Source organism: Lepisma saccharinum, chromosome 17 (genome assembly GCF_977018435.1).
Source record: "Lepisma saccharinum chromosome 17, izLepSacc3.1, whole genome shotgun sequence".
In the NCBI taxonomy this organism is placed as follows: domain Eukaryota; kingdom Metazoa; phylum Arthropoda; class Insecta; order Zygentoma; family Lepismatidae; genus Lepisma; species Lepisma saccharinum.
The window spans coordinates 35,418,894-35,540,789 of record NC_139245.1 but is presented as its reverse complement, the minus strand read 5'-3'; the positions used below and the strand labels follow the sequence as shown (position 1 = coordinate 35,540,789).

Below are 121,896 nucleotides of genomic sequence, written 5' to 3'. Positions count from 1 at the left end.
CTTCCAATTAGAAATTATCAACTAAACTATAATTTTTTTAAAAAAAGTAAATATTCATGATCACTATATTTAACATTATTTTTGTTTTGTAGCTGAAGAGGTGAAGTGTAAAGCAAATCCTGGTGCACTGCGCCATGCAATGGAGACACTTGGCAGTGTGAAGATAGAATTCTCATGTATTGACTATCTGGGCCATAGAAAATTTCAAACTAACGAAACAGAAAATTGACCTTAGTTAAATTATAAGTTAATTGCATTAAAAAAACACGATGCACTGCAATTTTATTAATTAATTGGTTAAAATCAATAGATTGTAATATACTCTTCACGCTTTCGCAAGAAATTGCAATGAACTCACATCACCATAGACATTTTTAACCTTTAACATAAGAACGCAGCTCAGGAAATCTGAAATTTGAACTCGGAGTAGCATTTTTTAGTGATTTTTCAGAGGATTGTAGGTCAAGATTTACCTACTTCTGCGTTCACATGGTTGACAACACTGTTTAGCAACCGCCAGAGCTACCTGGTGGGAAAACCTTTAACAGCCGGTAAATCGCAGGGCGATGTCAGCTGATTTCGTTCTTACGCACAGCGCGCTTGGCACCCAAGAGCAGACGGGATGGCGTAATATCACGGAACTTGTCTCTCCAGGGGCAAGGCGAACAAATAATACGCACGCAGATTGCAAATAGCGCGTGTCATGCGCGCGCATTTTGTGGGTTTGCGTATTCTTCGCAACTCGCAGTGCTGCAAGAAACCGACACGAAAGTTTCTTTCGCCAAGCCCGCTTTTCGTCGGACTAGACATGCAACAGGAACGGACAGTTGGCGACAAGAAATGCGCAGAAACCAGGATCAGTGTGCAGGAAGTTTGTCGATTTTCGGAAGAATGCATGGCAGCAGTGGGAACACCAGTTAATCATGCAGTTGCACTCGCAGATATATTGGTTGCAGCGGACACCAGGGGGCACTACAGTCATGGATTGAACAGGCTTGGTAAGTTTTTTGTTAATCCATTTTAGTCGTGCTGAATCAATGTTTACCTCTGATTAAGTGTTGTCAATTATTTAACAAGGCATTTGATGCGAAAAGAGACGAGAGACGCCGTTGCTGAGTGGTTAGCACAGCGCGCTGTGACACAAGAGGTCCGTGTTCGGATCCGCATGTGTGTTCTTTGTGAGTGTCCCTTCATCAATACATCTTCACTCATCCTCAGTGGCGGCGTTTGGATTCCAAAACTGGGAGAGCAAGTGCCAAAATTGGAGGGGAGGGTAACGACAGTTTACTCTCCCTTGCTTTGGCATAGTCCGGGGGCAAAATGGTCAAAAAAATAAGAAAGGGGGGCCAACTGATCCCCTAAACGCCTCCAATGCTCATCCTCAATCGTCACGATTAGCCAAAAGGAAGAAAAGCGACGATAAATAACAAAACAATAATAATAATAAAATCGAAAGATACCATCCCAGCATTCTTCTCGAGTAACCTTTCGTTCAGCCATTGGGGGGGGGGGGGGTGAGGGGATGTAAGGTGTGACCTGTTCTCAAAGACACCGAAATTTGAAACTCACTTCCACATGGTACACCCTGGACTGCAATTTGCAGACTAACGAGGGTCTGGCGTCTGCACGTACGGCCAATATAATTATCTGTGGGGCTCGCGTTGTGTTGTCCCTATATGTGTGATTGCCCCTTCATCCATTCATCCTCATCTCGCGATTGGTCAAAAGTGAAATAATATTAATCAAAAACCGGACTCACAGATCCGATACCCATATTCTCGCGGTTGAGTATTTGATTTCATTACGGATGAGTTACTATTTTTAAAAAATAAAAAAGGTCGCGTTCCAATGTGTAAATTTGCAGGCAAACACTTACATTTTAACGCTACGGCATCTTGTAACAGTTCAAATTTTAGTATATCCCACTAAATTAGATATGAGCTACATTTTCTGCACTCTTTAACATTATTAAAAACCATAATTGTTTCGCACATAATTAATGTAAAATTCCTTCTGACTCTTCTCCCTTGGGTACATTAATAACGCACAAAATCAACTTCAACGTTATTCCCTTGAAAGCGACTGTCAAACTGCTTTCGACAACCTGATTGTTGAGTATTCTGAACTCTTTGTTGTGGCATTGATCTAATTGTTACATTTAGGAAGTTGTTTTTTTTTTAAAAAAAAAAAGATAGAAATTGTCTGACAGCAACAAAGCATAAAGGAGTTCGTAGAGGTGGGCCTATCGGGCACTGTTTGTGTTCTCGGATTTTAGTGTGGCCGTTGCAAAATTTGTACAGAACAGCAGTTCTGTTGTTCCTTTTTGTTTCTATTTAGGCTTTTACGAGCCTAATGAAACACAGGTTTATGCACGTGCGAGAATTTAATTGCATAAATCTGTTAAAAATTATAATGGTACTATGTTGCGTACTATGTTTTTTTTAAGGCCGTAACGTATCATTGTCACTTTTCCTATGTGTATTGAGACAGTTATGATAGAAGATATGCTGAAAAGTTTATATACAAATATACGCATACTGCGAACGCATCCGCTGATTGGGCCTTCCCGATGGCGCAGTGGTAGCGTCGTCGCCTTGTAATCAAGGGTCCCGGGTTCGATACCCGGTGGAGGCACAAGTGGTTCGGATCCCACTTTAAATTGTAGGTCCAGTCCTAATTAACCTTACTGTGCATAAAGTGGACTTAAAACAACAAATCAATCAATCAATCAATCAGCATCCGCTGATTGACAAGCAGCATTTCATTTCAAATTTTCTGTGAACATTATTAGAGATCGTACAGCAACCACACGCGTTGCAAAGCATGCGGATGTGAAGAGTAACATAAAAGTCATATATCGCTAACCATAAACACAGTATTTGCCTTTCAAATACGATTCATATTTCACCCTGCATTGGAAAAATCACGCCATCTTAAGCACTGAAGAAACTGTATGAAGGTATGATGTTCTTTCACAATTAATACATAAACAATGGCACAAACACACACACACACACACGCGCAACGCATTAATTCACCAAACGGAAATTTCATTTGAAAATATACAATAATACAATTTAAAAAGTTAAACATAGAGTCATTTTCATGCACGCAGCATTTGCCTCGCTTCACGCTTGCTATGGTTTGTTTGCCAAACTGAGTCCGGCACCATGTGGTTTTGGCCAGATTTCCCATCATGCTTTCTCTGCGCCGCTGACGTCACATTGAGTATCATCCATTCACTGCCGGGGGGAAGGGGGGGGGGGTTGTATGTGGAGGAAATTATATTAGTTTCGTTGCCCAAGGTCGACTACTTCGTTGCACAGAGAAAATTGAACAGGGTATACGCTAAGTTTTGTGAAACGTTCCCATTAACTTTGGACATGGGCGGTTACTGATATTGTTGCAGTGTTGCACAACGACCGGATATTTTACAATGAAATTTCATACTTTTTGTTAGTATATTTTTTTTATTTGTTTTCCTATTAAATATATTGAACATAGACAAACAATTTTGCCCTTCATTGCTTCATAAAGCAAATTCCATTATGATCTGTTAAAAAAAGGAGGTATCCTGCGAGATTTCACAGTGTGCGAGTAGACGCACAGGTAGGCGTTGCAAAGCCAGAGCAATGCCCTGATCTCTACATCGAGGAGTATTGAAGCGAAGTTCAACGCTGTTCTTCCTATCCCCTGCTTCAGTCGGCTTGGTCGTTGCAGTGGATTTACAACACATCAAGGTCAGGCGACCCGTTTCGGATCCCCTTGCGGGTGAGGGGAGAAGAAGACGGACCAGCAACAAAGGCTGGGATTCAGTTCTCACTTTCCTGTTTCGTGAAGCAACAGACAAAATGTCCACGTTAGGCAAAGATAAATATTTTCTTTTGTGGAGAATCTTAACCTAATTTAAAGTATGTGTGATACCGATACCAATGCTTGAAACTTGTAATAATTTGATTTGTTGTTTTTTTTATATATAAATCCACTTTATGCGGAGAAAGACTAATCGGGACTGGACCTACAGTTTAAAGTGGGATCGAACCACTGTGCCTCCATTTGTAACAATTAAAAACTGTTCAATATAGCCTACCGATTAATATTATTGGATGAGTTTTCCAGTTCAATTACAAGCATCGATTCATCAGAGTTTTCGGTCAAAATATTTAACAATTGAATCAGAACATTAAAGTACTTCTTACGTAATCACAAAAAAACAAAATTCTGCGTTATATTGCTGCCGAATAAATGGAAACTTCAAATTTTGTATGATGATTATTAATTGTACTCCTCAAAAGTGTCACGTGTCAGTCACATATAAAATTATAAATACATTTAATTACATTATAAATATATACAAATTAAAGTTATATAAATATATTATATATTGATGAAGAAATATATAATATATATTCGCTGCAAGCAACAACAATCTGAACCACGAGCCCCCACTGACTTTGGACAGTGACGTGCGGTGATGTTGACAGTTGGGGTAGCAATCAGTGGCGTGCCCAAGTGAGGTTGGTGTGGGTCATAATCTCCCTACCCCCTTTAGGGCCCAGTATTCCTAAAAATAGAACATCAAAGAAAGGAAAGGGTTGCAAAATGAGGAAGGACTACTGAAAAGAAGCACATGTTAATCTCACCCACTTTCGAAAATCCAAAACATGTTGATTTGACTATTAATCCAGAGATCCCGGGTTCGGACCCCGACCTGGACATGGGTGTTATTTGTGTTTGTCCCTTCATCAATTTTATCGTACCATCTTGACGATTAGCCAAAAGTGTAGCAAAACCGAAGTAAAACAAACCAAATGAAACAATCAATCAATGATTTGATTTATGCTACTTAGCATCGCTGTCACATTTGGTTAATCGCGAAGACGGTACAATACAATTAATGAAGATACAAACACCAAAAAAAAACAAAAAAAAAAAAAAACATTCCGAGGTCGGGGTTCGAACCCGAAACTCCTGGTGTCATAGCGTGCAGTGATAACCACTCCCCCACGGCTGGTTGATTTGGTGTTTAAGTCCACTTTATGTACATAAAAGCTAATCGGGACTGGGCTCACAGTTTAAAGTGGGATCCAAACCACTATGTGCGTCCACCTAGTACCGATCCGGGGCCACTTACACTCCCCCACGGAGGTCGGCCGACAACAAAGATGAGTGGAAATCTGTAATTATTCGGATACTTGGGTATCGGTAAAGCAAACTGCGTATTTACTCAGTGGTACGTAAATTTCAATTGGATTTTTGAAACACCATATTTGCATATGATTAACGTTTTTCCAAAAAAAAATTGCATTGCTTGATTTCCCTAATTTCTTCATCTCACGATCTCGTTACTGAAGGATCCGGGTTCGAGCCCTGGCCTGTGCATGAGTGTTCCTTTGTAACAACTTTTCATCCGTTTAATTTAATCAACGTTCACCGTCATGGCAGAATTTAGGTAAAGTGATGGAATAGCAACGCTAAAGAAAGGAGGGAAAATACAAATAAATTCCTCCCAGTGCATCTGCAGGGCACTGTGAAATCAGGAGTCCAGAGTTCTCTGTTTATGATTGTCCCTCGTGACTTCCATAAGCTCATTAGCTACTTATCGCCATTAAATCTATACAGCTAGAAAAAGTGATGGAAGGTGGCAATAATTAAATATATTAGAGGGGATGAACAGGTAACAAAACACACTTTTTTGTAGTTTCTTCAAAAATATTCATTTGGCTTTTTTAGTTCTGAGATACATTTTTCATTCCAAATTATTTCATTATTCACTGCAGAGTACAACACATAGGAACAAGAATGCGCGCTCGTCACGGGTTCGAATCCCGGCCTGAATTGTTCTTTGTGAGGTCCCTTCATCAATTTCATTATATCATCACTCATCCTCATTTTCGCGATAACCAAATGTGGCAGAAAGGTGAAGTAAAATAAACCAAACCAACAACAACAATTAGTTTTCTTGCCCAAATTAATACATCCGTATTTATGACTGTTTAGCTTACCCATTTTTTTATTGGAGGCCAAATTATTAATATATTTAAATAAAACACTACTAAAACGAGAGCGAGAGAGAGAGCGTGAGCAAATATTTGTTATTTAATCATTATATATTCCATATTTGAAAAAGAAAAGAAACCGTAACATTTTTGTCTGCACATAATACAAGTACGTTCCCATTCATATACAAATAAAACTACATCCCATATTATACATATATATTGTACAACGTTTAAAAGGTTGTGTAAATACAGAGAACATAAGTACTGCAGAAAATTTCCCCCTGAGTTCTTTAGAGGATTTACAAAGGAATCGAAAGGAAACCTATCCCCTATCTGTTCTATAGGAGATAGACTGGAGGACCTGAAACCACGGGCTTTCAACCATGGGAGCGGGGTGCGAGGCGGCAAGGGAGGTACAGGCAAAAAAATCTTCCCTTTCGCTTCGGGCAGTTGTCTATACCTGGATCTGGTAAGCGGTAGAAGAGCCAGCAAGGGTATCCAGCCTTGCCAGCTGATCACATCGAGGGACGAGAAGCGCGTGGAAAGAAATGTTGCATATGAACTGAGGCTTCAAGATAATAAATATTTTGATTTGAAAATAATTAGAGACGTGAGATTGATTGATCTATCTCTGCTAGACTAGCTACTCCTCAGTGCACGTCACTGACTTTGGATATGGATGAATTGAATTAACTTGTAGAAAAAAATGTCATGTATGGAATTGGTGATGATGATGTTATACCCATAATTTTCATAAAAGAGACATATTACAATAGAGAAAGCATTAAAAAAATATATGAAACTCATATTCTAATGATCGCATTTAACATAAAGGCTACAGTACGTCATGTTATTGTATTTTATTTTCTTGTTAATATAACTTATGTGAGTTTTAAGTTTGTATACTGTTAATACATTGTTAATTACACTAAAAATGAAATTCATGGAAACGTACTTGTATAAAAACGAAAAGTGAACACAAAAAGCAACAAATTGCTTATTTATCTTTCTTTCCGTGTTTAAAAATGAAATTCAACAGATCTTAATTCTCACGTTCAACGATAAGTGCTCTTGGAGTTAATTTTTGTTGGAAAGAGAAACAAGAACATTATTGAGACTTTCCCGTTTTGCTCCATACTTCGAAATCTCAAGTCATGTGAAGTCAAACTTCCACATTGATTGTTTGCTGAAGTGCATCATGTATTCATAACTTACCTTCTTAACAAGTTCACTATCACGTGAAATCAGAAGTACATGTATCTGACAGTAATTACAAGCTTCTCTTTCCAACAACCATTGAGAGCAGAAGCACTTATCGTTGAACGTGAGAATTAAGCACTTGATGGGTTTGGAAATAGCAATTTTATGAGCAAAGTGACATTTTAGTGACTTACAATATTGATTGGCAATACTACCAACCCAGAATTTTGTTAGTGCCGCCAAATTACATGAATAAATAAACAAAAGATAAGGTGCACGCATTATAGCAGAATTTTAACGATTGATTGATTGATTAATTTGGTGTTAAGTCCACTTTATGCACAGAAAGGCTAATCGGGACAGGACCTACAGTTTAAAGTGGGATCCGAACCACTATGTGCCTCCAGAAGGTTAGCGAGTAAGGTTAACCAGAGAGTATACGACAGATATCACGGACCCTCGACTACAGCTCTGACTATATGTCCGAGACAGATGCCCCAGTTTTTCATTTACGGTATATAGACCGGGACTCGAACCTGAAACCACAACAAATGTACACGTTGATAAATAATGGAGCAGTCACCCGTCTCGACAAGTCTCAACGTCGATGAGATCTCGTAACAATTAGTAGGGACATTGAATTTTCGTGATGCGCGAAATCGCGAAATGTGAAAAAAAGATGCAATTTTGAACATTCTGCACGTAACTACACCCCCAATGATGAAATATGCATGAGTTTCATTCGCGAAGTAATGCGAAATGTGTGCTTTTCCACGAAATGAACGCTTTTTCGCGAAATAATCGTGAAATATCATCAAAATAAGTAGAAAACACGCAAAAACTGGTAATCGAGGTTGTGCGCGCAAACTGTCGATTTGTAACGAAACGTTTGCTTAAAGTTTCCTACCACTTGCAGCTGAAGAACGTTTTATCTTCGATCACATCAGGAAGACCCTGCAAATTGGGATTTCCCATGCACACAATCTCAGTTCGAAAACTTCGCTCCCTGTCAAGCTGCATTCCTTTCTTCCCCCGAATGTCTACTCAACTTCCAGTTTCATTGAACTTGCTAGCTGTAGCAGCGATAAGATTAGTCTGTTCCCGCACATCAAGAGAAACAATGGTGTCATTTGTGTTCAGTCATGAATGAATTTTGTTTATCATCATGTGATTTTCAACATGTGTTTGTGTATGTGCAGTAGTGATTATTTTATTTGTTGGACAGCAAGGATATCCTTTAAATACATACAATGATATGCAATTTAGAAATGAAGTGATATTGTGTTGATGTTTTCTTTTTGGTTGGACAGGTTGTGTATGTGTACAGTATATAAAAATGAAGTAGTTTATCAATTTATTGCTCTTTTGTATGTTGTTTCCTCTCATAATGAAAAAGTGTGTGCCAATTTTTTTTTCACCGCTGGTATATACCGCTGATCTAACATTTTATTTACCGCTCTCCTCAGTTTTTATTTACCATAAATTTGTCTCCCTAACAATTAGGCTATGGAATCGTGATATTAGGAATTACCGTTTTTCATTCAGTTGTATGTTAGTACCAGGATTACATGTTATCGGCTTCTACCGACAACATTCTGGATTGGTACTGTTGGCAACCAATATTGTAAGTCACTAAAATGTCACTTTGCAAATAAAATTGCTATTTCCAAACCCATGAAGTGCTTCATGCGACCTCGTGGATTGCAAACCACAGATTAGCATGGCGCTAATCACAAAACTGTGGATCACAATCCTGTAATAATTTATTATCCCTTTCTCGTTTCGGGAGGAAAATGCTTTGACTTGAGCCATTAATTAGTTTCTAGATTTCCTGTGTGGAATGAACTGTCAATTCCAAAACTTTACATAGGCGCAAAAAAACAAATTTCTACTTGCATTTGTCCAAAACTCAATTGCAAAATATTTGTGCTGAATATCGTGTTTTTTAAAAAAATATTAAAAAATTGATGTTCTGTAAAACCAATTATCCGGTTTTGGTTCTTCTGTTAACAATTTTTAGCTACAGATCATGGTTTTTGAACTAAAATTAGAATCACATCCATTTGTTTTCCTATCATTGTATTTTGGAGACTCTAGAAATAAGCTTTCAGACCAATGCGACACGGAACATGAGGGTTTCACAGAAGTGACAAGCGACACATGTACCTCCAGCCTGTAGATAAGCATTAACTGCGCATGCGCGACAACCAGACGTAGAATGCACGGGACACGAGGGTTTCACTTTTCCCACAGACGTGACAACAGTGTTGTCAATCTCCGAATGCAGGATTTCCCTTTTACCAGTGTAAAATTTCCCTTTTTCGACCTAAATTTCCCTCGATTTTAAAAGCACATCTGAAGCTGTATCTTTGTATTACTATAACTGTTAATCAGGACCGTATATAAGAGGTTTCAGTGGGTTCAAACCCCCCATTGAATAAATTACTAGAAACTGATCATAGTTTCATAATGTAATTACCCTAAAATAAACATTTGAATTTAAAAATAAAACACTAATGTATTGAAAAAATTCCCAAACCAAAAACTTTTTCGTCTATTATTATTATTATTATTAAATATATATGAAAATCATAAAAGTGTGAAGTAATGGGCAGCCACTCAATACGAAATTTTTTCACATGTTTCCCAGATATCTTTTCATCCGCAGATAAATCCCCACGACGTTTTCTAACCTTTTTGTGAGTTGCAGGTAGCTTCCTATCAGTCACCTCTTCCATTCTCCTTGCATCGACACAGGACACACAAAGTCACACACAAAGAGAATAGGATTACAAGTGTATACTTTTTGGTCACACACACAGCCACTAAGACACGTTCTGAAATTATGGATGGATCAAAGAATGAAGTTGAAAATCGCGTCCCAAATTCTTTCCAGGTAGCGCGGCTCATGCCTTGAGGCCTTTCTAGGAAACGCGACAAAAGTACACGCTGAAAAAAATATTTTCGAACTTTTTAAAGGAATGAAACGAAAATGTGAGTTTAAATTTCCCTGTTTTTTTTTAGCTATTTTTCATTAAATTTCCCTTTTCACCCTCAAATTTCCCCCTACCGAGGGAAATTTCCCTTCTTTTGGCATCACTGAGTGACAAGCGACACCTCCAGCTTGTAGATAACTATTCACTATGCAAGCGCTACAACCAGACCTATTTTTTTTTCTAGGTGAAACCAGCGGCGGCTCGAAGGTCAGAGCCGCCGTGCCATGGTACTACAGTCGGAAGAAACTCATACCTCGCCAAAGTATTGTTAAATTAATACATTTATAATTTACATGCAAGGAGATTCGAATCTCGCAATCGGTCAAGTTGACGACCGACCCAGCCTCCACGTGGCATCGCCAGCTGTTTCGTACCCTCGCGAGGCAACGGTCCGAGCCGTTCAAAAGCTGGCCTAACTAAGTTGACACATGTGCAGAGGGTTGTAGCTGGGAACAAGGTGTAGGGAGTGGAAGGGGGGTAGCCATGAGACACCAACCGAACCCGTTTTCGCTTGGCACGACGAGGGACATAGCTGCCACCTACAGAGATAAATCTCTAAATTTGACTGATTTGTAAACCCGTTGGAAAGTAATTCGTGAGAAAGGTACTAATTTCTGCCTACTTTTGAAAAAAACGAATGTAGTATTTATAGTATTTATAGTAGTAGTATATAAGATAGATGCGTCCGAAGGGCCATCCAGACTTTTATATTTTTTACGTATAAAGTAAAAAATCCTATGGCGATTCGAGTTCCCTTTGACATTTCTTTTACAAGAAATGTCTAGAATATTTTCGACGTCCAGTTGGAATACGTGTGCATTGGGGGAGGAGAAGGTGAGAGAATTTGTTTTTCCCTTCCTCCTGTAATTGTTGTGTTTTTAGGGAAGTGTCCTGTAGTGTATAAAATATAGATTAGGGAGTGAAGATTAATCGGATCAGTGCGTTGTTACTTATCACACACACTGTTTTCCAAACGAGGATAAATTAAAAGTTAAACATCTTGGCCAGTGACGCAACCACATGGGGGGCGGGGGGCATTGCAAGGGTTTCATTATTTTCCATTTCTTGATCACGTTGGCACTACCCATCATAGTAGCCGCCAGTCGCCACTGGGCGAAACTATTGAGAAAACTGTTCAAGCCGTGCGACACGCTAGCGACATATGCTGCTTTTCACATAATTTCGGTACGAAAAGTTCCATCTATTTCTGAAGGTTGGTTTCCAGATGATGTGTCGCTTGGGTGCGCAAGTTGCCTTGGGAAGGAATCGGTGACTGGAAAAATGTTGGCACTCGTTTCAAACCATATGAAATTTCTGAGTTGTGATTTTGTATTTAAGGTTTTATCATTATTAAGTGCTGTCAAACCTACCTTTTCCCCCAGAGCTAATCGCCTCAGTTCAATCCTAACACGGCAAACCCAATTAAACGATTCTCAGCGATTCTCACATTGAAAAAACTCACCGACTCAAAACATAGTTCACAATACACCGCAAAAGAGAAATTGAACGCACGTCTTTTCTCGCACACGCACACTGTTAAAACTACATTGAATCTACAATCCTGAGTCCTTGCGGTTCCCAAGGTCTGCAGCTATCTTCCCCTTCCAGTTGAGGAGGGAGGGAAATTTGTAGGGGCTTGACCGGTATCTCGCCACGTGTTTGTCCAGCATTTGTGGCCAGAGTTCAGCTACCTGACGGACTTAGGTTGAAATGCGAGGTACGTCAATAGCTTAACTGCGCTTTATACTCAAATAGGAGATGTAAGTGTATTGTGAGTGTACTTTTGTTATGTAGTGTGCCTTTTCGCTAATCGCGACGATGATGATCAGTGATGATTGGATGAAGAGATACTGTACTTACAGTGGTACCCTTGACCTTCTGTACCACCTCGAGAAAGTGACATATTTTGCATGGTTTATGAAAATGTTTAGAGGCCCGTAGCCAGGATTTTATTTCGGGGGGGCTCATCCCTTATCAGCACGGGCGTCGCCAGAAATATTTGTGGAGGGGGCAGACTACTGATAAAACTTTATTAGTTGAAAAAATAATAACAATAATTATTATTACCACGCTTATAATTGTAATTTTTACTATAATAACTATTATAAGTTATTAAAAATAAATCAATTTTAATCCAAATTTATTGTTGTTGTTATTATTATATACATGGAGAGACGTTGCAACTCGATCCACCGTGGGGGTGAATATCCAACACAACTGTTATCCATTATTTTTCTTACATTTTGTACAATTAGTGTACTTAAATTCATAGTTATTGTACTTTGTTATTAAATTTTTACACATTCCGTTAAAAAAACAACTTTAAAAGTTACGAGTAAATTTTACTCATATAGTTTATATATTGTGTGACCTCTCACAAAGAAAACTATAAATTTTGGATCCATTTATTATTTGGATTAAATGGTAGAATATAAAAATAAAACCTTGTTCCTCTATTATACACTAAACATTTTTCGATCTAATATTAAATCCTGCTAAAGAAGTAAAATTAATTACCACTATGTAGGGTAGGTGGGGGTAAAGGTCCGCAGTTTTTACGTTTGATTTTTTGTCGATTTTTGGTCTTAAGTTTTTAATCTCAAAATGTCATAAATGGATACCTTATTTATACAGCTAAAATGAACACCAGTTTTAGAACCCGCAAAGTTAATGGTTTAAAGTAAGAATTTGATTTTATCGACATAAGCAAATTCGGACCTTTGCCCCATAGCATGGGGCAAAAATCCGCAGGTGTACTATGTTGCGAATTCTTGCCACACACAGCAAGAAGAAAATTATTACAATAACTTTTGTTATATTTACTGTATTAAACTGAATTATGATAACCATAGTACATAAAATAGTCTCTCATTTTAAATTGACAAGTAGGTATCCCAAGATTTCAATAACTTTAAACATTAAACTCAAATAACTTTAGAACAAAAACAAATCACTCAGATCAGTCTTAAAACCTATCATGTCTTTGAATCGAGTAGAACTGCTTTGAATCGGTGTGGACAATTTCCTCACAACATCGTCTTTATGAAAGAACGATCGTTCATCAGTTTTCTTGAATCTCATAGTTTGCGGAGCCCTTTTGTGAAAGACACCGATGTAGCCATCAACGTCAAGTTCAGTGATTTTAGCCACGTACAAACGGAATGATGATTTAGTTTTTCCATACACTTTCACCACAACGAAGTTACCGGGTAGAAGTTCAGCTGGAATGTTGTCACATTCTGATTCATCGCTGCTTACTACAAATGCAGAATCGTCGCTGCTTTCATGAAGGGAAAATTGGGATTCTGATTCAGACGACGACACAATTTCTTCATGAACTCTTTTCTTCGGGTTATCAGTACTTTGAAAGAGTCTCTTCTTTGATTTTTTTGATTCATAGACGTTCTTCCCGTGATCTACCGTTCCCTGCCGTAGTGCTTCAAGTTGTTCCTTGTGTGGTGTCGAAGTGAGAAGAGTAGATTTTAGGCCTCTTCCCGTACGTTTTCTTCTAATATTTAATTTCGGGAGTGGAATAATATCATGGGGAGACACTGATGATTGACGAGAACTAGAAGTCCCAGGTGCAAGATTTTGCAGAGCAGCTCTGTTGCTTGTCCTATCAACGGAAGAGGAAGGGACAGGAGTAGGATTTCCTAGAGCAGCCACGTTGCTGGACTCATCATTCCTTGTTTCTACAAGAGCAGACTGAGAGTTTTCAGGCAGACTATCTTCAAAGCAAATTCTTCCACACAGGTCAGGATCTTCAAGATCAACAGTATCAATTTCATGTTCTTGTTCTGTTACTGAGGCTGGTAAAAAATCTTCATCATTAAAAATATTGATATCCAATGGATGAATTCCAGTCACTCGAAATCCTTGAGTGGCTTTTTCTACTGTGGCTGTTTTCTCGAATGCTCGATTAAATATACCTGCTACGTGGTACTCAGTTAATAGTTGACCAGGATTCGATGTGATCCAATTGTCGCATAAATCATCATAATAGGCTTTCAATGGCCTAAAGAAAGCACGATCCAAGGGTTGAGTTCGGTGGCTGCTATGAGGAGGAATACTAACCATGTGTATGTTGTGTTTCTTAGCTGAAGTAATAGCCTGGAGGGAAACATGTGATATGTGATTATCCAAAATAAGCAAAACTGGGACTTCTGCAGAGGGGTTAGTGTGTTTTCTAAAATGGTCTAGATAAATTAAAAATGTTTCCACATTCATATAACCAGAATCTGTCACAGCCATTGCAGAACCGATTGGCCCATGTTTCAGAAGAAGCGGATTGTTTCTTTTTCGTGAAAATATGAAAAATGGTGGGACGTGATGTCCTGTAGCACTCATCGCACAAGCAACTGTAATTGTTTTTCCTCTGTCAGCTGACACATTTTTTGACACTTCTCGTTTACCTTTTGGAGCAACATGTTTAGGTAATTTATTTGGGACGGTTTGGAAGCCACTTTCGTCCATGTTGTAGATGCGGTTTGGCGGAAAGTGGTATTTCTCCAGGATCTGTTTCAAATTTTGAAAATATTGGGTCAATTGTTGCCTGTTGAATCCCATTGTTCTAGCAACACTTGTCTTTCTCGGAGTTCTCAGAGAGAGATGATTCCTCTTCATAAACTCCCTTGTCCAGTCTCTGCCAGCTAACTTAGATTCCTTTGAAAAGGAATGCGTGATTCCATTTCCTTCTGCATATTCATAGGCAAGGAAGCGTAGAGACTTCAATGTAAGTCCATAGAAACGGGCATCCAAGTGTTTAAGATGTGTCACTATTTCCTTTTCTTGCTCGGGCGTGAACACACGTTTGAAACGTCCTAGCGACCCAACTCCTTTGCCAGCTTTCAATCTTTTACGAACTGTTGATTCATCGAACCCAAGAACTCTACCGATTTCTCTTACAGACATGCCATCTGCTTTCATTTGTTGTGCTTGTTGAAAAAGAGCATCAGTCAGTGGTCTCACTTCTGCTTTCTTTCTTTTGTAGTTCCTGCAACAAGAAAATGAGGTTTGTATGAGGACTTCTAGCATTAGAAAGTATTCTTTATCAGATATATTATGTACATTTGACAATAATTGAGTATATTCCCACGATTGAATTTTTCCCGTTGAATCAAAATTTTGCGATGTTGTTTGAGAAATACGCTAAGTTCTATTTTAGTGCTATAATTAATTCAGAAGCTATCAACACAAAATGTCTAATTTTGCTTCCACTTTCACATGATTCGACAAAGCTACAAAGAGAAAAATTTTCAACAATACAGGTACCTAAAAAAGTTCATGAAGTTTAATAGATAGCTATGCAATTATAAATTAATACAGAAAGAATTTTTAAAGACAAAAATTTATTTAGCAATTCAACATGAAACCTCAACCACAAGACAAAACTTGGCAATAATTTAGTTGGTGGTTCTATAGCCTTGAATTGTTAGCCTTTTTTAGACATTGCTAATACAGTATAATCCCAACAATAATCTTACCAGGTTGTTAAACTATCAGCAGTTAAACAAAATAAGTAGACCTAAATAAATGAAGCCATGTAGAGAGAAAATAGCGCAGTTTCTGTTTTAGATACGCATTGTTACCACACAAACTCTACTTACAGAGAAAAATATGTTTTTAAAACCATAATTATTTATATAGATAATTTATATAGATATTAACAATGTAAGGTAGAGCAAATTTTTATGAGGAATTGAATATACGATTTGAAAAATTATACGAATGGGGTAAAAGTCCGCAGCGGACGTTTGCCCCACTCTCTCAGCGGATCTTTACCCCATATCGCCATGTTATAAAATGCTGCCAATTCCCGCCAAAAAAAAGCATATTTTGGTGGACTTCCTCCATTAAATGATTAATAAAGCTTTATACATAAACACACAAACATAGTAATACATGCACCTATAACCACGCCAGTGTCAGAGAAGTGGTTTGTTTATTCCAAATTACATCAAACTATACAAAAACGTAACTTACCTCATAGCTGTAAAGGTTTTTGTTCTAGGAACACCACACTTCGTACGTCCGATCTCCTTCACTATACCTCGTGATCTGAACAACAGTGGTGCCAGTTCAATTCAAAGCCTTCGCAAAAAAGCCCTGCGGATCTTTGCCCTCCGCGGACCTTTACCCCCGACTACCCTACTACCTAAATACGACATTTGTAGGATTTCGGGAGGGGCTTCAGCCCCCTTAGCCCTCCTCCTGGCTACGTGCCTGGTTATTTATGAACGTTTTAAGTTGTTTTTAGATCGCGGAAATGAGTGATTGTGTGATAAACATCATATTATCATAAACTACTGAAGTAAAGTACGCGAAATCTGCAGTAGCGTCTTCTTCACAGTATATTTCGCCCAATTTAAAATAAATACACTAGTCAAAACAATTAGAGGGACACCTTTTGAACGTGATTTATTTCGTAAACTATTTCGTTGTAATGGAAAACACTAGTACATTCTAGTACACCAATCTTTCATTGTCAACGAACAGAAATGTCATTTACTTGCCACTTGAAGTATTCCAATTACAAACGAAAATGTGTGCCATGGTGCTAAACCAAACTGAAACGTCCTTACAATGAGACACTAGTTCTTGATGAAACACTAATTTAGTGCTTTGTATGACCACCATTTGCCACTAATACTGCCGCAAACATTCGAGGCATGCTTCTGATAAGCCTCCTGATGTCCCTTTTAGGAAAGTTGTCCTATTCTTCGTGAAGGGCCACTTCCAGTTCCTGTAGGATCTGGGTCTCTTGGGCGGTTGCAGACCCTTCTATCCAGATATCCCAGATGTGTTCAATCGGGTTTAAATCTGGGCTGTTGGCAGGCCAACCCATTGCCCGAATATCGAGGTCGTGTAGGACATTCCTTGTGGCCACTGCAGTATGTGCCGTAGCATTATCGTGTTGCAGCAGAAACTCTGGGCCTCCACCCACTGCAACAGTCATCACATGATCAAGCACAACCTCTGCAATGTACCTGTGGTCTGATGATGACAAGGATGTCTAAACTGATGAAATCCCAGACCATTATCGAGCCGGTTCGAAATCTGTCGCGTTCTAGGACTGCAGCATTTGTAAGACGCTCGCCAGTGCGACGATGAACACGCACCCGTCCATCACAGTTTGTTAAGCGGAAACGAGAGTCGTCGGTAACAATACATTCCTCCAATGACGAAGTTGCCAATTTCTGTGCTCTTGAGCAAACACTACTCGACTTATCCTATCCTCAGCCTCAAGTCTTATTGTCTGTAGGGGCCTTCTTGATCGCAGACCCACTTCCCTAAGCCTATTTATTACAGTCTGAGTACTTACGTTTACTCCAGTAGCAGCCCGAAGATCATTTTTATGATCCTGAGCAGTTGCAGTGTGACGTCGAAGATAACAATGTTTCAAATAACGGTCCTCTCGTGCTGTCGTCTTCCGTTTTCGAACTTGCCTTGGTCTCCTTTTGTAACTGCCTGTTTCTCTGTACTTCTTGTAAGCTCTGACGTTCACAGAAGAGGCCACATTAAACTCAGCCGCCACTATTATGATATACCTCCCCCCTTCCAACATTGGGCGCGTTCCGAAAGTTATAACGAAACGAACGAAAGCAACTGGGCTCGTGAACCTGGTGAAACCAGTTATTTTACAGACTTATGGGAGGCTCTAGACGAAAGTGCAGGCGTAGCGTTGTATTTATAGAAATTTTCCGCATGGCGTCCAGCGGAAGGCATTTGCTGCTGACAGAATAAACTCTACTGCGGATACTGTTACTCATTTTAATCACATTGTAAGAACAGTTGAGGCACACTCATCGTGTGCATGTTGCTTCATATCGCTCTCTGATAAAATTATAATACAATTCCCGAACTAGTGCAGTTTGAAGCCATCATGCACCCGCGGTGTCTGCATGCAGCAGACGATTCTCACGGAACAAACCAGTCTCCTGGCCCGTGCGTTTGGTGAATCTCGTTTTGCACGAGACGCACGGAATGCGACTTTTGGGACAATGTAACTGCTCAGATGACGCATGATGACTGACAAGGTCCGTAGTCCGCTAGTTTCTCCCGCTCTTGAAGGTCTGGTCATTACTCGCCTTCTTTTCAGCACCCATGTGTACAGCCCCGGCAGGGTCTCTGTGACGCCATCAGGATGAGACTTCGAGTGTCTGCTATTTCAAACACTGTAAAGCATTCAACGCTCTTGTTTTTTAAGAGAAAAACACATAATGAAGAGCATCGCAACACAACTTACACAGAATACATGAATGCGATGGTGCATAGAAAAAAATATAAGTGAGCAAAATCACAAATTTACTCACGGTTGGTGCTGGAAAGGATTGGAAAAAGAGCAGCACTGGATCCATTCTTTTTGCTTGATGATATTTTTCCTTTTAATTTTTGTATCCTGCGGTTCAAATATAGAATTCGGAAAAAAATAATGTTCTTCCCTGACAAAATTTACTGTCACCCAGACACTACAATATGAAACATAAAAAAAATACTGGAAATACATGAATATAAGCGCAAGGAAAGAACAGAGAAACAAGTTTCCCTTGCTAAAACTAGCGGATACCAAACTTTCCCCAGCGATCTGTCATTGCTATGACGTCACAGTTTTACAACCACCTCGGCTTGCTCAAAAGGGTCGTTATGAACAGACCTTCAAAAGCAGGCGGCAAACAAGTCAACGGACCTTGGATGACTGACTAGTTGTACACACAGCATAGAAACGTGTACACAAACATGCGTCCCCTAGACTGTGCTTGACGTTGGACCTTTTCCGTGCGGCTACTTTGATTTTGCTCCGTTCTTGCTATGTTTCTTTGCCCCTCATTCATGATCGCAGAATTTTTTTTGTTGATGATTAATGTACACAAACCATGAACAATCAATGTGCAACATAGTTTCTATCCGTAACCGTCGGATGTTTTCTGATTTTCGAAATGACAATAGTGCCCCTCTAAATAATATGTTTCGGGGGAGGAAGGGTCTGAACCAAATGTCCCAGAAATAATAATAATAACGTTTAAATTAAAACATTATAATTAAATTAAATATTAATTAGAACATGTAAATATATTAATATTGCACTTTTATTATTACATGAATACTTAGAAGATGATATAAGAATATAAATATAACAGCATATATTTATTATCTAGTTTGCGTATACTTAAGATAACCAAATTTGTATAAAAACAAGGAAATTAATGTCAATTAAATAAAGAATTGAATATTTATTGAATAATAAAAAAGGATGTTCCTGATTAATATTTTATGCATATTTTCATAAGTAGTACTATGCATAAATCTTCTTTGGTATACTGTCCTTCAAAGCAGTATGATCCTAATATAATAATTCCTTGTGTTCCAAGTTCATAGGAAAGAAATAACCATGAATTATAGTACAACAAATGCTAAAAAGTAAATTTTCATTATTATTATTTTGGCAGGGGTGGGTGCGGACCACCTGGACCCCCTCGAAATACGTCCTTGTTTATGATCCCAAACCAACCTCTCTTTAGCACTCCACTGTGTTAATCGAACGTTAAGTGGCAGTAGCTTCTGTTAAATTCTGTTTTTAATTGCTTTGCCACTCAGGTAATTTGTTCAGGTGAAGCATCTTCTAACATAAACGGAATGGGCATTCTTTATCTACCTTTTAAACCTCGGGAAGAGATAAGAATGTATTGGATGAATAGACATTTGTTTGAAGTAATATCAGGGCTAACAAGATAAAGGCAAGGCAAACAAAATCATATCATCACGGAAACAAAATATCTAATCTTAACAACTGGATATTTGTAACTTTTTTATCCCTTGGTTGCAAGTATCTTTCCGCATATGCTCAATTTGACCAACGTATTTCAAAATCATGTAAATAGAGATTACAATTATTTGTATTTGTATTATTATCCTCGCTTATCTAAGCCTTTATACTAAGGCAACAATCAGTGGCGTACGCAAGGGGGGTTACGGGGTTTAAACCCCCCTTTGAGCTTTTGAAATATTATGAAAAATGCTGTGGAAAAAATAAAAATGACCAATTTATCACTGTCAAGGACCTGCGGCAGTACTACTACTACTACTAATAATAATATTATAATAATTTGAATTATTATTCCCATGCGGCACGGAGAAAAGCACAGCATTCCAAACACGCGTCTTTAAGAGTGAATGACTTGAAAATAAACACAAATTCCTGAAAATAATATATAATTTATATTTTATATGATTTTAAAGAGCAAAAAAAGTTGTTTTGTATCTCGGCTGCAACAATGTTCAATGATCATGTATTTTTGTGTGTGAACAATGAGCATTAACTAAAGAAAGTTCTTGGTTCGTTGAACTTGGCTATGTATAGGCAATGGCTAGGCCGACAAGAATAACTCAGTAACCAGTCCGCCTTCCCGCGGCACGTTTGAATTTCTGAATTCAAACGACAATAAGGTTAACTACAATGTATTGTAAAATGTTTTGTTGGTAACACCAGTGAGACAATCCAGATGTGAATTATCGGGGATATTTATGCGGCGACAAAGCCGGAAAAATTCCAACCAATTCCGGGAATCGAATCCGGATCTCCCGCATGGTTGTCAGATGCCCTACTGACCAGACCCCCGCAGCTTCTTGGATGAGTTCCGTACTTTGATTATTTCAATTTATTTTAATATATTTTCTTGTTTTTATGGATTTTCTTCACACTTAAAATGTCTCATCTCGTTGAGTAGACAATTATTTCGTAAGAGAGAAAAAATGCTCTAGAATTTGTTAAAAATCGAATTACTAGAAATTAATTTCGTTTCATTGCTTTCATAAATACTATATTTATGTAGATCTCTACTACTTAATAGTGGTATTAGTAGTATTATTAGTAGTAATTCAACTAATTAATTATAAGTATTATTAATTAATTATGAGAATTATTATTTAATTAAAATAAAATAAAACAATGGTAATGTGAATTTGGAGAAAGTTTTAGATATACCCCCCCCCCTTGATGAAATCCTGCGTACGCTACTGGCAACAATGAGTATGAGTACATTCTCTGTGTGTGGACATTTTAAGCTTCTTTACTCGGTTTCGTGATCTATCTACTCTCTACGAGTCATGAGGTCGAAGGTTCAAATCCTATGCATGCTCTCAGCATTTGCGTCTGCTTTCTTTTATGCTCAAGGCCTCCCTGAATACGTATTTGTAACGTTACCGCTTTGTGATCAAGGGGTCCTGGCTTCGATACCCGGTCGTGGCACCATGCTGTAGGTCTAGTCCCAGCTGTGCATAAAGTAGACTTAAAACATTCATACTTCTTTGAACATTCATGTTCATCATCCATACGTGTCATCTATAAGATAAAGTTTTTGCTCCGAGGTTTCTTCTCAGTAAACCTAGTGGAATGTTTAACGCAAAAGTCAAGGGTGCCCGCAGTATTTTCTGTCAGGGGGGCAGGATTATATAAACTTTTATTATTATTATTATTATTATTATTATTATTATTATTATTACTACTACTTCTTCTTCATATGTTTTATAAAAAATACATAACCTTTGTATTTTCCATATTCTGTGTAATCTATAGGGTGTTCCGTATAGGACGCCGAATTAGAAAATTGAATAAAAATAGAGGAAATATCATGAAAATAGTCATATTTCGCATATATGTAAGCAGTAACATCTCCCATTTACGTATGAAAGACAGTGACAGGCATGTCTGTCCACCCCTACTGAGTCTGCTGCATGCATTTACACCCTCCACAAAATTATTGATAACCCTCTCGCAGATGTCTGTCCCGATGCCTCCAATCACCCGTATGATTTCCGCTTTCAGTTCCAAAAGGTTTTTGATTCATTGATTGATTGGTTTGGTGTTTTAAGTCCACTTTATGCACAGTAAGGCTAATCGGGACTGGGCCTACTGTTTAAAGTGGGATCCGAACCACTATGTGCCTCCACCGGCTATCGAGTTCCAAAAGGGTTCGTGGTTTGTTGGCGTACACCTGTGTAGTCAACCTCACTTCCACGTAGTACACCCTGGAGTGCAGACTAACGAGGCTCTGGCGACTGGCCCCATGACCAGTATAATTCTGTGTCGTCCTGTGTATTGTCCTTATTTGTGCTGAGCGCAATCATTTCATAAAAGAAAGCAAATCTACTACATAAATAAGCGGAGTCGGCTTCTTTCATACACGGCGCCAGAAAATTTTGACCGGCTGGGCAGGAGCCAAATACTGATAATTTAGGGTTGGCAGATATAAAGTTTAGCCCGATTAGCCTTACTGTGCATAAAGTGGACTTAAACCACCAACTCAATCAATCTGTGTTTCCTGCGTGAATCTTGATATGGCCTCCCTACTTCTCTCATTTATGTGTCCCTTCCCTGATGCCCTTCAATTGCTGAGTATGCACTTCGCTTTGTACAGTCATGGACACTTCTGGGTTGTAACGATTCCATCGAAAGTTAATGGAATTGTTATAACCCAGAAGTGTCCGTGATTGTACAGGGGATATATTATCTTAAGCCTTTAAATTAAGAAGAAATTTATCATAGCCCATACTTTATTAGTTAAACGAGGATCAATTATGATAAGATGAAGCAGACGAAGGGACAATTACAAACACATATGGGCAGATCACAAAACCACAAAAAAGCTCCAAGTAGGATTGTACTGGCTGCGAGTCTAGACGCCATAGTCTCGTTAGTCTGCTAAATGCAGTCTAGGGTGTACTACGTGGAAGACAGTCTGACATTGGGTGGGTAGATTAGAGTATATTGTTAAATTCATGAGACAATTAGTGAAAATATGGATCAAAATTCATTTTCCCTCCAAAATTCGCTTTCCCTCTGGAATCCGTTATCCTTCAAGAACCTGTTTTGCCTCCGTAATTCTTCTCGCTCCGAAATCCGGATAGTATATTTTCCGAATCCGGATTTCAAATTTTCCTGATTCCGGATTTTTATGTCCACCCCTACTCTCGACCCAAAGTTGACTATTGGGAGACTTTGATTCCATCGGCAAGGGAAGAGTAATTTACAACAAAGATTCGAATCTCTGGTTTCTAGAAACTTGGGGCAAGGCAGGGAGATAACATGATTTTCGTTATAAACCGATAAGCAACGAAAGGGTGGAAATTTTGGTGCCCTGTATTTGCTTTTGACGTTTTTCTTCAAAATAACAAATTTAGGTTAATTTTCAATATATCAAAACTTTGTTTGGGGAGTATAATTGCAACTGGTGGAGCCAGGGCCCCCTGGCCCCTCCCCTAACGACGTCCCTGTACACAGTAATAACAGACTGGTGTACGTGGAAATCTAACACACAAAACGCTCTCCTGTCTTCGCCGGCAGCCATTTTCTCTCGTAGTAATTATGCATCAGTGTTACCAACCGTATCTGAAATGATATGCAACAAAACGTTATGAGGCTGTTTACATTGATAAAACCTTTTTGGATCTGAGTTTCATTAAACGTGACTTACATGTATCTAAAAACCGGAATGTAATAACCCTGTATTACATTTTAAATCGTATGAGCTGGAAAAGGATTATTTATCTTTTTAGATGTAGGTAAAGTGTTTTCCAAGAGTACATATTTATTTGCATATTTTGCACCTTTTTAGGGCATATTTTAGTTATTTTTAGTTGCCATTGTCGTAACCAAAGCGCAATGGGGGAAATTAGACGTTCTAATTTATTTAATGTGTTAAAGAATGACGATTGTTTTGTAGCACAGCTTGCCCTTCAAGTGTGCACGTTTGTTCCCTCATTCACTGATGTTTCTTATCGGGACCTTGTAGTATTCGCTTGGCAACAGTCCAACGCCCGCTCGCACCGCCTGCGACATGACCTTGCCATTGGGAAATAACGCAGCCTATGTCCCAATTCTTCACTCTTTCGATTTCTTTGCCAATATCATTCACTCTCTGATTCGCGCTTTCTCTCTGTTCCCTTCCCTGTATTCCCTCTCTACTCTCTTTCTTTATATACATCATATATCTCTTCGTCTTTGTGTGCCACCTCCTATTCCCTCTTCTTTCATCTAATTATTTTCGTCTGCTTCCTTTCTTCTCTCTCTCTCTCTCTCCACTGTTTCACGCTTTATCTTTGCTTCCTATTATTCCCTCTTCCTCTCACGATTTCTCTTTGTCTCCTTCCATCTCTTTTTCCTGTTTCTCTTTGTCTCCTTCCTTTCATTTCCTCTCTATCTTCCTCTGCTTCACGATATCTCTTTGTTTCCTTCTATTTACTATTTCCCCCCTCTGTTTATCTTTGTCCTATTCGCTCTCATTTTTTCTGTCTCTGTTTCTCCGCTTCCTTGCTTCCTTCTATTCTCTATCTCTTCCTGTTTCAATTCACCTTTGTAATCAAGGGGTCCCGGGTTCGATAACCGGTGTAGGCACATAGTGATTCGGATCCCACTTTAAACTGCAGGTCCAGCCCCGGTTAGCTTTACTGTGCATAAAGTGGACTTAGAACACCAACTCTTCCTGTTTGCTTCTTTTTATTTCCTCTCTCTCATTCTTCCTCTGTTTCACTATATATCTTTGTCTGCTTCATTCTACTCACTCTTTTTTTCTGTTTCTCTTTGTCTTCCCTCTATTCTCTCTCCCTTTATTTCTTTTTCTCTGTTCCTATTAGCTTTCTCCTATTTCCTCTCTCCTCATTCCTTCTCCCTCTTTTTTTCAGATTGTCTCTTTCTTCCTGCTTCGGTTCCCTCTGACTCTGTATCTGCTTTTTCTATGTCATCTCCCCCCATTCGTATCTTCATATCGCTGTCTATCTTTCTCTCCTTTTCTATTTGTCTATTTTATCTTCTTCTTTTTCATGCTCTCTCTCCCTCCCTCTACTTCAACACTACCTCACTTCTGTGTGTTTATCTTTCTTATTTCTATTGGTTTTCAACCAGGGACATCGGAACTTATTTTGGAGTGGGGGTCCAGGTTTTCAAATTATCAACTAGTTTTTAAAATCTCATCCCCATATATATATTTATATATAATATTATTAAATAGCTTATTTTATTTTATTGTTTATATATATATATATACAGGGTGTTAATTTTAACTTGACATATCAAAATAGCGGGAGTGATATGCATGTGATAAAAATTTGGTCCAAACAAACCATGATCCTTGTCGAGGGGAAAGTTAATGGCGTACAAATGAGCCCCCGCACAGGGCCCCACTGGGGGGCAGGGGGGACACGTTGTGTTTTTTAAATAGGAACCCCCGAATTTTGTTTCATTTTGGGATTCGTGGAGTCAAAATAAATAATAATTATGCTTGACATGGGTGCAACAACATGCGAAATAAAAAAAGATATGGCCATGTGTATGTTTGGAAACACGTAAATGTCGTGCATGGAAAAACGGTAACAGGCCCCCACGAAAATACGAAGAATGGCGTGTGCAGAGGAAAATTTCATTGCTGTCGATGGTGTCATTGAAGAGTGGAAGAAGTACCAAAAGAAGAGTGCGGAGGGGATAGGGGGAGGGGGCAGCATGCAAGGAACAAAGTGGACATGCTGGATTAATGGAGATGGCATGGAGATGAGGGAAACACAAAATCGTATTCAGGGATGCCAGAAAAGTGTAGGAGATGGGAAGGATGGAATGCAAATACTATTACCCTCGAACCTGTGCGGTGCTTGTTTCAAGGTAGTTTCCTTGCCTCTCACCTGTGGGGTGCTTGTTTCACGTGAGTCCCCTTGGCTCTCACCTGTGGGGGTGGGGTGGTGAGTGGGCATACATGCCTTACCCAAGCAAATGCTCGAAATGGTGACCATGAACGTCGATGCATTTATTTATTGTTGCATGAAATGACTGTTCACAACGCAAAAGTGTGGCGGCATCAATTTGTGTGCAAGCATTTCGTATTCGTTGCATCATGTCGTTGCGCATTGTGGGTACAGTTTGATACACCATTCCTTTAAGAAAACCCCACAAAAAGAAATCTGGCGCAGTAAGGTCTGGTGATCTAGCCGGCCAATTGACAGGACCACATCGTCCGATCCAGCGATGATGGAACTTGCGCGTTAATACTTCTCGAGCTATGGCAGCATAATGCGCCGGACAACCGTCATGCTGATACCACATGGCCTGTCGCTGTGAAAGGCTTAGATCCTCCAGCAATATCGGTAGTTCGTCCTGCAAGAAATTGCGATACTTTCGCCCATTCAATATAACGTCAATGAAAAACGGACCAATGAGTTTGTCACCCATGATGCCACACCATCACTGACCACGGGCGTTGATGTTCAATTTCACGCAACCAGTGTGGGTTGTCGGCACTCCAGTAGTGCATGTTGTGCCGGTTAACCTGGCCATGGTTTGTGAATGTTGCTTAGTCGGAGAACAGAACGTCCCGAAAGAATGCCGGATTTCGATGTATTTGTCCACGTGCCCATTCACAAAACACCATCCGTGCACGGAAATCATCCCCATGAAGTTCCTGGTGCAGGGACACATGGTACGGGTGAAACTTGTGTCTCTTGAGTATGTTCCAAACACTGACATGGGACATCCCACTCTGGCGAGCTATGTTACGCGTGCTGGAATGGGGATCATACGCCACTGCAGCTAATACAGCGATTTCATTATTTTCCCCAGTGACAGTTCTTCGACGCCGTCTTTGTTGCGGACACAAGCTTCCTACTGTTGCAAATTGCTTGACAACCCTGGCGAAAGTCGACCGCGAACGCACTCTGTTCGGATAGCGTCTGGCATATTCGGTGACAGCATTGTCCACATTCCGTCGACATTCACCATACATGAATATCATTTCAATTCTGTCTTCCACAGATACACGCTCCATCGTCCTAGGTATACCTGCAATTTTACCCTGCACTCACATTTACGTGTTTCCAAACATACACATGGCCATATCTTTTTTATTTCGCATGTTGTTGCACCCATGTCAAACATAATTATTATTTATTTTGACTCCACGAATCCCAAAATGAAACAAAATTCAGGGGTTCCTATTTGAAAAACACAACATGCCCCCCCTGCCCCCCAGGGGGGCCCTGTGCGGGGGCTCATTTGTACGCCATTAACTTTCCCCCCTGACAAGGATCATGGTTTGTTTGGACCAAATTTTCCTCACATGCATATCACTCCCGCTATTTTGATATGTCAAGTTAAAATTAACACCCTGTATATATATATATATATATATATATATATATATATATATATATATACAGGGTGTTAATTTTAACTTGACATATCAAAATAGCGGGAGTGATATGCATGTGAGGAAAATTTGGTCCAAACAAACCATGATCCTTGTCAGGGGGGAAAGTTATATATATCAATACATTCGCAGGTGTGTGTGTATATATATATATATATTTATTTATATATATATATATATATATATATATATATATATATATATATATATACCGGGTGACCCAGAGATGTATACCCATTTTGGAATGAACATTACATAGTTAATTGTACACATAAATAATAAATATATACTTATTGAATATATGAATATCCACAGTGATGAAGCTTCATAAGAGATAAGAGAAGGCCCAGAGACCTCTATTACAAAATGTTTTATTACATATTAAACGGCGCTTTTTACATGAAATCTGAAATTTTTTGGTCTTACGATAATTACCGCAAATTTCCACCCCTGCCTGGTACTCGATCTTTGCATGCAGTGAAGCATGATGGTATGATTAATGATTTAATGGTTACTAACATAACTGAAAACGCACTACTTTTAAAAGGGTGCGAAGTACACGTGCAAACGTATTGAGAAAATCCATGTTTCTGAAGCTTTCTGATCGATGTGTTAAAATGAAAGTTGCCCGTGGCATAATTTTAACAAAAACGTCGCTTACTAAAGAAGAATGACATGAACGAAAGAGTTAAAAGGAAATAATTTAATGATATATTTAGTTTATTTAACTTCACTTTTCTACCATTTTTGGCTGATCGCGAAGGCAGTCGATGAGATTGGGGAAATATATGGCATCTTTTAGTTCGTAAGCGCTATATTTTTCAAATTTCAACATATAAAACATTTCTGATTCTAAAATGGCGTAACAAAACGATTCTTTCACCTTTTACTGATATGTTTAAATCCCAGAGATTAAGATTAAGAAATGAAACTATCTGTAATTTTACAGTATTTCTAGGCTAAAGTTTTGCAACGAAGGCTTTCAAATATAGTGAATGGTTGGAGAGGGCCGAGGTGTCAAATATGGGGCAAATCGCCACGCTACGCCAACAGCTTTAAAATTAGATATTTTGATCTGTAATTATTCGTAGCAGCTAGGTACTTGGTATTGCGTTTGAATGAAATCAGTCTGAGCTTTAGATGTTTCAGATTGAAGAGAAGAACCTAAGACTGAAGGCGATCCCCCCCCAACTACCCCCAACCCTGAGAAGTCTAAAATATGATCATGCCTCGACCTTGCCACCTAAAACTAACCTCCCAACGTACAAATAAATCACCCGTGAACATAAGAATGAACGGTGTTACCTCTCTCTGAGGTCTAAAACTAAGCCATCAGCCCTGAACATGACGTTTAAAATAAAACAGTAAATTTTAATAAATCTAAATGGCTAAGAAATAAAAGTTCCTCCCTTCCCACGAGAGTAGGTGGTTCATACACTCCAAAGTTTGCAGCGTTAAAGCCCGAAAGGGCAGAGAACTGATGGTGTATCGGGACGATACTTGTCTGTCTCTAGTTTCGTCTTTTTATGTCCTTTCACACAGAAAATATAAATTAGTAAAGAAAACGTAAGGAGAAAAGTGAAACTTACCAATCTCTTGATTCTATATCAGGCGACTAATTGCAGTGCACTGATGTGCGATCTTGCAGTCACTACTTTGTGCAAATTATTTAAATGTATATAAATTATATATGCACAATTGGTGTGGAAGGAAATCCAAACTCACCACTACAATTTGCAGAGCAAATGCCGAAACACGCCTTCTGCAGTTATTCTACTCGACTCTACCGGGTCGTTTGACCAAGTCTAAAGCCCGCATCACACGGAACTGGATTTCCAGTAGGTATGCCATAGTTGGCGCTGGACTGGCTACCAATTTGCTAGTTTTCGCCTCACACGATACTTATCAGCGTACTTGTCGATAGACTTTTGTTCCCATACGTGGGAAGTTGTAATGGCAGCCGCGTGAGATGTAAACAATGTATCACTTCACATTTTTAAAAGCCGATAACTATTCAACCGAGAGGAATAACGGTTAGTATAAAACGTTATTAGGTACAAAACAATGGCGCTGCTTAAATACATACTTTACAACGTTTTCTGTACACGTATGGAAGAATATTTTAGTTGTTTGAAATGTAAACATCGTGCACTCAGCATAGATGGTGTAACTCAACGCGCCTTTCATGCTGTATACGTTATACATTGCTGGAGTAACACTCGGAAACCACAGACAAAAGCGCTCCTTTGCACACTCACAGATTATCTTCACATGGCGAAACTTTGCTCTGATTGGCTATTCCGCAGAATCCAGTCGAGGAAAGCAAGTAGCAATTAGAACATATCCTATTCCTCCAAACCAGTCAAGCAGTCAGCCAGGCGGCCATGATTGCTACCTAGAAAGTTAGTTCAGCGCCAACTAGGGCATTCCTACTAGAAATCCAGTTCCGTGTGATAGGGGCTTTAATTTGGAAAGGGAAGGGAAGATTAGCCTAGGCTTGAATTTCCAAGAACTTACAAGGTGCACCTTTTCTCATGGCCGATGACCTTTTTGACAGCAAGGGGTCTCTAAAGAAAACTCGTGTTAGGAAAGTGCACCAGAAGATTTAAAGTTAAGCTGTCCTCTGTGCTCCTCCCCGGTGCATTGTTATATGCGAGCGCACTTATAGGGGCAAAACCCGACAGGCTTCGAAGCAAATCTGGAAACAGAAGCAGCGAATTCCTACGGGGATACTTGATTTGCAGAGACCTGACTGCGATGCCACGTGCTTCTTGTTGTTAACGGAAACTTTGGTGCACGTTCACAAATCTAGTGCAAGAATATTTTTCCAAATATTCTTCACAACGAAGATAATTTGAAATGTATGTAGTCTCATTCTTAAGGCGTGACTGGGGGGGGGGGGGGGGACAAAAATACTTGCCCCTCCTCTTTGGCTTCTTAACATCAGGCAATAGGGAAAGCACTTGTGGGTAGAGGCGGAACAACTAAGGGAGGAAATTTCATTTCTTGGCCATTTAGATTTATTAAAAGTTTATTGTTTGTTTTAAACGTCATGTTCAGGGCTGATGGCTTAGTTTTAGACCTTAGAGAGAGGTAACAACATACATTCTTATGTTCACATTTGATTTTGTTATTTAACCGTGCTAATAGCACCGTGCCACGTAGGCACATTTAAGGGATGTGGGGCCACACATTTTCGATCTCTGACATTTTGGAGGTAATGTGATCAGCACCATGCTCCGGCCGCAGTTAATCCCCAGGGCGCCCCCAGGTACCCATTCATTTTAGGCTGGTTGAGCCCGGGAGCTGCTTTTTGCAAGGCCAGAAAAATTCCGACCTTCTTAGATCACCCACCACGGAAATCGAACCCGAGTCTCCGCATGGCAGTCAGACGCCTTACCCACTAGACCACCGCGTCGTCTCGAATTTTTTCCCACCTTCAACTTTTTACCTGGAGCCCTTGCATCCATGGAATGTAGTTGCAGATGGAGAAGAAGAGATTTAAAATTAGGCTTCTCTCTGCGGGGTTTATTGTTTCACACGGACCGCATCTGTCCGTAATATCGAAGCAGCGAATTTCTAAGGGGATAATTCCACCTTACACTTGATTTGCGGAGACGTGGCTGCGATTCTTATCTTCACGTGGATCTTTCTGTCACGTACTTCTTGCTGGTATCGAAACTTGAGTCCACGTTCATTTAACTACTATGCGTGACAAAAATATTGAGCCCTCTGTTTACGTGCTTGTAAAATTGTATTCCGTAGGTGGAAGAAAGTCAAATATACCTCATTGGAAAGCTTCAAGTGTCGATTGTTTAATAAGCCTCATCTAAAAATTATTCTTCATTGCATTTTCTTATTATAATGTAAATTTTACTAAAAAGTGTATTTTTTCTTCCATTTTGCAAGAACGGGGAACTTAACATCATACAGTTCATAATCAAGTATTGATATAAAATTGAGATTTTTTGTACTTAAAGATTGATTATTTTTGCACCTCTGTGGAAAAAGTCAAATGAAGGATTTCACTAGATTCTTCAAAAATTGAAATTTTAGGCAAACGTGCAATCTTGAAATGCATAATTGCAAATTGAAAGAAATTGTAAAAAGCAGTTCATATGACATATTTGATCCAAATCCAGAAGTTTAACACGTGCATCTCAAGTATGACCACAGATATAAATTATTATTGACCACTCCTAATATGGAAAACGTGCGGATGACGTATGGCGAGATGCGGCCAATCTCAGACTCCGCGGGCTGCAGATGACTTGCACAGCGTTGCCGCCTCGCTACACGGCCTGCGGGAATATTGCAAGTGCTTCTAGCAGTCTTTTCTCTTCTGCTGCAGCCATTTTTTTTTTCGCTGTTTCTCTTCCTCAATCTTTTCATTTTTCCTTTCCTCTTTATCCTTCATCAACCAGTCTAGTAAACCTTGAGCTACTGGAGTCTGAGCAGAGAAACTTGGCTCTGGATCGGAGGTTACGGAAGGCATTGATAAACACGTCTGACACAAAAGTTCACCTTCAGTTATATTAGCCATCTCTTTACCTTCACAGTGCCAATGGAAATTTTTATGACACTGGCTACACTGGAAAGAGTCTTTTCGCTCTCCCTGGTTCCTACAGCAAGCAAATTCAGTCTCTACCTCCATTGTCTTCTTAGATCTGCTTCGTAGGGTCTAACTAACTAACTAACTAACTAACTCCCTAGCCTTCTTAAACCCGAAGGTTCATGGCTGCAGCAACACAGGCCTTCCATCTTTCCCTATCTTGAGCAAGTTCTATATACTCTTTTCCATCCCTACCGATTTCCCTTAGGTCCATCTCAACGTTGTCCCTCCATCTTCGTCTTGGCCTTCCTACAGGTCTCTTACCATCAGGTTTCCCAACAAGAATCCTGTAAACTCCTCTTTCCTCTCCCATTCGTGCCACATGGCCTGCCCACCTAAGTCTTCTTGATTTAATTATTCTAATAATATCTGGACATGAATACAAATTATGTAGTTCTAAATTATGTAACCTTCTCCACTCACCTGTCTCCTCATCCCTGTTAGGTCCAAAGATTTTCCTAAGGATCTTATTTTCAAATACTCTCAATTTATGTTCCTCTTTCAATGTAAGGGACCAAGTTTCACATCCATATAATACTACAGGCAAAATTACTGTTTTGTATATTTTAACTTTTAGTTTCTTAGATATTAAACGAGAAGACAAAAGTTTATGAAGAGAGAAGTAACATGCATTTCCTGAATTAAGCCTACTTTTTATTTCCTCTTTAATATAATTTTCATTTGTTAATATTACTCCTAAGTATTTGAATTTGGAAACTGGTTCAAACGAGTTGTTATCGATAATTAGATTTTGATTATTACCTAACACTTGGTTTCGGCCTGTAAGCATATATTTAGTTTTCTCTTTGTTAACTTCCAAACCTATCTCTTTAGCAGTTTTGAAAAATATTTTAGCATTATTCTTAATTGTATTCACATCATCCCCCAGTAAGTCTACATCATCTGCATATGCTAACAACTGAGTCACACCATTTAATTTTAGTCCTTCTTTAGTTTCTTTTACCTTCCTAACAGCATATTCTAAGGCAAAATTAAAGAGCAATGGAGATAATGCATCTCCTTGTTTTAACCCATCATGAATTGTAAATTTGTCAGACATATTAACACCTACACGAATTTTACTTTCTGTTTCACTGGTGCATACTTTTATCATACTAACAAGCTTCTTAGGTATTCCAAACTCTACTAATATATTATATAATTTATCTCTTTTGACCGAATCATATGCTTTTTTGAAATCAATGAATAGCTGATGGACATTTTGATTATATTCCCACTTTTTTTCAAGTGTCTGTCTGATGTGAAAAATTTGATCTGTAGTTGATCTGTTACGTTTAAATCCACATTGATAATCACCTATAATTTCATTAGCATATGGGGTTAGTCTTGTTAAAATAATGTTAGACAATATTTTGTATGTTGTTGAGAGTAGAGAAATTCCACGGTAATTATTGCAGTTCATTTTATCACCTTTTTTAAACACAGGAACAATTATGGATTCTTTCCACTGTTGAGGGATTTCTTCTTTATTCCATATTAAACAAATTAATTTATGAATTTGACATATTAATGAATTTCCACCATATTTAATTAACTCAGCTGGTATTAAATCAATGCCAGGTGCTTTGTTATTCTTTAGCCTTTTAATAGCATCTTTAACTTCAGTCAAGTTAGGTTCTGGAACTAAAGGTTCTGCTGTGTGGACTTCATTTACTTCTGATTTATCTCCTACATGAACATTTAAAAGGTCATTAAAGTAGTTCTTCCATCTATTTAGAATATCGCTTGGGTCAGCTAGAAAATCACCGTCTTTATCTTTTATCAAGTTTACTTTAGGTTGCCACCCCTTTCTAAACTCATTTACACCTTTATATAAATCTCTGATATTTTTATTTTTGCTGTTTGTTTCAATTTCATTAATTTTGCTTTTCAAGTAATCTCTTTTTTTATTTCTAAACGTGCGGTTAACTTCTCGCTTTATTCTATTATAATTGTTTAGATTTGTATCATCAGAGTTACTTAACCACCTAAGTCTAGCCTGATTTCTTATTTCTATTAGATTATGACATTCATTATCAAACCATGGCTTACTTTTTCTCGGTTTATGGTATCCTATACTTTCTTTAGCTGCTGATTCTAATGCATTACGTATGTGCTCCCAATTCTTATTTACGTCTGTTTCATTTATATTTTCATCATCATTTAAATCCTGCAAAACATCAAATCTATTTGACAGTTTAATTTGGTAATCTTTCTTAATTCTTTCATCAGTAAACTTTGCTGTATCAAATTTTAGAACTTTTAGATTTTGTTGCTTATGATTTATCACTGAGAGTCTTTCTCTTAATTTAGCAATTACTAAATAATGGTCACTGGCACAGTCAGCACCTCTATGTGTACGAACGTCAATTATACTAGTATGCCTTCTCTTATCAATGAGAATATGATCTATCTGATTATGAGTTTTACCATCTGGAGAAGACCAGGTATATTTATGGATATCTTTATGTTTAAAAGTGGTACTTTTCACAATTAAATTCTTTGAGGTTGCAAAAGTAATCAATCTTATACCATTATCATTACTTAATTCATGAAGACTTTCTTTACCAATCGTGGGTTTAAATGTCTCTTCTTTGCCAATCTGTGCATTACAGTCACCTAACAGAATTTTCATATCATACTGAGAAAATTTATCAAAGACCTGTTCTAACTCTCTATAAAAATCATCTTTAGTATTATCATCTTTATCTTCCGTTGGTGCATGTATGTTTATTAAAATAATTTTACACCACCTACCCTGTAAAACTGCATATGATATCCTATCATTAATAAATTCTACTGTTTTAAGAGCCGAGATAATTCTATTATTTATGAAAAAGCCTGTTCCAAAATTATGTTTTTCAGTACCACCATAGAAAAAAGTATAATTTTTAGTTTTACAATTCCCTTCTCCTGGCCACCTAACTTCCTGGACAGCTACTACATCTAATTTATACTTAACTATCTCATTAACTGTACACTGAAATGCCCCAGGCCGGTAAAGGCTCAGAACATTCCAGGTGCCTAATTTAATATCCTTATTCCTAATGTAGATCTTATCCTTAGTCCAGGGACCTCCCAAAGTAGTCCCCACCCGGAGATCCGAACGGGGGACTATTTTACCTCCGGAATATTTTACCTTGGGAACATCCATGGCCTTATATTGCTGTTTCTTGACATGTATTTTTACAGTGCAGAGTTGTCAGCTCTACGCCTAACCCCCAATATGAATGGAGGAACTACTACACAAGACAAACACATACACATTAGACAGTACAATTACTACACAAGACGAACACAAACACATTAGACAGCATAACTACTACACAAGACACACACAAACACATCAGAACTATAACACAATATAAACACAAACACACCACAACTACTACACAATATAAACATAAACACACCACAACTACTAGTAGTACAAGTGGCCCGGTACTGAATCATCATTTGGGGCTCGTGGGGCTCGATCGCCTTAATGGATTTCTCTCGTAAGGCGCAGTGTTGCCAACTCCTTACCCGAAAAAATCACCAAGGTTGTGGCGCTCGTCGTAGCCTTTTATGATGTATATTTTGAGGGCAGAGTTGGCAACACTGTGGGGGCACTGTAGCCTTTTATGAGGGGGGGTTTATTGCTCTCTGTTTACATCTGGCAACACTACCGTAGATTTTTTGACAGTGTTGTTAACCTACTGGGTTTTTTCACTGTAAATTTTTATCAAAGGACCTGAGGGGCCTATGTATTTTTTATGTCTGGCAACACTGTTGGGGGCCTAGTGTTGGCGACACTGTGGGTTTTTACTGTAGCCTTTTATGAGGGGGTCTATTGCCCTCTTTTTATATTTGGCAATTTTATTGGATGTTTTGTTTGAGGCTTGGGTTTTGCCAACCCATCCGAAGAAAATTCCACTATATGATCTTTCACTGGCTAAGCTAACCTACAAATAGGAATTGGCAACACCGACGAGTCTTGAATTATTATTTGAGGCTCGTCGGTGTTGCCTACCCACTCTACAAAAATTCTACTATATGATATTTTCAAACTTTTGAATGCAACTTATCGTAATTTTCCAACTGTGGGACCAAATGTTTATATATCGTGACTTTTGTAAACCTCTTTCGGGAACAATGTGTCGCACACACACACGTGCGCGCGCGTGCCTGTATTGTGACGCAAGCAAACAAAAAAAAACTTTGCGTGTCATTACAAAAAAACTTTGACCGTATTCTTAAATAACTAACAAAGACAATGAATCTTTTTGGCTTCCGCAAACAGATCAACATGGAGACTGCACCACCAAATTCCAATAACCTCTTACCTTCCGTATTATCTAAACTCAATGGTTTTCTGATTGTTCATCTCAACAGCATTTGGACGAAACTGAATGACGATGTGGGCAAGATGTTTTATGTTTTTAATAACAATTTACATTTTTACGAAATTCCGATCGACGGGAAACTTCAAATCACCGTGAATCCGGAAAACGCAGGCGAAATCAAAATTTCTACCGGCAAGAATATTTTTCGAATCAAGCACGACAAGATGCTTTCTAACATTACGTACGATGTTTCTGCAGGAGATTATCTTTACATGGAACTTCTCGGAGATTACGACAAACTCATTCCTCTCTTTGTAGAATTACGAATCGTCTATCCTATTATAAATAACCGTTAACCAAAAATGCCTAACGACATTTTCGGCAACACCAAGCGTGTAGACCACGCAGAAGAGATTCTCATGTTGGACATTCGAGTTAAGAAGTTGAGGACCGATTTGATTGCTTTGCAGGAGACCTTAAACAAAAGTTTAGAGTCGGAAATCGCTACGCTCCAAACGCAATGTCTCGACCCCATTCTGAAAATCGATTCCGAACTGAAGATGCTGATAAAAAATTATGTCGACGTACCTTCTTACGACAGCGTTCAAAATATACAGTTGAGTGTGGATTCGCTTCAAAATGATTTGGCCAAATTACAGCAATTTCAATCGAAAAATGAAGATTTGGAAAAATTGAAACTCGAAATCGAAGAACGAACTTCCGCAATAGAAAAGAATTTCTCTGAACTTCAAACCGTGGTGAACGATATAGACGCAGAACGCTTGCATGTCGTCGTTTCCAAATTACAAGAAGAATTCACCAGCACGTTGGAAGAAATCAAATCCAAGTTGCAGACTTTGGAAGATACAATGACGAACCTACCATCGTCGGACGAACTGCAGGTCATCGGTAAAAGCGTCGCGAACATAAAAATTCAATTGGAGGCCTATCAAGATTTCGAACACATTCAAACCACCATCGCTACGCTTCAGGCGTCCTTGGAATTGATCAACGAAGAAATTAAAAATATTCACGCCGAAGCGAGAGCGTTGACGAGCATTCAAGACACGTTGAGCACGGTTCAGCATAAAATCGAATATTTAGAAAATTTAAACGTCGAATCCAATCTTGCTCATTTTCATCACGTACTGGACAACATACAGGGTGACTTGGAATCGTTACGGACGAGCGTGCCTTCGAGCGAAGATTTGGAAAAATTGAAAACGGCGGTGACGGCACTATCCGATTCGAGCGACATCAAAAGTTCATTGAGCGATCTCGAGAGTAGGGTGGCCAATCTCCCCACCTCCAAAGAATTGCACGCTTTGAAAAGAAACATATCTCGAATGCTGAAACGACTAGAAACGGAAACGGCGAACGTGGAACAGATTCGAGACGAAATTAGTTCGCTGGTGTCGACGCTGCCCACTTCGCAGAGCGTCGCCGACCTTCACACGCAGTTTACAGAGATGCGAAGCATCGTGAACGATCTTACCGAGAAGAGCTCGAAATTGAATCAAGTCGAGAACCTTCAGAACATCGTCGTCAACATCAGAGATCAAGTCGGAGTGCTGGAATCCACGCAGGAATCGACGCTGGCTTCTTTCGGTGTCAAGTTGCAAGAACTCAACGAAAACTACAAGCAGTTGAACGTGGAAGTGAAAATCAAACCGTCGTTTTCTGCCGTAACGGATACCATAATCGAGCATTTGCTGCCCATCGAAAATAAACTCGGACAAGTTCACAGTAATCTGCTCGGCGTCGACACTAAATTCGCCAAATTGTTCACCCTGCAAGCCATCGAAATCAACAGCGTACCCAATCAACAGAGAATCTCCACGTTCGTCGAAGGTAACAAACTGTACATGTTGCATCCTTATCATCCGTACTACAAGTTTCTCCTCGATGGCACGATTCAGATAAACGAATTTTCGTACTGGTCTCACGGTAGAAAAGCTAGCGTTCCCACCATGACTTTGATATCGAATCGTGGTGTCCAGAAAGCAGGAAACATTCCTCTGGCACGTTGGAACGAAACGCGCAACATATATGAAATACACGAAGACGAAGATCTCACCGTTTTCGACGTGAGTGCCGGCGATAAGCTGATCATTCAAAACACGAGCGAAGTGCCACCCTCTTTGAATCCCATCACGCTTGTGCTTCTCTTGAAACGTAATCTCTAAGAAAAAATGTCTAGGCAAGCCATCGTCGAAGAATTGCATAAACCTGCACGCCGTAACTACGAACGTTTGGCTGTGGTAACCAAGGGCATCGACGACCTCTGGCAAAGCGACCTCGTGGAGATGAGTAGCGGCAATTTGAAAAACGTGCATAAATTGAACAAGGGCAACAAGTACCTTCTCACCGTCATAGACACGTTTTCGAAATTCGCATGGGCTCTACCTTTGAAGGCGAAAACGGGAACATGCGTCACGGAAGCATTCAAGACAATTTTTCGCGAAAGCGGTGGCAGACAACCACGGTTTCTGCAAACAGACAACGGTAAAGAATTTTACAACGCCGTATTCCAAAAGTTTATTCAAAAACACAAGATTCGACATTATTCGAGCTTCAGTCACATCAAAGCCAGCATCGTGGAAAGATTCAATCGAACCTTGAAAACACACATGTGGAAACGATTCACGCTTCGGGGAAATTACAAATGGGTCGACATCCTGCCGGAACTCGTCGACACCTATAATGATACGGTACACAGAACGATAGGCATGAAGCCAGCCGACGTTACCAAGTCCGACGAGCAGCGTTTAATTTCTACCGTTTACTGTCCAAAGTACACACCCACGACAAAAAAAGCTAAATACAAAATTGGAGACCGGGTGAGGATCAGCAAATTCAAACGCACCTTCGAGAAGGGATTCACAAAAAATTGGAGCACGGAACTCTTTACGGTGGTTCGAGTTTTACCTGGAAACCGACACACGTATATAATAAAAGATAGTAGCGGCGAGATTTTGAAAGGAAGATTTTACGAAGAGGAACTCTCTAAAACAAAACACCCCGACACGTACCTCATCGAGAAAGTATTGCGTAGGAAAGGTGACAAACTGTTTGTCAAATGGCTGGGACTTCCGGAAAAGAGTTGGATCGACGCGGACGAAGTGATCTTGTGAGTACGTGGAACGTGGTGAAGCGTCTACCGGATCCGGAAAGTCAAACGAGAAAAAAAAAGAACGGCGAGTTGCTTCCCGACAGCATCCGCTGTCTGATCGTAGGTCCTTCGGGATGTGGGAAAACGACACTGCTCGTGGACAATTTTCTCCTCGCACCGAATTGGTTAAATTGGAAGAACAGGCACCTGTACGTGTTCTCGAAAAGTTTGGAGCAATCCAAATACCAGCAACTGATGAAACTGTACGATGGTCTGGACATTGCAACGTTCGCCTCGGAAATAAAACCACTCGACGATTGTCGTGAAAATTCAGTCGTTGTGTTCGACAACGCCATCCTGGAAAATCAAAATGAAATTCGCAACTTTTTCACGCAAGGTCGTCACAAAGAAATGGATTGCTTCTACCTAGCTCAAACGTTTTCCAAAATTCCAAAACAGTTAGTACGCGACAACGCTAATTTCATATGTTTGTTTCGTCAAGATCACACCAACCTCAAGCACGCGTACGATGACTACGTAGGCGGAGACATGAACTACAATCAATTTTCGGAACGCTGCTGCTCTACTTGCTGGAACGGTGACGATTTCGGATTCGCGACGATCGACATGACGAGGAAACCCAACGACGGAAAATACAGAAACAAAATCAACGACTTTCTAAACGTTGCAACGTTGTGAGAAACGACGTGTATAAATAACGTCATGACGAAACGAAAAATCGAAGACGAAAATCTCAAGCTTCGCGATTACCTCGCGAAACGCTTCAAAGGTTGGAAATCCGAGAATCGCGGATTCTACGAAGAGAAGAAACGTCAGGATCAACCCGTGATCGATGCCATCAGCAGTCTAGGTAAAGAAATTAAAAGTGTCACGGAACAAAATAAAAATTTGATCAACGAACTCGTACCGCTCGCAGCTAAAAGTTACGCCGTACCCACACCCATTTCGAGCATTCCTTCGACGCCGTTCGAACTGAAGGATGCACCGGCACGACGTCGAGCCATAGGCAGCACGTCGTCTTCGGATAAAATCGAGTTGGGACCTTTGGCACGAGACTACCTGAGCACGGGGAAATTCGACAAGGATGAAGTGTTCGGATTGTATCCCAGCATGGAAACCAGCGAAGGCGGCGGTGTGGTGTGGAAGATTGGGAAATCGAAGGTGACCTTCGAAGGCAACGACATTAAAGTCAATTTAGGCGACAAGGATAGTTGGAACAGGTATCCGGGTACGGTGGGACTGTGGGAACTCGTCGCCAAAAAGCAGCCGAAAGATTACACCGACGAAGATTACCAAAGTTACAAGGAAATTCTGATCATGACGGATGCCTTGTACCAGAACAACGACGCCTCGCAGAATAGGGTGAAATCGAGCAGCGGCGAGAAGTACAGGAATCTCATCAAACCGATTTGGAACCAGGTCAAAACAGGCAGCGGCGTCAAACGCTACAACACGTTACCCAAAGAATTCGTTTGGGAGGACGACGTTAGGAAACTCGTGGACCGATTGTTGGTGATAGCCGGCGAAGAGAATGCAGGCAACCGTAATTTCTACAACGAGAAGGTTGGCATCGTGGACATGATCAGCACGAAACTTTCCAACTTCATCGTGAACGACGACAAGGGCATAGGTTACCTGATCAAAATCATCAACACGCTGCCTCCGAAATTTTGGAACGTGGCCGAAGGAAAGGGACTCGTGAACGACATCATCAACAAGTTACCTTTCGAGATGCATCTACCTGGCTACCAGTACTGCGGACCGGGCACCAAACTCGAGAAAAGATTGGAGAGAGGAGACAAGGGTGTGAATCCGTTGGACGCGGCATGCAAAGATCACGACATAGCCTACAACACCACGCAGACGGATCTGGACGCACGTCACGAAGCAGACAAAAAATTGGAACATGCAGCTTTCGAAAGGTTCGTGAGCAGAGACGCATCGTTGGGTGAACGGGTCGCCGCACTGGGTACCACCATCGCCATGAACACGAAACAAAAATTGGGGTGGGGTATATAAATAACATACCGTAAAAAAAACTACACAAGAAAAAATCTCAGAATATATATATAAATAACATACCGTGAAAATAACACATAGAGCATCAACATGAAGCCCAAGGGTGTCGTGTACCAGATACCATACTCCAATCTTAAAAATCTAGGTGCCTTCGATGGGTTACTCACCAAGAAACAACGCGAGAAGAAACGTTCTTGCTTGTCGAAAGGACACGGAATGAAATTGCTGCTCAGCACACCTCAATTGAAAAGATTGCAGCGTTCGCGGAAACAGCAAAAGATCGGAGGTTTCATATTCAGCATCCCGGCCATCCTAGCAGCATTGGGGGCCGTTGGAAGTTTGGCCGGTGGAAGTGCCGCCATCGCGAAAACCGTCATCGACTCGAAGAAGAACAAGGCCGAGTTGGAAGAACAGAAACGTCACAACCTGGCCATGGAGAAGAAAGGGGGGAAGGGCGTGATGAAGAAGTTTAAAAAAAAGAAACAGAAGCACTCACCAACCGAGACATTGAATCTCTGATCGAACCGTTACAAATCAAACACTTCAGAGGAGTTTTCATGTCCGACTCGTTACCTTCAAGCGTTAAAAGAAGAGAATGCGGAGTAGTCAACTTGGACGGTGAAGAAAATCCAGGCACGCATTGGATATGTTACCACAAAGATGATGATAAAGCATTCGTTTTCGATTCTTTCGGAGGTGTTCCACCTACAAATTTAATTCATTATCTGAAAACGAACAAAACCTCCATATACTACAACGACGAACGCATTCAAGATTTCGGAGACGTGAACTGCGGTCATCTCTGCCTCTCCGTGCTCGCGTTTCTCTCTAAAATAAATAACCCTACGATCGAGGATTTCCAGAAAGCATTGTGGAACCTCAAACAGCATCACTAGGATGGGCGTGTTCCATCTCACGAGCGAATCTTCAATCTTGAAACTCACGCTGCACGACGACATCGTCTATCCTAAATCCGTGGCTCTGCGTGCATTCTACAGCATGTACCTCATACCTAATGTTACGCAGCACAACAACAAAATTAGCGTCGGAAGCGAACACATCGTCGTCACGCCAGGACAATACAATCTTTCCACTTTGCAAGCTCAATTACCCAAAGGCACATATCTTTCTCAAAATTCGGTCACGCACAGAGTGGAAATCCTATCCGCGACGGAGACCGTGGACCTGGGCACCATGGGAGAACTTTTAGGTTTCGAGAACGACACCAAACTCGAAGCTGGCATCAAGCACGTAGCAACCAACATTCCTAAATTCTTGGCCATAGAGACTCTGAACGTACACTGTAACGTGGCGGAAGGTATGATCACGAAATCTTCGGACGGATTGTTAGGAAGTCACAAGCAGACGGGAATCATAGCCACTTTCAAACCAAGTTCCGAGTTCATGGAACCGATCATCTACACGCTCTCTTCGCCGATCTATTTTCCAGTATGTCGCAACCGCATAGACGACATAGAGTTGGTGGTGACGAACGAGAAAGGAGACGTGGTGGATTTCGCAGGTGCCACTACGACGGCCATCGTGGAGATCAACATATAATAAATAACCATACATGTAAAATGGAGCAAATCGAAAGTTACGAATTGCAATCTTTCCCTCCCAACCGTCGCACGTTCGCCAATCTGAACGAAGCGAACAGGGAGATCGAATACGACGTGGACGTAGGCGACGGGTTCATTCATCCTCACAGAGCGGACCTCTACCTTCAATTCGACGTGGTGAAGAAGGAAAGCGGAGACGCGTTTCCTGCAGCAGCAAACTTGATACTCGTGGACAACTTCGTGCCTCACCTGTTCTCGCAGGTGGAGGTGAGGAAACACAACACCGTCATCGACAGAATAGATTATCCAGGCATCACGTCGACGGCAGTGGGAACGTTGAAATTATCCAAAACGGACGCAGCGTACTACCAGGCCGGGGGATTCGAAGCCGGAACCAAAATATCGACGAAAAGTCACACGGTGCTCTTTCCCATGCGTCTGCTGCCTGGTTTCTTCTCGGACTACAAGGAGATCATGTGGAAGGGAGGACTGAGGATCACGTTTCGAAGAGCGGCCAACGACAACGACGCACTGATGCGATACGCTACTTTGGGTCCGGACGGCACCACGCCGATAGCCAACACTTTACCCGAAGCAGCGAAATGCGTCATCCGGAGCATGGAATTGAGAATGCCGGTGGTGGAATACGAAACGAACTACGCCCTCAAGTACAAAGCGGAGATCTTGAAAAGTCCGCAGGTGCCGATTCACTTTCACGGTTACCAGTGCGTGCAGAAGATGGCGTCGGGAAGTCACATGGAATTCGACGTGACGACACAGTTCAACAACATACAGTTCGACATGCCAGATTTCGTCGTAGTGCTTTTTCAGACCGGACGCGATAACGATCAGGAAAAAGATTCCAGCAAGTTCGACGACTGCAAGATCAAGAACGTTTATCTGAAGAACGGTAGGAACGAAGTGTTCCCGCGCGAGAATTACAACCTCGACGTGACCAAAAACGATTACCTCAAACTTTACGAAGCTTACACGGCTTACAAACGCGTAACCGAAGGAAGCGTGGACATGTACTACGCGCCCAGCGAATTCAAAGCACGGAGACCCATGACCGTCATCAACACATCTAAGAGGAAGCAAGTGGTGGTCAACGATCGTACCAACATCAAGATTGTATGCGAGTTCCACGATGCCTTGCCTGCAGATACTCTGTGCAGTGTCATTCTTATTGCAGAGAAAACATTTGTGTATGACGTCAAGAATGAAAGAGTGACTGAATAGTTTTAAATAAATAAAAAAAAAATAGCACACAATAAGAAATGTGGAATTTTATATATATATATAAGTACAAATTGCAATTAGCAGTTTCCAGAAGTTTAATTTTGCTGTGCCATGCATGCATGTAATCGAGGAAGTGGAAGTAAATTAAAATTGTTTTTTTCGCATTGCCTATTACTTTTTGTTACACTCTGGGCAGGCCTTACTAGTTTGGAGGCGATAGTGGCCCCACGGAAGTGTATGGACCCCACATTCAAGAATACACCTCTTGTCGTCGTGTGCATCCAGAGCAACTTTCCTGACAATATTAGTTGTAAGCACATGATCGACGCTTTGGATACGATGCTCTTTTTGTAGAATGGGCGATTTTGTTCTGAGGCACTCGAGGTAATCCTCAAACTTGAGGTGCTCCCGAACCACTTGCCTGCTTACACCCTTTGCCTTTTTTGTTACAGAACCCTCAGCCCGGATCGCATAGGCTTTGGCACGAAGTCCAGCAAACTCCACAATCACATCCCCGTCTTTCTCGTCCTTGAGTTTGCCGGGTATTTTTTTGTTCTGGGGCAGAATTCCATACCGGTTTAGCTGGGGATAGCCCGATGTGTCGAAGAGCTTGACAAGAGCTGGAACTTTGGCTATATCACCATACGCATCGGCCGTGCGAACATGGTACACCAAGCTGTCTGTGTCTGTGTAGAGGAGCGAGATATTGTGGTTGTAGTGTGCACGTAGTATGCCGTAATATGTCTCGAACATGCACAACTTGCTCAGATCCAAAACTGCAGCTCCCACATAGATGGGCTTGTTGAGTAGCACCTTGCCCCGGTTCATGTGAATCAGAGACATCTGTTCGTTGTAAATTGTTCGAGACCCGAACAGCGGGCTTGCAACAAGTCGACGACACTGTGTTTTCTTCGTCACCAACCTCACATCAACGCGATTTCGCACATTCTCCATGGTCTTCCCAAATACCGCATTATTCATTAATTTGAAAAAATCGCGATCAAGTTCCGAAGTGGCAGCAGTGCGATGGTTGGTGTTCAGTTCGATGTACGGCTTCAACCATGGAGACTGCCTGAACAAGAGCACGTTGTAAACTGCTTTGACCGAGACCCCTTGCTGCATTAACCACTGGAGGTTCCGGTAGTGTAGCACATAATGCTTTTTGGGCTCCAAGTCCATGACGAGCTTCGGTTGATCCGAGCCAGGTGGACACTTCAATTCCGGAGCAGGCGAAAGGTCACAGAATGTATCCTGCAGCTTCTCGGGGAAGTCAAGGTCCACCTCGGCGAAGAACCCATGTTCTGAATCGTCGAAGCTTTCGATGTCGAAGTTGGAGGGGTCAGCCCACTCAAACTGTCCTGTTGGGAGTGGCTGCATCATGGAGTGCCCGTAAAGATTATTCACGTCAGTGTACATGATGTAGCTTGATGGTTGGGAGGGGTCGTAACCAGTGGCCATGTGGTGATTGTTGGCGTGTGCGAAGCGTTGCGACACTTGGACCATGCCGCCCCGGATAGCTTTCTCGATGAAAAGCATGATATCATTATCGGAGATAAGTGAAAGTTTAACTTTAGTCAGCAGGAGCATGGCCGACCATGCCAGTCCAGGAAGGCTGTAAAAATATACAGGGTCCAGGTTGTAAATGTTTATCGCAGTTGCCCGAAACGCCTGGAACACATCGGCAAGAAGCGTCACATCAAGCTTCAGGTATGCATCGTGGTAATCACCGAAAGTTCGGCAACCCAACTCGACCCACATAGACTGAGCATGCTTGTACTCCTCGTCGGTAATACCAGAACCTCTCAGCTGGCTGTAGAACTTATCCTGGGGAGGCAGCAACTCTTCTTCGAACTTGGAAGGGCCTGTGACGTATTCGTAGGGGTAGACCCCTTTACGTCTGATGAGTGCGACATCTAAGTTCGGGAAACTTGATGTGGTAATGGCTAGTTGGTCGTCTCTGAGCTTCCCAGCAAGAGCATCGAGGCTTGCCTGGAGGAACCTCAGAGAGTCGAGGAACCGAAGCTCGATGCTGCTGCTTGAGTTGGGGATCGGCACCCACTTGCTGATGCTAATATAACGCTCCTCGTTCTGTGCCAGGACATTGATTCTCGCATTGTCGTACCCTAGATGTGTGACCAAGTGATGGAAATCATATCCCGAGCCATTGTGAAAAAAGACCGGTATGAAGCGCGGGTCCCTGGCTCTCAAGTTACATCTGTTGCACCACGGGCCAATGTAGCTTCCGGTCCCATAATGGTCATGGTGGTGGACCTTTTTGTTATCGTCAGTGAAGACCGAGTTGCAAACAGGACAATTTAGAGCCATTTCGTGCTGATGCTTGTTTTTGGGAGACAGAGGCAGCATGGGCTTGGGGGCCAACAGCACCTTCCCTATCTTGATGGCTTCCTGTTGCATTCTCTCCAGGAAGTGTTTGACCGGGTCGGGACCGCGATACACATAGGGCTCGGAGGCAATATGTTGGTCTCGCCACACCACAACATAGGAGTAACTCGAGGCCTCGTGGATTTGGAAAGGAATGGTAGAGGATGTTTCGGGGTTGGGCTCGCAGTTAGACAGAGGTTGAAGAAAGGCCTCGAAGTCTGCTACAATATAGGCAGGATGCTTCACCATAGCACTGTGCATGCGAAAGCACTCTACTGCACCAGGTTCGGGCAGGATAATTCGTGCAGGCTTCTTGGTACTACAGTAGAGCATGTGGCGAGCTAGCTTCTCAGCAGCAATGTTGGGTCCTCTGATGCGCCGGTAATTTTGCTGTTCTCGATTATGAAATGTAGCCAAGCACCTGCGACACACCTCGACGTGGGTTTTGTCTTTGCTCCGTTGGCTCGAAACAAGCCGAGAGAGGGAACGGATAAGGGTGTAATGGTGATGGGTTTCGTCCTTGATGAGCAGGAGGTTGATTTCTCGTACCTCGTTGTTGTTGCTCACGTTGCTCACCCGGATGGGGTGGACCTCATTTTCGTTCTCGGTGAGACCGTAAACATTGATGGCTAGTTGCAGGCCCAACAAGTCACGAGCACTAACCTCAAACTTGCGAATATGCGAGACTTCTACAGGGTAGGCAATCCCGGCCATTGCATCCTTCAGTTCCGACTCATACTGCGTGTAGTGGTTAACACGGCGTGGATTGTTTTCCCTAGGTATAGGGTGCAATGCTGCCAGCACCGACCAGAGGAAGCATTTGGTGTCTTTGTACTGAATATTGAGAACAGCTTTCCTTGCTTCAACCTCGGGTGGCAGGGCAATATAGCTAGACCCTGCCAGTGGCAGGAACTTGCTAAGTGTCAGACAAAGTTCGTGGGGGTCGCCACACAGCGAACCGCCCGAGCCTTTAGCCTGATGCTCCTCGTGCTTTGCCACAAACTCCTCGACAAACTTGTTGTAGATGCTGTCGAGGTCAGTGACATCTGCCTGATGCAGTGTTTTTGCTTTTGTGGCATGGAAGAATTTATATATTTCATCAGATGGTTTCTTATACTTGCAGCATAGCACAGCATAGAATTTAGTGGAGTATGTAGCCAATGCATCGTTGAGGATGGATATTATCTTAGCTCGCTCGCTCTCCAGAAAACTACGCACATCGCAGAAGCTGTCTGATGTTATGTTAAAGTCTTCTAATAAATGCTCAAACGCAAATCGGTCTGCTTTCTTCGCCAGCTTGACGCGTTTGGCAGGTGGCGATGCATCGAGGGAGGTTACTTCTACCTTTCGCTTGGAAGGTTGCGGTAGAGATGTTCCAGTGCTCTTGCAAGTAACCTGGTGTCCCTTGAAGTAGTCAATAGAAAATTTTTTTCCACACTTAGAGCACAGTTTGGTTGCACATATTCGCTTTCCCGGCACACAAGTACGACAGTGCCTTTGAAAATGTTTACTTGACACAGCAATTTGGCACGTAGGGCAATTTTTTTCAGAACGCATAATGCAGAGATTTTTTTGGGGGTATGTTATTTAATACCTAATGCTGTGCAATGCAAAATATAATTGTTCACTTTTTTTTTTAACTATTTTCTATGACCTTACTTGGTTTTTTTTTTTCGCCAAATTATATGCTTCTAGTCTCCTATACAATACAATATACGTACAATATTGTCAACAGTATCATATTTGAGCAGGCCGCTTGTCACCTAAACACTACAGCTCACAGGTTGGGAAAATCTGACATGAAAGCAGATAATACGCTTATGCCTTATTTATATATAATTTTCACGGGGCGTTCAATATTGTCAACAGTATTATATTTGAGCAGGCCGCTTGTCACCTAAACACTACAGCTCACAGGTTGGGAAAATCTGACATGAAAGCAGATAATACGCTTATGCCTTATTTATATATAATTTTCACGGGGCGTACAATATTGTCAACAGTATTATATTTGAGCAGGTCGCTTGTCACCTAAACACTACAGCTCACAGGTTGGTAAAATCTAACATGAAAGCAGATAATACGCTTATGCCTTATTTATATGTAATTTTCACGGGCGTACAATATTGTTAAGAGCGTCAGTTTCCGTAGAGCTCTCTTTTTCCATCTTCCCTCTATACAGTGAAGCTGTAGAAGACACAATTAGCTAACCAAGCATACAACATACTTTCCTAATTAATATGGATATTGTCACACATTCCTCTTATTTTATACTGTTGTAAATGGAAAAGATTATGTACGGTAAATGTTTTGTACATTATAGGGAAAAAATGCAAAATATCCCCCAACTTTAATTCGATCCACCTCTGAATCGAATTTTTTACATATTTTCACGCCGCCATATGTTGTTCTATTTTGCTTCTTTTACTTGCCTTGCTTAATTAACTCTCGCTAATTAGCATTTTGTACACGCAAACATTCACATGTGCTTTTTATTATTTTGTGTTCGGTAAGTACAAGTATATTCTTACATAAATTATTGTTTAATTTAATAAATTGTAAACTCGGAGCCTGCTATACTAACATTCCTTCTGTCTATTGAAAGCAAATGTTGCATACATGCGGAAATAACACAGAAAAAAAAGCGGATGGAAGCAATTTAAAATCAGTGGAGCAAGGTTAGTATTACGAGAGCGTAAAAACATATGCTTTCATTCAACTTCGAAAAATAAGAATAAATGTGTGCATACAGAACACATATGCTTTCTTTTCACAGTTGTAAAATCATATAAATTGTACATGAAGTAAGTTGCGGGAAGGCTCTCTCTTTTATGTCTGTGTATATGTTGTACAATTAGGTACAAGTTGTTGTACAATTAGGTACACATTGTTGTACAATTATTTCCCCCAGTTGCCCAGTTGGAGTTGGGGGCACAACACTGGTACTATTTGTAATCACAGTGCTTACTCATGTATTTTGTTTAATATTTTATTTCAAATTCACTGTCAGAAACTAGTGTTGCCAGTTCCTGGATGTAGGTTTACCTACTCTGTTGGTTGTCACTGTCAAGCTTCCAGTATTCGTACAGCATAAAAAGCTATAACCCCCCTCTCAAAATATATACATTGTATACGCCAAGATGCTCAATAGCCTAGCAACACATCATGAAAAAACATGCCAAGGGAACCCAGTGGGTTTATAAGTCAGTGCTGCCAACTCATATTTGAGCAGGTCGCTTGTCACCTAAACACTACAGCTCACAGGTTGGTAAAATCTGACATGAAAGCAGATAATACGCTTAACTCTTCCCTCTCTTTCTCTCCTCTCTCTTTTTTTTTGTAAAAAGCTGTAGGTAGGCTGTCGGTTGTTTAACTCTTCCCTCTCTCTCTCCTCTCTCTTTTTTTTTTGTAAAAAGCCATGGCAAAAGTACCAGTAGGTTGGCAACCTTGCTTTAGGTTAGGTTAGACAAAAAAAAGCTGTAGGTGGGCTGTCGGTTGTTTAACTCTTCCATCTCTCTCTCCTCTCTCTTTTTTGTAAAAAGTTATGGCAAAAATACCAGTAGGTTAGCAACCTTGCTTTATGCACTGTAAGGCAAGCCTCAAGCAAGGTTGCCAGCTCCTTGCTTTAGGCTAGGTTAGGTTAGGGTGGGTTAGCTTAGGTTAGGTTAGGTTAGGTTAGGTTAGAGTAGGTTAGGTTAGGTTAGGTTAGGTTAGGTTTGAGTAGGTTAGGTTAGGTTAGGTTAGAGTAGGTTAGGTTAGGTTAGGTTAGGTTAGGTTAGGTTAGAGTAGGTTAGGTTAGGTTAGGTTAGGTTAGGTTAGGTTAGCCAGTGAAAGATCATATAGTAGAATTTTTGTAGAGTGGGTTGGCAACACCGACGAGCATCAAATAATGATTTCAAGCCTCAAATAATAATTTCGAGCCTCAAAAAAAGGAACATCCAATAAAATTGCCAAATATAAAAAGGGGGCAATAAACCCCCCCTCATAAAAAGCTACAGTAAAAACCCACAGTGTCGCCAACACTAGGCCCCCAACAGTATTGCCAGACATAAAAATACATGGACCCCTCAGGTCCTTTTATGAAAATTTACAGTGAAAAAGCTTTCATTTTTCATGATGTCAAGAGCATCTACCTCTAGCGCAGGTTGCTTGTTGCTGACTTACAGACTGATAAGAGCTTATGCAAGAGCACCCTGCTTGGCGAGCTGTAGAAGCCACAATTACCTAACCTATTTTTTTAAAAATATATTTGTAAAATCCATCTAATGTCTGAATTTAAAAAAAATATATATTATATTTGTTAACTGTTTAAGGAAAATTTTTGCAAAATACCCCGACAACGTTTCAGCTACTAGGACCTCATTACCATGAGCCTAATCCTAGTAAGCCACATACACACCTGTTCTTCGTATCGCATATACTAGTAAGTCAGATGACATCATGGGAGAATCACATTTCCCCCAAGAAGCCACCACAACAAACGTCGCACATGCTAGAAGAAACAGGATCAGGATATTTTATGCTAAATTTACGGCTGCCTGTATGCAGTTATAGGCAAATCATTAAAAGAGCGCTCTAATATACAATGATTTCTCCTACCATGTACCCTAACATACAATTTAACATAACAAGTAAAATTTCGATTCGTCTATATATACCCAACAAAACTCAGAAACTGTCATACGCGAGAGCTAATATTTTGCAACAACTGTAATTACCCAACACTAGCAACAAGAACAAAAAAAAATATATCAATTATTTGTATAATATTAATTAGTAACTTTAGATAATATTAATTATTAGTTTTCAGTTGTAATTAATTTTAAAAAACAATTAATAACATGTTAGGTGATGATAACCAAGTGCAAAAAGCATTGCATTTTTTTTTTACACACAAACAAAACACCACATAGTTCACAAAACCTCTAACAGATGGCAGATAGTTACATGGTTCTGGTTAGGATGATTTTTGGGTTGTTGGATTGGGGTTGAAGAAGACTATTTGTTGTAGTGACCACAGTATTGTTTTTTTTGTGTGTGTGTGTTTTCTGTTCTCTTACGAGAATTAATATAGGTTGTCATAGAACCCTCCAATTCATGACTTAGGAAAAATCTGTTTGGTGATTCATCACGTACACCTATATGTGAGAAAAAGTATGAATAGTGGTAGTGTTGCCAGATGTAAACAGAGGGCAATAGACCCCCCTCATAAAAGGCTACAGTAAAAACCGAAAGTGTCGCCAACACTAGGCCCCCAACAGTGTTGCCAGACATAAAAAATACATAGGCCCCTCAGGTCCTTTGATAAAAATTTACAGTGAAAAAGCCCAGTAGGTTAACAACACTGTCAAAAAATCTACGGTAGTATTGCCAGATGTAAACAGAGAGCAATAAACCCCCCCTCATAAAAGGCTACAGTGCCCCCACAGTGTTGCCAACTCTGCCCTCAAAATATACATCATAAAAGGCTACGACGAGCGCCACAACCTTGGTGATTTTTTCGGGTAAGGAGTTGGCAACACTGCGCCTTACGAGAGAAATCCATTAAGGCGATCGAGCCCCACGAGCCCCAAATGATGATTCAGTACCGGGCCACTTGTACTACTACTACTACACAATATAAACATAAACTAACTACACACCACAACTACTACACAAGACAAACACAAACAAATTAGACAGCACAACTACTACGCAAGACAAAACAAACATACTAGACAGCACAACTACTACACAAACATGCTAGACAGCACAGCTACAACACAAGACACATACATACACATCACCGATACTACACAAGACAAACAGAAATACATTAGACAACATAACTACTACATAAGATAAACACAAACACACTAGACAGCACACCTACTACACAAGACAAACCCACATACAAGCACACATGTTATGTGCACAAACTTTTTCGCAATTATTACAGCCTTTTTTCCTTTTCTAGATTGATTTCAGGTTTATATTATTTAAATATAATTTGTTTAATTTCTACGCACCACTGTTATCCGAAAAGATTTGTTTCCACTAAGGTTATCAGTCGTGGTATATTGACACTATTATTATATCTTCTATCTCTTAGAAATATTTTGTAGTTTAGGGAGAGTTGATCTTATTGTAAAAAAGATATTTCTGCTTGACTACAAAGTTCGTCGAATTGAAATGTGTACAGATAATTATATTTATTAATAAATTGCTTTATTTTTAAACACTATGAGGTGTGGCAATTTAATTCCCAGAATGGCCCTGTGAAAGTAAAATTTGAGTAGCTCTACACTGTTGATGTCTTTCAAAGATTTGTATGTCTGCCAGAGAGAGTCTTGAAAATCCTTTCAGAAATACCTAGCAGTAATTCCCCGTTGCATTGGATGTTAGCAAACATTTATTCCTTCAGGAGATTTTTAATGTTGTTAAAAACAAAAAATTGCATGGAGCTAAGTGAGGTGAATAAAGTATGTGGAATGGTCCATTTTTGTAACTGATTTTGTAACCAGGAACTCCTAACACATCATGTGCAGTTGCAAGAGCATTGTCATGGTAGAGAGTTCAGGTTGTTTCTCCAAATAGATTCCCGTAACCTGTCATCACTTCGAAATAAAACTGTCAATTCACAATGTCCTTCTGCAATGAATTCATGGTGAACTATTCCCTTGCATTCAAAGGAACATGCAAACATGGTAATGAACTGTCTACTTTTTTGGCAACTGTAGACCCTGATGTTATGTTTGCGGGTTGAATTGAAAACACCACGTTTTGTCACCGGTATCAATTACGAACTTCTCATTATACATATGATAATGTATTCACACATTCTACGGACATATTTTTATGTTGCTAATCAAGTATCTTAAGATTATGGACATGGAGGTCGGCAGGATTTTTTCCAGGAAGGGGCAAGGAAGGTATTTTTTTCCAGGTGGGGGGCAACATGGCAATAATAGTGTCCATCCCTCAAAAAACATTGCTTAAATTTGAATTTATCATGTTCGTGCAATAATTAACACACATTATTGTGGCTGAAACTAAATTATATGTGTGAAATATGTAATTTTTGGTTGACTTTCGTTTTCCAGGGGTTGCCCCCCCCCCTTTCCGGACGCTCTTGATTATGGAATCTTAATGTGTACAGAGAAAAAGAGTGCATACATGGTTGGATACATGTGGATGTCACGGTATCCAGTGACATGTGAAACGCAGTTCAATATAAATTATTTTTGTTTATCGATTCATTTTATGTTCAAAGATAAAAGTATGAGGTTTGATTTTTTTTCGTGGATAAATTTGTATCCGAGCCAGACGTCGGGAGTTGGGAAACGAGTTTTTCCTGAGTGACAGCCGAACCGTCATTGCTTAGAACATGACATATTTGCACCAACGCGGAGATAAGGAAGGATTATTTTCGTCGGGACCGGGCCAGAAGTCACAGCGGGTGGGCGAACCCATTTTTCACGGATGACCAGGAAAATCAGCTGGAGCCCAAGCCTGCAAGGATCGAGGACGCGCTGGTCACCGCGTTTAAAGACAATGGACAGAGGTCATTTCCATCTCCTCGGAAACCGAAGCCAAGCCACTTTAGCGTGCTTCTCAACGGACAAATTCGAAAGTGATATAAAAACAAGAGTACTACGATTCCAGACACAGTCTTTACCCGGATTTCATAGATAGAGCATCTCCGCGCTACACTCTTGCATGATTATTGTTTTGTGTCCGTGGACTTCGTTTTCTTACGTACCGTGAGCGAATTGCAGATAGAGAGTTACCAGTGTGCGCCTTATTTTGGTGAAGTATTACGCGGTGATTTGTTTTTGCCAAGCGTGGACTACATAATAATGGGCGGCTAAAGGAGATAGAGAAGGGAGTCCGTCGACTTCCCTGACACCTGCAACGATGCATCGCCGTCATCCGGTGAAGCCAGCCAGCCAGCGCCAAAAACGACGCCAAAGCCAACCACTGCCCAAAGCCCGAAGGACGTTCCAGTTCGACGTTCCAACCGAAGTTCTTTACCAGAGATAGATAGAGAGAGAAGGACGACTCCAGATCGACGTCCAATCGAAGCCCGTTACCAGAGAGAGAGATGATTCCAGATCGACGTCCAATTGATGCCCGACACTAGAGAGATCCGGACCGGCGCGTGACCACGTACACCCGACGCTAGTGACAAGAGGAACGCCCGAAGTGCTAAGGAGGTGCAAGTACACCATGTCGTCGCAAATCAACCTTTGTCGCGATCGACCTCGGAGAACAATTTCGCCACAAAGGAACCGTGTGCAAGTCCCGCGTCCAGGAGAGATGAATGACCACGCAATGTAGCAGAGTCCGGTAGAGTATTCTTCAGATGGTCTATGTCCATGTAAACGTGCATTGTTAGTATCAACACCGTACTGTTAACGCCGAAGTGTCACTTATTTGCAAAGTGACTCAGGAACCCCGAACCTAACTTCCGTGTCTGATAATTTTTTGGTTATGTTATAAAAAATGGTCATTTCATGTTCACATGTTCTAATTTAATTGTCTGCATTCAGGGTTAGAAGCTCCATTCCATTACTTTAATTTTAGTGTAAATTGTCAAAGTGTGGCTTCGTAGGGTCTTCCTTGCTTTATCACTGTCCATGGTTTCACGTAAGTTCTTCACTTTAAAAGCCTCAAAATACTTTGAAAGGGTGCTTCCAGCTGTTTAACACCACCACTAGTATTTCCGATAACAGTTCACCCTAGTGTTGCACTTGCCAGTAATGTTAACAGTTCGGGAATATTCACTTCGGGCCCCACGGTGTAAGCGCCAATTAACTTTGCAACGTCCTGCTCGAGAAAAGTGCCTACTACACCTACACGAGCACGTCAGCTGGATGCAAGTCTACTAACTTGGCCACGACCAATCAGTAGCACCATACGCTGTGCAAAGTTTTACCCATTATGCTAACCTTTTCTCCAGAGGTGGTATGAGACTCTATTTCACTCAGGGTTCGGGAATAAATACACTTTCCAACGTTAGAGAAAGTTTAATGAATGTAGCTGGATACACTTATGCAACTATAAACGTTGTAAGTTTAGCACACGCCCGTGTAGGATATTATACTCACTTGGCCAATATATTGCCACACAATGGGGGGAGAATGGCTTCTGCAAACTGCCGTAAACTGGGGACAGATACACTGCTGCTGCTGCTGGCCTCTGGGGTCGTATCCTTAGCTCCAACAAACTTCAGGAAGTGCAGTCCTTTACTAGCGCCGACTTCTGTAGCTGCAGGGAACTGTTGGCTTTCGGGGAACAAAGGGGCATCTATTAGGGTCACCCTCACGATAACCGTAGTATTTCACTGACCTGTAATTTACCTTCTGGGCGGTTGCCTAGAAACCCCACGTCACACTACCCTGGCGGGGTGCCGCAAGTTGATAGGGGGAGGAAGCCTCTCGCAACAAGCGGAGCGGGTCCTCTCACTCTAAAGTGGAGTTTTTCTCTCTCGCCAATAAGCGGAGTGGGTATCTCTCATTCGAAAGTGGAGTGGGTTCTCTTGCCAAAGGCAGAGGTCAACCTCTCTCCCTGGAAGGCGGAGTGCGGCTTTTCTCGGGTGCTTGGCCTCTCGCAAGAGCGGAGTGCACCTTCCTTCCTTCCTTCTTTAAGAAGCTTGGCCTCTCGCAAGAGCGGAGTGCTCCTTTCTTCCGGGTCAGTTGGTAAGAGAGATCTTATCGTGAGCCGACCTGAAAGCCAACTGAAGAAAATGGATAATAAACCTTTTCGAGCAAGGCCTCATCTCCAGGAAGCTATCAACTCGCGGCAAGCCACGGCACCTAGCGACCTGTTGAGTGAGATGAGTCAAGGCAAAATGGATAATAAATCTTTTCCTGCTCCCACAAAAATAGGCAATAATTAGGCTGGAGAGTTCAATGAACTAACCGATCTCTAATTACGCACTGGTAATGATCAGGCTGGAAAGTTCATACGAACTAACCGATCACTGATGATGCTCCGTATTCCAACTGAAGAAAATCTGCTCCGCGGCTGGTTATATAGCCTCGGTTCAGGTAGCGCCTCTAGCGCCGTTCACGCGAACTACGTGGAACCGTGCTAGAGCAGGCAAGGCCATCTCTACGGCAGACGATTGAACTACGTGCTCAAGGCACAAACGATAAATACATATTATAATATTAAACGTGTGCTAAACGTTAATATACAATTATAAGAAATATTACATATTCTTTACGACCACGCAGGGCCTTATTAAGAGAATAATAATAATTCACTACTGATAAACACAATTATCAAAGCAGGTATTAACACATGTAATATTGAACAAGTAAATAAAATAACTTTGAACCTAATAACAATGGTTACATATACACCGAGTAAATAAACATTAGCGTTACTAATGAGAATGATCTCTCAGGATCATTACACATTTGAACAGAGTAAGTGCAACGAAGAGCACGCTTTGATGAAGGCGATAAATTATCTTAACAAATATTCGAACACGTGACTTTTGGCTTCGCAGTCTCCTATGCATAAAAAACAATAATGTGCCTGCAACTTCATAACAAAGGAAAACAGGAAAGAAAAACTGCATGTAAGGGATCTTATGTATGTGTGCGAGTTCAGGCAATACTTCATGGTAGGAACACAAGAGTGATAAAATAAAATTTGCATTCGTCGTCAATTACAGTATCTGAACAATGCTTCCCTGTGCACGACAATTCGCTTTCTAACCGAAACTTTCGTCTTACTTTCCGTGTCAAAGATGCTGGCTGAACGCAGAGTTTAAAGGGCTGCCGGCGGCGTGTGGCTACAAAGCGCACTTCGTCGTAGCAACGAGAAGGAAAACGCGCGAGCCGGTTGCCAAGAAAAACAATTCTGTCTGTCGTTTTCAATTCGCAGAATATGAAAAGATAAGGCATGGAAATTTCATTTTTATTCCATGCTCATCATTTCGATATGCTTTGCATCGCCATTGGGCTAACCGTTACCGAGATTGTAACACTGTTATTAAACATTAATTGTGGCTGTTCCACAAGTGTTAACAACATTATATATGTCTGAGATATTTCCACATCAGTGGCGTACACAAGGGGGGGGTACCGGGTTTAACCCCCCCCCCTTGAGATTTTAAAATATTATGGAAAATGCTGTAGAAAAAATTAAAAATGGCTAATTTATCACTGTCAAAGGTCTGCGACAGTAATAATAATAATAATAATAATAATAATAATTTGAATTATTATTCCCATGCAGCATGAAGAAAAACACAACATTCCAGACACAATCTAAGCGGCCGCAAAGTTCAATTTTGCATATTTTTTAATTTTTTTTTAATTTTTTTGCAAAAAATCGCGCAGTGACTTTCGCGAGAATTGTGAAAATTCCTTGCTTCGTCGCTGTGTGCCGACCATATTGCAAACGTTCTTCCCGGTACTGATTTCGCATCCCCTTGTGAACTCTCAAGTGATGCTGAGTCTACATCCACATCATTAAATAATGTTGAAGTGCTTTGTGAATCACCTAGAAGTGATAAATGTGTTGGAAAGTCTATAAACGTACTTTTCAACGAAAACCTAGTGGAATGTAGCAACATTTATTCTCGCGCCTCATCATCATCCTGGGTGAGTTCCATAGGTAAAGGTAATGTAAATTCGCCCGTGCATATAGCACCGTGCCATGAAGGCACATGTTGTGGTGTGGTGAGCCCCAAAGATTCTCGATCTCGAACTATTTTGCAGGTGATGTGATCAGCAACATGCTCCGGCAGCCTTCATCCCCCAGGGTTGTTCTCAGGTACCCATTGCTATGAGGCTGGGTGCGGAGACAAGGCTGGATAAATTCCAACCAATTCCGAGAATCGAACCCGGATATCCCACGAAGTTGTCAGACTAGACCAGCGCGGCTCCTTGAATGAGTTTCATATTTCGATTATTTCAATAAATTTAATATATTTGCTTGTTTTTATGGATTTTCTTCACACTTAAAATGTCTCACTTATCATATACAAATAACCGTTGACTAGACAATTATTTTGTAACAAAGAAACAAAAGAAATGTAATTTTGTTCTATTTTTTCATAAATAGCAGCTGCATTAGTAGTAATTATTAATAGCAATTAAACGAATTAATTAATTATAATAATTATTAATTAATTTATTATTATTATTAATTAAAGTAGAATAAAACAATGGTAATGCGAATTTGTAGATAGTTTTCGAAATAACACCCCCCTTGATGAAATCCTGCGTACGCTACTGTTCCACATAAACAAGCTTCAATCACAAGAAATGTCATATTTTTACGACTGGTTTACAAGAAGCTACACACAATTGAATCCGACTTATAAGTCGAACATAAAAGAACACACGAAAAAACTACACTTTTACGAACATTTGTGTTCGAATAGAGAACAGACAGAGCTAAAATCAATTTGTCTTACTTTTGTCTAAAGGTAGATACTTCTGGCTTTCCAATGAGATATATTTGACTTCTTTCCTCCCACGGAGTACAATTTTACAAGTACATAAACAGAGGGCTCAATATTTTTGTCATGGATTTTTCTAATTTTTTTCAAAACGAAACACACGTTGGAAAAAATATAGTCTAATAAGACTATTTTGCCCCCCTTGATGATGAGTGGGAGGGCAAGTTACCCCCCTTCGGTTTCGGCGTTCCTGTTTTCAACCTTGACCTACTCTACTCTCTTCTTTCTCTCTCTTTTTTTAGTTATTTTTCTGTCTCGCCACTGCTTCTTTCTTATTAGTTCTCTCTCTCTCTCTTCCTCTCCGTGGTTCTATACGTGTTTTTGTCTTTTTCTCCTTTCGCTTCTCTCTCCCTCTTTCCAAACACATTCTGTCTTTTAGTTTAGAATGCAGAAGACATAAAGTCGTCACAATTGTGTAAGAATTAAGATTTGATGGAGCGAAGTCAAGGAATTGCTGTCATCCGTTTAATAAGCATCACGATTAAACATCATCTCTTCTCGTTGGTTTTACTTACTTAAGACTTGATCCTGATCAGAAACATTAGGCTTACTATTGTGTGCGTACTTATGTCATTATTTCGCAAGTAACACCCAAACATAAGAAAATTCTGAAGAATCTTCTGCATTATGCTCCACTGAGCCAGTGTAATTCAAGGCCACTTCCTTAAACCCACAATTTTCAAGGACACACTTGATGTTACAAATTTCTGATGTGCTTTGTGAACTACTCTCAACAATCATAAATTAATATAGAAAATATGCAAACCTAAAATATTATGCCTTAAGATCAATTCCCAAACAACTTTTGTCATTGCGAAAACTGGACAAACATCGAATTCCAGGTTGAAATTAATCTATCTCTTTGAAAAAAACACAATTTGCAATTAGAAACATCAAATAATTGAGTGACATTAATCAAGATGTAAAGCTCTTGTGAAAGGTTCTTAATATCATATTTCACAACCAGTAGCACTTTCATGTAAGGGTCCTGATAAAAAAAAAAATGTGCAAATAAGCCATGAATTATGTCTTATCATTGATATGCTTTATCAGTTGAAAGGCACTTATCCCTCGCCCTTTACGAAAATCCTGGGTACGCCATTGCATGTGGCGATGATTTAATTGCACTTCATATGTTCTTCTCCAAAAATTCAGAAATAACCACATGCTAGGGTGGAGGGTGCCCACCTCAACGAAACAAACGAGAAACAAGTCAAAATATTGTACACATGTGCAAGGGAACTTTCAAACCGAAGCGACAGGCGACACGTTCGACTTGTCATGTCACTTTGGTTCAAAAGGTTGCATATATTACTACAGGTTTGCTTCCAAGCGACACGTACCAGTTGTCACTTGTTGCCTGTCGCCTCACTCTGTAAGCTCCCATAAATGTGCCCAATAGCGTACTTAAGAGGGAGTTAGTTTCTGATTTTTAGCAGTCAGTCCTACATTTTGAAATTTTTTCTGCATTCTATGGTCTTTTTTTTTATGTAGAGAGAGGTAGGCCACGTTGGAGGTTCTGGCACCTCCTGGGCACGCCACTAATCATATCTCTTGGCTATGATGATATAGAACAAGCAGTGATAGTATTGTTTCTTGATTGATGAAGCTCTGACAAACTGTCACTGACTTTTTCTTCTATTTTGAACAGAAATGTACGTGAATGATGTGAAGATGAAGATATGCGATCCCTATGCAACTCCAAGTGTGGTGAAGGAAACTGCAGCCACTGCATATGTTGATGGCAGAAATGGTCTCGGACCTGTCGTAGGCAACTTTTGCATGGATTTGGCCATTAAGAAAGCCCAAGAAGTCGGTGTTGGCTGGGTCGTTGCTAAAGGTATGAAAAGTGATTGATATATTTATTTGATTGAGGATAAGTGATGGTATGATGAAGTTCATGAAAGGGTATTCATTAGCCCATGCTCAAGTTGGGATTCAAAGCCTTGCATCGTAGCATGCTGTGTTAACCGCTCCTCCATGGAGATCGGTTGAAAATTGAAACTGAATTATTACACAGTCCCTTTGAACCCTGCCCACAAGATCTTAAAATTCCCCACAAACATCATGGGTTTTTTGCAGGATATTTTCCATGGCGAGGCAGGCAAGGCATTTTTTTCACCAAAACAGTGCTGCATCCTAAAGTTATTGCCTTCCTGAAACAAACTTGTACTTTACTTATAATATCAGTTCTTTTCATAATTAATGTGTCCCTCATCCTGGCAATGCATCAGGCTTTGGGCTTGGGCTACGGGGTGTGCGCTGGTTAGAGTGTCCTGGGGAAAGCATAATAATTTTTCTCCTGAGGCTTCGGCCAATGTATGCGACCAGTGGCTACCCACCATCATAAGAAATTCAGGAGCTAAGAATGAGTAGCTTAACCCACTGGTCATAGAAAACCTACAACGATGGAGTTCGTTGTGCTGATCACATGTCACCCTGTAACTGGTTGTATGATTGCCCACCTCTGCTGAGGCATGTAGGAGTGAAGCCAGTAGTTGGTAAGTAGGCCTTGGCCATCAAGGGCTGTCATTGTTGTTATTATTATTATTATATTATTATCATAAGTAATGCAAATTACTGTTACTATGTTATTTTAGATTTACATTCATTTTCTAGTTGAACATGCTCCCCTTACTCCCTTCCACATACCTATGATAAAAACTTGCCACTAACAAGATATCAAGTTATGACTACATTCATGTACAGTCAAAGGCAAACACACACACACAGAGTGAGGGAACAAGAGAGAAAGTGAAAGGATGTTTATCAATAGTTATTAAAGTCTAGCAGTCAAATCCAAGAATGCTAATCCTAGATAATGATACGTGTGCATAGATAGATGGATGATATCATGCATTATAATCACAATCCATTTCCATTATAATAGATACAGTTAACTTGTATTCTAAAATAAATGATGTAAAAATTGGAGAATCGAGCATGCTAATTTTGTACAAAAATAGACAATTTGTAATTATGTCTGGAGCAAACTGTTTTCTAAGGAAATGGTCAAACATTTCATATGTCCTTCTTGGAATTAAAATAATTTAAAGTCCTTCTGTGCAGGTTGGTGGTGTTCATAAATTCATAATTTAATAACTTGTAAAATTTGATTTGTATATCAACTTTTTATTACTGGACAGTGCTCGAAGTGAGGGGGGATGGTAACCCCCTGCTAGCAATTTTTTTCACAAAGCATCCCCCAGATGTCTCACCATCTTAAACCATAGAAGAATCCCCCTAGCTAACCCCAAGGCTCGACGAAACAAACCCCACCTAAAATTTTCCACTTCAAGCATTGGCTGGCATTGAGCACATGTTGTTTTGATTATTAAAACATTTTCATTACATTTATTGAGTGTATGGTTCCAGAGTTCAACTCCTAACATGTTTTCATCACTAATACAGTAAATTAACAATGGGTAAATAACACATTCATTTGGTACAAAACTAGCTCAGATAAAAAATTTATCACCCCCATTAATACATTCCTAATTTGGAATTCTCAGTACCATATCTGAGGCGATGGAATCCTGAAGATGGTAGATAATACATGAAACTTCAAAGTGCTATGTCTACATGAATGTTTCATTATTGAAGTAATCCCATGCAGAGTAGAGCCCAAGATTAGCAGGTTTAATTTGTATGCCCATGAAATGTAGGGGATTGTCAGCACTTTGTGCTGTGAAAGCCCTGAACTGTCCTAATGCAAGATAACCATTGATCAAGCACTCCATATTTCAATAACTTGGACCTGTTAGCAAACTGTAAGAGCTTGTGATATCAAAGTAAATCTGACGGCTAGATAGAATGCTCTCTACTGAGGATTGTTAGAAATATATTGAATAGGCACTTAATGATAGTAAAAGCATTCAATGAGGCAATGGCTTGAATCTTTGTCTTGTATAGCAGATAGGTTTATTTTCTATTTTAAAATTGTTATTATTGTTATACAGTCCTATAATGATTGTATTCACCACATGAGGATATAGAATGTGAAATTAATTTTATGCAGCATAACTTAATGTAGTGGTATATCTTGAATGTCCAATTATGATTCGAACAGACACAGCAACAATGTGACCTCTCATACATTTCTAGCAAGAATTGAGATATTCTTTTGCTTTATTTATTGAAAATAATTCAGGTCTATTTGAAAGGCTTCAAAATCAAGTTCGTTTAACAAATTATTGTGTGGTGTTTTAAGGATAAATGGTGATATTTGATGAGTTTTATAATATAGAAGTCTCAGTGTTTTCTCCCTGTATGCATTCAGTCATATTTTTCTGGTATTTAAAAGTTGCTGCCCATACAGAGAAAGCATTTTCTATTTACTGATGATGGTGATGGATGGTCTGTAGATTAAATTGATGAAGGATCATTCACAAGGAGATAACCATGTCCAGTAACCACTCGAACCCAGTACCTTCAGTCAGAAGTTCATGAGCTGATGATTCAATGTATTTGGCCCCTAAGGCAACTGGCTTTACATGAGAATAGCTCAACACCTGAAGTGGAGAATGTTAGCTGGGGGGGAATGTTTTGTCGTGCATTCGTGTTAAGTGGGGAATGCTCCTATGGTTTAACATGGTGACAATGAGACAGCTGGGGGATGCTTTGCGAAAATTCTGCTAGCTGGGGGTACTATCCCCCCTCACTTTGAGCACTGCAATAGCTAAACCTTAAACACACAAATTTCAATTAATAATCGCAGTATCTTATCTTTTACACAACAATGAGCAAAGATATTGAAATCATAGAATAATATTGACACAGTATTTCTTTGCTATTAAGTACATAACAAGTGGACACATCATTTCTCGGATATCTCGCACACTTATAATAAACTATTGATAAAGCAACACACAATCTCTCTTACACAATTATCTGATGTGTTACTGTGTCAAAGGTTTTGACTGTCAGTTACAAGATTTACATAGAGATAACATTATCTGCAGCAAAGTATAGGATTATGACAAAAAGAAATAAACTTGGGACACTACTCAGTATGACATACTTAAAATCATACACGAGTTGAATAAATATAATATATAGTAAGGATATAGGGATTAACATAATAAGAGCCATATTGAGTGGTGAACACTCCATTTGCTCAAGGGTAATGTGCTGATTCATTAATTTGGTTTATTTTACTTTTGGATAATCGTGATGTGAATGAGCAATGATATGATAAAAGTTATGAAGGGACACTTATTAACACCTATACCCAGGCTGAGATTCAGACCCGAGACCCTGGTGTCATAGCATGCTGTGGTAATCACTCCACGAAGGTTGGCAGGTAGCATGTCCAAGGCTTGGGTTGTCAAATGGTGGTCAACGAAGTGAGCATGAAAAGAAAGTGTCAAACATACTTCTAACTTGAAATATGAAGGGGTGGCTGGGTCATGTGTAACTCTCTCTACTCTTTTGAAGAGAAGTGTTCACTCCTGGCCATATTTGTTTATAATTTAATAACATAATACTGTTTCTTGTATATTCCAACCTAAAGTTTATATGTTGCAATTTTTATTATGCGTGAAAGGGCTTGAGCCTCTAGCTTGAGCAGAAGTGCCCCAAGTATTTTGCACAAGTTCAATCTCATTAGATATTCCCTCTGTATTTTTTCTGCCTTTGAAGACTTCATATTGTTGCTATCAAGTTTATGTTGATATACCCTGCTCATTAAATACCACATAATGTATGTATAAGACAGTGGCGTATTCTCTCATGTTACCTGGTTTACCGCTTGTAAACCAACATTTTTCAAAAATAGAAATTGCAGGAAAATTTGAATTTGTCAGACTTCTGTTTTTGTTTTACTTACATACCCACATTGGTGTTTTATTTCTTTTACATCTAATGAATATATAATAAATATATGCAATAAATAAGAATTGTTGCTAGGAACTATAGGTCAAATTTTCAGAATACGCCACTGAGGCATTGTGTTTTCTCTCTCGTGTTCAAATTTTGTGGTAAAGACTGCTGTTCCCATTCACATTAATATAAATAAATACATTCTGCTAATGTTTTGTAATGAATGTGCATGTGATCAGGTGTGTGCAATCATCTGTGATTAACTTTGAAAGAAAGTCATATATCCTTCAATACAGGTTATATTCAACAACCTATATCACATGGGTGTTTTTAAGATTTTAAATATGTAAAATTACTTTGATTTTTACCTTTTTACTTACAGGTTCCAATCATTTTGGTATTGCTGGCTATTACACAATAAAAGCAATGGAATGTGGTCTACTTGTAAGTATCCATTTATAAAAATAATTGACAATATATTAAGTGCTTATTATGAATGATATCGAAATAAAAGTGTCTTAATTTAAGCCTCCGTAGTCGAGCGGGTTAAGGCGTTCACTCGTCTTGAGATCGTTCGCTGCGGGATGGCGTAGGTTCGAATCCGGCTCTGGTCGGAATTTATTCGGCCTACGTATAGGGCTGGTGGCAACCCAGCATCGTGAAAAAATTGGGGTGCTCCGAGTGAGTGATCGTAATCCGGTCGAAACGACCTACTATAACGGCTGGGGATACGTCGGGCTGACCCCCCGACTATTCCAATACTGGTTGAAGATCTCCACGCTTAGAGGTGACGAAGGAAAGTGTGGGAGGGAGACCGGCAGTCGGTAGGTAAGCCAAGGCACTTCAAGGGCTGTCACGCTAAGGATTATTATTATTATAGTATTGCAATATTATTACAAAATATTTATAAATTTTCCAGCTCATTACATGAAACAAATGTTAACTATCTGTTTGAAGCTGATTGTACCATTATTTGTCTTTAGAAACTGTTGGAAAAGTGGAATTTTCAGTAGTGTGCAGTGACTATTTAAATAGCCGAAGCACTGAATATATAATTTTTAAATAAACAATAGTACATCAAGGGGCAGGCTTGCCTTGATAAAAACACCACACACCACTGGTTTGCGGCATTATAGTCTTTCACGGGCTCCTCTCGACACTTTCAGAGAATCTTAAGTATCCTGGGAATTATGCAAAATTCGAATTGCATACCGAAGCAGTTGTTCCACGCTGTACATTTTGTTGCATCAAATTTGCTTCAAAAATTGAAATCTGTGCATTTCATGTGACATTTTTCAAGCAGAAGTTGCCTTGTGCTTGAAGGCCCACGTTTTCTGTTGGTTTGTTGGTTGTCATGGAATTTAATTGTTGGCTATTAATCTATAAATGTGGCAGCATCCATCCTTGCATATTGATTGGACTACTTCTCATAATGATTAAATTAATATATTTGAACTCTCACCTATATTTGGCAGCCTTAATAAATACTACATAATACATTTCTCCATGGGTAATTACTCTCGTATCAAAATTTAGATTCTCAGGGTGTAAGGAGTGACCTTTTTTATGGACACCCAAATGCCAAACTCTCTTCCACATAGTACACCCAGGACTGCATTTTGCAGACTAGAAAGGCTCTGGTGTCTGGACTCAAAGCCAGTATAAGCCTTTGTGGGGCATATGTTGTGTGCTGTCCTTTTGTTTGTGATTGTCCATTCATTTAATTCACCTTATCACCATTCATCCTCATCTTTGCAATTAGCCCAAAGTGGCAGAAAGCGAAGTAAAATAAAACCAATCAATTAATCTTCAATTCTCAGTATGAATTTTTTAATGATGCTGAAGATCGTGCAGTCATTTGATACTGTCAAAATAAAGGTAAACTACTCATAGGTTACTAGTTGTATGATGCAACCATACAGGTACAGGTCATAAGAAGTTACAATTTTTCTTGTGCCAATAAGTACTTATTTCCTCAGAAGAGAGTTCTATCAATCTACTGAAAGTAGAATTTTGTAGACTGTAATAATTTCTTAGAGAAACTTAGGGTTTTCAGATGGTAGTGAACAAGTGGCACACGGCAGGTGACAAGATAAGATAAGATTTATTTCCATCCACTTGATCATATGAGTACAAATAGCACTATGATATGAGATAGGTCAATTACATGTGTAATTTTGAGTACAAAGGAATTAACACATACTTAAGCATATTAAAAAGTATAAAGAGTATAAAATAAAATTACATGTATAATTTTGAGTACAAAGGAATTAACACATACCCTCAAATGTATGTGGGTCCTCTCCCCCAAAATGTACAAAATTTTCATTTCAATCAATTAAACAAAATGACACTGCTACTACATTAGTTTAACAGTCACGAGACAGTCTGATATAATATGATATGATTAATTTCCATCCACTTGATCTTATAAGTACAAATAGCACTATGATATGTGATAGGTTAATTACATGTATGATTTTGAGTACAAAGTAATGAACACATACTTATGCATATTAAAAAGTATAAAAGAGTATAGAATAACTTAAGAAATAGAAGAAAAATCAAAGGTTATGGCTATTAGTGAACATAAAAATAGAAGAAAAATGAAAGGTCATGTCTATTAATGAAAAATATGATCCAAGTACTCCTCTGTGCTATAAAACAAATACTTCATAAGCAAGCTTTTTACTGTTATTTTAAATTTGGTTGGATTATGATTCTTGAATTCCTCTGGCAGCTTGTTATAGAGTTTTACACCTTGAAATCCTAGACCACTATGTGTTTTGGATGTGCGGACAGTAGAAAGGTGGAGGGAGTTATGCATTCGAGTGCTGTACTTGTGTATGTCCAGATTTTTTGAGAAGATTTTAGAATTTGTATGAATAAAGTACAACGTTTCAAATATGTACAAACATGGAAGAGGTAATATTTGAAATTCATTGAAAATTTGTTTTGTTGGGTTTGAGAGGGATACATTCTTCATAATTTTTAATATGCGGTTTTGCCAAATAAATATTTTCTGCATTTTGGGTGAGCTGCCCCAGAAAGAGATACCATATGCAAGTACAGGTTGAATCTGTCCAAAATATACTGTCCTTAAATCATTCAAAGTTAAAACATTTCTCAAAATTCTCATCATGTAGCAGAGCCTGCTTACCTTTTGAGTTAAATTAGTAATTTGCATGTCCCAAGACAGGTTTGTGCAGGGGCGGCGCCAGAAATTTTCGACCGGGTGGGCAGAAGCTGTATATTGATATATTACGGTGGGCAGGCATAAACACACACACACACACACACACACACACACAACACACACACACACACACACACACACACACACACACACACACACACACACACACACACACACACACACACAGATATATGCATGAAAGACACTTATATGTATGACATACATAGCTACATATGTATCCCCTTCTCTCTTTCACTCCCGATTTCCCTTCACTTCTTTGCCCTTTTCTGTTTTACTCCCTAATGCCTTCTTATATCTTTCTTTCTCAGCATGTTACCTCATTCTTATTGCACACACACATCACATGAATGTGTGTGTCTGTTCGGTACCTTCCCTCTTTCTATTCTAATCTATTCTCGCATCTTGATCCACTTCTTTGTCTCCGATGGACATAATTATTTCAAGAAGTGTTTGTGTGCACGCAGACATACATTCTAATCACATTCTTTCCTTCATGTCAATGTAGAGAAATAAATGTGAATTGGTAGCATCACATTTTGTCCTTCAAGTGCAAAAATACAAGGCACATACCTACTCCACTTTATATATTAGGCGACAGTGATAGAAATTGTGATGGTAGACATTGGTGAAGAATTAAATTAAATTACTTTTTCGTAATTTAAATGCATGTTTCCTGATCATATTATTTTCATCATATGGTTATGATCATATTACAAGGTTATTACAACTGACAAATGTATCTGAATTTTTGCAGTAACGGCTATCGGGTGCCAAAACTTGGGGGCTAGGACAGTTTATTTTTTTGCTATAAAAGTCTTAGCAATAAGAGGCCATAGTGCGGGTGCAACAAGCGGCAAAATGTGGCGGGGGTGGGGGGGACTCCGCCCTCGCTCCTCCTAATCGTCGCCACTGGATATTTGGATTAAAATTAATGGCTTATTGGGAATGTAAACACAAACCCACGGAAAAACCAATTCTTTGTTCATTCTGCATAAAGTATCCACAGGCTTATGAAAGGCTATTTTGACAAAATATCGCCCAAAGTTAATATAATCAAGTAACATTGAAAAATTTGTTAACTAAGTTGTTATTCGTTTTCTGAACTAAGTCTTCGTTACTCATGCGGGAGAAGTAACACACGTATGGTTAGGTAAACACATACACTGAGGTAACAAATAGTTCAAATTTTGTAGAATGTGATTTTGGACACAAGGAATTCATCGAAATTGATCACTATACCCGGTAATTCATCTCTTTTTCACAGACGACTTGGGTTGTATGTCGTCACCTTTTCGAAAGCGCTCAAATGTCCACCTCTATCCTGCGCAATATACCCTGGAAACTTTAATCTTGCAGGCGAACGAGTCTCTGGCGCCTGGAACCACAGTCAAAATAATAATTTGTGGGGGGGTTGTATTTTCAGTGTCTGCGTGTATTTGTTTTCGCCCTTCGTCACTTTCATCTAATCACCATTGAACCTCATAGAACAAATCAGTCGAATCAGCAACAAATTACTCTTCCAAAAGTGGAGTTTCATTAGTTCATACCACTTCGAAAGTTGAAGTGGTAGTTTCAAGTTCACAGTGTTTCATTGTTGGATCAAGGCAGATAACTCCGTGAACAATAACGTTGTTCTCCGAAAGTCTCAAATATTTGTCTCTGGTAATACACCCTCTTACATGAACACATCTTTTCTGGTGGTGATATAACACGTTCGTTGTCGCCTTATAATGAAGAGCTTCTGCATAATGCACACTGGTTCGAACTCCACTTTAAACTGTAGTTTTAGTCCCGATTAGCCTATCTGAGCATAAAATTCGACTTAAAAACAAATAAACAAAATTTTCATATGGATACTTCGTGACATACCCTTTCTTCTTTACTTCATCTGCATCTACAGATTTTGTTGAACTTTTCGGCTAAACCTCTGATGCTTCTAAAGTTTCAATCATTCTCATCGTGATTGATTAGTTCTCTGACGCCCTCAAAACAAAGTTTTCCTTCCAACCCACCCCTTCTTCTTTTAATTCTACGTAAGTTAATCACAAGAAACATCGCATGATTATGTAACTGATAGGCAAAATTATGTGTGCAACTAGGATTTCTAAATAGAATTAGCCACCCATTAACAATTCAATAATTCTGTTGCTTTATCCAAACCCAAATAACTGTTACATCAAAATTAATATACCATACCTCGGTATTGTAGTGGTTATTGTGATTACTTCTTATTAGTATTTATTAGTAGAACGAATACAAAGTTGTTATTTTGAATACCATGTAGATATTTCAAAATGAAATATAAAAATTATAATAAAAGAAAGAAAGAGATACTTCTGGAATTTCAATGTAGACCTAATGAAAAGTCGAAATAATTTAATGAGTTGCGGGAGAAAGCAACGCTGAGGTTTTTATTTGTTTATTTAGAGATTATTTTAATCATGTGCAGGCCGGGATTTATATATGTGAAGGCCCAGAGCTTACAATACCAAGACCTCACCTCAATCCCCTTCACAGTTTCAGTTATAACTTTTCGCCAAGCTACACTCATGCTCATAAATTAAGGATAATGCTGAATCTTGTACAAAGAAATATTTGATGTGCACGTTGCTGCTTGAAATGATGTCCGGGTACTGTACCAAAGAACCTGTGTTGACTATGACCTTGATCCAGTGTGTGGTGGCGCTGTAAGCAGACAAATGACTCACAGGAACGAAACTGCTGACCAGAGTACAGTGCCTGTAGGAAGTGTGCAGTTATGTTCGGTTGTGCAAGTGGTGACTGTGTGTGTTAAATGGCTCAACGAACACATATTGATGATATAATGAGGGGAAGGATACTTGGACGGCTAGAGGCGGGCCAAAGACAACAGGTCGTGTCACAGGTGCTCCATGTGCAACAAAGTGTCATCTCACAATTATAGCAACGATTTCAACAGACTGGAAACGTGTCTCGGCGCTACAGCAGTGGACATCCACAGTGTACAACACCACGAGAAGACAGGTATCTGACCGTAAGTTCCCGGAGACACTGACGAAGTACTGCCGGGGGCCTTGCTCGAGACCGTGCAGCTGCCACTGGAACAGTTGTTTCCAGACACACTGTGTACAGACGACTCAACAGGCATGGTTTATTCGCCCGGAGGCCTGAAATTTGCATTACACTGTCACATGGTCACAGAGTAGCCCGTAACAACTGGTGTAGAGAACACAGGACATGGACAATGGAAGAATGGTCTCAGGAACTCTTCACTGACGAGTCCAGGTATAGTCTCAACAATGATTCTCGTCGTGTAACCATCTGGCGTGAACCAGGAACCAGATACCGACCCGGTAACATCGTCGAAAGGGACCAGTATGGAGGTGGTGTTGTCATGGTGTGGGGTGGCATTATTTTGGGGTCACGTACTCCCTTGCATATCTTCGACAGAGGTACTGTAACAGGTCAGGTGCACCGGGATGTTATTCTGCAAGACTACGTTAGTCTTTTCAGAGGTGCAGTCGGTCCTACGTTCCTCCTGCTGGATGACAATGCCAGGCCACACGGAGCTGCTATTGTGGAGGAGTACCTTCAAACAGAAGACATCATACGAATTAAGTGGCCTGCCTATTCCCCCGACCTCAACCCAATCGAACATGCTTGGGATGCTCTAGGCCGACGTGTCGCCGCACGTCTTCCACCTCCTCGGACTCTTCAGGAGCTCCGACAGGCATTGGTGCAAGAATGGGAGGCCATGCCCCAACAGCTGCTCGACAATCTCCTCCAGAGTATGCCAAGCCGTTGTACTGCATGTGTCAATGTGCAGGGGCATCACATTCCATATTGAAACCTATGCACATGCTCAAAGAACTGTGGAACAACATTTTACAATCTCCCTTGCTATGTATCATATGTGCGCTCTTTGGTTTTTCTCACTTTTTCTGCAATAAACAGGGTTAAACAGGGTATGTGGATGTCTTTCTTGTGTGTTCAACATGTGTCTGTGCTACCACAACTAGTTTGTTTCAGTGCTGTATCGTGGGGCACCAAAACCTCTATTATCCTTAATTTATGAGCATGAGTGTACATGAGGTGGTTAATTATACGTATTTCAACATTTTTTCTTCACATCCGAAGTACCTCATTTTTTTTTCTTTATGCAGTACTTTTCCAAGCAGTTTTCCCCAGTGAAGGCCCAGAGCTGCAGCCCTCAAGGTCACCCTAAATCCTGATTTCATCTTGACCATACCCTGCATAATTTTGCGCCTCCTAAGCCTACTAGCTGCTTCTAATCATAGAAGTATTCAATTGGTCACAGTTTTCATGTTTCAAGATATGTAGTAATTCCTTTTGCTTTCTAATGACAAAGTTAAATCAGCTTTTTATGGGATGATGGTATGTGAACATTTCTAGTATAGATAATATTCATTAGTAAAATATACAAGTAATGCACACCAGAATACACTAATTTATTGGAACATTCACATACTGTATCTCTAAGTATATGTACTGTTTAATATGGAATAAAGAAGAAATCCATCAACAGTGGAAAGAATCCATAATTGTTCCTGTGTTTAAAAAAGGTGATAAAATGAACTGCAATAATTACCGTGGAATTTCTCTACTCTCAACAACATATAAAATATTATCTAACATTCTTTTAACAAGACTAACCCCATATGCTAATGAAATTATAGGTGATTATCAATGTGGATTTAAACGTAACAGATCAACTACAGATCAAATTTTTCACATCAGACAGACACTTGAAAAAAAGTGGGAACATAATCAATCAGCTATTCATTGATTTCAAAAAAGCATATGATTCGGTCAAAAGAGATAAATTATATAATATATTAGTCGAGTTTGGAATACCTAAGAAGCTTGTTAGTATGATAAAAGTATGCACCAGTGAAACAGAAAGTAAAATTCGTGTGGGTATTAATGTGTCTGACAAATTTACAATTCATGATGGGTTAAAACAAGGAGATGCATTATCACCATTGCTCTTTAATTTTGCCTTAGAATATGCTGTTAGGAAGGTAAAAGAAACTAACGAAGGACTAGAATTAAACGGTGTGACTCAGTTGTTAGCATATGCAGATGGTGTAGACTTATTAGGGGATCATATAAATACAATTAACAATAATGCTAAAATATTTTTCAAAACTGTTACCCCCACACCCCCTATACGCCTTCATGGCGTGGTGCAATGCACAGGGGAACACTTTACTTTTTACTTTACTTTTTGCTAAAGCGATGGGTTTGGAAGTTAACAAAGATAAAACTAAATATATGCTTACAGGCCGAAACCAAGTGTTAGGTAATAATCAAAATCTAATTATTGATAACAACTCGTTTGAACCAGTTACCAAATTCAAATACTTAGGAGTAATATTAACAAATGAAAATTATATTAAAGCGGAAATAAAAAGTAGGCTTAATTCAGAAAATGCATGTTTCTTCTCTCTTCATAAACTTTTGTCTTCTCGTTTAATATCTAAGAAACTAAAAGTTAAAATATACAAAACAGTAATTTTGCCTGTAGTATTATATGGGTGTGAAACTTGGTCCCTTACATTGAAAGAGGAACATAAATTGAGAGTATTTGAAAATTAGATCCTTAGGAAAATCTTTGGACCTAAAAGGGATGAGGAGACAGGTGAGTAGAGAAGGTTACATAATTTAGAACTACATAATTTGTATTCATGTCCAAATATTATTAGAATGATTAAATCAAGAAGACTTAGGTGGGCAGGCCATGTGGTACGAATGGGAGAGGAAAGAGGAGTTTACAGGATTCTTGTTGGGAAACCTGATGGTAAGAGACCTGTAGGAAGGCCAAGACGAAGATGGAGGGACAACGTTGAGATAGACCTAAAGGAATTCGGTAGGGATGGAAAAGAGTATATAGATCTTGCTCAAGATAGGGACAGATGGAAGGCCTGTGTTGCTGCAGCCATGAACCTTCCGGTTTAAGAAGGCTAGAGAGTTAGTTTAGTTAGTTAGTGAGTTTGATTGGGTGGGCAATCGGGTGGGCACAGGAATTTTTGGGTGGGCGCTTGCCCACCCGTGCCCACCCCTGTCGCCGTCCCTGGGTTTGTGTATATCCATACTCCTAAAAATTTTATTACATTGCACTATTTAACGACTTCATTGTTAATAATTACATTTAAGTTTTTTATTTGTTTTGTGGATTAAAATTTATTAGAACTGTTTTATTAACATTCAGGGAAAGCTTGTTGTTGTTTAGCCAGGTGTTTAGTTGTGTTGTTGAAATGGAATTCTTTTGAAGTTGCTCATATTCCAGGCTTTTTACTATGATATTTGTATCATCCGCAAAAAGTATTGTTTGAGACTCTGATAAGGTTTCTGGAAGATCATTTATGTAGAGTAAAAATAAAACTGGTCCTAGAATTGAGCCTTGTGGTACACCTGTATTGAGGAACAATTGGTCTGATTTGATTTTGTTAATATCTACATACTGACATCTGTCTTTTAAATAAGACGTGAACCATTTTTTTTTTGCTAAACTTCTGATTCCATAATGATCCATTTTATCTAGAAAAATGTCATGCTGAACCAAATCAAATGCTTTGGTAAAATCTAAAAATAATCCATGCACATGCATTTTTTTGTCTCTCGATTTTAGTATGTTATTTGTAAATTCAAAAATAGCTTCTGATATCGACTTACTTTTTTGGTATCCAAATTGATAATAATAATAATAATAATAATAATAAATTCTTTATTTCCGTAGACCCATATCCATGGGTGTGGAAAACGCCATACAATACTAAATATTACAAATGGAGTAGGATTACAATGAAAAGAACAAAATGCCAACACAAAAATACAAATAAATCATATGGGTTAAAACATAGACAGTTATAAGTGTCACATACTAAACTTGTAAAAGAGAAATCCAAATATAGGAGACATACAATATCAAAAGAATTTAAATGCTTCAATTTACTAATCCAGTTTAACTATTGATTCATTGAGATTATATAGAGATATATCTGTTAAATACTGTTTAATTGCTTTCAGTTTCTTGTGAGTTTCTGTAATTTGTTTGATGTGTGTGGGAAGTTCGTTATGGTATTTTAATCCTGCAACATGAGGTGATTTGTCTGAAAGAACAAGTCTGTGTGTTTGCATGTGGAAGTTCTGTTTTTGACGTGTGTTGTGGTGATGGATGGTCGAATTCTTATCAAATTTACGGTGTTTTAGTACATATTCAATTAGTTTGTAAATATATAAAGGAATATATGGTCATACTTTTATTTTCTCTAAATAATTCTCTACATGCGTTTCTAATTGGTATTTTGAACATATACCGTATTGCTCTTTTCTGTAGAGTAAGCAATCTTTGAGTGTATTGCTGCGCAGCTCCTCCCCATGCTATTATGCAATATTCTAGGTATGGATATACAAGTCCATAGTATAGATTTGTGTTTATTTCAGACACATGATATTGTGTTATGAGTTTTAGGAGATAAAAGTGTTTCCCTACTTTTTTGCATACATGGTCAATATGATATGTCTATCTTAATTTGTCATCAATAACTAAACCTAAAAATTTAACTGGATTTTCATAATTTATTTGATTATCATCTATTTGTAAATTTATATTATCAAAATTGGGTTTATTTCCAGGATTGAAAGCCATATACATTGTTTCTTGATAGTTTACATTCAAGTTATATGAATTTAAGTGCTGAGTTATTATATTTACTGATATGTAGGTTTGTCTTTCTAATTGTTCTTGTGTATTTGCACTGCATGTTATGGTTGTGTCATCTGCGTATGTTAAAATATTTGTATTGTCTGGGGAGGGTAAGTCGTTGGTATATAGTATGTTTGGATAAAATGTCGTATTTTTCTAAGAAAGTTACTAATCTATTTAGCATAATTTTCTCTATTACTTTAGAGAAGACCGATAAAAGATAAATTGGCCTATAGTTTGAGCATTCTTCTTTGCTGTCTTTCTTGAATAATGGTCTCACTTTTGCTATTTTGTACTCACTAGGGGCCTCCCCGATGGCGCAGTGGTAGCGTCGTTGCCTTGTAATCAAGGGGTCCCGGGTTTGATACCCGGTGGGGGCACATAGTGGTTCGGATCCCACTTTAAACTGTAGGTCCAGTCCCGATTAGCCTTACTGTGCATAAAGTGGACTTAAAACACCAAACCAAACGTACTCACTAGGAAAAATACCTGTTTCTAAAGATGTGTTGCAAATACTTACTAGTGGTTGTAAAATACTATTCGCACATTTTTTTAGTAGAGAACTTGAAAATTAATCTGGCCCTGATGAATACTTATTTTTTAAATCTATAATTACCTTCTCGACTTCTCCCTCAGTTACTGGTGTGAGTGTTTGTGTTTCGGGGACTGTTGAAATATATTCTTAATCTAGGTGTAGAGATTACTGCATTTTTATTTACGGTATTGGGAATGTTCACAAAGTATGCCTTAAAAATTTGTACCACATCAAGGGGATTGCTTATTTTCTCTCCATCAGCCATTATTTCTATATTTTCATTCACGTTCTTTCTTTTCTTACCAGTTTCATCATTAACAATTTCCCATAGTTTCTTTGATTTATTTGCAGATTTGCGTATTTTATCTGCAATGGTCAATTTCTTAGCATTGTTTATTACCTTCCTGAGAATAATTACATATTTTTTGTAGTGGTCTTTAAGTATGGGATTCTTGTTTTTCTGGATTTCTTTATATAATTTTCTTTTTGTTTCACAGGATTTTTTTATCCCTTTAGTTATCCAGGAAATTGATTTTGTTTGATTTAGGGGTTGTCTGTATGTTTTGTATGGAAATGCTACTTCAAAATGATATTTTACTGTCTTTGTGAATAATATTACTTTTGTGTTTAAATTTTCCTCCATGAGCACATCAGTCCAGTTTTCGTTCTTTAAGGAATATACAAAGTTTCCTATATTTTCCTTGGTGAATTTTCTTTTTTCTACAGTAGTGATATGTTTTGCAGTTTTTTCTTTTATATTCTCTGGTATATGGACACTTATGAAAACTGCTTCATGATCGGACAAAGCTAAAGGTAAAATATTTGTGGTGTATTCAAAAAAATTTTCGTTCATTATTATTTGATCAATACATGTTTTACTTGTTGGTGTTATCCTTGTTGGTGAATTTATTGTTGCAATCAAATTATGGGAGGTTAGAATTGTATTTAGTTCATTTTTTCCCGGACTGTGTTTTAAAAAATCTATGTTTATATCGCCCATCACTATAATGGGTCGTTTTTTATGTAGTAAAATGGACAACATTGTTTCTAATTTTTCAAAAAATGTGCCTAAGTGTCCATCTGGTGTTTGGTATACGCAAACTACTGTTGCTTCATTTTGTTGTAATTTTAAATTCACTACTGCGTGTTCAAAATTGAATTCTTTATTTAAATAATTAGTTTTTGTTACGTTTTCATATGGTATATTGCTCTTAACTAGTATGGCAGCACCACCTCGTTTGTGGTGTTTACGGCAATATGCGCTGGCTAAATTAAAATTTGGAATTTGTGTGGAAGAAAATTCTTCTTCTCGCAACCAATGTTCAGTGGCACAAATTATATGTGGGACTTCTGTGAGGGATCCAAGAATCACATCCAGCTCATGGACCTTGTTCCTTAATGACTGAAAATTTTGACTCATTAACCTAAAAGTATTTTTGTTTTCAGAGATAAGAAGTTGTTCATTTTTGTTTACATTAACTGTATGTACATCTACACTGGCATTCAGATTTTGTGAACTGATTACTTTGTCTGCAGATATTGGCCAAGTTTCACTAGTATTACGTGAATAGATAGATAACGTGCTTTGTGTAAATGGTAATGATAATGATGAGAGTCAGTTTCTGTACTGACTCAGACATTATGAGTTTCCCTGATTACTTGCAATAATTATAGCTTTGGACTGACACAAATTTCTTTTTCCATTTACATTATAATGTAAGCCATGCACGGTGAAATTTTCTCTGTTGTTATTTGCTTTTATTACCTTTGCATGGTCTATTTCATTGATGAGGTTTTCACTTTGTCTGTCTTCTTAATCTCCTTGTTTACTATTGACCATTCTGGGAGGTCATGTCTTACAGGAATTTGGATTACATGCACATTTGTGTTCTTCAGGATGGCAAGCTTTGTTTTTAGTTCCTGCAAATACACCTCTGATTCATTGTTCGCTATGTCATTTGTAAGTGATAAGTGTCGCTTGGAAATGAAACTTTTGTATCAATGTGACTTGCTACTTGTTGCTTGCGTCACTCAGACTGGACTGCTTTCTAATATTACCTTGGTCCATTGGCAACCTATGTAGAGTGAATTCTTTATTATAGGCTGGAGATGCCCATTATGCTTACTGCTTGTCTCTTCAGTCAATCTTAGTTGTATTGCATGCAAACTTTAGAGTAGCCTGATTGGTCTGTGTCTGTGTAACATAGCAGCGATGGAACAAATTAAGCGATACTAGTGGTATTCGACATTATAGGCACATCATTTGATCAGTTTATCAGTGAAATGGCGTATTCTCCATGTTATCATGTTTACCACCAGTAAACCAATATTTTTCATATATTTTTATGGTAGATGTTATTGAATTAAACATATGTTAAAATTCAGGACAAAGTAAGAAATACATACAATTTTGTTTTGTCCAAAAAATTCCTGGCCCGAGATACAGGCCGCCGAAGATGGCGCCTTGGGTGTCATTTCTCACGTGCAATTTTTGGCAAAATATTAAAATGCTCTATCTCTTGAACGGTTCAAGATATTTTGTTGCTGTTTTTTTTTTTTATTTGAAAGATAATAATTTTCTGATTAAAATGATAACTTCCGTTTGGAAATATGTGTCCAAGTTCTCTTGCTGTAGCCTTCTGAATTTTTTTTTGAAAAGTCAAAAAAAATTTTTTTAAAAAATGCCAATACCAAAAATTTTGATTTTTTTACTGTTGATCAGTACCATACAGTACTACATTCCCGGAAAAGGAGAACTTCCACTTTTGAGTTTAACAGGTTTTATAAACAATTGAAAATTTTGTCATACATTAAACCAGTTTCCATTACCACATTCTCACATATTGGACTCTTGAAATCAAAATCTAGTCTTATTTGACATGGCATTTTAATTCTTCATAAAGATAAGTAACAGACACAGCTTTCAAAACATATTAAAGCTTCCAAAATATATGTGCAAGTTCCAAAACATATTACAGGTTCCAAAGCATATCACTTTTGCGCACTCTGCTTAGAACTGAAATTAGCAATTCAATGAACTAAAAATTTGTTCAACTGCAACAGTATCTTCCTTTGATATTGAGTGATACCTTCCTGTTGAACCAATAGGAACTGGGGCGCCCACAATCTTTAAAATATCGCAAATTGGAAGTGAGCACTGGTGGTGGTGCTGTCTTGCAGCTGGAAATCTATATCCAGCAGCAGGTCCATGTGGTAGCATAAAGTTCACGACGATTTCATTTAACTCACAACTGATATCTGTAACCTCTGCAATCCACCAGTCATAATCATAGAAAAAAGGCCACAAACATCCCTCTTTGTAGGTTGTGAATCTGAATATTCTCCTGCCATTTCTGAGATCTTGGTTGGACAAATTAAATTTCTTCTTTCTTGCTCTTTAAAGTTCGTTCAATATAGGTTCGCCCATCACTGTGAGTCCAGACATGTGTCTTCTGAATTCCTTTCACAGGGGTAGTTTGGTTGGACCATTCTTCTATTTTCTGCTGGCGGAATTCTTCAACTTCCTCTTTGGGCAACAGGATGAGAGCTTTGAGATTGGTGTTTTTGAGACAAAAAAGTTAAAAAAAAACTGCAATAAAGAAATTAGCCACGGAAGTTAAAACATGAACATTGTTTATAAAACCTGTTTAACTTAAAAGTGGAAGTTCTCCTTTTCAGGGAATGTAGTACTGTATGGTACTGATCGGCAGTAAAAAAAAAAAAATTTGGGGATTGGCATTTTTGAAGAAAAAAATATTTTCGATTTTTCAAAAACAAATTCAGAAGGTTACAGCAAGAGAACACATATTTCCAAACAGAGGTTATCATTTTAATCAGAAAATTATTCTTACTTTGTCCTGAATTTTAACATATGTTTAATTCAATAGCATCTGAGACTATGAAGGTAACCCCCCACCCCCTGCCTGAATTGATATGGACTATGCCTTATACATTTAGCTTTAATATATGGTTATTTGCTCATGTTTATAATGCAAACTATTAAAACAAGCTTCTAAACCAGAATTTAAGCAAATCATTTAAAGAACTTAAATGTCACTGATCCATTCTCAATTGCACCCTTCTTATGACCAGGTTTCCTCCCCGGCAGGGAGGGTGAGAGAGCTAAAGCGTGGCTATTTAAAAACATGCAGCCATTGGGGTTGGTTCTACCACTGCAAACATTGTTGGCAGGAGAACACTATTTGCTCCTTTCTGCTTTCTGTACCATGGTTGACAGAAGTACTGTTGCTACATGAAGGAAATTTCGCTTGGTACAGGAAAATCTAGGTCCAATTTTGGTATGAAAAATATAGTAATTGCAAGGAAATTTGAAGTTGTTGGAATTTTGTATTTGTTTTACTTAGTGCAAAATCTACCAATATTTTTCTGATTTTTTTTTTCTGAAGTGAATATCTAAATAAGCAGTAGCTTCTGAAACAAGAAACCATTTCAGTCGTTTGGCTGGGTGAATGAACTATTTAGATTCTGCATGGAACATTTGCATATCAAATTCATGTATCGGATATCAGTAAATTTTACTTCAATCCTTATCAGTATCATCGAAAAATTTGTGCTGGTCCGTCCCTGACATGTAGTTGTATAATATGATGTGGTACAACGAGTTTTGTTCTTCATTGTTAACATAACCTCATTTTTTCAGGGCATGTCTTTTACAAACACATCTCCACTTATGAGTCCAACCAGAAGTAAAGGGGTAAGTATGATGTAAATTTATAAATGTAACTGTTACACTAACTGATGAACTGTATACATTCATCTGTTCATTGTGTAAGTTAAATTTCTTGCCTTGTAGGGAAGGGAGGGTGAGTTGAAGTCAGTGGCGATTCCTCCATGTAGGAAGTGAGGAACTTCCTACAGTTTCATTTACACTTATTTCCAGTTTTCTACTTTTTAAGAGTTTAATGAACGTTACAAAATTTTGAGCGCAATCAAGGTTCCGTACTCGACTGTTAAGAGTCAATGTGCTAGCTATCACCTGCTCGTTCCAGATCTGTTGCCTGCTGCTGAGGAACTTTTCTAGGCAGATGGGTGAGGGGCAGTGCAAGGTAGGGTGGGGGTACGCAGGGGGTTGCCCAGTTATACGGTCCGCGAGGAAGGTCCCCTGGGTTCCTCAACAGTGATGCCAACTCTAGCATAATGGTTATAAACCTAGAAAAATTTGAACTTCGTTGGCACCTAGCACTCTGTGTTTGGAATAATGGAAAATCCAACATCATCTAAAAAATGGGCGTCCCTGGGAAAAAGAGAAATTGAATTCTAATGGAGATATTTTGAGGAAATATTTATTTTTAAGAAAATCTCCAGATCTTGTTTGTACTTCTCTTGTTTCAAACAAAAGGAAGTATACCGACCAAGGGACAAGCATTTACAGGCCCTGATCCATCCTCTTGTTTTCATCTTTTCTTTATCCTCCCCAATTTAACAAGGGAGGAACATTTCATAAAAGGAAATCGGTAGAAAGAGTTGGAGGTCACAAATAAAACAAACAGATGCCGTTACCAGTCATGGAACTATGCTAAACCCATTTCATCGAATGGTCGAAATTCCTAATGTTGCTTAACTACAATAAATAATCAATAACGCAGCTCACAACTCCAAAATAGCAAAATAAAATTGAACTTAAAACTACTAGTCATCAGAAAATGATGATAATAAATTAATAATAATTGTATAATAATAATAATAATAATAATAATAATAATAAACCCTAGCATAATTTTATCACATTTAGCGTAATTTATGAGTTGAAACAGCATCTTTTCTTATCAGGAGGTTTGTATTGGCAAAGCTGTTCTCAATCCACACATGACAGGCAGGGAGGGCCTGCAGCTAACATTACAAATCCAATGGCTAATCCAAGGTACAGGCGATAAATGTCACTGTGTAATTGAACGCATTTTTGAAAACTTTCCTCGGTCTGTTTACCATAACTTCCTACACCCCAAAAATTCAACGAGTCACCACTGGTTGAAGTGTTTTTATTTCTGAATTAATAAGTAAACAGGAAATTCATATGCTTCTTGTCATTATTATTATTATTATTATTATTAGTGTTAGAAATAATATGATTAGTAATTATGTTGGTAGTAGTAGAAGTAATAGTAGGGAGTACAAAAAAATTAAAATTAAAAATGAATCTATCTTCACAAATTATCACTGCATTAGTCATTTCCTTGGTCTACAAAAATTTAACTTCATTTATAGAAATATCATTTATTGCATCAATGAATGTTCTCAAAGGTTCACATAACCACTTTTTGTAGATTGCAAAATAATATAATACAATTATTTTTAGTGGTTTTTATTTTTACTCCGATGTTTCATGCTAGAACATAGGAGAGACTTTCAAGAGGAAGATCCAAGAACAGCATTGAGTGAGCACAAGATTATGAAAGTACAAATGAACGAGGAGAGGGAAAATTAAATAGGGAGAAAAGTAGCAGAGATAAAAAAATAAAAATCACTAAAAATCACTGTATTATATTATTGTGTAATTATATTATATATGAATTGTAACGAATATTAACACTGTCTTCTTGCACAATAATATAATGCAAAAATGATCTTTGCAAAGGATTTAGATTTTCTTGTCATACAAACTTCTTGCATTGCATTTATTATTGCTTTTCTCTTTCTAATAATAGTTAAAAATGATTTTGAGCAGAATTTTTTTTAATACCTGCATTAAATGTAAGTGAAATACTAGCAAGACACGATAGTAATTCTGAAATGAAAATATTAATTATTATATATATGTAATATTAGGAGAATTTTTAGATGAGATTGCTATTCATAATAACAGATGCATTTGTGGTTATTTTATTATTATATTGGTTTATTATTCTGCCTTGCAGGCAGCACTGGGGACGAATCCATTGTCACTAGCTGCACCAGCAAAGGATGGAGACAGCTTTGTACTTGACATGGCCACAACATCTGCTGCTCTTGGAAAGGTTTGCAGTCTATTGAATTTTGTGTAAAGATTTGGAAAATTACATAAAGACATGTGCATGCTAGACCAAAATTATAAATTCAACATTGCTGTTTGTGAATCATGTTTTCAAGTAACAGTTACAAACTTTCCTTTCATTTTGAACATACCTACATAGTACCAGGCAAATTATAATTATTGTACCAATTTTCTCTCAATTCACTTTCTTTTTGCCTTAGTTTTACATTCTCTGAAACCCTTCCTCTCATAGAAAGCTTCCCATTCTCACGGTTTTATCTTACTTTTCTTCTTGCCTTTCTTTCTTACTTTTTCTAATGAGATATCTAAGCTGCTTATACAAGTGCAAGAAAAAGGTTTCATATTTTAATGGATGATATTCAGCAAACAACTTTCCCCACAATTCATTGAGGGAAATCATGCCCATTGGGCAACACTGTTCTGGCAAACAGGTAAGATCCAAAAATTGAAAACATGCAGGGTAAGCATTGTGCACATGATCTTTCCTGAAGTGATTCAACTTGAATCATTCAAGGTATGGTTATCATGATCATATAAGGAATGTGTAGGTATAATTGTGCTATTTATATTATTAATCCTTGCATGAGTAATGAAAAGTGACGATAATAGGCAAACAGAAACTATTAACAGACATGGGTGTAACTTGGGACTTAACTGGGGGGGGGGGGCAGGTACAAACTTGAGGCTTAACTTGTGGGGGGGCAGAGTCGAAAAGATTTTGATCCCATAAAAATAGTGTCCAGGATTATTTTCTAAATAACTGTTCGATTTGCAAAATCATAAATATTATTATTTACTACTTAGCTCCACAGGTATCCTTAACTTGTAGATTTTAACAATCCTGAAAATTGGGGGGGGGGCAAGTGGCACCCCTTGCCCCCACCAAATTATGCCTATGTTAACAGACATAAATAAGAGTTATATAAAAGCAGTGACATAATGAAAATTCAATGTGAATAAGTAATGTTTTTCTTATTGAAAGTGGGTTTTATTATTTTCGTAATATTTCTTCAAAAAATAAGTCTGAGAAAGTTGAACAGGGCATGGACAATAGAATAACAGTCAATTTCAAAATAAGGTTTGCTGTATTATTTTGTAATGTAATAAAAATAATAGAAAAAATAATAGTTACTAATAGATCCCTATAATTTTCACTTCATTGATACCCCAGTGTGATCAAATTAGTTGTTGGATTAATCAGTATATGATGTAGTTACTGTGCAATATATTGATTTTGTTCTTAAAATTTCATATTTATATTATATGACTACTAAGCATTTATAGCTGTCACTACATTCCTAGATTGAAGTTCAAAGACGCCAAGGTTTACCAATCCCAGATGGATGGGCCCAAGACAAAGATGGCTGTGTAACAAATGATGCAAATGCTGCATTTGAGGCTGGGCAGCTTATGCCTCTTGGTGGATCAGAAATCACATCTGGCTACAAAGGTTATGGACTTGGATTAATGGTTGAAGTCTTCTGTGGTATCCTTGCAGGTAAATTATATGGAATAAAATTATATGCAGGGGTCATCCAGAAAATAAGTTCTATTTACCAATTAGTTTTAAAATAAACACAAAATACAGTGGAACAAAAACCTTTATTGCACACTGAAGTACATATTTTGAATCGTTGTTTCAAGTCAACTTTATGCAACTTTATTGGAACTGGACTTATAGTTTAGTCTCCACCAGGTATCAAACCTGGAACCTGTTGATTACAAGACGATGACATTACCACTATGCCAACTGAAGTACATATGTTGGGCTAATTTTCAACACAGTTGCCACCACCGTTCAGACAATTATCACAATGAGACAGCATGTTTTGTATCCCCCATATCCTTGAACGATGCCACCTCTGGTGATAACCAAGTGGTATATAACAGCATGTTGGACCGCAGTGTTAAAAATGCGAACAGGGTGAATCATCTGTACTCTGTAATCTGTACCCAGATAGAAAAACATTTGAGAGTATCCTTCGCCACCTGTGTGAATTTGGCAATTTTGCACCTCATGTTGTTGAAAGAGGACATCCTCGATCTACGACTCCTGTGCCAGAAGAGGAGATTCTGGATATTGTGACTGCAACTCCTGAAATCAGCACACGAAGGTTAGCAATGCAAGTGGATATTCCTCATTCCACTATCTGAAGAGTATTGCGAGAACAACAGTTGTATTCCTACCATCTGCAACATGTACAGGCATTATCACCAGCAGATTACCCTGCATGTGTCGTGTTCTGCCAATGGTTTTTGCAGCAATGTGCTACAACTCCTAACTCTCCTGGGCATCTTTGGTGTGGGTACCTTTCGTGGTACAAACGACGGGCCTCTACAGCATTGCCATCTGCCAAACCATACATGAAGTGCATATCTGCTTGTTCCTGCTTGGTGTACATGGTCTCAACAAGGCCCACTCATCAAATAGCTGGTTGTGTTCAAGAAAACCACCTGTGGAAGATAGACAAATTCCAGTGAGCACATGTTATGACAGCCTATAACTCAGAAACCAAGCATTTCCGGACCTATGTTCATATAAACTTTTTTCATTGCTAATATGTAGGGAACACGCTCTTGAAGTTATGCCACCTATTTCTGGGACACCCTGTATAAGTATTAAAAAGTAATTATAAAAACTTCTTGTATACATACATAGGCAAACACTCCCTTTGAAAGAAGGGTAGTGTGACCTACCAAACACCCACCAACCCCATCATACAAAGGCCATCCAGAAAGAAGTACCCGTTTGCGCTGTGTGGAGCGCTAGTGACGCGAGTACCCACCGCTCAAGTTCAAACTACTTCAGTTAACTGTCTCCTCAGTGTGTGTGAAGTTTCATAGCACTGTCATTGTACAGGGTGAGGCACGAACAGTTGACACATTTAATCTTTGAACAGCACCTTTATTGTAGAAGGGAAATGAATAACACCTGATACACAGGTAACTTGGTCCTTGAAAAATACACTGTACTACATCACATGTTCAATGTGTCCTCCATGGTGGCGTCCAACCTCTCCCAGGTGAGTAGATATGTTCCTGACAACTTTCCTGTACAGATCTTCATGAATTTTACCACACAACTGCACAATCCAGGCATGCATGTCCATAAGAGTTTGAGGCCGTAAAGGGAACAGTCTCACTTTCAAATAGCCCCACAGAAAAAATCGCAAGGATTTAAATCTGGGCTTAAGGGTGGCTAAAAGAATACATCATTACGGCGCTGTGTGTACCTGTGGGACATCACACGACCACCAAATATTTCTTGCAGATAATCCAGTACATTGTTCGCGGTATAAGGTGTGCATAAACCACTGGGTGTTCATTGGAAGATGAGGCACAAATTCATTCTCCAACATAGCCTTATATCAGACAGCATTAACAGTTTCATTAAATAAAAATGGTCCAATTAACCCATGACTCGAGAGAGCTACCCATATGGTCACTTTTTCCCCATGACTGTTTTTTGTTGTGCACATTGTGTGGGTTCTCTCTGGCCCAAAACCGAACATTTTGCTTATTGACAGTTCCGTTGAGATGAAAATAGGCTTCATCAGAGAACCATGTGTTGAATAAGATTTCATCTTTACCTTCCACTCATAAAGCATACTCCAATCTGCGTTGTTTGTTGTGATCCATCAGTTTTTGCAACACAGTCATTTTGTATGGGATGAGCTTCAGGTCGCTAGTGTAGTATTTCTTCATACTGTGTGGCGAGATATTCCAACTTCTCGTGCCGCTTGTCGAGTTGACTTGTTGGGGCTGCGCTGTTTTCAGGAGAATTAACTGCTGCTGCTCGTGGTTGTTTCCTTTCCACTACACTTCCTTCTTTTTAAACTGTCTGTGTAAACAAAGAATTGTGTTCCTTACTGGAGCCCACTGTGTCTGAAATATTGCCCGAAATCGTCTTTGCATCGCAGTAACACTTTTTAATTCGGTGTACAGCAGGACTGTTTTAGCACGCTGCTCAACAGATAAACGTCTGTGCTCTGCCATGATGAATCACCACCTGAAAGACACAACAAAGGGAAATAAAGAGACAATGTATACTCTGTGCGCATTTCCACAAAACAGTTGATATGTGTGCAAAAAGGTAAAATAACTTACAACACAATTTAGCCTTTTTATTCAATTGTTACATGTGTCAACTGTTTGTGCCCCACCCTGTAGTTATTGTTTCTGTGAGTGTTTACAATGTTCAAAAAAATTGAAAACGCCACCACTTGTGAAGTTAGGGCTGTGATCAGATTTCTCAATGCCAGGAATGTGTGACCATGTGATATTCACCATCAATTAAAGGAGGTCTATGGAGACAATGTTATTGATGAGTCGTCTGTTTGGTGCTGGTGTTGAAACTTTACCTGGGGGAGGGAGAATGTCTATGATGACAAACGTTCCGGGTTCCCGTCTGTCATTATGGACGAACTGCTGAGTGCAGTTGACGAATTCATCAAGAACGATCAGCGCATCACACTGAATAAAATCAGTTGTTTCACGAACAGTCCTTCAGATTTTCATATCTTCAAAAACCTAAAGGACTTTTTGGGAGGAAAGACATTTCACAGTGATGAGGAACTGAAGGAAGGGTTGACTAGTTATCTCAATGGACTGGCAGCATAAATATGAAGCTGGGTTATAAAAATTCATCACACGTTATGACAAATGCTTAAATGTACATTGTGGCTATGTAGAGAAGTAGTTTAAAGTTTGGTGTTAACAATTACAAAGTTTTGTCAAAAGAAATTAGTTAGTTTTTTTTTTAAATTAAAAAATGGGTACTACTTTCCGGATGCCCCTTGAACGGTATGTGCCAAAATATAAAGTACTGAAACTCGCGCACCTCGAACATGTTCAGTACTGTATATTTTGGTGCATACTGTATTTCAAGTTTGAATGCATGTATGTATGTATGTATGTATGTATGCATGCATGCCAGCATGAATGACACTTTCTCTCTCTCTCTCTCTCTCCTCATACTGTGACACAAATGTTCAAGGTTAGATGACCACTCACCCCCTGGAAAAGGGTAGTGCACACTACCACTGGGTATATGTAGTGTTCACCACTGCATCCATATACAGCAAGCTGAAGTTTCAGCCTACAGTTTTCAGTAGATCAATGGCTACTATATTCAGTGGTCGAACTGTACTTCTAATGTTTGCTACAGCTTTCACTGGGTCAGTGGATATTTTGCAACACCTGAATGTTTTCAGTAGCCTAATTGTAAAAGTGCTGTTTTGTCAGTGTACCTCTAATTTGCCAAAAATAATGTGGCAGAAATTAATTACCTACTCCCCAAGTGAATACATGCAGTGCTCGAAATGAGGGTGCATCCCCCAACTTGCTAAATTTTCAAAAAACATTCACCACTCAGCTGTCTCATTGTACCCATGTTAAATCACTGGAGTCAGGGGCGTATCCAAAAATAAAATTTGTAGGGGGTCCATCCAGGGGTGCCCATCTCTCAAGGCCAATAAAGCATCAGCCTCCCCCTCATAATAGTAGGAGAATGGTTATCTCGTTTTTTTGTTTTGTTATTCTTGGAATTGCAATTTCAGAATGAAATGTCTGTTGACACTTTTCAAAAGCAGTTTGAAATATTTGGCTGAACTTGAACTGTCCTAGTGTCAGGGACACAGTTTTTTTAATTATTATATTTTTTAATGCTCTAATGAATTAGGTAATGTGTGAATGTGTGTGCCGGTATGATTGAACGAAGATTCAGTAATTCGTGAAAAAGCATTTTACATTTGTATTATTATTATTTAGGTTTTTATATTCTTTGCATAGCAACTATGTATGTAGACAAATCAGAACTGAGTACAGAGTGCACCTAGCCTCGAGAGAGGAGGTAAGGTGTGGATAAGCCAGGCAAGTCACAAACTCTTCATCGTAAATCTCACAAAGTTTCTGATTCTATTTTCTGAATTAGTGAGAGCAGAGGCTAAATCGTGAAGAGGGCTCTAAATACTTTGACAGCTGAACAGTAAAACTGAAAACCTTTTCACAGATTAATAGTGGAATTAAAGTCCTCCTCTCAACTGCAGATAGATGATCACTTGCTTGGGATGGGTCACTGACAGCTCCACTTAACTGACAAGGTTGAAGAAATTTAACAAAAGCTTGAAGTGAATCATATTTTTTCTTGAAATCATGTATCACACACTGACAATAGTCAAAAACACATTCTCAACTGACATATCACTACGAAGTTTGAAACGTGAAAACTTTTAGTTGATGTTATTTTAGAATCCACAAGCTGTGCACACAGAGATAATTGTTATACACCTGCTCTAAACTGTCTCATCGAGAAGTATGGTGAATCTATCATGTAGTATTTTTTAAAGAAGCAAGATTATTTTTTTGGGGGGGGGGGCACCGGTCACATACACAAACTGAAATCTCAGGAAAAGTTGTTATTCTTCCCCCATGAGACTCGAACCTGCATGCATCCTATAGCTGGAGCCCAAAGCTTGCACCTTAGACTGCACAGCCACGGTGTGGAACAGCACTTGTACAGTAGTTACACATTAACTCTACTCTTGGCTTACTGTGTATTTTAATGTTTACACTATAAACAGCAGAAAACAGTTCTTCAGCCTGTAACTTTGCAACACATGCATGGCTAACTATGCAAGGAACTTAATGCTGAGCTTTTACTCTTACCTTTAAATTAAATAAACGTAGAGAGGACATTATTTTAAGTAAATTAATTGTAATATCATGAAAGATTTGCTGCTTTCATTCATCTTATGACTTCCTTCTTCCATAACATTCCTTACAAATCGTAACAACTTCAAAAACATACTCAAAATTCTGCTGTTAGATGAGCAATATCTGTATTCAAGCACTCATGAACAGCAGCTATCATCATATTCTCATCTCTGATCTAACTTGATTTTAACAATTATTCTAAATTTTCCTTTTTATTCCCCTCCCCTCCATATCTTGCCAACCCTTAATTATATTTTATCCTTATACTCATGTATTAATACATGCATTTTTAAAATATTTATTGTGTTGTATAATTGAGATATTGTTCTAGCATTTTTGTCTATTTTATTTTGTGTGTGTTTCCTTTATGTGTCTTTAGTATGTACAGAGTGGTTACAAAGTGGGCATACCTCTCTTTATTTTTAACACTACAATGGTTATGATTGAATTCTTGATATGGACACATATCTGATGGTTTAAGTGTCCAGAGCATTGGTATGGAGACCATCATTTTTGTAGCACAGCCTAATTCTGTTCCATGTTCTGGCAGATACCTTGCAGATTAATATGCGGTCATATACATAAAGACATCTTTCACAGCTGCTTGTAACTCTTTGTATTGCGTGATACAGGTTATTTTAGAGTCTGTCATTGATGAACCCCCAGAGATGAGGTCACGACTTCTTGGAGACCAGGCTGGGTAATCTTCAGAGCCTCTTCCAATCACGCGAATTGTGCCAGGAAATGGTGCAGAATTCGACTGTGCTACGATAATGACCGTTTCCATACCAATGCTCTGGACACTTAAACCATCAGGTATGTGTCCATATCAAGCATTCAACCATGACCATCTTAGTATCAAAATTAATAAGGGGTGGGGGTGGGGGGTATGCCCACTTTGTGACCACTCTTTATTATATGTATTCATAGAGGTACAGGCTAAACCTCAACCTTCAAAAAAGCAAGTTGCGCAGAAAGAATGCTCAGAAATCACTTGTGCGTGTAAACTCGAGGTGATAGGATCGGGTGTTTGAGTTTCGCGTTCTTGCCGGGCCATTGTTGTTTTCTACAATCTTTTGTTGAAGACCGGGTAGAAGTGCTATTTTCAATTACGTTTCACGTGAAGAATATGCCTCCTACACACTCCAAAATATATAGTAGGACACTTAAGGGACAAACACGTGAAGTTGTCGCGAACGTATTGAAATTTATGCAGGAGGAAGCCGACCAAAAGGATCTGAAGTTGCCTCTGAAGAAAGTGATGGACCGTGTTTGTGCTGCAACTGGTGTCTCTGTAAATACAATAAAATCAATTAAAAAGGAAAGTTCACAGGTTAATGCGGGAACATCCTCGTCATATAGCACGCCACGTAGAAATAGAAACCGACCGCGACCATGTACAAATATTGACATTTGCGGCATTACAATACACAAGGTAAGTTTATTAAATTAAATTGTTTTGCGTGTGTCTTTCTAGTCAGATGTCTGCTTTGTGTCACTGTCAGCCGCCGTTCCTTCGTTTACTTGCAACACTGCATAACGCGCGCTAACATCACTTGTTTCTCCTCCTCCTCCCCCACAGCTGCAGAAAGCTTTGTGTGACTCGCTTCGAGCTCGTGCATAAGAAAACCTCATAGCTGTTCCGAAAATACGCTGGCTCTACACTCACTGTGTTGATCAAAATGTTTAATACCAGCTGAACTATGCGCCCCTGAGTATATGAAGTGCTCATCACCAACCAGAACCATTTTATGATAGGACATTGTTGGACAATTTCCCCTGACATTGCCCAGCTGGTAATTCAACCTGGGTCTTCTGCATGTCACTCAGATGTCCTACTGACTAGACCGCAAATATTAAATGTATCTTAATTTTAATAATGAAATGTCTTCAGATTCAATGCATTGATGTTTTGAATCAATTTTTTTCTGCAGAATGTTTTCAACTATTGTCCATGTTACTGTAGGCATTTCATACACATTTCCTTTTTCAACTGGAATCTGACTGTAAACTTCAAATGTAAGACTTGGAATCTGCCAATAAAACCAGAACAGTGGACTTCTACCACCATTTCCCTAAAAATGAACCTGTCAAAATCACTTATTACATCTGTTATAATCATGTCAAGAATACGAGTGTTCTTCAGTCCATGGCATAACTGATTCAGTCTTCAATTTTCTTCCTAGCCATACAGTAGTTCATTAGATTTGAAGTTTGTGTAATTGAATGGTGATGTGAGACAAGAGTAATTTATTTGGTCAGTATCAAGTTTCCCAACATTTTTTCCTCTTTTCCCCATCACCTTTACAGTTTGTTCTTTTCATCACATCCTGTACAAGATATTATACACTCCTCCTCTCTTTATGAGTTATGGGAGTGTTTTCTGCTGAATAATAACAGCTGAATGCACATTTTATATACTTTTCCAGTAGTGATAGTATATAGTAAATATACTAACGTTACCTTATATGCTCCGTGAAAATCCCAATTGAAATACAGGACTACTATAAATGATCCATTCGATTTCCAAAGTATTGCACATACAGATATGGATGATACATGAAAATAACTGTAAACTCACTCAATACAGTGTTTTGAAATCGAGTGAATCATTTATAGTAGCCCTGTATTTTGTAGTCGCAGACACTTCTGTTACAAACCAGAAGTGTCCGTGACTGTACTACACATGCAAATTCTTCAAAGAACTGATGTATTCCTTCCTGGCAGGGTTTCTTTGTCTCATGAAATTTACAGAGATGGAAGAGTTCACACAAAAGGCCATTAAGTTTGATATCACATGGAATTTAAGTCAGGAGAGAATATTCTATGCTAGCTAGATTATCTGCAAAGCCTGAAACAAAAGAGACTACAATTCAGAAGAAAAATGAATTAGAAAATGTGCAAAAAATTATTTGTTTCATTAAGTTGTCTTCAGGAGTTGGAAACCTGATTTCTTAAGAGTTGGAAACCTGATTTCTTAAGAGTTGGCAACTTGCCTGGGCTTCATCAAGCACTTGTGAAGTAAAAGCCACCCACCCACACCACACATACTGGCTGCATAACATGCTGTTATATTGACGTCTAGTCTTTGAAAGCAGCATGGAATTTTCCAAGGAATGAGAAATTTTGAAACCAAAAAATTAGAGGAAAGGGAGAAACATCGGCAAAGATCACCAGTGTGGCTCAGCTGGAATTTTCCATTGGTTCCAATTGAAATTTCAATTGTATTGAATTGATTTCAATTGAAATGTATCGGATTCTATCGGATGACTAATATAATTAGCTATTGGAATGTATTGGTTTCAATCAGAATCTCTATTGAAACCAATTGGAAAATCAAGATAATTTCCAATTGGTGAATTGTATCCAATTGTAAGTTTGTATATATTGGAGAATTAATATGTTATAAATTCATTTATTGACTTAAAACATAGGTAGTTTAATTCTTGACACCACATTTCCTGTGATTTAGAAGTTCATTGGAAAAACAGCACACTTGAATTGAATTTCTTCTGAATTCTAATGTATACTACTGAAGTCAGATTCATCTTAATAAATACCTAAGAAGAACTCTTTCTAAAGAACCAATTCAACCTTAAAACAGCTAGTAGTTGGAATAAATGTTCATATTAATTCTTGATTTTTTGCAATATGGAATTTCCATGGTTATTCGTATGTGTATGTAATGTAATTGGAAAAATGAGCATTCGTTTGATCAACTAAGTTGATCTGGACAGTGTTTTGTTTGTTTATCACTTTTTCAAGTGTGGGTCAGATTCTTTGTTTAACCTAATTTGTTGCTGTTTTCGCATGTATAAAGGAAGAACAACATGTAAATTTATGATTGAAGCAGCATGTTTTTCGATTTTCTATGAGTGTGTTAAACACAATGAAGCTACAGAGTTAGAAACGTGTTCATATATTTGAAAAATTTTTGTACAACCTTAGTGACAATGAAGTTCGACCAGTCACAAATATAGGAGTGCGTTGTGAAAGAAGGAGAACACATGCATATGCTGAACATATTTTATTCAGCAGGCTACATGGAACAAAGGAAAACATAAATTTCCGCTGCAACGCAGCAACGTATGGTGTCCACACAAAATAAAACATTTTCGTCCATCTACACGTGACATTGAAGTTCGACCACTGTTAGAGGGGATCCTGTTTACCATGGTGTGACGCCGCCCCGTCGGCGAATAACTGTGGCAATGCATCGGGGCATGCTGCGGACGAGTCGTTCAAGGTATTCAACATCGATTCGGTGCCATTCCTCCTGCAGGCAGGCGATAAGAGCAGCCACTGTCGTGGGACCCCTCTGTTGCACACGTCGCTTAAGAACACACCACACATTCTCAATGGGCAAGAGGTCGGGACTCGATGGTGGCCATGGCAGAGTTCGCACGTGATGGCGAGTCAACCATTCTCTTGTCAGCCACGCTGTATGAGGCCTTGCATTGTCGTGTTGAAAGATGAGACGCCGCCTGTGGAACAGGTGCCTTCGCACTGTGGGAAGATGCCGCTCCAGTATGCGTGTATAGGCGTGTGCATTCACAATGCCCTCACAGACGTGTAGTGGGCCAACCCCAGATGCCGTCATGCATCCCCATACCATCACTGACGCAGGTTTCTGTACCCGACGTGCATAACATTTTGTTTCATTCTGTTCCTCCTTCCGACAAATGACTGTTTTCCGTATTTTCCCGTACACAACATTGAAAATGGATTCGTCCGTCCACAAAACCCTGTTCCACTGCCGAAATGTCCATCCCCGGTACATTCGTGCCCACCGTAGTCGATTGCCTTTGTTCAACATGGAAAGGGAGGGTTTATGTTTCGCCTTGTACACTCGGTAACCGCATCGCTGTAGGTAACGGCGAATGGTTCTCGTTGACACTTCAATGTGAAAGCGTTCACGAGTCCACAGTCGTAATTCGGCCACAGAAACATGATTGTTGGTCTGGATATAGCGCCTAAATATCCGTAGGTCACTCACGCTCAGCAGGCGTTTTCGACCGGGGGCCTTACCTGGCTCTGTAGTGCCCGTATTTTGGTGGTGTTTGATGATGCAGTGGACGGTTGACTTGGGTAAGTCCAGTTGGCGCCCTATTTCCTGTTCACTGAGTCCATCCCGTTGCAACTCCACCACTCTTCTCCTCACGGTGTTGTCAATAGGTTTGCCCCTGGCCATGGTGATGATGCACTGTGGTTCCTTGGTGCACAGCATGGGCTTATATACGGCGGACTCCCTTATTGTGTCCGTGACGTCATGCTTCCGTCGAATGCGCCACTATCTGGAATTTTCCGTATGGGTCTGGTGCCTGGTCGAAGTTCAATGTCACGCGTATAGTTCCCCGTTTTCGTTCTTTACGTGACCTTGGGTGCAACATGCTGGGATCACGATTCTTGCCTGCTCACACGCCTTCTCTTACACACATGCGTCACTTCTGCGGGTCACCCATTCCACCGCCTATGCCTCTGTGCATTTAATCGCGTATTCCTTTCTGGTCGAACTTCATTGTCACCAAGGTTGTATGTCAAAGTTTTTCTAAGTTACAAATTCCACATGCTTTACCAGAGATTTATTTTAGTTGTTTTTTATGATTTCTCCATTGCATTTACAGTTCTATAAATAAGAATTTTTCACAAATAAAATATTGAAAACAATAAAATACTTTTCCAATAGAAACCAATTCAAATTGACCAATCGGTTCCAATAGTGTGTCTAAAAACTCACATTGGCTATCGGAACCAATTGGAAAAATTTGCATATGCTCAGCAAGATTTGAATAATATGAGATTGGCTTTTGTAACAAATTAGTAAATATATGTAAACATGAAATTTTAAGGTTGAGAATTTAGAATGAAGTAGGAAAATTTCCCTCTGAGCCAGGAACATCACCATTTCAATGAACATTTGTAGAAAAGTAGAAAAATAAAACATTAACTGCTACAAACAAAATGAAAGGTGTGACTGCAGCTAAAAATGCACTTTGATATTGTTAGATAACCAAGGTTTTGAACACATCAAAATGCCACTGATTCAAGTTATCGTTGTCAATGAGGGAGCTTACAGGCCACTGACAACTGATACGGGCCTTTTCAGTCAGTAAAAACAATGCACTGCATTGTGCAAGCAACAAACCAATGCCACACAATGCAATTCAATCAGGAAATAGCCCATTGCGAGTGACATGCAAGTGACAAGCAACACGTGCAGATTGGCGTGTCACTTCGAAGGTTGCATGTATTTTTTAACCCTTCGTCGATCACACCTGGAAAAGTAACACAATCGGTGATGCATAATATGCGAGATACAATTATGGTTTTACTAACATATTCATGATTACTTTTTAGTTTTGACTTTATTTTATTTTAGTCCTACATATAATGATTCTTAAACATCTTTAAAACATTTCTTTAGCCTACATATGATATTTATTGTCACTTTACAAACATTATTTATGTGTGTATCTCTGCTGTTTACTGTTCTTCACATCACATTCAAGTTCAGTCTCTGAATTAACTTCTCTTTCCGCAACATTATTACAATCCAAATGGTCCACTCTGTCTGCAGACTTTGCTATATCTAACCTAAATGATATCGGTTGCTCTGTTTCTCACAAACAGCCTTAAAAGCCTAGACATGAAGGGGCACGAGATGTAGACTGTGGTCATCTGTATTCAGATAAAGACAGGAAGAAGCTACTGAGAAGCTTAGAGCTGTATGGTTAATCTTTTCCGATAATATAAACAATTTTAGCTGCATGTATCTCAGGGATACAGTGTGACCAATGTAGGGTTAAGGTTCATTTCCAAGTGGCAAGTGATCCACATTGCTCGTAGTTTGTCACTTGTCACTTCGGTCTGAAAACTTCCTAAAACTTTTAATGGAGTGCATATTTAATGATGTGTAACTTTTGAAATGTTATCAGGTTCAGCCTTTGGTCCGAATGTGAGAAAATGGATGAACACTGAGAAAGTTGCAAACCTCGGGCAGTGTTTTGTTGCAATAAACCCTGAATGTTTTGCACCTGGGTTTGATGGCAGATTAAGTGATATGCTTGACTTCCTAAGGAATATGGAACCAGTAAGTATTTTCTTATTGCAATGTGAACTTTATCTCATGAATTAAAACAAAATATAGTGTAAATTAAAATCATTTTTAAGACCTAACATTCCACAAGTGCAACTGAAAACCTTTGTAGTCAGAGTTTATTATCACTTGTAAATAAAGGAACTAGGTCATTGTTTGAATGAAAATTCAGTCTACTGTTTACAGTAGATAAATAGGTGTTTTGAAACACCTACTGTTTTCAGTTCTTATGCTAGTGTTTTTAGTAACATGATTGTACAGGTAATGCCTATTATTGTTTTCAGTATCCCAGATAGCAAGGTAGACTTACCTCAAATCCACATTAAATTTGCAATGCAAGTAACGGGAACTTGCAGGAAAATTTCAGAGCAAGTCTGTAAATTTGCAGCAAATTGAAAGCAAAGGTACCAATTACCAACATTTGAAATTGCAGTAAGTTCTAACTGTAACCTGCAGCTAACTTGCACGATAAGTCTCAAGGCTTGCTGCAAGTAACATGAAACTTGTAAGGCAAGTGTTAAAGTCTCAAGGGCTTGCTACAAGTTAACCTTAAACTTGCAAGGCAGGTGTTGAAACTTGCAGCAAGTTGACCACAATCTTGCTGGGCAACTAACCCCAGCAGTTGGTGGGCCCGAATAAGGTAAAGAAATAGTAGGAAAAAAATGGTGTATCAGAGAAAATTAAACGAATAGTTACACATACTTATTAGAAAATGTGGTTTCTAATGAGTGGGCATTAATACTGAGGCTTAGAAATTTAGGGTCGAGGAATCTTAAGACCATTATTAAACAATAGTGTACTCTTAAAGAAAAATTAAGTTTTTTCAACCCAACAAAAGTTCATGTAATCTTTTTGATTGGAAGTCAAATATACTTAATATACTAAATAAATTTTGTGTTATCTACCTCACAGTAGATTGAAATTACAGGAATAGTCATACTACATCATCCAAGAAACAGAGGGGCTGCATTATTTCTTATATAATTGAACTATCCAATTTTGTTCTCTAGCAAATTCTTATTATTAACACTCCCACATACTTTATATGTTAGTTATGTTACCTCTATGTGTCTGGAGATAAATTGGAAATGAATAAATTATGTGCAGTTGTTTTTAATCTGTTGTATGAAATCATATTTATATTCTATGTAATTTAGTTTCTGAACTACAGATATAATATAATATAAGGGGGCAGAGAACATTGGTGCCATGGAAGTTGGAATTTTTCCAATACAGTGATTTTGGGTGAGTCCGGACACACACTATATATATATTTATTTCATATCCATCAAAACAATAAACCAGCAAGATGGAATTATGTTTTGCTTCCGCAGGCTGAACATTCATCAAGGTTTTTGCCTCCCTTAATCAGAGGGTCTGCGCATGCCAAAAGGATTTAAAAAAAAAAGTAAAAAAGACACTTTAACATTTCAATAATACAAACGAATTAATGCACAACTGTGATTTATCATTAAAAACACAGGTTATAGGATCATAAAACAATTCTATAACTTTTCCTGGACAAGGTACCATTACTTTATTATTATTAATCAACCTTGCAAATTCATATACAAGGCAGAAAACTTAGATCATGTGTAAAAACAGCATCATCCACTTGAATTTAGGGATGCAAGTGGCCGAAGATCAGTAGAATCTGGTGAAAGAAACACACACTGTCAAGTTGTACATACAGAGGCATTGGGATAGCTACAGTGCTTTTCACGGTCAAGTTGTCCATGGAACAGTGGCTATCGTGCTGGGAAGTAAGAGCTCTTATACCAGTAAACTGAATGCAACATCCATGTAACTGCAACCACTAGCTATGTAATGAAATAAGCTCGTACAATTACATTGACAGTTACAATTAAAATGAGCATGTACCTTGTTTTAAGAGGAATTGGAAATGATGTCCTTCTGCATCCACACATTTACGGCATCTTTGTAGAAAATTTTTCACTGACACATATAAATTCCTCTTTGGAAATTGTTTCAATAGCTCTCCTAATATTTTATTTTAATTCTTCTAATGTATGACTTCAGGTTTAAAAGCTTGGTAGCTCACCCCGCAGACATCATGCAAATATCTATTTCTTGTGCAAGGCGCGAAGGGATTTTTGAGGAGTATGTTCCAATCGTGCTCCAACATTGTAGTTTATCCTCGGTAAGAACACACCATTTCTGCCTTTGTTTCTTATCAAGAACACACCCTGTTTCCCTAAATTTGTTCACAAGTTTACGAATACTGTATTTGTGTGAAACAGGAATATCTGGGAATTCTGCTGCAAAACACCTTCTAAGTTCCCTACAAGAATTCATAATGACATAAGAGTCATACATTTTTAAAATGTATTTATAGCATGGCATTATTAAACTGCAGAAAGCACCAGTAATACATAAACTAAAACAAAACAATCTAAAACACTTTTTTAACACCTTAACACTTCACAAACACCTACAAACTGGACACCAGCTATCTGGATCCTGAAGCACTGATGCATACAGCTGTGGGTCTGTCTAAATGCCGGCAGATGCGGTCTTACTTCCTGGCACAGTAGCTGCCACTCCACGGCCAACTCGACCGTGAAAAGCACTTTATTGTTTATGGATGACGTGACCGATGTAGCTGTAAAAATATCAGCTTTGAGTGTGTTTACCTAGGGAAAAAAGTACTGGGGTAGAAGTCTGTCACTGCAGCACTGAATGAAACCACACTGCTTGTTGTTGCTTGAAATACACTTGCATATATTAGAATATTTAAATGTTCCATAGAAACTGATTGCGGAATAGTGAACAAATTTTTAAGTGTGTAGCTGCATTGTGTTAACATATTATTCAACAACCAATCATACATGATTGATTGATTTCGTTTTACTTTCCTTTTCTGCCACTTTTAGCTAATCATGGTTGATAATATGATATTCATGAAGGGACACTCATAAAGAATGCCCAGGTTGGAATTTGTACCTGGAACCCCTGGCATCATAGTACACTATAACCACTCTGCCAATGGGTGCAGAAGAAAATTAAAGGGTGTGCAAGCACTCCTGGTACCATCCATGGTGAAAATTGTTTGTTAAATGACAAGAGAAATCAAAAAGTTGTATATTCATTATGTGTGAAGTGAAGTTTTTGATTTTTTTTCTTTCAGACTGATCCATCCTTACCTGTTCAAGTGGCAGGTGACCCAGAAAGAGCACATGAAGAGCAAGTGAAGGAGAAAGGTGGAATAAAGTACCATGAGAATCAACTGAAAGCATGTGTAAGTTCATATGATGTAAAAATAGGTGTTGGAGGGTTCAAAGTTAAAGTACATGAAGCCCCCCTTTTTTTTTTACCTATTTTGTACTAACACTGTCATGCTTTAATGAAAACTACGTAGTTTTCTGTGAAATAGTGGAACAAAGTTGATAGTTTAAATTTTACCTGCCAGATGGCAGCAGTTCTCATTCTGATTGTTCTTTAGTAGTATACTGTAATAGGCCAAGTCCATTTTCTCTTTGTTGTGCTCCTGAGTCTTTGCAAGACTATGTAACTTGCAGGAAAAAAATACTTACATATGATTAATGTGAGGGACATTCTATTAACTGCCTGAAATTACATGGTTGAAAATAAAAAAGAATTACTTCTTCGTTGAGAAACAATTTTGCAAGGAAAAGAGGCTTAAGAGCTGTGTAGAATTTCTAGGTAAGATGCAGGAAGAATATCTTTACATGTCTCCCATCCATCACTACTACTTCACAAACCTTCCTTGTTTGCATGCTCAGCAATGACAAAATAATGAAAGTTTTAATGAGTGTAAACATAACAACTTCCAATCTGATTCAGCTTATCATATCTTAAAAAAATTAACAATAATTAGTAAACATGATTTGTTTGAGTTTCTCTAAGTATTGCTTAATTTTTTTAAAGTTATGTTTTGCTTTTCTGTCACTTTTGACTAATTGCAATGATGAGAATGAATGATGATTAGACGAAACCCATGGCTGAGCTGCGATTCAAACCCAGAACCTTCTATGATGGGATTGCGAGGAGTTTCTCTAAGCCATTCATGTTAGTTTTTGAATACAATAAATAACAGCCTTGGTGGCTGAGTGTGTTTAGTGCTGGACTCACGATCTGGCCACTATTAGTCCCAAGTTTTAGTCTTAGCATGGGCATTTCTGAGTGAGTATCTGTTTCCTCGGATTCATGCTCGTTGTCATGATTAGCTAAAGGGAGAGGATGAATGAAGAAAATGCAATAAATAACACTATCAGATTGTATGATATATATGTTATTCAAAGATAACCAATAGATTAATTGAAATTCAAACATGATTATTAATTCAGTTGTCTCACACTGTGGTTGTGTGGTCTAAAGCATCAGGCTTGCGGCTTGAGCTACGGGGTGTGCACTGGTTTGAGTATCCTCGGAAGAAGTGTAATAACTTTTCTCCTGAAATTTTGGTCAGTGGTCACACCATTGTGAGGAACTTTGGGAGCTACAAATAAGTAGCATAACCCTGTCACGGAAACCTACAACAATGACTAGTCGCTCGTCATGCTGACCACACATCACCCTGTAACAGGTTGGATGATTGGCCACCTCTGCTGAGCCACTTGTAAGTGAGGCCGGTCATCAGTAGGTAAGCCCTGCTCCTTACGGGCTGTTGCACCGTGGTTATTTATTAATTTAGTTAAAGTTTAGAGAATCTATGGTTAATTTTAGTATTTCAACTTTTACTTCCCTTACCCTAAATTTAGCAGTCATGAACTTTACGAGGGTCACTATTTATATTTTGAGCCTAACAATGAAAAAAACAGGAATTTGACATTGAAAACTGCTTTATTGTTTTTCGAAGTATTCTCCTTTATGGTCAATACACTTTTGCATTCGTTCGAACCATTTGTCAAAGCAGTTTTTCCAATCTTCTTGAGACACCTCCATAAATTGTTTTTTGAACGCATCAACGGCGTCTTCCGCCGACGAAAATCGTTGTCCACGCAATTTATTCTTGACATTCGGGAACAAGAAGAAGTCATTGGGTGCCAAATCAGGACTGTACAGCGGATGACCCATCAATTCGATTTTTTGACTGTTCATAAAGTCGGTTGTTAGACGAGATGCATCACAGCTGGCATTGTCTTGATGAAGAATGATCCGACGGCGTTTGTTTGTTTTCCGTATTTGACCGAAGACCTTTGGCAAACAAATTGTTGTGTACCATTCAGAGTTGACCATTCTACGTTCCTCTAAAGGCACAGTTGCCACATGACCAGTTTTCCCGAAAAAACAGGCGACCATTTGTTTCGATGTGCTTCGAGCGCGAACAACTTTTGTTGGATTGGGTTCATCTTGAAACACCCATACAGTCGACCACTGAAGCACCACGATTGTATTTATTGAACATTTGTTTGCACCAATTGACGCGAGCGTATTTTTGAGTTTTTGTCAAATTGTGTCGGATCCAACAAGAACATACCTTTCTCACAGCTAAATGATCATGTAATATTTTATATATGCTGGTGGAACTAATGCCTATGGTTGCCACAATCTCACAGTATGTCACATGACGATCTTGCAGTATTAGGTTTTGCACAGCATCAATGTTTTCTTGAACAACAACTGATTTTGGACGACCTTCGCGAATCTCGTCGGTGAGCGAATGGCGGCAATGATTAAATTCGTTATACCAGCGTTTCACAGTGGCAAAGGATGGGGCTTCATTGCCAAATGTGGAAGTAAGTTGATCGATGCACTCTTGTCTTGATAATCCACATCGAAAATCGTAAAAAATTATCGCACGAAAATGTTCACGAGTTAATTCCATTTTATTGTTGTCGCGCAATCTCCAAGGCAACATAAACAACACAAATGAAGCTATTGACAAAACATTTGAAGTACATTATGGTCAATAATGCCAGACAATTCCGTGCAAATGTCAAATCGCGCCTAACTTCAATCAGTGTTGCCAAGGCTCAAAATATAAATAGTGGCCCTCATATTTACTTTAACTCTGAATACTCCAATTTTATCAATGTAAGTATTGAATATTGTTCTAAAGCATCCTGTTATATTTAACTTGCTATGACTATAAGTTTTATTATAGTTCTAAAAAAAAACAGCTTATTGACATTGTAATGTGTGACAAATAGTATTGTCACCACTGTTGACTTCTAATTTGGAATAAACAAATAGACATTGTAAATTACAACACACGCAACACTCAACTTCCATGTTCAGAGAAACATTTGTCACCTGCATTTTAAACCATATTTAAGCCTTAAGAAATGGAATTAGAAACAAAATTTGGATTTCATTTCACAATTTTACACATTCAATTTGTTTCACAATTGTATACATTTTCTTTATTTATTGTTTCCTTTCTCAGGATGAGCTGGCCAAAGAACTCGGCATCTCACCCATGAAGCCAATAAGCTAACAACTCCACTTAGTCGAGGAACTGCAAGTACATATTTTTAACACTCCACCGTTTACATAAAGTTATTGCTGAATTAACTGTATAATTTTGAAGAAAATAAATCTTTATTTTCATAACAAGCTTAGTTATTTTAATTACAAAGGTCAGGTGCGTCGCCTGACAATGTTCGCATAAGCACGTGAACACTCATGTATATGTTTTAAATTATGTACATATTAAATGCATGCACGAGCGCGCGCACACGCACACACACACACACACACACACACACACACACACACACACACACCACACACACACACACACACACACACACACATATTTATTCGAAAAAGAAATTCTTTGATGTTCAAGTATATACACACAATTTACTCTGACACGACGTCTTTCACGTCTGATAACTTTTTTAGATAGTTGGTAACACTGACTCCCACAGTGTTCCACAGATTGCATTGAACACAATTACTAAGCGTGTCGCATCAAACTGACAGTTAAGAGGCTGTTGGCCACTATACCCCGAAAATGTTCACTGCGCTGTGCAAACGCGAGCCCTGTTGCAAGCGGCAATACTTCTTGCATTCGGCACCAGAGTGCAGCATATACAAGGCATGTCTAAGGGGACTCGAGATGGTCTGCGCTATATAGTTGCATATGTAGAATTTAATTTTAATTATTTTTCTTGATATTGTTATTAAGTGCATTTTGTGTCGGTGTGTAGCATTCAATTACTTGACCCACAGTGAGAATTTTATTTTCTGTGTAATATCTAGAACTCAATTATAGGCATCAGCAGGTCATCCTTCAGGAGCGAGTTCATGTGCAAATGTATCTTTTGCAAACAAGACTACTTACTGATTTGCCAGAATAAGTGGCTAAAGAACACACATTAAACATGCACTTTCTTTAGCCACTTATTAGGGCAAATCAGTAAGTAGTCTTGTTTGCAATAGATACATTTAAAAATATATAAATATATCTAAAAGAGAATTGTTATTCTTTTTTCATTGGACAGTTCTTGTAATTGATCAATTCACGTGAATGCATGGATGGGCAAAGGACACATCCTGGAAGTTTGTTACCATTTTGCACATATACAAGCATCTCGCTTCCAAAAGACTGCTTCTGGAACGATTCATTTTGTTCAATGCATAAGATCAAGGATGGTAAATATGTTTGATTGATTGATTTGGTGTTTTAAGTCTACTTTATGCACAGTAAAACTAATCGGGACTGGACCTACAGTTTTTAAGTGGGATTCGAATCACTATGTGCCTCCACCGGGTATCGAACCCAGGACCCCTCAATTACAAGGCAACGACGGGTAAACATGTTAATGACAACTATGAACAGATGTTACTATATGCTTTAAATCAGTTGTTTCCAAAGTGTGTGCCGCGGCACCCTGGGGCAACGTGATTGACTTCCAGGGGCGCTGGTTGACTTACAGGGGTGCTGCAAAATGTTCTAGTATTTTCACTTAATTGTTAGTCAATGTTATGAATGTTTCAAATATGCGCTTATTTAGTACATTTTTACATATGAAATGTTTCTGTAGTTGAAATACGTGTTTAATTTTTAACTTGAGGCATCAAATCTTACAAGTAACTGAGCATTGCAAGTGTTAGAGAGGGCTACATTCTGGGCACCGTGGAAAAATCTTGAAACACTAAGGGCGACGTGAAGCAAAGAAGTTTGGGAACCCTTGCTTTAAATGGTCGAAAATCAATCTCCCTGAACCATGGCAAAATGATGCTAGGAGGAAAAATACGAAACACGAGGGAAGAAGGAATATGAGCAATGTCACATTGACTGACACTTCAATCATAAGCATCGTAATGGAGTTATTGTGAGCGGGGGGACATTCTGTATAATACCTAAATATCTTAATACACAAAATACATTTTTTTTGGACTGGATGCGTCCTCCCCTCTGTCCCGCTAACGATGCACATGCTTTCAGTGCTGAATGAATGTTGTTAGTTAACATGTAGTTGGTGTAATAGAAAGTAGATTAAGAAGTATGGTAGTCTTGCGTTGTACATACCTGAGATTGCTTGTTATACTAAATAGTTTGCACTAGCCATTACTAATTGTAAATTACGTAATTAAAAGGGTGTTAATTGAATAAAAAATCTTGTATTACTTCAAATATAGCATGATTTTGGGGGGAAATTGTTGAAAATATGTTGAACTTGTTATTCTTACTTTTTAATTAAAGATGAAGTTACAAGGGAGAGGAGTAAATCTCCATTGAGTACCTAGGTATAAAAAAATTATTGTGAACACCTGTATGTGAACCGCACTGACAAAGGTGTAACTTAAATGTAAGTTATCTGATGAGTATTCATATTAAGTTTTTCAACTTTTAACCACTGTCTTAAGTTCCTATCTACCCACGTTATAGAGACTGTCTCTGTCCTCAGAAGTAGCGTTCTTATTGTAAGTAGTCCAAATAGGGATACAAACTCTCTCGTATTTCCTGGTATCTCTCGTATTAGAGCTTGCTTGCTTTTATTTTTCCTTTCCTTTCTGCTCCTGCATTGCCATTCTATTTCTCCTGTATTTTTCATAAACAACCAAGATTGTGAAATTTCAGCTCATTCTAAGTTTGGCGAGCTATACATAACTTCAAGTCGACTGCAAGATCTTACACGTTTAACTTTTGGTGGGCGGATGTGACGTCATATCTTGCAGTATAGTTGATTGATGCTTAATTCTGCAGCAGCAGTTATGTTAGGACTGAGAAAGATGCAAATTTGCAAAATTTTATTCTCTATTTTGATTTGTACAGTGTGTTTTAAAAGTCCTGCAGGATTCTAAAAAGCTATATCTTTAAAGCAATAGTTTATTACAACGAAATATTGTTTTTTAGACAGAGAAAATTTAAAATTTTGTTCTGCCCACACTGCTGAATGATGTGCGTGCAGGTGATCAGGTGATCACGTGATTTCAAGATGGCGTCATTGCAGGAAAAAGCTCTGTGCGTGCAATGGCTTGCTGAGTTAAAATCTTGTGTTTTGGTGCAGAGAAGGTTCCAAACAACATTTGGAAAAACATCTCCAGCGGAGACAAGTATCCTGAGATGGTACGAAAAATTTTCACAACAAAAGTGATTCACAACATTCCAGATGAATACCGTCAGAATGCAATTCTTGGATTCCAACGAAGATTGCAAGAGTGTTTGGACATGAATGGTGCCCCGCTGGGATTATTATATAAAATGTAAATTGTTTCTTTTGCTCAATACCATCCATTGCATAAACATTTGCTGGAGTGATGCTATGCCATTAAAAATTTCACAAAATTTGTAACGACTAAATCTCCCTTAAATTAATCACTAAAGTTAGTCACCGTAATCTCTGAAAACATAAGTTTTGGGTAGTTGTCGATATGATATGATGTAAACCAAGTGCCTGAGAGGATTATTTTTCGGTGGCCAAAGCCCTACGTTGTCTAGTCTGGATAAGATCTGTTTTGAAGTGTAAAATGCCAGGAGAATTATCTTTACATTTGCCCAGGCCCCACCATGTCAGAGTTGATACAGGTGGTAATCAACATAAAATTTATGTTAAATCTCCTTTAGAGCTGCTTCACGTTGCACAAAGCTCACTGACATGCCACCCACATCTCCATGAAAACAGGAAGTTGATAGACCGTTCAACAATTTCAAGCAAGCATTCTATGCTGAAGTAAAAAGGATCTCAAACCACTAGTGTCCACACCCCTGATGTGTGGATGCAGTTTGATTCAAAAAGAAGGGTCATACTGAACAAATTATCCATTACACAAGACAAATGGTGTGACATTTCGTGTGCTGTTGTATTTTATCCATCACTGAACTATAGGTGCATTTGAAATAACACTAGTTAAGCGAACACAGAATTATGATTTATGTGACAATCCACACACCAGTATTCTCCCATGTTACCTGGTTTGTCACCAGTAAATCATTTTTTTTCACATGTATAGAATTTGCCAGAATATTTAAGTAGCTGGGCTTCTGTTTTTGTTTTTTCTTGTATGTCTGCATTGGCCTGTATTTCTATTATATCTAATTAATATGCAATAAACGTATACAATAAATAAGAATTGTTGTAGTAAACAACATAATAAAATAATAACAAATTACTGACTCAATTATATTCAACAATAATTTTATTCACCCTAAAAATGTATTTTGTTTTCCTGAACTGAAATCTGAAGCTGTAGGAAGGAAGGAAGAACTATTATCGATGCCCTCCTTGAGTTGAAAACAATGCAAGCATTTAAATGCCTTACACCTTGTTCCATGGCAGTTGGAGGTGCTTTATTGTTAATTTATTAAAATCGGAATTGCGAGGTGAAGCGAACGATGAAAAGAGAAGACAAAGTGCTATTTATTCAATAAAAGAATAAATGGGTAAAAATATCCACACAAGTTTTTGTGAATTTTTGCGTAAATGTTTGACATGAGAAATAATTTTTACTTCTTTCAGGCCCCTTAGGCTTAGAGCCCACCCACCTGTAAGTTACGCCCCTGATTTGAAGTATCCATTCAAATTATAACATTTAACGAGATTTTTTTTTTAAAAAATAATGTTTCAATTTTATTGCCCACGCAAATTAACCTTTTCCATCTGTTTTCTGACTTCTATTATTGCAACGCGAGGCTGCTTCAGGTGCAAGGCCTCGGCCATTGCCCACTTCACCCACCCCTTGCTACACCACTGTATAACACTTTTTATTAAGAAGAATGAGCATTACTTGTATGAAATAATTTAGTATGGACTTTAAACATACAAAGATATGCATTAATTGATAGAAATAATGTCTGTCATTTGTATTAGTAGATTAATTGCAATTAAAAATAAAGATGATGAAAAGGAAGTGGCAGGAAGCATCAGGAGTCTGGTGTTACTAAAAAACATCTCGGTCAGAATGCATAGTGATATGTAAGAAATTGTTTTTATCTTCATATGTAAGTGCACAATTTTCATCTTTTAATTCACTATATAATTGATTTTTAATAGGAATGAAGCAAAATATGGATTTTACTTTTCTCAAATGCTTTATTATGGAGAACACTAAGGCTTCAAATTTGTTTTTACATTTTTACAAAGTATAGGTAATTTCTAGCAACTGTATAATGTGCATTGAGGATCTATAAATATTAACTTCAAGTGAGATTATGTTTACAGTATGTTAAAAACATGCATATTTATACACGTAAAGAACTGTGATCACTCAATAGAATGACATCTGTTCTAACTCTTGACGAGTTCCATTTCATCACAGCATGCAAGAAGAATGTTGTTTTTTGAAAGTAACCAAATTACAGTTGCAGATTCTTGAAAAGTAACTGTAGCTTACTTCTACAATTACTTTTGCTGCTAATTTTCTTGCAAACTAATTACACACAAAATCAATGACCATTAACTGTAATAAAATAAATGTGTAAAGACTAATTTGGGACTCCTGAGTATGGTTAGTGCTGTCAACTTCAGTGCAAGCTACCCCAGGTCTGAGTCCTGGCAAGAACCACAACATTTTCGGCATTGATCCAGGGTTGTGAGACAACTGGGGAGCTGCTTAAAAGAAGTGGTGGGCTCCAGTCTCAAAAACTAGAAAACATTGGGATGGGAGTTGATGCACTAACCACGCATCATCCAAATGAAAAACTCATGCTGGCAGGCATTGGCCATTGCACCATGTAGTTTAGTTTTAGAAGACTTATTTGTGCACATTATAAATCTACATGTATTTATTGTTTCAACAAATAAGTGATTCGAACACTTATCTATACGAGGTTTGTCCAGAAAGAAATTGAACTTTCAAATTTACCCAACAATGAAACAACCTGCGTTGTTAATTTACTAGCGCTGCATTGAGGGATCCTTTAGAAGTATTATGCTGTTGAGTTTACCAGAATTCATTGCTTAGTTATCATACTGTGAGCCATTAAGTGACTGCAGCGATTTTCAGGTACACAGAAAATGAAGATACTTGAAGAGCAATGCGTGTGCATCAAATTTTGTTTCAAATTTATGGAAAGTCTTAAAATGTTACAAGAAGCATATGGGGAAGAGTGTATGAGCCGGACATCGTGTTATGAGTGGTATCAGCAGTTCAAAACAAGCAGAACATCCATTGAAGATGAAGCAAAACCTGGACGGCCATCAACATCGTGTGATGACGTGCATGTTTAGCAAGTGCATGCTGTGGTGCGGGGAAAATCGTTGGTTGACCGTCCGTGAAATCACAGAAGACGTGGGAATAAGCAAATCGTCACGTCATACGATTTTGGTGGAAAAACCCAACATGCTGCGAAATTTGTTGAGGGAGAAGAGGTCTGCAGCGTGAGCAAGTCGAACATGGATTCTCCATCATGACAACACATCCGCGCATTCAGCACTCCTTATTCAAGAGTTTCTCACCAAGCACAGCACTCCTGTTGTACCCCACCCTCCATATTCACCTGATTTGGCCCCTGTGGACTTCTTTTTGTTTCTCAGGTTGAAATCCACCCTGAAAGGATGCAGATTCCAGTTCATCGAGGAGATTAAGGAAAATCTGCTCTGCGAGCTGCAGTTATTCCCCAAAATGAGTTCCAGAATGCATTCCAGCAGTGGAAGAAGTGCTTGGAATGCTGTATTAGCAGCGGAAGACAGTAATTTGAAGGTGATAAAACCGAATAGGCTGTGTGCAAGGTAAATAAATTTATTTTGAAAAAGTTCGGTTTCTTTTTGGACAAACTTCATATGCATACGCTAACACTTTTTCTTATTAAACATGAAACCCTTTCTGACACAACTGGCACTTTCCAAATGAATGCAGCAAACCACTCAAAACATGGGATATTTCAGCAATATCCTTTTATCTCAGCATCCAGAGAAGACTCGTATCTGGAAACAGAGTTGCCGAATTTAGCTCATCTCTCACATTACAAATTTTCAAGTTAATTTTTTAAGTGTTGCGAACAAATACAGTTGCAGCCACTATTTTTAAAAGTAGTGGCCAAGCATCTGTAATCCTCTGCAGATGACACGATCATCACCAAAGTTGTCACAAAGCAGGTTCTTCACTTGATGACCAACATGAGGAGATGCTCCATCTAGGATGAAGACAGGAATCCTTGTTCTTGCAGGCAGGAACCTCATGATGTGCAAGTAGTTGAGCATAACATGCACACTCATAACAGAATGCATGACATTTTGCAGTGTCAACTTCTCAATGAAAAAATGGCTCAGAATGAAATCAGCAGTGAATCCGCATCATACAAGGACCTAATCGGAATGAAACTGTGTTTCAGTGCCACATTTTTACCTGGTTGCGAACATTTGCATTATTTTTTTTATCATTAACGTTTGCTTGGCAAGTCTGCATAGCCTCTATATGATGTTTCATCATAATACGTTGCTTTAAATGGGCTCCAGATAGCTCTGAGTATGGATACTTTAATTCTAAACCACTTTGTATATATGTACTTGGAGCACCTTCTTTTTTTTTTCTCAATGAAACTGATTTTTATAATATGATCAGTACGTCCTAACCACCAAAATGAATAGAACAATAACAAATAGTTGGATATTTCTTTAAAAATCAAATCAAATAAAAATTATTTTTGTAGAAATAGTACCTGTTCTGAGTATTTTGTATTCCTTGAAACAGAGACCATAATCAGTGAAATCACTCCATTTTAGCTTGATGTGAATTCATAAGTGATTTCTTCATAAAAACATTCTGTAGAATGTAATTTATCCTTTCCGGATAATGAAAGATTTGGTTATTATTAAGTTTTTAAATACCACCTCACCAAACAGACATATCACTCCCATTGCATTACCTATGGACCATAATAAAAACACTGTTTCCATGTGCACAATAGAAAGAGTAGTAGTTCCATCAGCAGTTGTAATGTGAGATGGTAATGTCAGCAATTTGACTCTGTACTTTAAACCCTTTCTCCAATAGTTATCCAATCCCGACTGTATGACGCGAGTGGCGAAGAGTTCAATTTGGGGCAGATATGGTGAGTGCTTGGACAAAGCATACCCTGCAAAATATAAAATCACTTGTTCTTCCATCAAATGAACAGACGATTGACCAGTTGGGGTCTTAAAGTGTGTATTAGCAAAATATTCTAGGTATATCTTGTGGTATAAAGCAGCAGCTATACCATTGATACCTACATCATTCATCATTTCTGTCTTATTGTGTTTTATGTTAAGTCTTGATCTCATATTCCGAATGGCTTTATTTGAAGATTCTTCAAAAATAGTGTTATGAGGAATGATGGTTTGTATTTCAAGCTTTGAATCTGCTAAATCTTCCAAAGTATCTATATCTGGGTAATAACTATCTTTGGTTAAAAATCCTACAAGAGTTGCTGGATATAGTTGTACTATTATCAAAAGGCAGAGCGCACATGTAATGAACAACAGTCTTAGCGGAAGTCTTAGAGGTTGATGTGGAACAACTATCCCAAGATATATAGATAAAATATATAGGAATGGGTTTGACTTTGAGACCATTTTTTCCTGTTCACCTTCAAACTTTAATGTGAAACGCAATGCTAATTCAGTTAATACTGCACATGCTATAATTGGCAACCAAACAGTTTTGTGGAATGGTTGTATCAGTGACATCCAGTTCGGAATGACGTTTGCCTTCGGAACCAAAAAGTTCATGCTCGACACAATGGTGCCCTTGGTAATGTCCATTGCCTTCAATCTGTTTGACGTTATTCTCAGTCTAACAAGAATCACATCTGCATTTCCATGTACTAAGTCACCTAGCGTTTCAGTCCATGTACCATTAGGTAACTCAATACCAAGTGTTTTGTGCATAGTTGTAAACTTGTACGTAAAGTTCATATAATCATTCAGAGACTTGTGAAATAACCAATCAAGACCTACTAACTCGTTGCTACCATTTGATCTGTTTATTTCTAAATATGGACCAATTTCAAAACCGGTTGCTTTCAGTGTGTGCCTGTTGAGATCTATCAACTTATTAACGAAAAGATTTTTGCAATTATCTTGTATTAAGCAGTTCTGAAACTCACATCTACATATCAAACGATCAGTAAACGTTTCTAGGAATGGATTGTATGTGTAAACTTTAACTTCAAACATGTTCGTACCACTTTCATGACCGTTGATAACTGCAACAGCAGCATTCAACACTTGCATCTTCCAGCATGTCTGCAACATGTCCATGACATTTTCATTTGAGAACTGACCAAATGCTATTACTACAAAATTTGCTCTTGAATTCCAGAAAGGATGCCTGCTAACTTCAATTAACACCTTATGTAATGAATCCCTATCTTGTACTAAAGCAAATACACTTGTGCACTTTGTACCATAATTTGCATTAAGTATAATATTGTGAAGAGGATTGTGAATTTTTACACTTTCCAGAATCGTTGGTATTTCATGTTCAACCTGCATTGTTTTTGAAATGAAGTACGCTGTAACAGGATCAACTTCTTCCCCCAGAACAAGAAGATAAGTCTTATTAGAGGTACATTGAAAGAATGTTTGAAATATACATGAAAAAGTAGAGGAGATGTTTGTATCCAAGAAATCATTAATCTCCTTCAGTACACTTGTTGATCCAAGAAAGGGATAAAAAAATAAAATTTTGACAAGGAGATTTGCTGTTGTTGGCATCATTGACAAAGTATTTATGTAACACAGCTGCAAGATAACAGGAAGAAGACAATTTAAAACATTACTGTAAATTGTAGATGGTAAGCTTATATTGTTAAAACTGAACTGAAATGTATCATTGTTAATTTAAAATTATTTTTTAAAAAAATATTGGTTTATGAAAGTTATATAATACTTTATTTATCATTAAAATTAACTACATTCTAATTTGCATTCATGGATCCTATTTTATTTATTGTGATGGATGTTGGTGCTTAAAGCAGTTTTAGTCAATAGCTGGAATGGAACACCAACCACAAATGAATAGACAAGAGTACTAGGGGAGACCAGGGCAGCGGGATCCCCTGGAGTAAGGTGATCACCCTTGAAATGTGTACTGAACAGTGGAGCTTTCTGATGGCAAACATGTCAACTGCACAGTAGCGATGACGAGTGTACTACAGATGTGGTTTCCTTTTTGATGTGTGTTGTAACTAATTTGCTCTGAACAAAAACTCACTTTTTGGAATGTCTGATCTAAGGTAAACTGTTTACGTGATTTAATTTTGTTTATTACATTGCTGACTAAATGTACTGGTTAAAATTTATTATGAAAGAACTTCTACTTAAATGAGTTATTTGGCTGTTATAATGGCTGACAATTTCCAGGATGGAGTTGGGGCAAAGTGATCCCCTACAGGGACCAGTATATATACTATATTATTCCCATCGTTCAGATTCTTTTATTGTTCATTTTTGTTAAAACGAACTTCTTAAAAATGTAAATTAGATCAATGGAAAGCCGTTTCCACCAAACTGACTCTTTAATGTAGACGAAACGTCTATTGGTACAGTTTCTTCTCAAAACTCTCCTGTTACCAGCAGGGAGGAAACAGGTAAGTTGCATTGTATCTGCAGATCGTAATGAGTCAAGTACTGCAGTCATATGCATCTCAGCTGCTGGATACTTTGTTCCATCCATGATCATCTTTGCCAGGCAGCGTATGAAGGCTGAATGAAAAGATGGGGCACCACCAGGAACTGCATTTACGTATAACACATCTGGCTGGATCGAACATCCAGCTGGAAATGTTTCCAATTGCTTCTGATAGCCAATATGAGTTTTTAGACACTCTATCGGAACCAATTGTTCAATTGTAGTGAATTGGTTTCTATTGGAAAGTATTTTATTTTTTTCAATATATTGCTTGTAAAATTTTTTTATCTATACAACTTTAAACGCAATGAAGAATCATATAAAACAACTAAAATTAATTTCTGGTAAAGCATGTGAAATTTGTAACTTAGAAAAACTTTCACATACAATCTTTTTCAAATATATGAACACGTTTTTAACTCTGTAGCTTCATTATGTTTAACACACTTTATAGAAAATTGAAAAACATGCTGCTTCAGTCATAAATTGACATGTTGTTCTTCCTTTATACATGCAAAAACAGCAACAAATTAGGTTAAACAAAGAATCTGACCCAAAACACTTGAAAAAGTGATAAACAAATAAAACACTATCGGGATCGACTTAGTTGATCAAAAGAATGCTCATTTTTCTAATTGCATTACATACACATAAGAATAACCATGGAAATTCCATATTGCAAAAAATCAATAAGTAATATGAACATTTATGCCAACTACTAGCTGCTTTAAGGTTGAATTGGTTCTTTAGAAAGAGTTCTTCTTAGGTATTTATTAAAATGAATCTGACTTCAGTGGTATGCATTAGAATTCAGAAGAAATTCAGTTCAAGTATGCTGTTTCTCCAATGAACTTCTAAATCAAAGGAAATATGATGTCAAGAATTAAACTATACATATGCTTTAAGTCAATAAATTAATTTGTAACATATTGATTCTCAAATATATACAAACTTACAATTGGATACAATTCACCAATTGGAAATTGTCTTGATTTTCCGATTGGTTTCAGTTGAGATTCTGATTGAAACCAATACATTCCAATAGCTATATTAGGCATCCAATAGAATCCGATACATTCCAATTAAAACCAATTCAATTCAATTGAAATTTCAATTGAAACAAATAGAAAATTCCAGTTGGGCATGGATGTATTCACAATGTGGTTTGATCACTTCTTCAGTTATGTCAAACTAACATAACATGATCCTGTTCTTCTCATTTTAGAAGGTCATCTAAGCCGCACAAAAAATCTTGATGTAATCGAGCGGGCCAGAGCAAATCATGTTACTTTATATTAGTTTTCAGTGCAATATATTTTTGTAGTTTAAAACTAAATAAAAGTGATCCTTTAACATAACCGTAAATTTTGCCCAGTTCCTATTTACTTTCAAAATGGAAAATTTTGTTGTGTGGGAAGTGGCAAAGCTTATGGGGATCATGCTACCCCAGTCTCCCATACTACTACTACTACTACTACTAATAATAATAATGTGCATAGTAAAATTATAGTAGTACTTATCATCATTATTATTATTAAATCCAAAGTAAATATGTAAAGACAAGTTCCATCACATCTCTCATTTCAGGAAATTAAGTTCTCATTTACATCTTAAATGAATCTAGCTCTGACTAAAATATATTACTTCTTCTAAAGTTCTGGACTGGCCACCGACCGGAGTCAAATTTAGTACAAGAACTTTCTCTTTTCTTCTTATGAATATGAATTGTTGTTTTAAGTCCACTTTATGCACAGATAGGCTAATCGGGGCTGGACCTACAGTTTAAAGTGGGATCCAAAACCACAGTGCAATGTGCCTCCACTAGGTTTCGAACCTAGGACCCTTAATCGACGTCATTGCCCCCCTGGAAAATGAGTCAACTAAAAATGATATATTTCACACATATAATTTCATTTTAGCCGCAATAATGTGTTAATTATTGCATGAATATGATAAATTCAAATGTAAGCAATGTTTTTTGAGGGAACAACACTATTATTGCGGAAAATGTGCCTTGTTTGGCCCCCTGGAAAAAAATACCTTCCCTGCCCCTCACTGGAAAAAATCCTGCGGACGTCCATGGCCTACGTTACCATTACACCATGGGAAAGCCTTCTTTTCTTCTTCCTCTATTGTTTGCAAGAATTAATACATACTGAGCAGTGGTTCGGTTCCTACTTTGAACTGTAGGTCCAGTCCCTATTACCTTATCTGTGCATAAAGTGGACTTAAAACAAACATACAAGAATGAATGTAACAAAGGATGGAATTTTGATTAGTGTATTAAATGGATCATCAATGTCGCAGCAGGAACTAAGTTCTGGCCCAAACTGATTTGCTGGAACAGAGTCCCAGTCCTTTCTGGCTCACTTTAAGCCCTGATGGAGGGAATGAGGCTGTAAAACAAAGCCCAAAGGTCTGTCAACAATAAAAGAACTGAATATAATTTTGTGATTAATCATCAAACAGAAATTACCTGCAGATATACGTATCTAAGCCTAGTCTCTCACCATGGTCGTACAGTCTTAAGGTGCAAGCTTTGGGTTCCAGCAATGGGACTTATACATGCTAGAGTCTCCTGGAGGCAACTTTTCTCCTGAGATTTCGGCCTGTGTATGGGACAGGTGGCCACCTACCATTGTGAGGAAATTGGGGATCTGTGAATAGCGTAACCCAGTCATAGAAAACCTACATCAATGACTAGTGGTTTGTCATCACCCTTTATCTAATGCCAGCATTCAGTAGGTAGGCACTGTCCCTCATGGGCTCTTACTGCACAAGCCTCACTTGCACAACAAGTTACATAGTGCATGCAAGAAACTGCATGGATAATTAATTAAATCAATCAATTAATAATTAAAACAATTCATACTTGTAAATTGAGAAAAATAACAAAAGATAAAAACAATAACAAGTTGGGATAGATTTACATGTTGTTGGTCAGTAATATACAAAAATTACGTTCTGGAAGGAAAATATCTACATTCAGGGGAAGTTTGTTGTAGATTTCTGGGAGCCTGTAAAACAAGGAGCGTTGTAGAAGGGATAGCCTAGTGGTTGGGTTGTGGAAGAGTTGCAGGTTGCGCGTTTGCTTTTGGGGTACCCTAAGTAAGAATTCACTGATTAGGAGATCTGTTCTGATTTTGTCATTTATTATCTTGTATAAAAATTTCATGTCGGCTAGATCCCGACGAAAGGATGGAGTGTGAATATTCAGAGCAGCCATGGTGTCTGATTTGGATGCATGTCGAAAGGAAGGTATTCTATGGTGAACAATTGCAAGAAAGAAACAGAACAGAAGCTATTCTGGTGAGATTGGTTTTTGAGGCTATTGCCCAAATTGGGGAACAGTATTCAAGGATGGGCGAGATGAAAGATTTAAAGAATAAAGCAAGAGATAATGGGTTTTGAATTTCGCTAAATCTGTATAGAAGACCGAGAAGGCGCATGGCTTTTTTAGTGGTAGCTGTAATATGATTATTAAAATTGAGTTTTTCATCCATGATAATATCTAGGTCCTTTTGGGTGGAAACGTTTTGGATTGGATTGATTTCAATAGAATAAGTAGACAGCACTTTGTTCTTTTTTAGGGAGTAAGTAAGGAAAGAGCATTTCTGAGGGTTTAGTTCTAAATTCCACTGACGACAACATTTAATAAGTTCTGTGAGAGCATTTTGAAGAATTGTCACGTCATGATGCGATGAGATCTCCTTAAAGAGTTTACAGTCATCCACAAACAAAAGTATATTGATAGGGAGGGAGGACAGTTTTTCAGGGAGGTCATCCATGTACAGAAGAAATAGGAGCGGCCCTAAGACACTCCCCTGGGGAACTCCAGACAAAACAGGAAGAAAGTTAGAAGAGGTACCTGAAAGAACAACACATTGTTCGCGCTCATGGAGGTAGTCCTGGAGTAAAGAGAGAAATTTGCCATGGATGTTAAATCTGGATGATAATTTATGAAGAAGAAATATATGATGAATTTTGTCAAAGGCTTTCGAAATGTCCAAATATATAGTGTCAAGTTGGGAGTTATTATCAATAGCTCTGGCAGCATGTAAAAGTAAGACAGAAATATTTGTTAGGCAAGAGCTGCCTGGAAGAAAACCATGTTGTGCTGTGTTGATATATGGTGACGTAAACTGAAGTAACCTGTTTTTGATGATTTTTTTCACAAATAATTGATAGTGGCGATAGAAGTGAGATTGGTCTATAGGATTTTACACATTTTTTATCTCCAGTTTTGTGAATGGGCAAAATGTTGGCCCGTTTGAAGTTTATCGGAAACACACCCTTAGAGAAACATTTGTTATTTGCATATGCAGCCACTATTTATACTAGACTCATGTATGACATTTGTTAGAATTTTTACTCTCATTAATGATTACTACATAAATCAGCCAAACTAAGCAAGATATTTGGCATAAGAGTATTATGTAAATATTTATACCTGAAGGAAATTATATAATAATCAACACATATAATAGGCATTGCCGATATAGAACTTTAATTGGTACCGATAAAATCCTGATATAAAGTTTACCAATATTAATAATTATTGTAAGCAGTGTTCTACCAAATTGATAAATTAAACTTTTTCCATGAAGACTCTAAAATGTATCAAGAAAGCCAAGAAAAAGGCAAGAAATTATGCTTGTGGTCAAGAATTTTTGCTATTTTTTACAGTATAGTGAATTTATATTTTTATATACCTGTACTGGGATTTGATAAAATTGAATATTTGGAAATTTAAAATTGTATTGAGTTGTGGTTAAGATTTCTTAACTTTTTTTCTAAGCATTACATTCTAGTATACGTGAAGTTTTGTAAAAATATTAAATTATGTGGCCATTCCCTATCCAGGATGAAGTCTGAAGCATTAATTTTTACATGCATTATTAATTAAAGCAAGTCTAAATCTCTTGTTAAAGTACAGCTTTAGTTTTCATCTTAACTAGCCTTGCTGTAGTGGTTTTCCATTGAATAAAAATGTATATTTTCTCAATTTTCAACTCTACCGAAGAAGGGGCGATTAAATAATGCTAAGAAATAGGAAAATAGGTCAAGAACAAGGAAAAGTTAAGATAAAGTCAAGAATTTTGGATTTTTTATTTTGGTAGACATCTTGTTAATGTATGTTACTAGGTGATTACTGTGACATTGCATTAGAAAAATAAACTAACGCAAATTCAGAAATTTACTTTACAAAAACATGGTACAGAACATGTTTGAACTGACTTCTTGCTGGAAGATATTCCATCTCGAAATGTTCTTGCATTTTGTTTTTATTTATTTATTTTGTTTTGTTTGTTTGTTTCCATTCACTTTATCCTCAGTCCAGATATGCAGCTCATAGTGACCAATCTCTGTTGTGGAGTGGTTAGCACAGCATGCCACGAACGCAGGAGTCCCAGTCTGGGCATGAGTGTTCCTTCATCAATGTCATCATATTATAACTCATCCTCATCTTTGTGATTAGCCAGAAATTGCAGAAAAGTGATGTGAAATAAACCAAAGAAAGAAAATAGCTTAAGGTGGGTGAACCACTTCTGAAAGGATCAAATCCATACCCCTTTATTAAAAGGTGACAGTATTACCACAGCAAACAGTATTAAATAAACTTCATATTTTTGATTAGCATGTACTGTATAATGTTTAGGAATTAGTTATTTGCCATGCTACATTACAGTTTAGTCTGTAAATTTATTTAAAAATAATTCAATTTATATTAATTTTAATTCTTTTGAATAAAATGTACTGTTATTAGCCATCTTACAGCATTACAGAAAAATCTCTAAATTTGTGAATAAATTTAATTTAATTTATTGTTCTGTGATTCAAATGGAATATAAACTGAATTATATTTTCAGATAAATATAACTTGTTTTTAAATTAATGTTTAATACATTAAACTTACATATAAATTCAAGCTGGCAGGTCAGATGCACGAGTTGCTAGTACTAGACACCAGATTGGCTAGCCAATACAGGATTATCTTTAGAAGAGGAATGTGAAGCTTCTAATATTTGGGGGCCAATGACAATGTTTCTATTATATAAAATGAAAATCATGTAAGTAGGAATAATTGTAGGTTTCAGTCACGTACTCATGTAAAATACACAGTGGAGAAATTTAGTACTTCTTACTCTTGTTGTTCCATGTTAGTAAATGCTAGCTCGGATGTGTTAGACTTTTTATGGCGAACAAATAAAGGGATGCAACTGGGTCATCCATGTGTTATGTACACCATAAAACTTGCAGGCACTAACAAATCGAATATTCACCAGCTTAGAAACCTATAAAGTTTTAGAGATACACGTGCACATGTAAATTGTGACTGGGCCTATATAATCATAGGCTATTCTAGAGTTCTTACTTGCCAGTAATTCCTTGTTTTATTACTGGTGTTTATGAAACTTATTGATTGTGTACTTTAAAAATATGACATGAAATAATATTAAGTAATACACGTGAAGACCATTAAGCTGAAAGTTTATCCACCTACAGTTATAAAAATCATCCTAAGGAAGCCTCCTGATGGCACAGGGGTAACGTCATCACCTTGTAATCAAGGGGTCCTGTGTTTGATACCCAGTGGAGGCACATAGTGGTTCGGATCCCAATCTAAACTGTAGATCCAGTCACTATTATTATAACTGGGCATAAAGTAGGGCTAAAAATAGAAACTCAAATTCATTCAATGAATCATCAAATATTAAGCTCACATATACAATTTTACCCATATTCATTTCCAGTAGCGAAGCGTAGTCTTACGAAGGAGGCAAGCAATGTTTCAGTACAACAAAACATGTAGTACAACGACATGCCGAGGGGAAAGATTCAAGGTTTATAGCCTCATTTAGCCAGTCGCTGGATTTGTCAAAATATCGTAATAAAGTGACTGTACTAAAAATAAACCATATGATCCGCAAACGTCACATTTACTTTTTAAAAAAAATCCAGGTAACGTTATTCATATGATATTAAACGTTTTGCATATGCGAACTTTCCGCATACGACTAAAGGGAGACGGAATTTCTTACTTACTTATTAGTACCTTTATTTGTTCATTATTATTTAATATGGTCAAACGGTGACCAAACCGATTTAGATAAAAAAAAAATGGGAATCATTTGTTTATTTTACGCTGCATGATGTAATTTAGTATTTTTGGGCACCCTAAAAACCGCATTGGAGTAACTTAAACACTAAATAAAAAGTTAAACACAAACAATAAAAAATTCATTTCAAAGCAAAGAAACACATGCATAGACGATGTACTCACCACAATAAATTTCAAACTCTTGGTGTTGGTTGACCCCTTTCCACGATTTTCATTTTAACACTTATCTCTCTCGAGCTAAACGAAGCAATTTTCAATTGCTCAATAATACACCCGCACTTCACATCAACCGTTCCTAAATACGCGTTCATTCCGATAAATTCACAGCACAAAACACGAAGCAACAAACACTCACACTATCCCACGCGCTTTCCAAGGTCCGTCCAATCTTCCCTCCCTCCCTGAGAAAACTCTTCACGGGGGTGCAGAAATTCCACTGCCCCAACTCCCAATGTCAACTTTTTTTACGCGTTTTACATTTCGCGAAATCTAAAATAATTTGTAATATAATATGATATATATTGAATTTAGAACAGTGATAATAACTTCTTTTAGTTATTTTATGACTAACAATTATTATTATATTT

General features: G+C 38.4%; 1 protein-coding gene across 1 annotated transcript; it reads left to right on the top strand.

The window, feature by feature from the left end:
* The first annotated feature begins 589 nt into the window (after positions 1-589).
* Positions 590-103,737, top strand: LOC146001266 (putative oxidoreductase YjmC). The gene is made up of 9 exons (XM_083138572.1): positions 590-998; positions 60,768-60,956; positions 65,319-65,380; positions 81,057-81,110; positions 83,272-83,370; positions 84,690-84,885; positions 97,037-97,191; positions 100,346-100,456; positions 103,568-103,737. Exons 1-9 carry the CDS (start codon positions 704-706, stop codon positions 103,616-103,618), a joined length of 1,212 nt encoding a protein of 403 aa, XP_082994698.1. The 5' UTR covers positions 590-703; the 3' UTR covers positions 103,619-103,737.
* The last annotated feature ends 18,159 nt before the right edge of the window (positions 103,738-121,896 follow it).

Coding starts and splice junctions, on each gene's coding strand:
- LOC146001266 (XM_083138572.1), top strand. CDS start 704: ATGCGCGCGCATTTTGTGGGTTTGCGTATTCTTCGCAACTCGCAGTGC. Junction 65,381..81,056: donor CAATGGAATGTGGTCTACTT/GTAAGTATCCAT, acceptor TCATTTTTTCAG/GGCATGTCTTTTACAAACAC. Junction 97,192..100,345: donor TCCTAAGGAATATGGAACCA/GTAAGTATTTTC, acceptor TTTTTCTTTCAG/ACTGATCCATCCTTACCTGT.